Source organism: Falco cherrug, chromosome W (genome assembly GCF_023634085.1).
Source record: "Falco cherrug isolate bFalChe1 chromosome W, bFalChe1.pri, whole genome shotgun sequence".
NCBI classification, from domain to species: Eukaryota; Metazoa; Chordata; class Aves; order Falconiformes; family Falconidae; genus Falco; species Falco cherrug.
The window spans coordinates 9,258,664-9,392,903 of record NC_073719.1 but is presented as its reverse complement, the minus strand read 5'-3'; the positions used below and the strand labels follow the sequence as shown (position 1 = coordinate 9,392,903).

Here is a 134,240-nt window from a genome sequence, read left to right as displayed (position 1 = left end):
TCAGGATGTTTTCCTGGTGGCCAGCAGCTCCCAGCTCCCACAACTATAACAATTTTTATTTTTTTTTTTACTGAAGTTTAACAAATAAGTTGTTTTTGTATTCACTAAAATTCCACCTCATTTTTCCTAGTCCCTAGTTCACCAGAACCCTTTGATGGTTCTTTAGCTTAGGGCAATCTCACTTCCAGTGTCCACTTTCCCTACAGTATGCACAGTGATCCGATCCCATAGGAGAGGGATTCACTCTTTCACTTCTGCCTGACATTCCTCCTGTCTCTGCCAGTTTAGCACGACCCAGCTCTTCTTCTCTTACCTTCTGCACATGTTCCCTGTTCCTTCTATCAACTTTTCTATATCACGCTTACCTAGTAACTCGAACCTTTATCTAGTCCTATTAGATCATCCTGACAAATCTTTCATAACCAACTTTCAAACATCTAAATTTCCCATCAAAGATTCACCTTTATTCTCCTCATACCCATTCCCTGCCCTAGAGGGGCCGTTACTGGTCCTGTTGTACTGCAAATGCTGCAGCAATTGGGGTGACATGGTCAGGTCCTTCTGCTCAATTGTCAGCAATAGCAACCCCTCCTCCTCACCAGCAGAAGGGTTCAGGGCAGGAGATGCTCTTCCTGCTCTGCAGGTTACACAAGCCTGCCTCTGCTACAGCACTTCTGTTTTAACTCTTTCTTACCCTGAATGCAAAAATGCTACTTGTTGCTTTAAGTCTGTGTTCTTACATACCATGCCTTTGCAGGCAAACAGCAAACACCCTGCCGTGCATCCAGCAGGACTCAGCCACACCTTCGATGGGGTATGGGGTTTTGTACAAACTCACCCCAATACTTTAACACTTTCACAAGGTCTTTGATTCTCCACCCCCCACCCCCCTTTTCTAGAGCCATCAAAGATCAGGTGATGTTAATCCCGCACTCTTTCTAGTGCTAGTACCATAGGATCCCGAGGGGGTACTAATCTGCAGTCCTTTTGCCACTCGGGTTTGTCCCGGAGGACGAAGATCATGTCTGCATATGATACTTCATCCCATTTTCCCTCTCTTCTCAGAAACAACATTAATTGCAGGAGAGTGTTATAATCTAACGTTCCTCCTTCCTGAGGCCATTTCGCATCACTCCCCAGTTTATACAAAGGCCACCACTGATTACAATATTTAATCCATTTCCTTCTATCCTCGGTGCCACCCTGTCCTACGATATCCCTCCAGTGTTTTAATATACAGCCCAAGGGCGATTTTCACAGGGCTTACTCCTTCCATTTCCCATTTCGCAATTTTAATTACTTTGTTTTTCTCTGGCCGCCTTAGCCACCCAAGGTCGGAAACGCGGATAGAGCTCCTTACTCGTTTTGCACTCAAACACGTGTCTCAAGCACTCTTGCACTCACACTCAGTCAAAATAATTAAGCTATACATGGAAAATCAAAATGCGCATCTCAATCACACTATTCACACTCTCTGGGCAGCCCTCAGTCACACAAGCAGTATGTTATACGGTACCGTGCACTTATGTACAACTTTTAGGAACACTGACAGCTCACAAAGTATGCATTTCAATGAACAATTGCCAAAAAACAAACAACAAACAAAAACCCAAATTTTTCCTGGTCTTAAGCAGAGTGTTAAGTTTTCCGCTATTTGCCTAGAATTACCAGAATATTATTTTTCAACATACATTTCATAACTCCAAGTTTTGAACATGTAACATAGAACAAACAAGACACAGAGCGCTATTTCAGTTGTTACATTCTAGGAATTCCCCAATTCTTAAGACAACCTAAAGGAAGTTTTTAGCTTCGCCCTTTTTTTTTTTTCCTTTTTTTCCTACGCAAAAGTTTCCCTTTTACTTCTGCTGTGAGGTCCCTCTTGTTCCTGTGAGATTCCGCCTTATTCCGTCCCGCCCCCCGCTTTCCGTCACGAGGCCTCCGGGCTTTTAGGATCTGGCAGTAACCTCGGGTTTGCTCGATCTGCCCTCAAGATCGCTAGCGGCCACCCCTTGGTCAGCAAACCCCCTCCCAAGGTACCTTTCCTCCTGGGGACTACGCTGCGCGCCGGACGTCTCCGTGCGTCTCACCAGCCGCCCCGTTTCTAAACATACCGTTTTACCCGGGGATCCAGGGGTTTCTCTTCTGCTCCCGGGTGAACAGCTGAGAAGAGGAGGCTCCTCCGAGGAAATCTCCCGGGGCGCGCCTAGGAGCGTCCGCTCCGCAGCTGGTCCCTCGGCCGTGCAGAAATCCTCCTGCCTGGCTCGCCAAACTGACGTACGGAATTAGACTCTATAACTCGAAAGTTATAAAGTAGGTATGTTTATTGCGCGCAGATGCACGGGGGATCGCTCCTCCACAAGCGTGCATGCCCGAAGTGAGGAACCATCTCACATTTATACAATAAAACAAATGAATATTCAATTAACGCCTATACATATTCGTTACCTAAACCCCCTTACTCTCGCTTCGTATGTTAATTAGCTTATCAGTCCTTTGCCTGGAACGTGGTGGTCTTGCAGGTTTGTAGGTGATTCATGTCCTTGTGACCATCTGATCTTCTCCAGCAAGAAGCACTCCCTCCCTCTAGATAACATTGGAATGTCTCTTATCCTTTTCTCATCCTTTTTATAAATAGCCCCTTTGTCAGAGGAAGAAGGGCAGGCGTCTCCTCCAAGCTGTGTGGCTATGTGACCAGACACCACACCCATGACCAGTCACCATACCCACATTCCTTGAGCAGACATATACAATCACAATTAATGTCCATTGTCCCCATTTCACACTATTTCTTCATATCAGAACAATTGTTTACAATTACGCTTAGACACACTTAATTGTCATTGTCTCTTACAAGCCTCGTCTCCATTTAAAGGTACAGTATTATTTTTTTTCACCGTGCATGTTCTGTGGGGAGAGGGGGCTTTATTAATAAGGGGCTTTGTTTGCTTGAGGGTGGATCTCTTAGTATGCTAATTAGTGTTATAAACGATAACAATTAAAACAATTTTATTTTGTGTTCAATCAATTTTGGTTGAGAAACAATAAGCAAAAACAGCGCTGGGTGCGCGGAGAACTCAATTAGTTCCACCACACGCACACCTGAGTCCTAAAAGCAGCGTCTTTTATCCCCGGATCTTGACCAATCTCCTCTCGGCGGATGTTCGTCCTGCTCTTTCCCCACTGGGCCGTTAGGGTACACCTTCGCCTCCTATTGGCTCTCCTTTGGCACGCTTTTTCAAATCTCAAGGTCTTTGTCTCCTTCGACGGGCCTTCCCTGTGGTTTCGCTTTCCTTATCTCCTTTGGCGGGCTTTTCCAAGCAGCGATTGCCTCAGGGGAAGGGGAAGCCATCACATTGTCTTAAAGGAGAACCACACATAACCACTCACCACAACTGCGATACAGGTCCCAGATTTACACAGGCTACAACAATTACACTTATCACAGTACATTCTATTTTTAACATGAATCATGACTGCGTTTATCACATTAGGATAGTTCACACAAAGTTCAAGTAATTCTCTGTCTGGTCCATTTGGTTCTACTGGAGTTTATGTTGTTATGCCCCAGCTTGACATGTTTATGGTGTCTATTCCTTCTCCCAAGGCCATGATCCACCAACTGTAACAGTTTGTTTCTCTTGTTCTTCACTGTAGTGATTTGAAGAATCAGTCATCAATATGCAGGCGAGCGGAGGTTATCTTTATTTGGCAGCGCTGGGTGCATGGGGGATCGCTCCACCAAAGTCATGCACACCGAGGGGACTTTTCAGTCCCCCCTTTATACAAGCTACTCATACCTATTCATTAGTTTTCCAAGAAATTGTTTACATATTCCTTACAATTCTGAGAATTCATTTACATATCTAGTGCCTGCGCAATGTCCTTGAGGAGTTGTCTCTGCGCAGACTCTATTCCTTAGCGGTCATGTTTAAAGTCTCCATCTTTGCCACGTTGCATGTACAACAGGAATCTAAGACCAAATGTCCCTTCTAAAGATAACCAACCCAAGGACTTAGCAGTCTGTACATCCGTCATGTGGCAATAAGGGTCCTTGGACATTTCCCGACTTTTAACTAAACATTGGTGCGTCATCCTTTAGATAAGTGGTACAGCATTCACTATTCAGTAGACAGTTAGATATTTTGTCTAATTTTCAAGTTAAATAACAGACTGGCCTTCTATTAATCTGCAAGCCAGTCGACTACATAATGGGTAGACTGGAACTGTGTGCACTGGAGTCAAGCACTAAAATAGAAAGGCCCATTTCCTCAGTTTCTCTACTGTATGTGAAATTATTTGGCTTTAGAGGAATGAGACTTTGGTGTCAATGTCCTAAATGTATTTAAACTTCTTGTGCTGTTCCTACAAACTCTGGCTGAAGGCAGAGGAAGTACTTTTCAGTGAATTCCAGAATTGTCTATCTATGCATTGATTATGCAGTGTTCATCTGTTAGTGTCAATGCAGGTAGGACTTTAAGATTTCAAACTCAAGTTTCACCTGAAAGAAAAAACAAACAACCAGGCACAACACTACTGGAGAAATTTTATGCTAAACAAATATTTCCAGAATTTTCTTGGGTAGGGATATGTAATTGCTTTCATACTTTATGAAAAAAGGTGGTCTTAAATGCTTTTTATTTATATTTGAGATTACAGATGTGGTAGATTAGGGATTACTTCACAGAATTAGAAGTTTGTGTTCTGTAAAATTTTTCCTCTACTATACAACAGTCTCATTAGAAAACAAAATATAGTAAGGCATTGTGGTGGTCCCTGTCATCCCCTGTCAATCTTTCCCTGGTCCCTGTCAGTCCCTAGTCCCTATGTCCCTAGTCCCTATCTTGGTAACAAAGACCAACCAATGGCGGTGATAAGGAATGCCTCTGGTCCCTGAGGGCAGTAATCGACTCAAAGCGGCTTCGGGGTGTGTGTGTGTGTTTGACTTGAGATCTCACAAAACAGTAAACGGGTCTAACAATGAACCTGACTGAGTGACGCCCAGGGTGGGGCGGAGGCTTCATAGCCTGGTTTTGCTTCAACAAAAGCCAGGAAGATCCCCTTACATCTGTACCAAATACCCTGCCCTATGCCGAACCATCGGGCCCCACTGACCTCTAAGGGCCAATCGGCACACGATTGGCTTAGTCCCACCTCGCCGTGAGTATAAATCTGGCATTTAGAATCCTCTGTTTTGAGGGTGAGAACCCCAACCACTCTAGGGGTCGATGGGCCTGGACCTCTCCTCCCCAAGCAGGGACGCCTCTTTGGTAAGACTTGCGCCCCTGACTGCATTGGATGTTACTCGGTAAAGTATCGCTATCTAAAGCGCTGAACTCTTAACTCAAACTCGATTGTTGCAGTAAGTGCATTCATCAATGGCAATTCTGAATTTGTTATATCTGTTGCCTTAATAAATCATCTATTTTTATCAACTTTGCAAAACTGTTTCAGTGAAAGTCCTTGGACTGGGCTCTGACAGGCAAACGTTGACTATGATGAGTGGCTGTACATATATAATCCTTTAGATATAAACCCGTTGACCAAGTCTGAGACTAGGATTGGATCTAGCCACACCTAGACTCCTCTCTGGGAAGGAGTTTAGAAAGCAAGGGGATTCTTTCCGAACCTCGACCCTCTTGACTCAATGGAAGGGCTGTCTTCCCCCACCCCCAGCCACTCATCAGACTCTTACCCCTTAATGTGGCAGGCATATACTAAAAGAGCAGCTACCTGATAAATCTGAAAGGTATGATGGTTAAAAAGGTATGAAAGCAAATTCTAGCTCTTGTGGTTTAACTCCAACCAGCAACTAAGTACCATGCTCACTTGCTTCCCGTCCCCCCCCAGCAGCAATCAGCAGGCCCTGGCCAACTCCCTCGAGCTTATATACTCAGCATGACGTCATATGATATGGAATATCCCTTTGGCTAGTTCACATTGTTGCCGAAACGTAACCAGGAAAACTCTCCAAACCAAATGATAGTTTAGAAAGCCGATACTGGTTTATTGCAGCACTGGGTGCATGAGGGATCTTTCCTCCTAACATGCACAACAAGTTACTGGACGTTATATACAGTAGAGTACTTGCATATTCGCAGTACATTAGATATTAATTTTGATTAACGCACAGGATTGGTTACAAGTTTCTCGCTCCTAAGGCAAATTAGTGCACATCCTCAGATGGCACTACTGAAGTTTTTTACCAACTGCGGGTGCTCCCAAAGTGGGGGGTTGCCCTCTTTATTTTTTTTCTTGGGGGGGGGGGGGCAGCAGCTATTTGAGTTGGAGTTCAGGATCTCCCACTAGCACAATTACCTTTGTCCTACTTTCAACTAATTTTCTGTGGGTTGCAACGCCTTATCAGCTTGTCTCCTCTTGTCAGAACTTTCTCACTTGGAGGCTTCTTTCTGCATAATTTACATAACGGTGTTTTTATCATTATTTGTTCTTTGTTTCACAAGGTTGACTCCCTTGATTAGAAGTCCTTTAAGTCATCAATTCTGAGGACTCTAGAGAGTGGGTCAGCTTGACCTAAACTTTGTGCACATACTTGTTTAACTTATAGATAAACACTAAATCAGAGTTCAGTAATTTGGGAGTTTAGGCAACAAGGTCAGCTGTCCTGGCTGTGTCCCGTCTCCCAATTTCCTGTGCCTGTCCAGCCTTCTTGCTGGCAGGGCCTGAAAAACTGAAAAGTCCTTGACTTAGTATAAACATTATCTAGCAACAGCTAAAAACATCAGTGTATTATTGTCACCGAAATCGGGAATCATACCTCTTAACACCAACGCAGTATTAAGAAGCAGGCACTCCTTTATTGCAGTGCTGGGTGCTCGGTGGCATCTACACAAATCAAGTACACCTATGCAGATTTCACTGTTACATTTATGCACAAAAATTACAAGGTCATACACTCCCAGTTACAATGATTGGTTAGTAATTTGCATATAATTATATCTGCTGTGTCATCCTCTTCTGTTACTATGCTTGCGCAGGGGAAGGGTCTTCACCTGGGCAAGGGTCTTCTTGACCTGTGGGTGTGTTCTTTAGTATTATAATTAAGGTAGTTCACTTCAGGACACCTTAAAAGTAAGTTTTGTTGCCAAATTGGACAGCTAGATATCTGCCTTGCCAAGTTGTCCAATAACTCATCCTATACACAATAGAACCCAGGTGCTCTGGTTATGGTCTAGAGAGTAAGGACTAAGGTTATTATGGTCTATAGAATAGGGACTTCAAGTAACACAGTCTCGGATAACAAGCAGCATAGCTAACATGGAATTTAACTCTTTAAAATCAAGATGTTCCTATAGCTAACTGTTTCACAAACAAACACAAAATATAGAAAGATTCAGTAAAACTTTGAGACAATCTGCAACATTTTCAACATTATTCTCATACTAAAAGGGTGTAAAGTTATTGTGTATGGAAACAAACTTATGTAGCAAAAGCTATACACATACACTGGCTTTTCATGGCACTCTAGTTTGCTTGTGAAAGAACATTCAGAAGAAAAAGGCTTTATTTTTATTTATTTTATTTTATTTGGATCTCCTCACCAGATTGATACATGTCATTTAAATTAATCTGATATACTGAAAGATTAAGTTAAACATAATTTCACCATCTTAAATAAATAGTATACTTAATACAACTTGAATGCTTTAATGAGACCCAAATCTGCCAGCTATGATTAAATGATAGCAGCATTTTAAACATTTGTACCATTCACTCAAACTTTTATTGAAGTATCAATAAGATGTCAGAAGTTCCCTATATTCAAACTGGGTTATACAATGGTTATATTAATGTTTGGACATTTTTTCCCCTAAAGACTGCTAGCTTTTTTGAGTTCTGTGCATAATTGCAGAATTATGAAAGCCTGACTGAAAACAGAACAGTGTGTCATTTAGCATCCTGCAAATATATTGTGAGTTGGTACTTAAATAGCCTACACTGAAACATCTAGTCATTTGACAACCAAAATCAGCTAAGAAACATCCACTGAAAGGAGTATCAGTCATACAGCCATCCTACCACCACATGTGCAGTTCTTGCCTGAACAATGTACCTATTGGTCTTTTTTCTTTGTTTAATAGAGCATTACAGTGTCAGGTGAGTAACAGGTGCTACAACACCACACAAAGAATAACTGGTGATTGAGAAAAATATTATGACAAGTAGGAAAAGCAGTTTGACATACAGGCAAATACTTTGACAGATACAAATCTCTGAGATTAGCTGGTTTTGCTGACAGTGATGCAAATACATTGAGATTCTCATGTACCCACAGGTTTTTAAGGCAAAACTCTTTGTAGACTATATTACAGTTGTACTTAGGTTTACAATAATATGCTTGATATTCTATATGCTGCTTGGCCAATACAAAGTATCATTTTATATGGTTTACTGAGTGATTTCAAACATAGTTTGCTACAGCATTAACCAGGCAATTGATAGCTAGACTTTCATTGCAGAAATGCTGTTTGTTCTTAATCGCATCTTGGTGGAAGTCAACCATTATTCCTTTCTATTATAGGAGAACAGAAAAACAAAGAAATTGCTCATGCTTGTTCTCCTATTTGAATTAGTAACACTAGTCTCATTTGTTGATCACATTCCTTCAAACCCTGTTCAATGTAGCTATAACTGAGCAAAGCATTGCTGTTTTTGGCAATGACAGTAAAAATTAAAATCTGTTAGATTCTCTTTCCTTGAAGTATCATAGAATATCTCAAGTTGGAAGGGACCCATAAGGATCATCAAGTCCAACTCCCTGCTCCTTGCAGGACTACCTAACACTAAAACATATGACTAAGAGCTCCTTGAATTCTGACAGGCCTGGTGCTGTGACCGCTTCCCTGGGGAGCCTGTTCCAGTGATCAGCCATCCTCTTAGTGAAGAACCTCTTCCTAATGTCCAGTCTGAACTTCCCCTGATGCAGCTTCATATCATTTCCACATGACCTATCTCTGGTCACCAGAGAGAGGAGATCAGCACCTCCCCCTCCTCTGCACCCCTTAAGGAAGTTGTGGACTGCAATGAGGTCACCCCTCAGCCTTCTCCAAGCTGAACAAGCCAAGTGACCTCAGCTGCTCCTCATAAGTCTTGCCCTAGAGACCTTTCACCATCTTGGTTGCCCTCCTCTGGACTCTCTCTAATACTTGGATGTCCTTCTTATATTGAGGTGCTCAAAACTGCATGCAGTATTTGAGGTGGGACCGCACCAGTGCAGTGCAGAGTGGGACAATCACCTCCCTTGACCGGCTAGCTCTGCTGCGCTTGATGCACCCCAGGACCCGGTTGGCCCTTTTGACTGCCAGGGGACACTGTTGACTCATATTCAACTTGCCATCAACCCAACCCCCCAGATCTCTTTCCGTGGGGCTGCTCTCCAGCCTCTCATTCCCCAATTTGTATGTACAACCAGGATTACACCTTCCCAGGTGGAGAATCTTGCACTTGCTCTGGTTAAGTTTTATATGCTTGGTGATTGCCCAGTGAATAAGTGAACTCAGTTCAGGAAAGCACCTTTTATTCTCACAGAATCACAGAATTCCTGAGGATGGAAGGGACCTCTGGAGATCACCCAGTCCAACCCCATCCTGCTCAAAACAAGGTCAACTAGAGCAGGTTACTCTGGACCACAACCAGTCAGGTTTTGAATATCTAATATCTAATATTCCTGTATTTTAGTTTGTGCCCATTGCATCTTGCCCTGTCATTGGACACCACTGAGAAGAGTCTGGCTGTCTTGTTTATACTCTTCCATCTGGTACTTATTCACATTGATAAGAAGCCTCCTGAGCTGGGGAGCTCAGCACTGGACACAGCATTCAAGATGTGGCCTCACCAGTGCTGAGTAGAGGGCAAGGATCACCCATCCTCAATGTGCTGATGATGCTCTTGCTAATGGAGCCCAGGGGGCTGTTGGCCTTCTTTGCAACAAGGATTCCCAGGTCCTTTTCTGCCAGCTGGCTTTCTAGCCAGTTGGCCTCCAGCATGTACTGGTGTATGGAGTTATTCCTGCCCAGGTACAGGACTTTTCATTTTCCTTTGCTCAACAAGATGAGATGCCTGTCAGCCCATTTCTCCAGTCTTTTGAGGTCCCTCTGAATGACAGCACGTACACTCTGATGTATCAGCAACTTTTCTGAATTCTGTATCATCTGCAAACCTGCTGAGGTTGCACTCTGCCCCATTGTCCAGATCATTAATAAAGATATAATAGTATTGGACCCATATTGACCCTGGGGTACAGCACTATTGACCAATGGATTTTGTGCCACTGATCCCGACCCTTTGAGCAGGGCAGTTCAGCCAGCTTCCATTGCACCTTATTGACCACTTATCTAGTCCGCATCTCATCAGTTTCTCTAGGAGGATGTTATGGGACACAGTCATAAAAGCCTTGCTAAAGTCAAGATAAATATTATCAGCTGTTCTCCCCTCATTCATGGAGTCAGTCATTTTATTGTAGAAGGCTATCAGGTTGGTCAGGCATGATTTTCTCTTCATAAATCCATGCTCATAACTCCCATTCACCTTCTTGTCCTTAATATGTTTGAAAAAGGCTTCCAGGAGGATTTACTCTGTCACTTTCCCAGGGACTGAGGTGAGGATGACTGGCCTGTAGTTTTCCAGATGCTCCTTCTTGCCCATCTGGAATCTAGGGGTGACATTCACCTCCCTCAAACACCACAACCTTTCAAAGATAATTAATGGTGGTCTCACAGTGACATTGTTCCTCAACACTCGTAGGAACATCCCATCAGATCCCATGGACTTGTGTATGTCCAATTTGTTTCAATATTCCCTAACCTGATTCTCCTCTGTCAAAGGTACATCTTCCTTGCTCCAGACTTTCCCACTGGTCTCAGGGGCCTGCAATTTCCAGAAGCAAGTATTACCCGTAAAGACTGAGATGAAGAAGTACTCTAGCTGTTTCCATATACTTAATCACCAGGACCCCTGCCCTATTCAGCAGCATGCTTTCCCTTGTCTTCCTTCTGCTGCTGCTATGTAAGTAGAAGGCCGTCTTGTTGCTATTCAACTCTAGATGGGCTTTAGCTTTCCTAACCCTGTCTTTGTACACTCAGATAGTGTCTTTGTATTCCTTCTGGGTGATCTGACCCTGCTTCTATCTCATGTATGTTTCTTTATTATGTTTTACTTCTGTCAGGAGCTCCTTGTTTACTTCTACAAGCCTCCTACCATCTAGGCTTGACTTCCTGCACATCAGAAAGGACTGTTCCTGAGCTTGGAGGAGGTGATCTTTAAAGAACCCCCAGCTCTCTTGGGCCCTTCTTTTTATAACTATCTCCTATGGGATTCTTCCAAGCCAGTCCATGAGCAAGCAAAGGTCTGCTCCTCTGAACTCCAGGCTTGTGATCTTGCTATTTGCTTTGTTCCCTCCTCTCAGGACTCAAACTCCACCATCTAATGGTCATTGTATTTAGGCTGCATAGCTTTAAGTGCCCCAGGAGTAGTTGAATCTGAAGTTAAATTTTAACCTTTTGTAAATTGCTCAGTACTTGGAACTATTTGATTTTATATCAAATATATGTGGTCTGTGGATAAAATTATTTTGGAAGTCTTTAAGGCTCCATTTAAAGAAGGCTTTCTAATGTTTCTGTCTTTATCTTACCTCATTTGATTTCCATTCCCTAAGCATGGAAGTACAGTAAATGCTATACTGAAGTCCACCTCTAACAGACTACCCACTGTCTACTTTCTTGTAAAGAAAAAGACTTTTCTCCTGATTATTTAAAACACATTTTACTGTAACGTCCTTATGAATTGCAAATATTTTCTACTGCTACTTGCAATCAACATTTCCCAGTAAAGCCTTTTTAAACTTTGTGGAAAGACCAGGAAATACAATCTTAGACAAAAGGTTAATAGTTGCTTTGTTTAAAGACTTTACCTTTTTACACATAGGAAACACGGAATTTAAGTTTCATGATTTCTGTAAGGGTAATGTATTGCTGTTGTTTTTTCAGAAGCTAAAAGGAAGAGGGAATGATGCAGATTTAGGGGAAGATTATTTTTTATACACAGGAAAAACTCAGCTGATTAATGAAAAAAAAAGTATGTTGTTGTAAGGGCAAGCAAATGCTTCATATTCTGAGATTTGCCCTATACCTCTAAAAAAACTCCATTTTTTTGTTTTCAGAAAAGATTGCTTATTTGTCCTCATGAACAGTCATATTGTTGATGCATGGATGGTTTATCATTTATCATTTGCCTTCACAGTATCTGAAAACTGCTCACCAGGGGAACCCTATGAATTGCAAAGTCCCACTCAGTGTAATTTCTGGAGCAACTTTGAAGGAAAGGAAAAGAAGAAAGGGAATGTATGTGTTTTGACTATGGAATGGTTGTTGATAAATCAGTTCTCTTCGAAGCATAGTTTGCACCTGTTTTTACACATTAAGAATAGGAATTGCTAGGTAATAACTTTCCTCTTCCAGGAAAGGTGTTAATGCATATTTTTGAGAATTTAATGCAATGATTCTCGAGAACCCCATCAAATCTGGATAACTCTGCAATTGCAAAGGGCTTTCAGAAATCATGGTTAGAGTTCCAGTTTAGAGTTGTTTAATAACAATCCAGTTACTAAAACTATAAAAACAGGTGAGCAAAACTGAAAAGAAGCCCCTACATGTATTAATCCAGCACATAGATCACAGCTAAAGTTTTTTCTTGGCTTACAGCATCCTGGAAGAAGATGTTAAGGCATGTCTGTTGAAACAGAGCAAGGTCTTATAAAGATTAGTCAGGATTAATTTGGTACAGTGCTCTGGGTGATGCTCTGTTTGTGTTAGTAAAGGAATGTACTCTGAATAATAAGAAAAGGTTCCACTGACTATGTTAAGGAATGTACCGCTGAGGATGTTAAAGTAAAGGAATGTACTCTGAATAATTAGAAAAGATAAGGTGGGCACCTAAAGGAGATAAGGAGACCATGAGTCATGAAATCATTGAACAAAGAAAGTTGAAAGGTTTACTCCACCTAGATCCCACCCATTATGAACAGAATGTTGAATGTTGAAATCAAATTAATATGTATGTAAAGATGTAACCTCTCATGAAAACTGTATAAATTACCTGACTTTTCACTGAAAACTTCGGAGATAGTTTGTCCGGTGTGAATCGGCTAGCTCCCCAACGTTGCACGAAATAAATACCTTTGCTGCTTAAAGACAAAATTAATCTCTGAGCAGTTACTCTGTGCCGTTTTGGCACCACTTTTACCACTGATTAGAGAGAAGATGATGTTAGGGCACTGCTTGTACATTGATTATCCTCCTGCATGTCTACCCATTTTATTTAACTTTTTTTTCCTCAATATCTGTTTTTTATTACAGGAGAGGGAATGGCTCTTAAATACTTTTAAATTTTGAACAGTTTGTCTAAAACAGATTAATTGTTTGCTTCTGGCATTTTAATGGCAGCCTGTGTGAACCAAAGCTATTGGTATTGTTTCTTTCTTTTCTCTTGATGTTCTGAAATCCAAATTCTTTTTTTCATATTATTTTCCAAGCTAATTTTGTCCTGTGGTAGGGACTGACAAATATAAAGTTTAAACAGTGTTTTGCTTCTGTTTTGTCTTTGGGAAGGAGACCAGTAGCTCAGAATTTCATATTTACTATTAAAGGCTTTACCTGAGGTGGGGTATCCCAGTCAGTTCTGACAGCACAGAATTTTTCTATTTATGAATTTTAGAGCTCATTTTTCTGGTACCCTCCACTGAGAGATGCAAGGAGAAAGGACTTGAATGTTCAAAGCAGTAATAGCTTCTACACCTCTGCTAACCATCTTCAGATGAAATGTACTAGTCAAAACACAGAAAATCTTTATGTAATGTTTCTATAGATAATCATACCAGAGTTTAATTTTGCATAATATATAACAAAAGATCTTGAATTATTCAATTAAACTTCTCTAAGCTTAAGCTCATAAAGAAGCTATCAGGATGGCTGAAAGAAAGTATTTAACTTGGATATTAAATCTTGTATTTTTGGAATCTGTATTCCACTTAGAAAAAGCATACAAGAGTATGAGTGCACTGATTAGCATATTGAAATAAGTACTACCGGAAACATATGCGTAGGCATTTTTAAATAAAATAAATCTCTGATAATTGCTTTGAATTACTTAAATACCTGTAACATATTAAGCATCAATAAAGGAAGCACTACCCAGGCTTATCTAAGGAGATCCTACAACAGCTGACCTACCTGCTCATCCCAGATAGCTTAAAAAATACTTCAGTCCCTTCTCAGTTCAGGTTTGGGGTATGGAAGGTCTTAAAAGCTAAAATATTCATGTCTGAAAACTGAAGTCCTTCAGTGCCAAGATACACAGTTCTTTACCATCTAAGCAAGACTGCAGTTAGATCCTTAATACTCCCACATGCATAGTGCTCAGTCTCATTTTCTCCAAGCATTTTAAATTTTAAAGAACTGTATCTCCAGGTAAACTCAATTTAAATGGTATAGATTCCCAGTCAAGTGATAACAAAACCATTAACAACCTGTTCCATTATGCTCACACCACTGCATCCAACTGGGGAATAAGCCAGGCCAACCAGAGCAGTGATATATGTTCCTTAGCTGCCTCCCAAGATGGGTACCAGAAGACCAGCCACCTCAAGGGTGGCTGGAATAAGTGTTAGTCTATTACCATCCATCCAAAATTCCTTTAACCCACTCAGTTGTTCAAGTACTTCAGGCTGTAAAGGAAACAATTTTTAAAAACTTCATACAAAAATAGTGAAAGGCAAAAACAACTTCAATGATTCATCTATTGTAACTTTAAGTCATGTCTTATAGCTGTTATATATATTGCTTCATTGGGTCATCAAATAAAACCCAGACAATTCACTTTTAAAAATGTAAATACATACTAGATATACAAAAATCTTTTAAGAACTTGATTACAGCACTAAATAATCCTTACAGAAAGTGTTATTTGTACCCTACTGGTGGCACACAGAGGCTTGACTGTTATACAGCAGGTCAGTATGTTCCACTATACTTTATTTCAATTCCTTTATACAGGAAAGTACCTCTACAGCAGAGGGATGTTAAGTGATTATAAATGGAAGATGTATTTGTCTGACATCATGAATAGGAAACAAGCTGATCCGTGTTGAGGGAAAAATCTGAGCACCTCAACTGTAAATACTATTTTAAATAATATTCAAACCTATAATTAATATAGTTTCCTTTGGATCTAAATAGTTTGTACACACTAATAAAAGTAGGTTATGCACAGCTTATACAGAACTTGAAACATTAAATACATGATGACCAATAAGTGTTTAGAATTTATTATGTTAAATGATTATGTTTATAATAATTCAAACACATATTACCATTAACTTTTTACCAGTAATGCAGCCACACTATGCCACAGTGTTTTATTTTCAAATTGAGGAAGAACACATACTCATATCTATAAGAATATGCACGTCATTTTTATAACAGGCTCTATAAAGTAGTATAAGATATACATAATATTTGCTCAGTAGCAAAACTCTTAAAGCTGATTTTTACATTTTCATATTTATAAAAAATAGATTAAAGGATACAGAGATTTATAAAAGATACAAAGCCCTGTTACTTAGGCAAAACTCACCACTTCTGTGAATTCATTACTTCCTAAATCCAGTCTCTCCAGCTGAGTCAGTCTGGACATGGTTCTGCACAGGAAGGGGATTAACAAAGAATTAGATTTAAGAAAATGCCAATTACATCCAATCTTTCTGTATTCATACAAATATATTAATTTTATCAGTATGAAATACCGATGCCGTTCTGTTACTGATGTTGAAAGGACAGGGTTAAAGTTACAAAGTGAGCAATCATGCAAGACTCTGGAATGAACCTAACCTTGAAGAAGAACATCACAGAAAGCCCCAAGATAAGAAAGGCTGCAAAATCCTGCTTTGTAGTTACTGACTTAGATACATGTGCATGAATTTGGAACAGAGCTCAGATAAGAGTGAACCCTAACTAATCTTAGGTAATTATAATACTAAAATACACCCCCCTTTGTGAATAATGAGCATGCTAATTGGGGGACCTCCCTAAATGCTTTAATCACAAAGTTAAATGCATAAACATGAAAATGTATAATTATGGGTGGTAAAAGAAATTGTTATTCACCGGTCAGTTGTATCTTGCTACTATAAATATAAAGATTAATCAGAAAGAGGGTGTGCTGGCTGTGTTAGATGCCTGGCACCCAATTCTGCAGAACTGATATAAAAGCAAATATCTGTGTGTTGATTGGATTTTTTCACACTGGGTGAAGAACCCTCATTTTGGGACAACGTTACCGGACTGATATCTAAATAAGGTCAAATTTTCACACACTGTTCAACCAGGCACATGTTAATGAACACGGTGACTGCAAGCTATGCTGATGCGGCTTGGGCATTGCCAGGAATAACCGCGGCAGAGTTAACCGGCCCTAGGGAGCGCTAGCGATCAGCATGTGGTGTGGCAGTTTGCACCGGAGGGCCCTGCACCCTGCTTGTAGGCACAACCCAGGAAAGTGCTCTACGTTTATGCCATAATGGTGGCCACTTGCCTCAGAGTTAAAGCCAGTGTTTCTACAGAGAAAGCCCCTGAGATGTCTGATGCTTCTACCCAGATGGAACTGATAAGGAAGGAGACTTCAGTACAGGAGATAGGTTGCCATGAGTAACCAGACCCTTATCCTGGAGAAAAGGTAAGTACCTGCACCTAAGGTGTGCACAGGTTGATGATCTGTTATGTCAGGTGGCTGAGTTGCAAAAAACAGTTAAAAGGCTATGCAGTATTAGAGGGACTGAGACAGGAATAAATAGGTAGTTTTAGAACTATGCTTCTGTAGCGGACACCACAGAGCATGAGGCACCTTGGACCCTAGTGACCCACAAAAGCAGGACTCTGCTTCAGTCTTCATCCTCTTGCATCACAACCAGAAACAGATATGAAGCTTTAACAGCTATAGACACCCATGAGCAAGGTCTGCATGGAGAAACTACACACAACAAGGTTACTGCAAAAAGAAACGCCAAGTGCTTGTAGTGGGTGACTCTGTTAAGGGGCACTGAGGCACCCATCTGCCAGCCTGACAGGGAGTTGTGTGAGGTACAAAGCCTTGCAGGAGCTAAGATCCAAGATGTTGCCAAGAGGGAGCCACAACTTCTCAAGAGCATGGAGTACTATCCACTGCTACTCTTTCACGTGGGCACAAATGACACTGCAAGCCAGAACCTGGGCAGAACCAAGGAAGATTATAAAGCCCTGGCGGTGCAAGTGAAAAATTCTGGTGCACAGAGTATTTTTCTTCTATTTTACCAGTAAGAGGAAAGGGTGCAGCCAGAAATAGAGGTATAATGCACATCAGCTTCTGGCTTCATGATTGGTGCCATTTTGAGGGTTTTGGTTTCTATGACAAGAGGACATTCTTTGACTATAGCCCATTAGGGAGGGATGGAATCCATCTGTGTAGAAGACACAATGGAATCTTTAGCAACTGGTTGTCCAGCTTGGTGAGGTGGACTTTAAGCTGAAGGGGGGTGGGTGGGTGTGGGGGTGTGTGTCGGGGTGTGTGGGTGTGGGTGGGTGTGTGGGTGTGTGTGTGTGGGGGGGGTGGATGTGTGTGTGGGGGGGGGTGTGGGTGTGTGTGTGTGGGGGGTGTGTGTGTGGGGGGGGTGTGTGTGTCTGTGTCTGTGTCTGTGTGTGTGTGTACATACAAAGTGGCAATGCTCACACCACTGCATCCAACTGGGGAATAAGCCAGGGCAACCAGAGCAGTGATATATGTTCGATGGGTACCAGAAGACCAGCCACCTCAACGGTGTGTGTGGCTATGGTGGATCCACTTGCACCCCTCCTGGGAAACCTGCACGCTCAATTACCTCTCTGAAATGCCTGTACACCAATGAATGCAGCATGGGGAATAAACAGGGAGAATTAGAGATTTGTGCGTGGCCGCAAGGCCATGATCTCGCTGCAATTACAGAGGCATGGTGGGATAGCTCGCATGACTGGAATGCTGTCATAGATGGCTATGTACTTTTTTAGGAAAGACAGGCCAGCAAGGCAAGGTGGTGAAGTTGCTCTTTATGTGAGGGAGCAACTGGAATGTATCGAGCTCTGCCTAGGGGTGGATGCAGAACGAGTTGAGAGCTTATAGGTAAAGATTAAGGGGCAGGCCAACATGGGTGACACTGTTGTGGATGTTTGCTACAGGCCACCTGATCAGGAAGAGGAAGTCGATGAGGCCTTCTACAGACAATTGGAGGTAGCCTCACAATCACAGGCCCTGGCTCTCATGGGGGACTTCAACCACCCTGATAGCTGCCGGCAAGACAACACAGCTGGACACACACAGTCCATGAGGTTCCTGCAGAGCACTGATAACTTTTTGACGCAGGTGGTGGAGGAGGAACCAAGAAAGCAAGGTGTGCTCCTGGACCTTGTACTCACAAACAAAGGAGGACTGGTTGGGGATGTGAAGGTTAGGGGCGGCCTTGGCTCCAGTGACCATGAGATGGTAGAGTTCAGGATCCTGCGTGGAGGAAGCAGGGCAATAAGTAGGACTGCAACCCTGGACTTCAGGAGAGCTAACTTTGGCCTCTTCAAGGACCTACTTGAAGGAATCCCATGGGTTAGGGCTCTGGAAGGTGGGAGGGTCCAAGAGAGCTGGCTCATATTCAAGCATCACTTCCTCCAAGCTCAAGATAGCTGGATGTCTATGAGTAAGAAATCAAGCAAAGGGGGCAGGCGGCCTGCATGGCTGAGCAAGGAGCTTCTGGCAAAATTCAAACAGAAGGAAGTTTATGGGATGTGGAAAAAGGGACAGGCCACTTGGGAGGAACGTAGGGATGTTGTCAGAACATGCAGGGAGGCAATGAGGAAGGCTAGGTCCGTTTGGAATTAAATCTGGCAAGAGATACCAAGGACAACACGAAGGGCTTCTTCAAGTACATCAGCAGGAAAAGGATGACTAGGGAAAATGTGGGCCCACTGCTGAACGAGGTGGGTGCCCTGTTGACAAAGGACACAGAGAAGGCAGACTTACTGAATGCCTTCTTTGCTTCAGTCTTCACTGCCTAGGCTGGCCCTCAGTTTTCCAGGACCCTGGAGGCAAAACAGGAAGTCTGGAGAATGGAAGACTTTCCCCTGGTCGAGGAGGATCATGTTAGAGATCACTTAAGCAAACTTGACACCCACAAATCCATTTGCTTCAATGGGATGCACCCCTGAGTGCTGAGGGAACTGGCAGATGTTATTGCCAAGCCATTCTCCATCATCTTTGAAAGGTCATGGAGGACAGGGGAGGTGCCTGAGGACTGGAGGAAAGCCAGTGTCACTCCAGTCTTCAAAAAGGGCAAGAAGGAGGACCCAGTCAGCCTCACCTCCATTCCTGGAAAGATGATGGAACAGCTCATCCTGGAGGTCATCTTGAAGCACGTGGAGGAAAAGAAGGTTATCAGGAGCAGTCAACATGGATTCACCAAGGGGAAATCATGCCTGTCCAACCTGATAGCCTTCTATAATGGAATGACTGGCTGGGTAGACGAGGGGAGAGTGGTGGATGTTGTCTACCTTGACCTCAGCAAGGCTTCTGACACTGTCTCATAGGTAAGCTCAGGAAGTGTGGGTTAGATGAGTGGACAGTGAGGTGCATTGAGAACCGGCTGAATGGCAGAGCTCAGAGGGTTGTGATCAGTGGCGCAGAGTCCAGCTGGAGGCCTGTAGCTACTGGTGTTCCCCAGGGGTCAGTACTGGGTCCAGTCCTGTTCAACTTGTTCATCGATGACCTGGATGGAGGGACTGAGTGTACCCTCAGCAAGTTTGCTGATGATACTAAACTGGGAGGAGTGGCTGATACACCAGAAGGTTGTGCTGTCATTCAGCGAGACCTGGACAGGCTAGAGAGTTGGGTGGAGAGGAACCTCATGAAGTTCAACAAAGGCAAGCGTAAGGTCCTGCACCTAGGGAGGAACAACCCCATGCACCAGTACAGGCTAGGAATTGACCTGCTAGAAGGCAGCTCTGTGGAGAAGGCCCTGGGAGTTCTGGTGGACAGCAAGTTGCCCATGAGCCAGCAGTGTGCCCTTGTGGCCAAGAAGGCCAATGGGATCCTGGGGTGCATTAGGAGGAGCGTGGCCAGCAGGTTGAGGGAGTTTTATCTTCCCCCTCTACTCTGCCCTGGTGAGGTCGCATCTGGAGTACTGTGTTCTGGGTTCCCCAGTTCAAGAGAGACAGGGAACTACTGGAGGAGGGTCCAGCAAAGGGCTACAAAGACGATTAGGGGACTGGAACATCTCCCTTGTGAGGAAAGGCTGAGGGAGCTGGGCCTGTTTCGCCTGGAGAAAAGAAGACTGAGACGGGATCTTACCAATGTCTACAAATATCTTAAGGGCAAGTGTCAAGAGGATGGGGCCAGGCTCTTTTCAGTAGTGCCAAGCAACAGGGCAAGGGTCAATGGGCACAAACTGCAACATAGGAAGTTTCATCCGAATATGAGGAAAAGCTTCTTTACTTTGAGGGTGCCAGAGCACTGGAACAGGCTGCCCGGAGAGGCTGTGGTGTCTCCTTCTCTGGAGACATTCAAAACCTGCCTGGATGCAACTCTGTGCAACCTGCTCTAGGAGAACCTGCTTTAGCAGGAGGGTTAGACTAGATGATCTGCAGAGGTCCCTTCCAACCCTGACCATTCTGTGATTACAACCATTCCTGTTTAAACATAGTTAGGGGAAGTTTTCAAGGGTTTAGTCATTGGGGTAATTAAACTGCCTGTTATTGAACTTGGCTACCAAAAGAGCATTTAAATGGGAAATCTATTTTTCCTTCCATTTCTTGTGGGCAATTTTAATTTGCTGGGAGAGCATTCAGTGGATTTCTTGCCAAATCGATTAATAGAGCTAATCCTGACTTATTAAAGGTGAGATTTTGTACCTAGACTCTTTGGTATTCCGGTTTTTACATAAATAGCCTTTTGCTTTGCAAAAGGACATGGAAACCAGTTAACAAGGTAGTCAGGCTCCGTTTGTGCATGGAGTAGTCAGATGCGCTCACAGCTGCATTTTCCCCACGTGTGATGGAGCTATCTAACCGCCTCAGTCACCCCAGCCAGGGTGCTGCGTGGGGCATCTAGGCGGTCGTATTCTCTTCCTCCGCTATGCGGGCGCCGGGGCCGCTTCTTCCCGCGGACCCCGGGCTCGCAGGATTTGCGGTCTGGTCCCCTGACAGCCTGGGGCGGTAGCGTAAGCGTGAAGGGAGGCCAGGGCAGGGGGCGATCCGCGTTGGCCCCGCCCTTGTAACGACTCCTTGGGAAAGCGGAGGGAAGACAGTTTTTTTTCCCCCTCCCCTCTTGCAGGGGGACCCTGGCGCCCGAACTCGTAGTCCCGTCTGCACGGAGCGAGGGCGCCCGCTACCCTGTGAGCCCCAGCCGGCACGGGAAGAACTGCTGCCCGCCCAGAAACACCTCCAGGGAGCAGTCGATTTCGCTGCTAGAGAGTCCACATGCTAGGTCGCTCTGGCAGGCGCCGCGCGCTCCTCTGTCGTCAGGCCCGCCTCTCCGGCTGTGTGTGGCACTGCCGCGAGTGGAGCATTTGTGCCGGCTCCGCCATGATGAACAGTGGAGGGATCGGGGTGCCGCTTGGCTTCCCCTTGGGCCCCACGTCTGTCATCCAGGTCACGAACCTGTCCTCGGCAGTGACCAGTGAGCAGATGCGGACTCTCTTTGGCTTCCTGGGAGATATCGAGGAGCTGCGCCTCTATCCACCAGAGTAAGTAGGGTCTATGCCGGCCTCCGGAGCGATGGAGACTTGGGACGAGGAAAAGGCCTAGAGGGGTCGAGAAGATGGAGAGAAGGGAAGAGGCAGAATGCCTTATGTACCATCTTGAGTGTGGGCATCAGAGTCTCCCGCAGAGGGAGGGGGGGGGTCACGTGGTGCAATCTCTTTGTATGGAGCAGGAGGGTTTGGGGAAAGGGGCTTTGCCCGGACCTAAAGATGGCGGGCCCCAGTCCGGAGGAGGGGAGCAGCCACGGTATCTGCGGAGCGGTCTGTAGACATACGGCCGGTTTTGTGTTCTTGTGGTGGTAGCTGCCGGTACTGAGTCATAGCCTAAAGGTTTGGCGAGAAGCGTGCTTATAGGCTTCCCCAGTGCAGATCTCGTTTTCCCCTTTTTCCCCTCTTTTCTGTGGCCCATGTTTCTCTTCGCTCGGAGTCATCCCAAGTGGAGGGGGGTTGGGCGGGAGTGTCCTAGGCTCGACTCCCACCCGGCTGGCTGCTAGGCCGCGCCGCCTGGGCGATGCGTGCTGGCGGGACCAACCCTTTTTGTTCGAAGGGCTCTTTTCCCCTTTGAGAAAGGGCCGCTCGAGCCGAAGCTGGCATGGCCGTTAACAGAGGAACCTGCCCTGTGCTCAGAAATGTCCCCGATAAGACGTTTGCAGTAAATTAAAGTTATTAATGGATATTACACATTTCTTTAAATTGTAGCTGTCCTCATTATGTTATCTGTATGCGAGGGAACCGCTCAAATGGGAGATAATATAGTTATTTTTGTGAACCTTAGTGTTCCTTCCAAGCAGATGGTGGCCAACAGAACAGGGGAGGGAAAGAAATAATTTTTTCTTAATGCATCTGTTGTATTAGGAAGTGGATGACAGACGTGCCCTTTCAAACAATTTTTTCTTTTTTCCTTATGAAGATTATATAGGAATAGCAGAAAGGGGCAGGGGGAGTCATTCACATCAATACCTCAATTTTAATACAAAGATGACAGAGGAGTAATTTTTTTTTAAGCTAAATAGCAAAAAAGTTGTTGTTTGTCCATTTTTATCTGTTAGTGGATTATACTTGGCTAGGTTTGAATGAGGACCATTCAGAAAAATGTGATTTAATATGTATGTAAAGTATATGTAGTAGGCATCCGTTCATGTAAAGATAAAACAATCTTACCAAGTTTTAAACACTCTAATAGATTTATGGTGGGTTTTGTTTTCTACGTTTTTACTTTGGACTTGTTCCACCATACACTTAATACACTTGTTTACTGCTGACAATGTATTTTTTGTTATAGCTGTTGCTCTTATTTTTCACTAAGTTATATAGCAGATTTTGAGGCAAATAGGTATTTTCTTGACATTCATATGCAAATAATCTTTGTGCCTATGTATAAAATTTTGCCAGTCTGTATACAAATAACATTAAAATCCAGTACCATAGCAGGGTTTGGCTTGGAAACGTCAAGGTTATAATGCAGTAAACATTGATTCTAAATGATTAATTTAGTTTTCAGAAATAGGATGTGGGACTGTGATTATCTGTTTTACTCTTGGTTTTATTTATAATTTTAATGCATAACTTTTAGAAATATGCATTTCCTTGACAGATAGTTCTGGACACTTGACCTGACTTTGAAATTACTACCTTTGAAAAAAAATGAAGTATTTAAATCTAACGCCCTTCTTGTGTAGCAGTAAAAACATGTTTCCTATTGGCTCTCTGAAAATACATTTTAATAATATTATAAGTTCAGAAAATAGCATTTCATTGACAAGTGCACAGGTAACAAAGGTATCCTAAGCAAAAAGATGCTACAATAGATGTCTGCAATTTCTTAAAATTATTTTCTGCTCCTATTTTTTCCTTAGGTATCTAATGATTTAAGGCTTAGATTTTTTTAAAAAATAAATTCTTTCTTTTAATTAAAAAGGAAGTTTGCTTCTTACATTAGAGTCAACATCAGACAAAAATTCATGTAATCCCATTTCTGTAAGCAATCCAAATTTCCAATGTATTCTAGAGCATGAATTTTGTTACCTTCATGGAACAGCAGAAAACTTGCTTTTCAGTCAGATTTCTAGCTGAAAAACATAATTCAGTAAATTAAATTAGTGAATTACAGGTCTTGTGGATATTGACTACTAAACTACAAATATTAATGCACTCTTTTAAATTTATTTCATGCTGAGGCATAAGAGGAAGGTGTCATGGTAGCTTTCAGTTCCAGAATATTTGTGTTACCAAAGTTAAGTGAAAGTTTTCACTGAGATTGGGACCCCATTTGCTAGCCTTTGTACAGAAGCACATAGTTAAAAAAATAAAGACAACAGTTCTTGTTTCAAGAATAATATATAGTATTAATATTAAAAGAGTATTATCCTAACTTTTTTATAGATAACTTTATTTCATCACATCACTTTATGTTTTGTGTAGAATTGTAACCTATTTTCTCTCTAATTCTGTATTGCAAATATTCAGTGTACAGACAAAATATTTTTATGTAGTCAAGCATGAGTTTGCAGAGCAGAGTAAAGTTGTGTTCTCTTCTGTATGCATCATCTCATGTATAAAAAAAAAGGGGGGGGCATTCAAATTAAGAGATTTACTATAGTATTTAATCCCATTGCCTTTGCTGGGCATGTTTATTTCTAATGAATATGAACTTGTAGTTCTGTTGATGCTCAACAGTAAACAGACTAGATGTATGTATATGTACATGCATATACACATTTTATAAAGCATATAAATGTCCATTTTTCTAATCCAGAATTATGGTCTTTCCAAATAAAAAGTATAAATTATTCTTTACCTCTTTCAAGTCAGTCATGTTTGTTAGCCTTCTCCTTTTTCCTTTAATCTGCTGAAGTCTAATCCATAAAATCTGATTGTATTAAATACTAAATTTTTTTAATAATAAAAACACTTTTTTTTTTTAAATAGGAAATAAATCTCAGTCTGGTATGTGTGATTTAACTTGGTCAAGGACACGGACAAGGACATTTTGGAGGACTGCTCTTGATAATTTAATTTATTTTTGAAATATTTTTCCCATTCTTGGAAGATGCAGCATTACATGTTAGCATTGGTTGGTTTTTTTCTTCCTAATCCTCTGATATTTTGGTCTGTCAGAACATTCCAAGAGGTTTGTAGAAATGGTGGATTTGATCAGGTGATCATTTCAACCTTATAGGACACTCCTTTGATGAGTGTTATACTTTAATTCATTTTGCAGCACTACTCCAACTTGAATGAAAAAAATAAAAAGATAACGTTTATGACTTACTGGGGAGTGAGGATGATGTATCTGTCACCTATAGGCTCTTCAATGATTGTAGAACAAAATATAGGGCTATGCTATGGTTGTCTGAACTTGCATTATGAGAGAGAAGAGTTCTTTTTTATCCATTTTCTAAATTTCTCCAGTCTCCTGTCATTAACATGTCCCTTGGTTTTATAGGGTGAAACAGAGGATTTCTTTAAAAAACTAACAGGAAGTCTCAATTGTTGAATATAATGACTTACAGATTACATTAAATAGCATATTAATGTTAGATTAGTTCACTTAAAGTTCTTGTAAGCATGCAAAATGTGGAGGGGAAGAGAGAGAAACCACATCAGTTTCTTAATGTGTTAAATAAAATGCAGGTTCTTTAAGATGACTCTTTGGTATTCCGAGTGAGCTTCCTGAACCTAGTGACTTTTCCCAGCAATTAATATCTTAAGACTGTGATTTTAAAGTAGCAGTTTCTGTTAGGGTCCTTTATTTTGTATACTGAATTTTTTGGGAGGACTTTTATGAATGTTGAGTTAAATCACACTATGCTCTTTGGTAGTTTGTCACTTCATGCTTTATCTTCATTCATCAAAGCCCTTCAGTTTTTTCAGTCACTGCTAAACAGGTATCCCTTTAAGAAGGATGGATTTCATACCTGTCATGTTCCTGAAAGCCTAGTTCTCCGTGAAGAAGTGTCTATCTTGTGTATTAGAGGTTTTCACGCTTTATTCAGATGGCAGTAAATACTACTTTATTATTATTGTTATTTTCCAAAGAGGCCTGTGTGAACTGTGAGTAGTCCACTTTCAGGTTCAGTGTTGAGGGCATTGGAAACTCTTGGCACTGAAGAAATCGTTTCCATATGGTCATCATCCTGATTTTAGCTACTTGTCAGTGAGGCTTCATTTGCACTGAAAGCAATATTTCTTTTTATTGAAAAACCATTAACATGAATCATCTTTCAGTGAGTCAGAATGATTGTTACTGGTAGCTGTATGTATTTACCTATTTTCTTACGAGAATATTCTAAATTTGACTTGATTGTACAGCTATATACTGTTCTGCTCTCTGGAAGGCTTTCCACTGAAACTTTAATTAAAAATTGAAAGCATGTATTTGATGAATAACATCAGTAAACAAGTGTAACTTATGTGGAGGTGGGAAAAGAGGTAGTACGGTTTGTTTGTTTGGTTGTTTTAAGAGAATTTGGATTAAAAAAAAAAGTAATTTGTATTTGGTTATCAAATCTTAGAGACTGGCTGAGTTTGTTTTATCATGCTGCAACTGTGTGCTGTATTGTTTTAAAACTGGTGTCAAAACTTGCCCAAGAAACTTTGATTTAATGAGATTTTTAACCCTTTCGTTTTAAGACTTGTCTCAAAGGCTCCTGTAGGTGGCTTTCAGTGCTCAAAGACCCCTTTTTATTCCATTTCATTACAATTGCCAAGCATTTTGGTCACCTCTTCTTCCCCTGTCCCATAAACAGAGCTTTAGCCTTGAGAAGGATATTCAGAGAATCTGTGCTTCTTTTTTTTTTTTTTTTTTTTAACCAACTGCTCGGAAATGAAAGTAAGGGATGGTTGTAAAATCCTTTCAGAAAACAGGATTTCTGTGTTGTTGAGGTTTTTAATTTACTTGTACGTTTAGTATTTTCCCTTTTGCTTTCATCTTGATGAAAATAGGATGACTGAATTGCAGGTTTCTAATTTTACCAAATGAGATCTGTTTTCTTCCTGAAGCTAAAGACTTAAATATCATAAAGAAAAGTTAAAGGTGTATATGGATGTGACTGAAAATTATGGTCAGGGTGAAACAGTCAACAAGAACAGAAAATAATATTACAGTCACAGCCTGTGTAAGAGAATTAGTTTATTTAATAATTATTAGTTGTTACTATGTCAGGGCCTTGGTGTGGATTTGCAACTTCTGCGTAGAAGAGGGTGGCTTTAGTGGGGCTTTGCTGTCAACTATAGTGATATTTTGTAATCAAAGTCTGAGGAAAAACTCCTGAAGTTTTGAATATCTGTGTATGGTCCTGATTTGGCTAGAGATCTGAATCTCCATGTTGATAATGGAGAATTACTGTCACTGTTTAACAAATGCTTCTTGGTTTGCCATTTGCAAAACTTTAAGTGCTTATTGAGATTTCTCAAGTGGGAATACACAGAGGCCATTAAGGAGGTAGGAGGGAGGCATTCTGCAAGCCTGTACGTGCAAAAGATTTCTGAGAAACCACGCTTGTGTGGTGATGCCAGGAGCATGAGAGGGTATGTTGTGTTCCCTGCTTTGTAGAATATTTTCTGAAACTCTTTGCTGCATGTTTTTTTTCCTTCTTTTAATCAGCCTAAAGTTACTTACACTTAGACTTACAAAACATGTTGTCCAAGAAGGTATTAATTTGATACCTTTCTGTTGGCTGTTTAAATAGACTTTTGTGTGAAGATGTAGTATGGCTTTTTTTTCTCACAGTTCTGAACAAGTCTGAGACCAGTCTTTATAGATCGCTTTTAGTTTGCAGTACAGTTGAAATCTGAAGCTGGTTTTCAGGGTGTGACAGGTCTTTTGCCTTGGGTACGTACTTCGGTATGCCAACTACTCATACAGCTATAGAATTGTTTTTCTGCACACTAGGAGACCAGCAACGTCTGTAATCAGATTCTTAGTCCCAGTCATGCTTTTGCATTACACTTGTTACCCAGTTGAAGTCTGTGTTCCAGGGAAGCCTTCAAAATTACAGTTGTAGTGATGAGCCTTCAAATGTGGCCGTAAGAGGATTTTTGAACAGTTAAATATTGAAAAGCTTTATTGAGCAACAATTAAATTTTTGCAGAATGAATTGTTTGTAAGCAGGGAGGCATAAACTGTCTGCATTGGGTGTTGAAAGCCCTGCTATAATACTGATTGCTTCTAGATGTTCTGGAGTAGTCTTGGAGGCTAGTACATGAGGTTTTTTTTAGTCATCGTTATATCCTGCAGTGACTGCAGTATAGATAAGGCCTTTGAGATAAAACACACAGAGCCTTATTTAAATGTGATCTGCACAATTATTCCTGAACATCTTATTTTGATAGATTATTCATTTCTGTTGTTGTCTCCACCACTACCCTGAGAAAATTTAGACCCTTAAAGGGATGTTTTGTCACCTTTTATTTGATTTTTCACCATAGCTTTCCGAGTAGGTCATTCTTATGATTTTGGTTGGTGGTTGTTCTGTTGGGAGATGGGGGTTACTGTCTCCCTACAAAGGAAAACAAAAATGGCAGAAACATCTGAATACTATTCAGATCTTTATTTCCTTTTTGAGTTTTCTTGGTTTCCTAAAGAAACTGCATTATAGTAACTTTAAATCAGAGATGTAGGACTTTCTTTTTTGTAACCCTAGGAAGAAGACTATGACTCTACCTCATTTCAGCATCAGAAAAGATTGGCAGAAAAAAATGGAACAAACAGAATTAAAACAGAATAGGACTTTTCTGTTTTAAGAAAGGCTTATGAAGCCTACTGGGGAAGTTTGAGGCCTACATTGTAAAAGGAGAGGACTCAATCACTGTAAAACCTTTTAGAATTTTTTTTTGTTCTTGATCATCTCCCTTGATGTAGATGCAGCATTGATGTTTTTTTAGCAGAGGTGGTCTCCTTATAAGAGAATTTCTCCTCTTTATCACTTCTCCAGTGAACTGAATGATTAGCTTAACCTTCAGAAAACATTTTGTACCAAGACTTCTTTTTAGAGTCTTGTTGCAGCAGTGTTCTGATGTTAATATTTTTTAACATACTTTCCATATAGCTTTTGTGATTGAAGTCCGGGGGGGAAATATTATAAATACACTTGTCATAGCCGGCTCTATAGATGTTGAAATTTATAAGGATCATTTATTGAGCCTGGAACTGTCTGGAACAGAATGATGTTTTTGAGTTAGCAATGAAAACAAAAAAGGAAAAAGCCAAGAGATATTAGAAGTCTGGACCACAGAATCTTCACTGGAGATGCTTCAGCCATTTGGGTTGTAACACTGGCATGTGTATTTAAAAACAAACAAATCACAAACAAAAATAAAAAACCCAAAACATTTTCCTCCCCAAACCCAGGCACACAGACCCCACCCCCCAAACCTAAAGAAACAAAAAAACCTGTGGCCATTAAAAAAAAAAATAAATCTTTGCAGTGAGCAAAGTCTGGCTCTTCAGAATATGTAAGATTACAAGTTGTATGCAAACATTTCTGTTGAGTACTGAGAAAGTCATGGCTCTTTGTCAGCTCTGATAGAAAGTGTTCTGAACCAAGACCTTAGAGATGGCTCAAAAGCCATTTTATATGTTTATTTCCTTCCTGAACGTGAAAGCTTGGAACTGTGAAAACATTGTCCACTACAGACAAACTAAAAGGACAGAAGTAATGTAGTCATCTTGCTATTGCAAGAATTTAGAATATTTTCTAAATTCTACGAGGTTGACTTTCATATTTATGTTTCTCCCTCTCTCTGTTCTTTTTTGCTTCTTCAATGTCTCTGTTTTCACATAATTTTCCATCATAAATGTTTCTAACTGCTGTTCTGAGGTTGACTGGTGCTCTAGATATTTTACATAGATGTTACCTTTCTAGTAACCAGAAATGTACAGATCTGCCTGCCTCAGACCAAGTTGATGGTTAATTTATGCAATTAATATGATGAAATAATGTGTCTAAAACTTCTGAGTTTGTATTTAAATACTAAAGCCTAATTAATTCCATACAACAACTTTGGGAGTATTTGCTTGGAATTTGAGGGACTAAAAGATGGATTGGACTAAACCTGAACTGCTTCTGGTTCTTCCAGAACATTGACAAGTGTTTCAGTTGAGGGAGGGTCAGGATTAAACAGTTCATGCAGTATATTTTCCATTTTTTACTACTTTGCTAGAAGACAGGTGTTTTTTTCAAATGGAACTTGCAGATGTTTCAACGATGTCCTATTGGATGTGTCCTGTTCTCTCTTTGGAGGGTTCACCTGTACTTACTTCATATGAATAAATAAACTGCTTGTATAAAGAGTATAACCTTGACTAGGGTATAAATTTTTTTTTTAAAGCAAACTTTTTTATTTTTGATCAAGATTACAAACTCTATGTATTATGCTTTCTGATGTCTCTGGTGTACTTCCTAATGGAAAAGCAAATTACCCAACAATATGTATTTTGAATTTTCTTCCTTATTCTAGCCTAATAGTGAATTCTTCCTACCTCCTCCAGTGTTATCCTGTACTACACTATGCCAAACTAAGGCAGATGTTAAAAAGGATTTTTGTTACATTAGTGAACTAAGACCTGACATTTGAAAGAACTCAAGAACTGCTTTTATCTTAATATGAACTAACAAAACTTCTTTCATGAAGGCCTAAGAAAGAGTATCAGTTAATATGGGCTAATATCTGAAGGGCCCACTAAAAAAATGACTGGATTTATTGTTTGACTTTCTTAAACAAGGATTATTTGGAGGATGAAAGATAAACTATAAATTATTTACTTGACAAATGTGTTGAGTAAATGTGCTACTTACAATAGTAATTTGGAATGTACTGGTGAATGTTGTTTAGCAAGATTTGTAAAGAAAATCAGCCTTGTTAATTTGGGATTTTGGCTGCTGTAGGTTTCCATTAAAAAGGAGGAGGGGCTGTGCTATGCTTTTTTTAGTGACATAGTAGGCAAATGAATAAATTTCTATACTCTTGTCTTTTGGGTAATGTGGGAGAGGAGGATAGAGAATGTCTGATCATTACTGATGGCAGATAAGAGAACAACTGGATCTTATGAAGGAAAGTAAGAAAGAAAAACATGGTTATCTAGCCAAAAGAGTTTTTGCATGCTTGTAGGGATATATAGCTATGTAACTGCATGAATGGTTTCTGCCCTGAGACTGGTGAAACATAAATCTGGAATTTTTATCGGGGCTCAGAGATATAAATATGACCTTCTCTGTACAATAACGTCTCTGGTTGTACCACAACCAGAGTCCATGCGTTCATACACCACAGGGTAACTTTTCCAGGAAGTCTAATTTATTATTATTTTTTAAATTAAGAAATAATAGTTGAAAATACATGCATACACTTTTTTAATATGGCTAATTGATTTCCACCCCCCCTTTTATCTTGCAGCAACGCACCTCTTGCTTTTTCCTCCAAAGTATGTTATATTAAGTTTCGTGAAGCATCAAGTGTCGGTGTGGCCCAGCATCTAACAAACACGGTTTTTATTGACAGAGCTTTGATAGTTGTGCCCTGCGCAGAAGGTTAGTGTTTTAGACATTCTTCTGTAATGTTGGTCTTTGTCCTGTCTGCTAATTGTTTTAAGCTTCCTATGTAAGGAGGTGCTGCTCTGTTATTTTATTACTTTTAAAAAAAACACCCAAAATTGAAAATTGAATGAAGAAACCCAATTATATAGATTTAATTGAAATTCAGTATTAGAAAAAAATAGTGGATTGAAATAGGATAATTCCATTTTCCATACTTATTACATATTTTTTGGGGAAAAGAAGGTAAAATAATTCCCTTCAATATGGTTTATGTTGGCAAGCTTATTCCCACACAAAGTTCTCACTGAAGTCAATGGAACGCTGAAAAGATTAGGCAATTTCCTGGTACCGATAACACTGCAGTTTGGATCTTAATGTGTTGCTGTTGGTGTGTGATTTTTGGTGTTTTATTGGTTTTGTTAATTTTTTTTGTGTTGGGTGGGTTTTTTTTGTTTAAGATACTAATTTTCTGATTTTGAGTTTGGGGTTTTTTGACTAAATCCCATTGTCTTTTAGACATGTGATATGCATTTGACCATTTTAGATTCATCTAATTAAAATATTTTGCAGTTGTGGTGACAGTTACTGTTTGAATATAAATGTTTACCTGCTAGTTTAATAAAAAAATATATATCAGTTTTCTGTTCTTGTTCCTGTGGAAAATGTTATGTGCAATAATAAAAAGGCTTTCTTACGCATACTGGTACTCCTTTTTGATTTTAGATATCTCTTTTAAAAATGCAATCATCTGTACAGAATGCTTCTAGTGTAAAATATTTTTATAACTCTTAATAAAATAAAATGCTTGGTGAATACTAAATTGACAAGTGTTACTTTAGCTTTGAGGTCATGCTTTTACAGGTGTGTTGATTACAAGGTAGTTCTTATTGTTTGTATAGTATCCTAGGTATGAATACAGTTCGCTGGAGTTAGGCAAAGCCCCATTGACTTCATTGGGATCATTGTGGGAATTGAGCATCTGCCCATTTGGATCTAGACTTTTTGCCTCTTTGGAGTGGAAACATTCCAGCTGGTGGAGTGAAGCTAACTTCACTTTGAACATGGTAGCTATTTTGCCATGAACAACAATATTTAGAATGATTGTTCTATAAACTGCAGCAAGTCCAGAAATATCTCCTATTAACAGGACTTTTCTAACTGCAAGAGTTGGGTTTTGGTTCAAAAAAACCTGTTGACTTCTTGGAGTTTGTTAACAGTGGTCCCAGAGTACCCTTTTTTTTGGTATGTTTGCCACATCATGATCTGGATAGCAGGAGATTAGTACTGCTATAATAATGGTCTGGGGTGTTTCTGGCAAACTCTTGACAAGTCTTCAAAATTTCATTGACTGTAAAATTACTTAAAATATACTGTCTTTTCTTGTAGCCTTGTTAATATGAACATATTAACAGGTCTTTGTGAAGCCTAGATTTTTAGTCGCTTTTATGCTTTGTTTTGGGGGCTTTTTGGTTTTATTTTTTGAACTTGTTCTTAAACCACAAAGGATATCGCTGTATCCACTTAAAGCTGTGTAGAGGCTTTGAGTAGGTAAAATGTATCAGACCAGAGTCCTTAGTGAAAAAATGCCCTTAAATAATTGACTACAAATTCTTCAAGATCTTAGTTTTACATTTAATTGAAAAGACTTTTAACACTGGTTCAGTACTGCCAGAGAGGAAAGATTGCTGCCTAATGAATGAACAGCACTTCCTGATGTTTTTCTTGTGATGAGATCACTTCCTGACGTGATATGGTAACAGGCAGGTAAAGCTACATTTTCCTGTCTCTATTGATGGTAGACAATGAGTGGAAGGAGAATAAAATCAAAGTTCTGAGAAATCTTGTTCCAATCCTGTTTGTAGCTGACTCATCAGGAATTTCTGAGAAAATGTATTACAGAAAAATTGTCACTGTTCCAGATCATTGTGGACCCCACAGAGATTTATGCATAATTAGTTGAAAAAGTGATGGGGTTGTGAGGTAATTTTTTTTTAAAAGTCAGAATGCTGTTTCAGTATAACTTTCTAACAAAATCACTAATTTTAATTTGTAAAGATGTGAATTGATATAGGTTTAACTTTCTTCAGAATTTATTCTGTGGAATAAGCATGGCTTTGAAGACCACAGTGCAACATTTTTTTATTCACTATGTATCATTGTTAACAGTCAGTGGCGTGAATCATGGGCTTTAAAAGTAGCAATGGCTATATTCTACTGGAAGGTTAAATTATATCCATGGCCAACAGTGCCAGTAATAAAACTTTTCATGTGCCAAATAGAACATAGAGGAGGTGTAAAATGGAGCTCTAAAAACTTGGTTTTTAAAAATGAGAATAAAATCTGAAATTTGGAGTGTATTTAAAAAGTAGTAAATCAAGGGAGTATGAGGAGGGAATCACTAAACAATGAAAACATTGTTAATTTTGTGGTATTTAATAAACACTAACAAAAATGTAAATGAAGTAACATCGAGTTGTCAAAATATTACTTTCTTTTGTGCTTATCAGTAGGTTATTCTTTAAATGTTATACTTTGAGAATGCAAAGGTTGAAAAATAAACAGCGATGCCACCCTAATAATTCTAAATTTTATGTCCACATTGTCTGGTAGATGGATTTTGACTATTAATTTGGTTTTGTATGTTTTCTCTGTGTGATATTTGTGCATTATTAGATGACTAGACTGGCCAAGGCAGACCTGTTACACTTGCCTGAGTTAGGCATTGTTTGCCATGCCTCTAAACCTGCCACCAAGTGAAACCTTCACTGGGGAAATGAGATCGAAGTCTGGCCTGCTGAAGATGGACGCCCTGTCTCTATTTTTATTTTATTTTGCTTTCTTTCCTTTGTTTATTTTATTTTTCCCTTTTTTGTTTTGTTCTGTTGAATCTCTTTCCCTTGTACTTGTGAACTGGTTATTCAGTTCTGAAAAAATGATGATTTGTAAAGGGGTTCAGTGTTTCGTTTTGAAGTTGACCTGAAGCTGCTTGTGGATGGTATACACAGAATTTAGAATATGATTAAACTAGGTTTTATGCTGTGAATTATGGATAAATTTGGTTTGGAATACATTTAAGCATCTAAATTCAACAGATGAGAACATTGTGTCAGACTGGAATAGTGAAAAATATATCAGTTTTAAGATGCATTCTTTCATTTGTTCTGCTTTATGAGCTTATCTTGGAAGAGGACAGTTGAAACTTTCTGGAGAAATCAACTTTACAAAGTAAAATCATGATCTTTCTCTGCTGTTTTTCCTTTTCTCAGCAGAGTAGTTTTATTTTAGGTTGCATGATCTGTTTAAAAGAAGGCTTTCTATTTTTATCTAACATGAAGAGTTTAAAATAATTATTTCTGATATTGAACTTTCATGAATACTGAATGACATGAAATATTTGTTTTGCTTCTGATGAAACCTTGCTCCAGTGAGGTCAGTGGCAGTAAGATTTCATCTCTTTGTTTTTGTAATTTTTAGAAAAAAAATGTTTACCACTCATAAGTACAAATGCAGCCTGGGGTTTTGGTTGGAATATGTTATGTGAGGCACATTGTCTTTTAACACTGTTATTTGTGAGAAGATTGAAAAGTTCTGTGTGTATGTATGTGTGTGCGTTTATTGCACTTTTACATGCTCCAGTAGTGATTATTTCAAGAAGAGTTTTTTTTTAAAAAAAAAAGTGTCACCTCACAATCTCAGAAGCACTGGCAGTTCATGCTGGAGTGACTGAGAAGGTTCTCATCCCTAAATGATGTTTTTTCTTGTGAAATGGAAGCCCTGAAGCAGAAGTGCTGGACCAGGTGGTTTGTCTAGTCCTCGGGCATTGCTCTTCCCAGCCAGCTGCATTGGGACCAATTGGTTTCACTCTGGTAATGCACCAGGCTGTGAACTGCAGCTGGGAAGAGCTTTGCTTCATAATCTCTGTTGGATTTAGCTGTGCCATTTGAGGTAATTAGCAGTAGTTGTAATCTCTTAATCTCTGCTGCTAAATCCACAAAGAAATTATTTTATTTGTAAGTGTACATTTTCCATTGCTTTAAAATAGTAGGAAAATAACAATTCCTTTAATTATGTTTTGACTAGAGTAGGAAATTAATTTCTTCTGAGCACATGGAGGGAGATAAAAATACTGTGATTAGTACCCGCTTAACACAGATACTTCTGTTCAGCATTTAGCAAAATATTCTGGTATGGAATAGGTTGACTAGGGCTCTTAAGCATTTTGATACAAAAAAATAACAATCATAACTGATTTTTAGGGCAGCTGTACATTTCTGAAGAAGCATAAGGTATCTAGGCAATGCAGAGCTAATCTACATTTGCTTCCAGATTCCTTTGCAAAGTGTAGAATAAATAAATGATCATAGAATCTGTAATTTACTAAACACTCATAAGCTTCTAAGAAATATTTCTGAGGATGTGATATACATGTGGCATAATTTTGTCTGTTTCCTGTATTAGAAAATAAATATCTTTACCTCATTTCCATTCAGCTTTTAAATACCATGAGTTTACAAACCAAAACAGTTATTCTTAAACTGAAGTGTCCTAATTTGTTATGCTGTTACCCACATGTTTTGCTGTATCTTTGTGGGCTTGTAGTCCTTTTATAAATAAATTCATGAAAATAACACTCCAAAACTTTTAAAGGTCATAACTTATGAGGTTATTTGGCCTTGCATCTTAATTTGTTTTTCAAAACTATCTAAAGAACAGGGAAGTAAATTTGCAAGACATTACAGATTTTCTTATTTTTTAATCGACAACAGTTTATTTTCTATAGGATTGTTAAAAAGTTTGACCTGATCTTAAAAACTAAAGTGGGATCTTTTGAAAAGACAGTATCTCTGAAAATACAGGCAAATTTTCAGGGTTCTTTCTGTAGAGGTAGGCCCTTCCTCATTCTTGAATAAAATAAATGAGCAGATATTTGTGACATGGAACTGACCAAGTTTTATTGAAAACAAAACATTATGTTGAGGGACCAAAATATTCTGGAAATAATGCTGCTAACTTTATAATTTAGATAAGTATGTTATTAATTTTTTGAGCTGCTATAATACTTAACTGAAGTTGTTCATTTTATTCCTTAAGCAATGTTTGAGCAAGTGAATAATTCCATTTATTTCAGTAAGATGACCCATATGCTTAAAGTTTAGAATTATTTAAGTGCCTTTCTGAACTTTACTCCCTGTCTGTTTAGTTATGTGTATAATTCAGTTCCTATTTAAAAGGGCTAAATGCCTTAAACATCTCTTATCTGATTGTTTATTGAATTGGCTGTATGTAAGTGCATACTTATGTGCATAAGCATATGCCTAACTTTACTGACCAAGGATCTAAATTAGAATGCAGATGCACCACTTTAGGAGCCATTTCTGCCACTGGATTTACTTGAGCCATGTCTGTTGATCCTGTAGAAACCTGTATGCGTATCCAGATGCTGGCTGTTCAGGATAAGGTCTGGTTCATCAGTCATTTGAAAACACTTGAGTATTTTGATTTTCAGAAGAACTGGTATATAATTGTATACCTAATTTGCATGCATAGTTGCTGGAACTGTATATTTGGAAGCCTGTTAGTTAGCTACATAGTAGGCAGGATGTGAGGCAAGGTACCCGATTCTCATGAGCAGTCAGGCAAATCGGATGCACCTCTCATTGCATACCTGACTTCAAAATGAGACCTGTAAAGAGTGCTGAACACAGAGACAATGTTTCAAATTCATGCATGTTTTTTATAAAAGCCCTGGAAGACATAATTGCACAGTTAATTCTTAAGTGCTAATAACTTTCCTATTTTTCTCCTTTAGATCGTAAAATCAAGTGGTTTGTTACCTGTTAAGGAGCAAGCATCTCAAAACTGAACATAAATCTAAATAGGAGGCATGAGGGGGGGAAAAAAAAAAAGTACTGTTATTTTATCTTTTCTATTCCACTCATACTACATATAAATTAGATTTCATTTAGGTTTGTGTTATCCTTTGGTCATATCCAACTGTAACCTAGTCCTTGCTGCAGATCTGTAGAACAGGTTTACAATACTTTTGTCATCTTTTTATTTTTTTTAAAAGTAGTATGATTCCCATGGGGTTTGTTGGAATGCTTATAGCTAAAATTGCATAGTGTTTTGAAACATACCATATTTTTCTTTTTGATAATATTTATATATTATTTTTTAAATCCTGAAGTTATGGGGGTTTATATGTAAATCTGTCATGGTTTAACCCCAGCCAGTAACTAAGTACCACGCAGCCGCTCGCTCACTCCCCCCTCACCCAGAGGGATGGGGAGGTGAGTTGGAAAGGAATGTGAAACTGGAGGGTTGAGATAAGGACAATTTAATAATTGAAATAGAATGAAAATGAAAGAACAGTAATAACTATGATGGCAATAACAGTTATAATGAAAAGGGGAAGGGAGAGAATAACATCCAGAGGGAAAGGAAGAAAGGAACATGTGGTGCACAATGCAACTGCTCACCACCCACTGACCAATGCCCAGCCAGTCCCTGAGTAATGATCTGCCCGCCCCAGCCAACCCCCAGGTATATATACCAGGCATGACGTCCCATGGTATGGAATACCTCTTTGGCTAGTTCGGGTCAGCTGACCTGGCTGTGTCCCCTCCCCATTCCTTGTGCCCCTCCAGCCTTCTTGCTAACAAGGCCTGAGGAACTGAAAAGTCTCACATCAAAGCCAAAACAGAGCACCATACTAGCTCCTAAGAAGATAATTAACTCCATCCCAGCTGAAACCAGGATGAATCCCATACAGTTTGAACCAAAGCAGTATAAGCCACTGGCAGAGTATTTGTATATACCTTGACTTTTAATATAATGTTTAAATTAAAGCATTTTGTTAAGCTGCATGGGATAATACCAAAGGGCTCAGTTGGATAGCATATATACAGTTACACCAGTAATTTGGAATAGATCATAGATACCTAGTAAAATGATAACTTCCTTTCTGTAGTTTTTCAGTTCAGTATTTAATGTTTGTACCAGTTTAAATACCTTTGCATTTCAAATTTAATACATACATTTAATTGTATTTGTAATTAACTGACATATTTTGATTTTTTGAAGATTTTTTTTGGATTCATTTAGCAGTGTAATTGTAACTAACTTTGAATGAAACCTGTGGTTAATTCAGGTTAGGTAATAGTCTAAACTTTTAGCATGGTGGGAAATATAATATGGTTGAAATAGTAGGGAATGCATATTTTAGGAAAATATAGCTTGCTTAGGTGATCAGTTATGATTTTATTCAATCTCACTAAATTTAAAGCTAATTTATGAAAGTTTCAGATAAACTGAGGTGACCTAGAATGTAAGACAGTACAAATGTGAATTTTTCTGTCGCCCCCTCTTCCACTCCCAACTTCACTTGTAGTATGTCTTGTGTAGAGTCACAGTAATTGTTATTTTATTTTTTATTTATTTTTGCATCAAAAGTACGTAACACCAGAGGGAGAAAAAGCGCACTGATTTCAGTTAGCACATACTTTTTTTTTTTAACTGATCTGGTTATTATCCATTTCTGGGGATTAAACTTTAAAAAATGTTCTTCTTTTCTGTATCTGATGTTCTGTGTGCTATTAGTGATGCAGCCAACACAAACGGTTGTCATGTGTAAAACAACTTTCGATCACCATGAAAACACCGCCCTGGGAAAGCGTCCATGCTTGATATCGTTTGGTTCATGAACATTAAGTTTCCAGTACAGGTGACCCATAGCTCAAAGTGTTAAATAATTGTGTACATGATTCAGTTTTTAAAATAATAATCCATTAATGAGATTGCTAGTCTTTGAAGTTTTGCTCACTTTTGTTTTTCCTAGTAGAGGCAGGGTAAAAGGAAATACTTAAGTTTGTATTTGTTTCTTTGTAAGGATCTGGTAGATAGATTCATTCTTATTTATTACTTTTTTAAATGTAAGGGTAATTGTAAAGTCATAGAAAGAGTAACATCTGTGTAGTGTTCCAACTCTGTGTAATACTTTCATTTGCTGCTTCAGGTAAAATCCCAGATGAGGCCAAAGCCCTTTCTCTATTGGCACCTGCTCCTACTATGACAAGCCTGATGCCTGGTGCAGGGTTGCTTCCTATACCTACGCCAACCCCTTTGACTACAGTAAGTAAAATTCAGTCCTTGTTTGATTTCTGGTTTCCCTCTATACTCGGTAGCCTTTCTGTGTTCGGAGAACAAGAACTATCTGATCCATGGATCTTGTCCTCTCATATGCTAAAACAGCGAGGATTTAGCTGTGGTGCCTCTTTTGAGGGTAGATCACAAGATGTCCATGTGCTGCCTTTCCCGAGTGTTTCTTTCAGATTCTTGTTTTGCAAAATAGTGGGTAAATACTGGTTTTGGTCGTGTCCTTTTCAATTGTTGTCCCTTCCCTAGACCCATTAATTTGATCCGGCGGCAATGCTATCCACTTCCTAAAAATTTGTTAAAACATAATAGTTAAATTGACACAGTTCTTCAGAATAGTAAAATGCTACATTAGGATGCTTTTACTCGATATCTTTATGACAGGGTTTTTGACTGTTAGTCTAACAATTTTTTCACTGCAAAAAGTATAGAAGCTAGCTGCTATTGTTTCTGCTCAGTTCCCTTTTGCTTCTGTAAGTCCTTCTTGACATCAGCAGGCTGCTGTGCCATATTCAGGGAGAATTCTGGAACTAGTAAATCCTACTTCAAAAAAATTTGGCTTAATGTCACTAACCCCATGTTATTTGAAGATGAAAGTCCTGAGTCTTCCAAACATATTGCAGCAATGTGCATATTGATGTTGTTACTGGTACCATCCTGGATTTTTGACTTGTGTTAAGGGTATCCTGCAGATTCCCAAACCTATCTGTTCTTAAATGATTTCTCATCTGTCTCCATTACCAGAAACATTATTCCCACTCTCATATTCTTAGCCGATACTGATCAGCGTCCTAAAAGAAATGAATGTATTTAGTGTCTTCCTTCTTTCCTTCTTTCCTTCCATAAAACCACTGTTTTAACCAAGTTTAATTTCTTCTGCACTATTTCAAAAACCTGCACAAAGTTCAGCATCCTTTTTGAAGCTTGTGCTCCAACAGCTGTTTTAGAGTGTACAACTTATATAGCGGGACCAAAGTCATCAGAGGTTTAGGCTAATTCTGTTTATGGTTCATAACTGTGTATGAGACATTACATGACTTTGAAAATCATATTTATTTCACAAAAATGTTGGCTTTTTTTGTCTTAAAATTAATGATACTACCCTCAAGTAATAGTTTAGGCATTTAATAAAAAAAAAAAAAGTGCTTACTCATGGTTCTACTGCATAATTGCTGCTAATGAAGCATAAATACTCATAGAATCATTTAGGTTGTAAAAGACCTTAAGAACATTGAGTCCAACCATAAACCCAATACTGCCAAGTCTACCACTAAACCATGTCCCTTAAGTGCCATGTCTACACGTCTTTTAAATACCTCCAGGGGTGGTGACTCAACCACTTCCCTGGGCACCCTGTTTCAATGCTTGACAACCTTTTGGTGTAGAAAATTTTCCTAATATACAATCTAAACCTTCCCTGGTGCAACTTGAAACTGTTTCTTCTCGTCCTATCACTTGTTACTTGGGAAAAGAGACTGATGCCCATCTTGCTACAACCTTCTTTCAGATAGTTGTAGAGAGCAGTAAGGTCTCCCCTCAGCCTCCTTTTTCTCCAGGCTAAACAACCCCAGTTCCCTCAGCCGCTCCTAAGACTTGTGCTCTAGATCCTTCATCAGCTTCCTTGCTCTTCTTTGGATGCACTCCAGCACTTCAATGTCTGTCTTGTAGTGAGGGGCCCAAAACTGAACACAGTATTTGAGGTGCGGCCTCACCAGTGCAGAGTACAGGGGACAGTCATTTCCCTAGTCCTGCTGGCCACGCTATTTCTGATACAAGCCAAGATGCTATTGGCCTTCTTGGCCACCTGGGCACACTGCTGGCTCATGTTCAGCTGGCTGTCAACCAGCACCCCCAGGTCCTTTTCTGCCAGACAGCTTTCCAGCCACTCTTCCCCAAGCCTGTAGTGTTGCATGGGGTTGTTAGGACCCAAATGCAGGGTCATATTATGCAGCTCAGCCTTATTGAACCTCATACAATTGGCTTCAGCCCATCAATCCAGCCTGTCCAGATCCCTCTACAGAGCCTTCCTACCCTTAAGCAGATCAGTACTACCCCCCCCCCCCAGGTGTCATCTGCAAACTTCCTGAGGATTCACTCGATCCCCTCATCCAGATCATTGCTAAAGAAAAAAATATTAAACAGAATTGGTGTAAGAGCAGTGTTTAGAGACGTGTTTCTAAACTAACCTTCTAAGGTAAATTCACTTTGGTTTTATATATATCTTTAATAAATTATCTGTGAATTTTAGAATATCAAAGAGGAAGTCAAGCTGTATAACCCTCTGGTTCAATAATAAAAGGATGATTCCAAGTAAAGACAGAGTAGTTTTATCTTGTTACATAAAAAAAATTACTAGTGCCTTGTGGAGAATTTCTAACACTTGTTAGAAACTGTTTGCTGGAAAGGCAGTTGTTTTTCTGGGTAGAGAAAATAAAATTCAAACCAGGAATTCAGCAGACCAATTAAGTAGTGCTTTTAAGTGAAGTTTTTTTATAACATTACCTAGGAGAAATTTCAATTCTCAATTCTAAAAGTGAGAGTTGTATTGTTCTCATTCTCTAGGAAGTTACTGTGTGTGTAGGGAAAGATCTTAGACTTAATATCCTTTGTGTTTCAACTGTAGTTAATTTTGTCTTAGGTGATATGCTTGTCTAAAAGGTACCTTATCTGTCCCTTTGATGGATGTATGTCTGTTATGGAACAAATTGGCCCTGGGCACTGCAAATTCCCTTCTTCCCTCACTGGACAAGGCCTTATCAATTCCTTATCCACTAATAATACTTTTTGTGGCAAAAAAATAAGAATATTGGCAGTGTTTGAAGGCATCTTACTCAATTTGACTGCAAGCATTAGAAATTCAAGCCTGTATGTTTTCTGATTGATATACTGTATCCCTGGCCAGACCTCTTTGATAAGATGGTAACTGATAGCACACAGAAAATCTTAATTATAGAAGGTTATTTATGGTTAGATTTTTATGCTTTAAAAAAAGTACTTGTGGTGGGTTGACCTTGGCTGGCTGCCAGGTACCCAGCAAGTTGTTCTATCACTCCCCCTTATCAACTGGACAGGGAGAGCAAAATATGACAAAAGGCTCGTGGGTTGAGATAAGGACAAGGGAGGTCACTCACCAATTACCATCACAGGTAAAACAGACGACTTGGGGAAATTAAATTTTGCCAATTAAAAATGGAGTAGGATAATGAGAAATAAGAACAAATCTAAAAACACCTCCTCTCCACCCCTCCCTTCTTCCCAGGTTCAACTTCACTTCTGGATTCTCTACCTTCTTCCCCCCCTCCCCCGAGTGGCACAGGGGGACAGGGAATGGGGGTTGTGGTCAGTTCATTGCATGTTGTCTCTGCCACTCCTTCCTCCTCACACTCTTCCCCTGCTCCAGTGTGGGATCCCTCCCATGGGATACAGTCTTCCATCAACTGCTCCAGCATGGGTCCTTTCCATGGGGTGCAGTCCTTCAGGAACAGACTGCTCCAGCATGGGTGCCTCATGGGGGTCACAAGCCCTGCCAGCAAACCTGCTCCAGTATGGGCTCCTCTCTCCATGGGGTCATAGGTCCTGCCAGGAGCCTACTCCAGTGCAGGCTCTCCACAGGGTCACAGCATCCTTCAGGTACATTCACCTGCTCCAGTGTGGGGTCCTCCATGGGCTAAGGGGCACAGCTTGCCTCACCATGGTCTTCACCATGGGCTGCAGGGGAATCTCTGCTCTGGTGCCTAAAGCGCTTCCTTCACTGACCTTGTTGACTGCAGAGTTGTTGCTCTCACGTATCCTCACTCCTTTCTCTTCCGTCTGCTGTTACACAGCAGGTTTTTTTCCTCCTTAAATGTGTTATCACAGAGGCACTACCACTGTCACTGATTGGCTCAGCCTTGGCCAGCAGTGGGTCCTTCTAGAGTCTGGAACTGGCTCCATCTGACATGGGGCCAGCTTCTGACATCTTCTCACAGAAGCCACCCCTGTGGCTCCCTTCTCTGCTATGAAAACCTTGCCATATAAACTCAATACAGTACTCAGCTGGGACCTTACAGTTTAAAGTCTTGCCTATATTCATTGGATTTATACTTAGAAACACACAAGGCAGGAAAGTATTAACAAGTGAAGTATCTTCCACTAGTGCTTGGTTGCACAAAATATTCTGGTTTTGTGTTTTCCAGCTTGGTGTTTCACTTGGCACTTTGGGGACTATACCAGCAGCAGCATTGGACCCTAACATTACGGCACTGGGAGAAATACCACAGCCACCAATTATAGGGAATGTGGATCCATCTAAAATTGATGAAATCAGAAGAACAGTCTATGTTGGAAATTTGAATTCACAGGTAGCTTTTTTTATTATTACTGGCAGTACTAATGGAAGATTCAGAATCTTGCATTTTAAGAGTTTTCATTAGTTGATGCCAATAGGAATTTAAACAAAACAGAAAACTATTTTTTGTTTTTGGGTTGGTTTTTTTTTTTTTTTTTTTTTACTAGTGATATTTCAGATTCTAAATGCTCCTTTGCCAATTGGACCAGATCAGACTGTGGAATTCATTCTAGGAGGATACCAGAGAAATCACACTGTAGCTGAATTCAAGAAGCATACTTATGATTGTGTGTGTTGATCAAATGTCCGGCTGGGTTGTGATAGCTGAACAATGCCTCAGAAGTCATGAGATCATGGTAGCTATCCCCCACAACACTGTACAGTTGTTTAAGTGCAGTAAGAAGGAATTATTTGTCCTAGTAGAAGTTGCAAAATTAGCATAAATACCTTTGAGTTTCTCTGAAAGAAAAGTTAGATCTGTCAGAAATTTATTTTTTCATCAACTGATTGTATTGAAAAACAATTTGCTTTTGACTGATAGCAATGGAAGTATTTGATTTGGGGTTTTTTTTGACTGCCAAAGTAGCTACTAGAGTATAAAAGTACTATTGATCACAATAAAATAAAATGAGCTAGAAGCTAATAGAAAACCAGATAAAAGTGAAGTCTTGTAATATTGTTTGAATATTTTTTTAAATCAAAATTCACAATCACTAGTTTGGACATAGGTGTATAAGGAAAATTCCTCATCAGTTATTTCAAATGAGTTGCTTGAAAAGTGCAAAATCCTGTGCAAGTTCTTTTTTTAACCTACATGTAGGTCTTCAGGGCTTGTGGTTGCACTATTTTAAATTGTAGTATATTCTTTAGACTAATGGAAGAAAAAAATACCATTCTCTCTTAAAGTGTAACATTACCAAATTCACATTGCCTGTGTAATAATGGTGAGATGTCTTTCCAAAATCTGTAGTTCTTGGATTACCTGATATGTTGGATAAGTTGTTTTCAATTATATATTTTACTTTAGCTGAGCTCTTTTTTGACTCTTTCTAGACTACAACAGCAGATCAGCTGCTTGAATTCTTTAAGCAAGTTGGAGAAGTCAAATTTGTGCGAATGGCAGGTGATGAGACACAACCAACGCGATTTGCTTTTGTGGAATTTGCAGACCAAAATTCAGTACCTCGAGCTCTTGCCTTTAATGGAGTTATGTTTGGAGACAGACCACTGAAGTAAGAAATTAATTATTCATACAAATATTGAATGAGAGATTTCTTAGTTCCTTATGCGTCCTTAATTCCTTATACGTTTATGACTCTGGTGTGCAGGAAACTGCTGTGATGAATATATTTTTCCAAATAAGGACCTATTGTTAGTAAACTGGAATACTTTTATGAACTACAATTTCAAGGTTGGGCATAATTTTCTCCAAAAAGAATATGGATGGCATAGACTAAAATATTTCTGCATCTAATTTTGAGTTAGTGAAAGCCATAACAGCGAGAAAATCTGCAAAGTCTTTGGTACTAATTAAGCTTTATATATGTTGTGTATGTAATTAGTAGGCTTTAATGTAGAAATCTGATCTGAAATAGAGAAACAGATTTCTAGACTTCTACTAGGAAATATTTTAACTCAGAAATATTGTGCTGCATTTATTTAAAAGTGATAAGATTTGAAAGCAATAAAAGATATTTCAGATGCTTAGAACAGATGAGTGTTTGTGGGAAAGGAGGATAGAGAATGTCTGATCTGACAGGAGATAAGAGAACAACTGGGTATTGTGAAGGAAAGTAAGAAATATAAACATGGTTATCTAGTGTTTAATAGGTGCCTGCATGCTTGTAGTGATATATAGCTATGTAACTGCATGAATGGTTTCTGCCCTGAGCCTGGTGGTACATACAGCTGGAATTTGTATCGGGGCTCAGAGATATAAATATGAGCTTCTCTGTACAATAAAGAGTCTCTGGTTGAACCACAGAGTTCATGCCTTCATATGCCACAAGTGTTAGGAAAAATCTGTAGTTTTGCTGAACTTTGAAGTTTTTAGTCATATGTGGAAGTTGAGGTGTTTTCTTATTTGTTTTTCATTTTCCCTTTAAAAGTGTTTGGGAGTTAACTGTTTTATTTTCCCTTAATTTAGAATAAATCACTCCAATAATGCAATAGTGAAGCCTCCCGAAATGACACCACAAGCTGCTGCCAAGGAACTGGAAGAAGTGATGAAGAGAGTAAGGGAAGCCCAGTCTTTCATATCTGCTGCTATTGAGCCAGGTATGCTCATTACCTAACAGGTGTGTTCTGTGTGTATGTTGGCACATGCTTTTTAAGAGCACTTTCGAACACAGGAAAGGTACTCAAAGGTGAACATGTGTGTGGGAAAACAAAAGAAAATAACCAAAATTATCTTCATGTAACAAAGCAGTGGAATGAAGCTGACTTTATTTCATCATATCTTATTTTCAGATATATGCTCACTGAATGTTTTCAAAAATACAAAGTCAATACTAAATTAATACTTAATGTTGGTGCTTTTAAAGTTCAAAGTACTTACAAACTTAAAAAAAATGCCTTTTATTTTTTTTTTCCTCTTCTAGCACCCATTAATGTCATAGTTTCATGATGAGAGGGAACTAACATGCTGCTGAAAGCAGCAATATTATGTTTCCATTTAGCAGGTTAATTTTGTCACTGTGCTATGTGTTGCGACGGAGGGAAGACACAGTCACTCAATATGAGTGAGCAGCAGACTTCATTTATTGTCTCTTACAGTCACCTTTTATGCCTTCTTATAATTAGCTCATACATATTACAAAAGTTAAGCTCATTATTGGTTAGTTGCCTAAATACCAAGCCCGCCCCTAGTTTCTCTTCTGTAGTTATCTGTTCCCACCTGCAACATTCTTTTCCCACCGAAATCTTCCTGTTATTGTGTAACAAGGACAGCCAAAGACAGTGTATTTTTGCTTTACTTCAGATAAGCTGAGAGCGATGTGCATTTTTGTCCAGCCAGCTGGACTATGTCTATGAGACCTTTTTCAGCTAGCCAGTTATCCACAGCTATGCTCTTTTTCATGCTGGCTCAAGACTATGTGTATCTTCGTAGCAAATGGGATCAGAGAATGAATCAATAAAACCTAGCATATTGTAATGGACTTTTTTTCATCCAGATTGGTTCCCTGATCCTTGTTAACACTGAAATGCTAGGTCAAGGAGGAAGGTGTTGGTGGGTTGAGTGGTTAGACAGACATTTCAGTGCTGATATATGCTGCATTATACTGATTGCAAAACCACAGCATAAAAAATTCTCAACTTGTTAAACTTGCAGTTGAAATACTCCTCTATTTCTTTTCATCAGCAAGACTTTGTCATTCTTCATAGTAAGAAACCCTGATGTTGATTTACATAGGTTAGATAGTGGAGAGTCTTGAGGGTTGGTGTTTTTATTTTTTTGGGGGGTGGGGGATGTTTATCTCCCAACCCTAAAAATAGTTCTCACATTTCTTCAGTGTTAAGCAGCAGAACAATACATTTTTAGAGTTTCAACCAAAGTCTGCTGAGGTTACTGGTAAACTTTCTGTTGACTTCCTGGCCCTTGGATCAAACTTTTCACCACCTTCTCTCCATCCCTTCTTCCCCCCAAACAGTGTTTGAGGAATAGAACTTCAATATTTGTACAGTGGTTGGAATATCTAAAAGTGTAAAAAGTACTAATTATTATTTACATTTTATGCTTTTAAAAATAAAATTATGCTCTCTAAATTTAATCTATTCTTCCAAGTTTATTAAAAAAACCCACCAACAGTAGTTATATTAAATAATATACCAGAGGAGAACATGTTGTAATCTTGTGCATTGTGGCAGCAACATAAATCCCATTCTTAACAGAGCTAGCTGTTTATGTGTTTTATGTGTACTGCTGCAGGATGGTTGCACTCAATGAGTATATGCAATGACTTTCTTGGATGTTTCTGAAGGATATTTGCAAAGAAGGAAGATGTGCAAAGCACAGGCCCCTTGCACTATACGTGTGGTACATTCCACTTGCGCCAGACTAACTGGGATCTTTAAATGTTCTGAGCTTACACTGCAAAGTGTTTTTTTCCTCTCAGAGTCTGGAAAGAACAGTGAAAGAAAAGGTGGTCGATCTCGTTCCCATTCTCGTTCAGAATCCAGGTCTAGCTCAAAATCCTGGTCTAGAAGGAAAAGATCACACTCAAAACACAGGTAGGTATGTTTTTAATATTTTGGACTAATCGATCATACTGGGTTTTTTTGAGTGGTGGTGGTTACTGAGATTTATGGAGTTATGAGACTAGTATCCTTGACCAGATCAGAGTAACTAGGACCTTTGTCTCTGAACTCTTTCCTTCTAAATGCTAAATATTTTCAGGATTACTTTCAGGTAAAACACACTAGAAGGTACTTTTTGTGCCATGTAGCATAATCATTTCTATGCTTTCATGGTACATTTTGTGATATGTAGCATAATACAGTGGTCAAAAATGAAATTGTAAAAAGAAACTGTGTTTTGTGGAGGGAACGTTTAGTTTACTGTTAACACCCTGAACAGATAGGCTGGCTGGTTTTGCTAGTAGAAAGTTTCTGCTGTCCTGAACTTTTAAACATCTAGTTAACAAATGCAGTATTTTTATTTACTGTACTGTAAATGTAAAGCTATATTTTTTTAAAAGCCAGAAGAAAAAGGCTTTAGGGGCAGTTTTTTATTCTTCAGAGTTTGTTTGCTTTGCTAATTTGTTCAGCTCTGAAACAGGCTTTGAAATATAGGAGGAAATGAAATTACTAGATCACCATTAAAGTTTACCCATTAAGATTTTTTTTTTCCAAGAATGAGACAGTCTTGCAATGTGAGACTTACAAATGCTTCCTGAAATGGTTCAATGTCAAGAATGTTTTCTGATCATTTACATAATCAATCTAAAGATATTTGGCTCCATTAAGTATCAAAATAATAATAAAAAAAGAGACTCAATGTATGATGGCTTACACTTTAAAAAGGTGAGTGTTGTCAGTGTTGCAGTGACAGCACTGTTGCATTTTTTTCATCCATTGTCTTTTAACAGGGCAACTAGAATTCTTTTACATACAGAAAAGCTGGCCAGAGGGACACACCATATCAGTTACACTACCAAACAAATATGATCTAAGTGGAGACTTCAGTTTTGTAATAGCATTACACAGTACATGTTATCTAATGACATCAAAATATTGGGTACATTTTAATGCAAGAAGAAACATTTGTTCATTTCTTTATTGCTTGCTTCTCTTCTGTTTCTCTAACTCAGGACATAACTGAAAAACAGTCTGTTTTGTGTAACACTGCAGTAATCTCAGTGCTGTTTTGTACTGACACAAACAAAATTGATTTTTAGAACATGAATTTGCTTTTTTTTTTTTACTTGCAGAAAATCTGTACTTTAAACAATGGCTGGTTTTGTGGTGTTTTTTGTGTTTGGTTTTTTTTTTTTTTAATTATTTTACCACTGTTACTGTCGGTTTTGAGAAAATGCCAATCTGATCTGTCGAGGCAACTTCATTACTAAGAATAAACTGTCCTTACCACTTCCCAGTTCTACTGTTTTATAAACTCCTTAAATTGCTTTCATCTCTATGATATAAAACTTATTCAAAGTCTTATTTGGACTAAATTGTAATTAATTTTCCCTGTAATTAGTTTGTATTTCTACACTGATACATGGAGCAAAGCTGTAGGTAAGAAGTGATTGCCTCTCCTCTCCTCTTGATATATGTTACTCTGTGCGTCTTGAGCTGCAGAAGACGGGTAGAGCTGGTATTTTTTTGTATCTCCCTGTTCTTCAGGATTTATTGAGTAATATACATGAATTTCTGTCTTTGGTAAGTTTAACTTCATCGTACTTTAACCTCTCAGGCAAAGTATCCAATTATGTGTTCTTTTGAAACTTAATGTTCAAATTCAGCTTTTAATTTTTCTTTTCCTATGGAATACGATCTTCCAAATATAGGGAATATTTTGGAAAAAAAAGAGTATAGTAATTTTTAAAAGTCTTGTTTTCTTCATCAAATCTGAGACTATACAATATAAGTTTATCAGAAGTCTTTAATTGGATTTCTATTGGAGTATCTGCACGTTATTTGCATTCCTTGTTTATTGTGTAGTAAATGCTCATTCCTTTTCTTTAGAACTCTTATAGTTCAAATCCATTTTTCAGAATATTCATGGGAGTCATTATGAAACATGAATATTACTTAAATGGTACATTGTTTAAAAGGAGGGCACGTGCACCTGGTGAAGCTTAAAGTATCCATATTTACAAAAATGTTGGTAGGCAGTATATTACTGAGGTGTAACTCTATATAATTTTATGTAGTGAGGCAAGATTTATGTGGTTTTTTTCCCCTTCTTGGTTGACCCAATTTTAATTAAGTTTCAATATTAAGTATTTTTCTTCTGGCATTGTTTGTATAGAAGTAGATCTGGCAACAGATTGCTCTCAAGACACAAGGACAGACACAGATCCAGAAGTCCCCTGAAAAAACGGTCTAGATCTAGGGAAAGGCAGAAGTCAAGAAGTCGTTCTCATTCTTGGTGAGTTCCGTTCCTAAGAAACAATACTGTTCTTTGCACAGAGTACAGAGTTTTTGAAAAAAATCTAGCAAACCTTTTAGGTGATGGCAAAGGATGGAATCTGTAAATGCTTTAGCCTGTCCCTAGGCTTTGTGGGAGAAAAGTATAGAAAGTAAATTTTTATGCTGAGGTGTACTGGTTTTGGCTGGGATATAGTTAATTTTCTTCATAGTAACTCATATGGTGCCTACAGGGGTTAAACCACAACACTGAGGTACCAAAGCTTTGATACCAATGTCCAAGCTGATCGAAAATAGGTAACTTTAATTGTCAGACTTTAACCAATGGATTAAGTATGTTCCATGTAGCCTGTGCAACACACAAAAAAAGTGGATGATGCTTCTTCAACCTTCTCAACAAATACAGATCTGATTCAGGTTGAACTTGATCCCACATTCTGAGAACATGTAAAAGTTTTTGTGCACGAACTTTTATTTTTGCCTTTGACTATTTCATATTGGCTATACACTGCTGTAGCACAAATGCATGTGTCTGTTATGTGGTATTATCACATGAAAAGGGGGTGGGGGGGGTAATCCTCTCGGCCCCAGGTGTTTGATCTGTCTATCAGGGCCCCAGGAAAGCAGAGGCCCTTGTGCCCAATCAGTCTGTCAGCATCCCATTATAGGGACCCTTCACTGAACAGTCTCACTGGATCAGAGAGCAATTCAACTGCCTTGTTCAGGGAAACACACCAACAGCATCAGGGGGACCCCTCAGCGGGTCTGCCCACTTTATTTGAATGTGTTACCCACTGCTGGCAGCTGCTAGCGCCCAGAAAGGACTAACACTAACAATTTACAGAATAACATTCTTTATTAATATGAAATCGTGACAAAGTAAGATTCGTGATTGCTGGCGATAGGGACTGTCTGCAAAAACAAGCTTGAAATGATACACAACCAAACTATATACAACTAAATTATGTGGCATATGAAGGCATGGACCCCAAGTCAGTGAAGAAGTGAGATCCTTTATTGTACACATAAGTGCTGGTTATATACAATCGCTTATCTATCCAAGCTCTGCCCTGGAATGTACCTACGTGCAGCAGAGCACCTGGGAATTTGTCTATGTGTAGCAAAGCAGTTGCTCATTACGAGCTGTTGCACGCTTGTGGTTTCACTGCCAAATTTGGCCACTTATCTGTACACTAAACAGTTCTGACAATTCAGCCTTGTTTCTCTACAAGGTCAACTTATTTTCGTCCCTTACAATTCCCCCCCCCCTTTTTTTTTTTTGTTAAATTGGATAAGGTTAAGGCTGTGTGAATTTGAACCGTCATAGCTTGATGGACAGCCCTTTGTATCATGGCTTGCATCAGGTTCATCAAACATGGTAGATATATAACAATGACCAAAACCCCTAGCAATGTAACAAACCCATAGATCACTATATTTTGTATCCAAGGACCTAATCCTGTGGTCCAATCCCAACCTTCAAAAGGATTCCATCCAGAAGCTTCCTTCAACTTATTCATCAAATCATGTAGCTGTTTCAAACTTTGATGAATTGACACAAATTATCACTCAAATTCTTACAGCACATTCCATCAAACTCCTCACATCTATGGCCATGATCTAGTAACAAAAAATTAATTGCAGCTCTGCTTTGCAAAGTAGCATGTCACACTGATTGTACATCAATCAATAATTTTTGAAGCATCAGACTAGTCGCATTAGTCTGTTTGCATTATTCTGGCTTGTTCTCTGGCTCATCGTTGGTAGGAGGTCCATGATCAGCTGGTCGAACAAGCCGAGCAGGGATCCACTGAGGCCCTTGATCTGTAGAGACACAAGCATACCCTTTCCCCCAACTTATTAATTCTACTGTAATGCTCCATTGGGTAGTTTCTGGGTCTTTGTAGCAGACCCAAGGCAGTTCCTGCCAAGCAGGACAAGAGAAATGTTTATGGTTGGAAGAGCAGTTTAAAAATTGATCACACATAGAGCTTTCCACAGTTGCTCCTGTGGTGAGGTACCCGGGCTATTCCCCCTTTTTTGTTTTTGCAGCATGTCTTTAAGAGACCGATGAGTTTGTTCAACAATGGCCTGTCCACTGGGCGAGTGGGGAATGCCCATCACATGGGTAATGCCACAATTTTGCAAAAACAGGCACGTGGGTTGCGCTATATATGCTGGGCTATTGTCGGTTTTATTTTGAGCAGGAACTCCCATGGTAGCAAAACAAGCAAGCCAATGACGGCACATGTCACACCTTTTCTCCCCGGTGTGAGCAGTGGCAAAAACATAGTGTGAAAAAGTGTCAACCAATACATGAACATATTTAAGATTCCCAAACGAGGGAATATGTGTGATATCAGTTTGCCAAATTTCTCGGGCTTGGAGGCCATGAGGATTAAGACTGGGATAAAGGGGTAAAGGGGTAAAGTTTTGACAGTCGGGACAGCCCCTCACAATCTCCCGGGCCTGTTCTTGTGTGAGGTGATACGAATGTTGCAGCACCTTAGCATTTTGGTGAAAAAAAAGTGATGTGAAAGCTTAGCCTGTTGATAAGCACTGGGGGTAACAACAGCCGTGGTAAAAAAGTCCGCCACATTATTGCCTTCAACAATGGGACCAGGCAATGAGGTGTGTGACCGCACATGTAAAACAAAATAGTCATGACAGCAATGCTCCAATAGGAACAAAAGATGCTTCAACAAAACAAATAACTGTTGGTTAGGAACCGTTTTTAAAAATGAATGTTCCAACCTACACACTATCCCTGCAACATATAAAGAATCTGCAACTAGGTTTAAAGGTTGTTGTCTAAACAATGTAAAGGCACGAACAGCTGCAGCTAACTCCACTATTTGTGTGGAACCAGTAACAAAGGTAATGTCCGAGTCCCAATGCCCTTGCTCATTTTTCCATGATACAACGGCCTTTCCCGAAGGTCCCCAGACATCAATAAAAACAGTCAGGGCATTTGGGATAGGTACATGAGAAATATGCAGTTTCAATTGTAAGGGTAAATCAGTTAAAGAGTGAAGCAATTTATGTTGAGGAATAGAAAAAGCAATGGTTCCACTGAAGTCGGCCAGAGCAGACTGCAGTGAGAGGCTTTGCTTAACCCAAAAGTCAAAGTCCTGCTTGGCCAAAGGCATAAAAATGGTGGCTGGGTCACAGGCCATAAGTTCCTGCAGACGATGTCGTCCCTTTTGAATGAGGAGCACCAACATGTCAATAAGAGTTGTCAGTGTTTTGGAAAAAGAGTGAGGCAAAAAGATCCACTCCAAAATTCTCAATGGATCCTGGTGTTCAGTTGCCCATTGAAACAAGAGAGCAAAAGGCTGAAATTCATTATAAATCAAAACCAACAAACCAGGCAAAGTTAGTATAATGTGATGACTCTGATCCTCCTGTACGTTATTGGTTATGGTTTGCAAAGCCCTTTTGGCCTCAAAGGTGGAGTGTACATAGCGACAACAAATTAGCATCTCCTTTTAACAGGGTAAACAAAGGTGCCAGGTCTCGTGTAGTTATTCCCAGCTATGGTCACACCCAATTGATGGTACCCAGTAACTTTTGCAGGTCATTGAGGGTCCTGACATTTGTAGCAAGGCGTAGAGGTTGAGGAAGAATAGCTGTCTCAACAATTTTCCATCCGAGGTATTTCCATGGCACTTGAGTTTGGACCTTTTCCTCTGCTATACAGAGGCTGTCTTTGCTTAATGATGGTCTTAGGTCTATCACGGCTTGAGTGACCAATGAGGAGGATGATGCCGATGCCAAAGTGTCATCCATATAGTGGTAGATGAAAACCTGCAGGTACCTTTTGCGAACAGGACTGATAGCCTGCGCTACAACATTTGACACATGGTGGGGCTGTTTAACATGCCCTGTGGCAACACAGCCCAGTGAAAACGCATGGTGGGTTCCTGATGATTAATTGCTGGTACCCTAAATGCAAACCGAGGTGCATCGTCAGGATGCAACGGTATGGTAAAGAAACAGTCTTTAAGATCAATCACTATAAGTGACCAGGAGTCAAACAAGAACCTCGTTGTGCATTTGCCACTACCATTTGCTGTGACAAGGCAGCAGCAAGTAAATCTGCACCATGGACCTCGGTGCCAACGTTCTGGCAAGCCCTTATCATATCTGCTAATGAAGAGTTACGGTTCCAAAGAGGACACAAAACTCTTTGACATTCAGCATTTGCATTTTCAACTGCGAGTTGCATGAGAAGTAATTAATTGTTTGGCTTCTTCTGACTCTACTTGTTGAACTATCACATTTTGTAGGAGATCTAAAAAGTCTGTGTAAGGTTCTTGGGATCCTTGCCAGAGAGCCACAAACGAATGTTCAGGCTTTCCCCCAGGGACCTTTCTCAAGGAGGCAAGAGCTATCTGGGTGGCTTGTTCAAGTGCCTCTCTAGGTAATTGTACCTGTGCTACTGCAGCAGAATATCTGCCCTCCTCCATCAGTTCATCCATACCTATATTTTTCATGTTCCTTAAATTACCCATTGTCTGCATAGTAGCTCAGTCCTGGTACTCCGTTATCCAAACTGTATACTGTGGAGTACGAGGCACAGACTGCAAGGATTGTGAAGCAAAGACATTTATTGTTAGTTACAGCTTTTATAAGTTCATACTCTGTACGCGCGCTGGTAAAAGCTTTACTATTGGTCAAACTCTTGTCCATACGCCCAGCCGCTGTTCACTATCGGCTACTCTCTGCTGTTCATGCTGTTTCCTTTTCTTCTAGAGGTGAGATCACATTCCTCCTTTGTTTCTGTCTCATCTGGGTTTCTTCTCATACTCCCTCAATGTTATTTACCTCTTTGCTGCGGGATCACAGCTGCACATAGTCAAAGCAAGGCCACAGCTGCACATAATCAATGTCAAAACAACCCACTGTCTCTGTTCCCTACAGTATACTGCATAGAGGTGAGCATCATACACCACAGCACTTTCCAATCATATGGGGTCATAACATATCCTTCTGGAACAGCAGTGTACAAGTTCATGGTAAATGCCTGAGTCCAAAATCTTTAACTGAGCATCTGAGTTCTTTTACAGCTTCGTACAGGAGTTGCTCCCACACAGCTGGTCGCCCTGCCTGGTACTGGATGGGGAATGCACCGAGTAATTCCATATCTCCCTTTCGCATAGCCTCTTTTCTGCACTGATCTAAGGCACAGTAGTATACTTCAGACAACTCATCGGAATGTGACAACTCAGCCGGTTTTGCCTAAAGTGCAGGATCTGTGGGTGGGGGCGATTTCGGCTGTTTTGGTCCAGGCTCCTCGGTCATAGCATTAAATGGAGCCGTTGGCTCAGTTGGAGGCACAGGGATTACACCTGCATCGTTATCATCTAATGAGTAGAGATCTGGCTCCCTTTCTGGATCTGCTAAGCCTGGGTCGAAAGGATCATCAGGCTGGGGATCGTAATGCAAAGACAGCAGCTGCTGTTCTTTATCTCCGCTTGCTGTTGATGAGGCTGCCATGCTATATAATGTGGGAGGTTTGCCTCATTAACAGTCTGTAAGCGGCTAAGAGCCAAAAACACTTGCTGCTGCGTTATCAGCAAACTCTTTGATTTCTCATCATTTCGCTGTCCCAATTCATCCCTGACATGTTTCCATACAGTGATATTCAGCGTGCCCTCTTTTGGGAACCAAGAACAATTGTCTGGAGCCCATGCCAAGAGGGTTACAAGGGACAGCTGAGACAAATTGTCCCCATAAGTCTTTAAAATTTTCTGCAAAACATCCATATGATTTTTCTGTTCCCGTGTTAATGATTGCCCCATGGTTCCCAGCCACTCACCTGCCGTCCAGCAGTGGTGACAAGAGCACTCGTGTATCCACCTTCCCTGGTTCAGCTGGGCTATGCCACCAGAGTTGCAGTTTTTATCCCTCAAGTCCCTGTTCGGGCACCATTTGTGGCATATGAAGACACGGACCCCAAGGCAGTGAAGAAGTGAGATAGTTTAATGCATACATAAGTGCTGGTTATATACAATTGCTTATCTACCCAAGTTCTGCCCTGGAATGTGCCTACGTGCAGCAGAGCACCTATGTGTAGCAAAGTAGTTGCTCATTACGAGCTGTTCACACGCTTGTGGTTTCACTGCCAAATTTGGCCACTTATCTGTACACTAACAGCTCTGCCAATTCAGCCTTGTTTCTCTACAAGGTCAACTTATTTTAGTCCCTTACACTTAGGTGGGGATACCTGAATGCCCCAGTTTGCCGAGATAATTATTATTTACTTTGCAGGCTAGGTGGTGCAGATGACCTACCTAGACAGCAGCATTCAGTCAGCTGGAAAAGCCCATTAGTGACCAGGGCATCAGATGTTCTCCAAGCTGTTGCTGCAACTCTTATACTTCCCACAACTCTGAAAGTATCCACAGTTCATGATGTACTAAGAGGATCTTTCATCAGGTTTAACAGCTTCCATCCCAGATACTACAGGCAAAGGATGCCCAAATTACTAACCTAAGACAGTTACTAATAATGACACATTCGAACCCAAAGAAAGTATAGATTTGTTTTCTATTTTCTTAATAAAGTGAAAGACTTAACATCATGAAATTTGAAATTACTCTTGAAATCTTTTACGTTCTTTACAGGTATGCATAAGACATAGTGGGAGACTTCAGCTGCAAACTAAAATCTGACTTTCCACCAACAGAATTTACCTCTGCAGCTAGCTTCAGGTCCTGCACAGAGGAAAAGGGCATCAAATATATTTTATTAATTAATGTATATAACAAACATGTATAATATCTGTTGTATACAGTCTTTTTCCTATCCCTTTTTAACCATTAATCTCAGACTTTATACCTCTCTGTGCACTATCAAGCCTTGGACTACTTACTGCTCCGAAACTCTTTACTGCAGCCCACAAACTTTCACTGTTCCTTACAAATGAACCCATCCCTTCTCTGATGGGTGTTGGCTTGTGCACTATTTGCACCCTGCACAATGTATTCACTTCATCGGTGTGGTGCTATCTCACTTCCTCTCTCCCTCCTGTTCTACCACATAAATCTGAGAATGACAGATGGCAAGACTAACAATTAAAAAACCCTTTCTTTATGTAAGTACTCGGTGTTCTTTCTCTACAAGGTCAACTTATTTTCGTGCCTTACAAAATTATAATCACTAATAAAAGCTAGCATGAGTTAGTTATTTACCATGCATAAGATAAAGTTCTTATCCAATAGGCATCCATATGGGGGAGAAGATGGTTTCAGCCTGTCGACTGATCCTAGAAGTTATGATGGAATTTTCCCCCGACTTCTCCCCTCATCTGTCCATTTTTTATACTTCATAGTACATTGTATATTCATTCATCGTACACAGGATCGGTTACAAGTTTCTTGCTTCTAATGCAAATTAGTACGCATCCTCAGTACTACTGAAGTTCTCTGCTAACTATGCATGCTCCTCAAGTGGGATTTTGCCCTCTTTTTTTTTTGGGGGGGGGCGGGCTATATGGCTATATGAGTTGGAGGTCGCAATCTCCCACTACCATTATTATCTTTGTCCTATTTTCAACTACTTTTCTGTTGATGTCAGTGGATTGCAACACCTTTATCATCCTGTTGCCTCTCATAGCCAGAACTTTTCTCACTTGAAGGCTTCTTTCCATGTAATTTAGATAATGGTGTTCTTTTCACTACCTGGTCTTTGTTTCTCATCCTCCCCAAGGCTGACTCCCTTGATTAGAGGTCCCTTCATAACAACTTTAGAGAGTGAGTCAGATTGACCTAGCTTTGTGAACACTGAATCAGAGTTGGGTAATCCAGGAGTTTAGGCAACAATTCCCCCTGTTATTCAAGTCCAGGACTAATCCATTTCCATCACATTTAGGTGGAGCTTGAATGACTCTAGTCATACATATTGTTGTTACTAACTGGTATCATGTGCCCAGCGAGGTGTAGTAGTACCTTGGAGGCAGGTAACTTTGAGATGGAGGTGTGTGTTAGTATTACAATAAGATTATTTCATCTGAGGAAAGTCATTTCGCCACAGTGGTTGGCTCAGCCACGGACATCTCATGGATTCCTCATGTTACAACTGCTATGCAGCTTATCAGCTGTGTGGTGCCATCAAGTTCCCATTCCTGCAGGGAGCACTACAGAGCCTGGCCACAACATCTCCACTCCACTCCATCACTCCCATCAGCATGTGCTGAGCTGGCAGGATGTTTTGCTTAGGGAACTGTGGTGATGTAGATTCCATGCATGCCAACCATCCTGAAGGTGATAGCTGTATTTTACCCTACAAAGCTTTCTGTAATACTATGCTTCTATTAGCACCTAATTTTTCTCTAATTTCCCCCCTCAAGGTGATTTTCCCACAGGTATATTTACATTTCAGGATCTAATACATCTGTATTTTACCTAGTCTATTAATTTTTACGTTTGATTGTCTAATTATTGAACTGTGATATTCTAACAAGATTATTCTTGTATCTCCTTGGATGATAACTTAATTTTCCAAGGGATGAAATAGTGAATATTCACAAAACAAAAGTGCCTATGAAAGTATCTTCGTGAATAGAAGCCTCGGTACTTTTCTTTCTGTTTCATCTCTGTAATTCCCTGGAATCATTTAAAGGGAGTTTCATACTTAGGTTGGGCAGTTGTCTCTTGTTTTCTGTGGGGATAAGTTTTTTGGGAAAGAGAACTGTAGATCTGTGGACCGCGGTGGGAACAGTTGGGAGCAGGCTACATAGCTGGGCTTCATTGATGGATCCTTTTGACTCTGTTGCTGTCTGGAGCTTCTCGAGATATCTGTTCACTGGAAGGGGCAAGTCCAATGAAATCTCAGTGATAAATAACTGGAAGGTGCTTCTTGAGTCATTGTGAGACCCCTTGCTATTGCAGAGATTGTGTGCTGTTTCATCTTTATGAACTTACATTCCTTCTGTGAGACATCTAAAGAGGTACTTGCCCAAAACCTGATGGGAACCAAAGTCTTCAGGTCACAGACCATGAAACAAACCTACTATTTATTTGTAGCCAAGCACTTGTTCCAATGAAGAAAGGTGGGAGCTGTGTGTAGGGCCTTTCATGTCTGAAGGAGTCTCTTTGAGAATCTTTAAAAATCCTAGAATAGGTACCAATACCAATAGACAGCAACTTCTGTCAGTCTGGTTCTCTTGGACATGAAAAGGCCTGCTGATCAACTCTTGTGCTTTCTCCTGTTTCTCTGAACAATTGTTCATTTTTGTGTCCTAGAGGCAGGTCTAGGAGGCATGTCTCTCTTCCCTTTGCTAGAAAGGAAAGATGGTTCAGAGCCTCGCACTTCCAAATAATCCTTTACCAAAATGTAATCTTTTAGCCAAAGCTGTGATCTAATAAATTTTTATTTGGCTTGACTACTAGAACATCCATTTGAATTTTCCTCACTGTTTTTATGAATGTGTATCATTCTGCCTATCCCAAAGAAGCTGGCTTGTTCTGTTACTTTGCTTCTGTTTTTACTGTCTTACTAATTTTTCAGTAATTTTCAAATTCCTAATGACATTACAGATGATTGAATTGTCTTAGTTGAGTTTTGACCTTACATTTGCCTTTTGAGGGGAATTTGGTGAGATTTTATCCCTGTTTTTTCGTTTCTGTGTATTAAATGATGTTGGACTTCCAAGCAGTTCCAGGATATTTATGTGAGAGGACACTTTAAAATAAAAATAAAGACTTCTGTCTAGTCAGCTGTCGTTATTCACGTGGGGGTGGTTAATCTGAAGTCCATTTTATGTGGACATTCTTTTAGTAAAAAATGGATTTACAAATTGGAGACTTTGTCTCCTGACAAAATGCAGAAAATTTATGTATGTATAGTAACGTAGCTGTGAGGTAAAAAGACATATTATTTCAAAGTATAATAATATCACTTTGAAGATCACAGTTTGATTTGATTTTGGCCCCCCTTTCCCCAATTTGGTTTCCAAATTTTTCCTAGCTACATAGCCTCTCCCTCATGGTGAACAGGGGTGGAAAATTAAAATTTTGAGTAATTACTATTTTTCAACAGATATACATATTTTCTCTTGAACAATTAATGTATGCTAGAGTTAGTTGTAATTTTTATTGGAAAGTTCAAAGAGGAATTGATGGATTTGTGTTTGGCTTTTCACAGGGACAAAAAAAGAGACAAAGAAAAGGTCAAAGAAAAAGAAAAGGCCAAAGAGAGAGACCAAGACAAAGAGAAGGAGAGAAACCGGAACAGAGACCAAGAAAGGGAAAGAGAGCGAGATAAAGAGAGAAACAGGGATAAGGACAAGGAGAGGGACTGGGAGAGAGAGAAAGAGCGAAACAAGGATCGAGGGAGAGTCAGGGACAAGGATAAGGATAAATATAGGGACAGGGAAAAGGCCAAAGATAATGAGAAGGAAGAAGACAGGGAAGAGGTAGACCAGAACAAGGAAAAATATGATGTTGAGAAAGAGGGGGAGAAAGACAGAGAGAAGATTAAGGACAAAGAGGGAGATAAGGGCAGAGGGGACAAAGAGAAGGACAGAGACAAAGAAAAGGAAAAAGATGAGGATAAGGAGAAGAAGGAGCAAGAAAGTGAAAAAGAGAGAGATGATAAAAACAAGAAAGAGAAGAGATCCAGAACACCCCCAAGAAGCTATAGCTCTTCAAGAAGATCTCGTAGCTCCAGCAGGTTTGTTTAGAATTTTTTCATGTTTTTTTGGGCTTGTCAGTACAGTGACACACCATGAAAAATGTACATTTTAATTTTTATTTATCAACATCACTGTGTCACTAATTCAATTTGTATTCTTTCTGGTTTTGTAGATTTCCCTATAAGGTAATGTCTATTACAAAGAGCTCTGTATGATGCTTGATAGAAAATAGTTTCTTGTTGGGCAGCTGGTGCTTGCTTTTCACATAACTGTATAGTATAGTCCTTGAGGATAGTAAGTAGATGGTTCTTATGCCATTTCTCTGTGTTGAGGCCATCCAAAACATCTTTGTCCTGCTGAAAGTTTGAGTCACTGTTACATAGTTCCTTGGTTACTTACTGTACAGTGTTGGTCTGTAGAGCAATTTGTTGGGTTTATGAACAGTTGGGTGGTAGTATTTGCCACTTGGCTACCTTAAGGATGGCGAGTGATTAATTTTCTTGACTAGATGGCTGAACAGCAGGAAGCAAGCATGTCACTTGGCTGGCTAGCCGTTCAGAAAGTGAATGTATCTCAGTTGGAAGATAAGGATACCTTGTTTAGCTGGTTAGATGGCCAGATACAAGTAAAAATTAACATTCTTTAACCATGCTGATAGTAAACAGGAAAGCAGTCAAGGTTAATCTAGCTGTTGTTTTTGCCTCTGAGGGAAGGTAAACTGCGTAGAAGTCTGGATAAATTCAGTACAGCAAAAAGAGGCTGTGAGATAATTAGCTCTGTAAGTGGACTAACTTAGGCATATTCCAAAAGTGTTGCAGCTAACTGAAGCTTTGGTGGAAAAAGTACTTTCTGAATACCTCAACAGAGTTCAATAATATTGCGTGTCAAATTTAGATACCAAATTTTATCTGTTACCTTGAGAGAATGAAATGCTGGATGAATTGGGAAAAGTTCTATGTATTATAATCACTTCCCTGGACAAAAGCAAAATTTCCATAGCCCTCAAAATTCAGGAGTTCATGGTTCATATAATGCAGAAAAAGCTGTAATGGTTTCTGAACATTCTGTTTGGGTTATATGAAATGTCCATGTTGTTTTGCAGGTTTATGGGCAAAATACTGTGGTTTCTTTAAGCATATGCAGCAATGTTAGCATTATTTCATGGGTTGAATAGCTGCACAGAGTAGAAATAGTTCTGTTAGCTTTGAAAACATAACATTTTATGCTTGTATGCCTCAGGAGTATTGAATTAGATAAGTAATTGTGCTGGGTTGACCTTGGCTGTATGCCAGGTGCCCACCAAGTTGCTCTATCATTCCCCCTCCTCAAATAGACAGGGGGAGAAAAATATGAAAGACTCATGGGTCAAGATAAGGACAGGGAGAAATTGCTCACCACTTACCATCACAGGCAAAAAAAAATTGACTTGGGGAAATTAATTTAATTTATTGCCAATCAAATCAGAGTAGGGTAATGAGAAATAAGAACAAATGAACTCATAGTACAAAACCCTACTTTGATATGAAAATAATTTGTTGTATAGATGCCATTAAACAGGCACAGTGTTCTTTTTGAAGATGTAGGATGAGAGAAATACATAATTTTTTATACGTATCCGTCATACAAGGAGAGGCAGAAAGGGCTGGGATTATTTAGCCTGGAGAAGAGAAGGCTGAGGGAGTATATCAGTCCATGTTGAATACCTGATGGGAGAGTGTGAAGAAGATGAAGCCCAACCCTTTTCAGTGATGGCCAGTGACAGAGCAAGAGGCAATGGGCATATGTTGACATATGGGAAATAAAAGTTTTTTCTAATGTTTAAATTGTGTGTTTTCTGGGCAAACTGGAATCAGTTGCCCAGAGAGATTGTGGAGTTTCTATCCTTGGAGATATTAAAAACCTGACTGGACATGGCCCCAAGTAACCTGCTCTAGTTGATCCTGTTTTGGAAGGTTGGGGATCTGGACTAGGTGGTCTCCAGAGGGTTCTTCCAACCTCAGCAATTCTGTTATTCTGAAAAGTATTTGTCAATAGGTTGGGCTACCAGGTCCTGGTTAGTTTGTATTTCAGGGTGTCTGTTTCCTTTGGTGATTGACTTAGCCTAGTTGAAATGGTTACAAACCATTCATTCAGGAGAAGATTACCCAGCAACCTGGCATTTCAGCTGTCTGGATTTACACTGCAGTGTTGAGTTGAGACCATTTTTGAAGATGAAGATCCTTTTTCTGAAGAGTGTAAAATATTGTAATAATAGTCTTCTTTTTGGAGAAGAGGTAGAGGTGGAATAGAACATACAGGACCTTCTAAGAACTAGATGGCAGCTCACCATGTTTTACTGACAAACAGCATGCAGGTACTAGAAATCAGATGGCTATTTTTGATTCCTAGCTGAAGAAAGAGACACAGACCAGAGGAAGAGGAGAATCAGGATCCTTTTGCAAGAGACATCTATAGGCTAGCAAAAGATAGGTAGACTTTGTCCAAAGACTTCTTGATGGCTGAACTGATATCTTCCTTCATAACCCAGTAATGGCCCAACCTGAAAGTGGTAATATCAATTCCAGTCAGTCTTATCCATTAAATATTTTTTGTCTGGGATTTTTTCTTAATTTTTTTCTTTTACCTAAACAAGGCAGAGAGACTCCATATATTCAACTGGCAATTTCTGGTGGCATTAGCAAGGCTCAGATTCCATCAGGGTCAAAACCAAAATTTGTGCCTTAATTGGAGACAGAATATGAAGAGGCTGAAAGCTACCTGTCTTTAATCATAGAATGGTTTGGGTTGGAAGGGACCTTAAAGATGTAGTTCCAACCCCCTTGCTATGGGCAGGGACACTTTCCACTAGACCAGGTTGCTCCAAGCCCCATCCAGCCTGGCCTTGAACACTTCCAGGGATGGGGCATCCACAACTTCTCTGGGCAACCTGTTCCAGTGCCTCACCAGCCTCACAGTAAAGAATTTCTTCCTAATATCTAGTCTACATCTACCCTCTTTCATCTTAAAGACATTCCCCTCTGTCCTATCACTACATATCCTTGTAAAAAGTCTCTCTCCAGCTTTCTTGTAGGTTCCCTTTAGATACTGACTGGAAGGCTGCTACAAGGTCTTCTAGGAGTAATTTTGTGTATGAATTAGAGACACGGGATCACTATCAAAGTTTTCAGACTTCTTTTTCTTAAATTTTGCTGTATTAGTGTTGCTTAAGAGTGTTAATAAAAACAGGTGCACAAAAATCTTTGTATAGATAAATGTAACAGAGGTAGGAATGCTGTCAGGCAGCTTGAAATATGAAAAGCAGAAACTGAAAATTATTTTTAATGCATAAACAGTTTCTAGTTTGAACACAATTACTAGGGCACTTGGTTGCTCACAGATATGTATGCAGGAAAACAAAATAAAGTGGGGATGTACTCAATATAGACCAAGTGGGAGCATTGTCAGAATAATATATTCATTTCCAGTACCTCATTTGAAAAAAGGTGATGATAAATGTGAGGTGCGTGTTAAACAGTGAATGATCAATGATTGTGGGTTTTTTTTCCCTGTGATTTTGAGGCTACTTTTTGTTTTGTTTTGTTTACCAAAGGTTGTATCAAACTTAAGAGCTTGCTGATCAAAATAGTTATGAACTTTTGTCCTGTGTAGCTTCAGGAGGTCAGGCTAGATGATATTGTTAGAGTATGAATCCAGATAGTGATACTAGGTATATCTTAATATATCCTTTTGTAATTTATCTAATAACTGTTGTTTTCTTGGTCTTTCTAAATATTAAAGAAATTAGGTGTGAATTGGAAAAGCTGGTATGCATAAGTGTAGGGTTTTTGCTGTATCTTAAAGTGCCCTGTAAATTAGTTTTTAACTTCCCTGTTTTTCTTTGATGGTTCTTCTTGTCTGCTTTTCTTGGTCTATGAAGAGGTGATAGGAAAGAGTCATCTTACTTTGACAGAGATAGGTTCTATGTTTACACTGAATCACAGAATCACAGAATGGTCAGGGTTGGAAGGGACCTCTGCAGATCATCTAGTCCAACCCCCTGCTAAAGCAGGTTCACCTAGAGCAGGTTGCACAGGATCACATGAAGCTTTACTTGCTCAATTTTTACTTTATTTTAAGATGTGTCTCAGTATGTTTGCAACCAGTTGTTTAATGTTCTGTTGTTTGAGTTCAGGCTCCATAACAGCAACTTCAGCACATTCCATACATCTGTGTAAAACAACTGTTTTGTGAAATACTAGAGCTCTTTAGTGTGTTATAGAATGATACATAGGTTTGCTGAGCATGGACTGCTAGGAAAACAATTGATATTAACTTATTTATTTTGATTTTGACAACAGTTTGAGCTTCATTTTGCTCTGTTTGCTTCTAAACCAATAGGAATGCTAGCTCATGTATTCAGGAATTAAACTTCAGTCACACTGAACTGAAATTCCAAGGATCTTAAGCTTGTAATGTTGTTTTAAAGTTTGTATTGCTCAAGTTATGCCTTTTGTTTTAATGTGGATTTAATTGGATTCTTTTCCTGACTGAAGAAACTCTTACTTAATACAGGATTAGTGAATTCAGTGTGTTTTCATTATCAGGTATAAGCATATGAAGATAAACATAAAACTAAAATCTGAAAGGACACAATTTTTCCCCTACTTCCCACTTCCATTCTCCCCTTTCCCATCAAACTGAAACATGAAAGTTTTTTCTTTGTACAGTTCATATATTATTGGTGATATATAATGTTAAATTCAGTGATATTTAATTAGTTATGTCAGACCATTTTAAGAGCTTTCTGGTTTTATGCAGTTCCTGAGTTTATTTTTTTCTTCTTTGGTGATCTTCAATTTCTTGGTCCTCCAGAGAAAGGCGTAAAAGGAAGAGTAGAAGTCCTTCCAAGTCTCCTAAAAGAACAAAAAGAAAGTCTTCACAAACTCCTTCTCCAAGAAGGTCAGTTTGATGTAAAACATAAAAGTTAATGAGCAGTAAAGGAGCAAAGAGTTACAGTATTTCTGTTAAATTGAAATGTGATAGAGATCAGTGTTATGAAAGGAGCTAAGTCAGTTTGTGTTTCTTCTGGGTTGGTTTTTTTTTTTTTTTTTTTTGCTATGCAAGAAGCTCTTTAATAATAATTTTCTAAGGAAAAGGTCTGTTTTCCGATAAACAGAACACTCAAAGGTGGATGCAGATACATATATTGAAAACTATTTGGGAAGTATTTTCATTGGTTTACTGCCTTTTCACTAGTCATCTCAGATAATTTCAGTTGGTCAGTATGATTCAGTTATAATTTAAAACAGAACAAAAAAGACCCTTCATGTATTTGATTTTTGGTATGCTTTCAACTGGAGAGTTTTAAATCTTAGTGATACAAATTTGCTTCAAATCAATAAAAGCCCTTCATTGGATATAGATTAACTTGGTTTTCTCTTTGCAAATACCATGTGTACTGAACACATTCTTTAGCTCTCTTCCCTTGTCTTTCTGAAGAGGTTTTTGTTAGGTTTTAGTTTTTGGGTGTTTTTTGGGGGGGTTGGGTTTGGGGTTTTTTGGGTTGGTCTTTTTTTTTTTTTAAATCCCCCAAATGAGAGTTTAATTTGCAGTTAAATGGTTTGAGGGTGACTGAACCTTTCTGAAGGAAAGCAAACCAGGATACTAACATTCTTAGTTACTGTACTGTGCAATTTATTGTACAGTATACTCAATGTATGCATTGGGAGTACATTTGTTGCTGTTGGATCAAATTCTGATTTGAGTAAAAATTTTCTTAAACAGAAACAAGAAAGAAAAGAAAAGAGAAAAGGATACAAATAATGAAAGAAGAGAAGGGGAACACTCTACCTCCAAGAAAAAAAGTAGTAAAGAAAAAGAGGGAAAGGAGAAATCTGACAAAAGCACCACTACTTTCAAGGTAAGAAGCTGTGTGACCAAGTGATAAGTGGAGTGCTGCAAGTAAAATGATTATTGGAATTCCCTCCTTCTTTTTTCTTTCTCTTCCTCACCCTTCCCCCCCCCCTCCCATTTTCCTTATCCAAATTATTGCCACTGGAGTTTAGGTTTTGCTAGTTGGAGACATGAAAGTCATTCTCCAGTTGATGTTAGCAGGCCAGTTGGAGAAGTCTGTGTTTGAACTTTACTGGACCTATAGGAGCTTGTGTGAATAGGTTACAGATACACTTTGTTTTATTTTTGCTCTCTGTTCTGTGCCATATGTTAGGAGTTAGCTGTAAAATATCAGTAGAAGGCTTACAAAATGTCCATTGAGTTCATTTAGCCCATGACTTTGAACTCCCTCTGTTATGGTGGTCACTCAGAATAGGAGAGGTGGTGTGTTCTGTGGAGTTATCAGGCACCAAAGCCAGTGTTGCAGCACTCTCCAAGCTATCAAGCTGCAACAAGGCCTTTTACCATCTCATCCAACATACTCTTCATACAGTCCCTCTACGTCCTTGTCCTTGTCTTCCCTCATCCAGGGCCCACTCTCTCTTCTCTTGTGTCTTCCTCTCCTACTTCTTCCTCGGCTGCTCTCTCTTCATTGGCTGCCCAACCACTTAACAGAACCAGCCACAGCTGCACCTTATCTACATCGACCAACCCACCGCCCCTGAAGCCAACCCACAGTTGTATATTATCAATGCTAATTAGCCCAGCTTCATTCCACTACACTTAGGTTGGATCACTGCTGCATTTGCACTGCTTCTTGTAAGGCTTGTCTTCCATTGGTTCAGGTGGTTCCTGCTACAGTCATTTCTATAACATGCAACTCAAATCATGGGTTACAACAATTTAAAGGTATTTCCATTACAATCTCCACCCCTCGTCCCTTTGGGCCAGCCTGTAGGTTTTAACATTACAATGAACTCCTCCCCTTGCCCCTGCTCTGGCTTGGACTTATCCACAGACTGCTGTCCCTTAGGGGTATATCTGCTTCAAGTGGAGTCTTATGATGAACCATTGTCTCTCCAGGGGTATACCTGCTTCAGCATGGACTTATCCACAGCCACAGTTGCTTTGAGGTACACCTATTCCAGTGTGGCCTTCTCCATGGGCCACAATGCCTTCAGAGATATACGTGCTTCAGTGTGGCCTTACTCACAGCTACAGTCCCTTCAGAAGTAAATCAGCTCCAGCATGGCCTTATCCCTGGTCACAGTCCCTTCAGGCCTGTACCTGCTCTGTCATGGGCTTATCCATGCCCACACGCTTTGAGGTGCTCCAGCATGTCCTCACACACAGCCACTGATGCTTCAAGGTGTACCTGCTGCAACATGGACTTGCCCTTGAGCCAAAATTCCTCCAGAGGCATATCTGCTGCAGCACAGACATAACCATGGCCACAGATGCTTTGAGATAGATGTACCTGCTCTGGCATGGGCTTTTCCATGGCCACAGACACTTTGGGGTGTCCTGCTCCCACATGGGCTCATCCACAGGTCACAGTCCTATTGACTCAAGTTCACACTGGAGTTCCAGCCTGTTCAGTACAGCAGCACAGAAACAGCAGCGATGCCCTGACTGTCTGCCAGCCCTGATGCATCATCATTGCTGTTATCAGAATGTTCCCGGGCACAGCACAGTAAAATGATAACCAGTACAGCGGTACAGCAGGCAGCAAAAGCAAAAAGCAGCCAGTAACAAGCACTAGACTCTAAGGCAAGCACAGAAACCTGCCCCTTAATAATTAAACAGCAATAACAGCTATAGATTTGATCTAGCACATTCCAATCAAATCTGTCATTATCTTGAACCCTTCAAGCCCCACGTTGGGTGCCAAAAAGGACTGTTGTGGTTTAACCCTGGCCGGCAACTAAGCACCACACAGGCGCTTGCTCACTCCCCCCACAGTGGGATGGGGGAGAGGATCAGAAGAGAAAAAAGTGAGAAAACTCATGGATTGAGATAAAGACAATTTAATAGGTAAAGCAAAAGTCACACACGCAAGCAAAGCAAAACAAGGAATTCATTCACTACTTCCCATGGGCAGGCAGGTGTTCAGCCATCTCCAGGGAAGCAGGGCTCCATCATGCGTAATGGTTACTTGGGAAGACAAACACCATTGGTCAGAACATTCCCCCCCTTCCTCCCCCAGCTTTTATTTACTGAGCACGACATCATATGGTCTGGGATATTCCTTTGGTCAGTTGTCCTGGCTGTGTTCCCTTCCAGTTTCCCATGCACCCCCAGCCTACTCACTGGTGGGGTGGTGTGAGAAGCAGAAAAGTCCTTGATGCTGTGTAAGCGCTGCTCAGCAATAACTAAAACATCCCTGTATTATTAACATTGTTTTCAGCACAAATCCAAAACATAGCCCCATGCTAGCTACTAAGAAGAAAACTAATTCTATCCCAACCAAAACCAGCACAGGCTGTCAAGCTGAAAAGATTATTAATAAACTTTCACTCTGCAGTTCAGCCTCTCCCTGGTTGCTTTTGTCTTGGGCTGCATATTGGACTCTGCAGGAGTAAAGTTGAATATTTAAGGAATAGTATGGGATTTTTCCCTTGCAAAATAGAAGGTGGTGTGAATAAGAAAAGAAACATCTTCAAATTGTTTAATCTTAGAATTTTAAAAGCAGCATGCCTTTAAGGAGTAGTTTGTAGTACTCAATTATTCTATCTACTTTTATAAAACAGCTGATTTAGGTGACTGTCCATATACTTAGGTAATTGTCTTACCAAAGAACTATCTTAAAATTTATCAATTACCTGACAAAAAAATATGAAAGAAAAATTTTAATCCTGTTTTATTCAAAATATATGGTGAAATCTTAATTTTTTGAACCATTTCTCATAGATCCCATGATACTGTTTCTTCTGTTTTACCTGAATATTAATGATAAAGACAGATAACTTTATAGCAATGATTTCTTGGTTGACGTGTTGTTATGATTGCCTAACTTCAGCCAATTGAAAAGAAAACTTTTTTTGGGAAAAAAAAAAAAGAAAAGGTGACATCTCTATTCTGAAAATTGCTGAGACAAGATAAGTGTGTAAAAATTGAGGCAATCAAAATACCAGGAGTTGGTTGGAAGTAATATCCTGTGATGTAGAGTATGATTTTTTTGTTTGTTTATTGTTGGGTTTGGTTGGGGTTTTTTTGTAAAATAATTTTATCTTTGGTAGGACAAACATCACACTAAAGAAGATCTGAATTCAGAAACTGACAAGGAAGTAGGCAATAGAGATACGCAAGAGACAGATGAAGTCAAACTACAACAGAATGGGAACTGTCAGCCAAATGATGAAAACCTCTCAATTAAAATGGAAGAGGTTTAAAGCAAAGAATGGACCTATGACTCAATTAAGGAATGAAATCCAAAGCTTCTTATTTCTCAGAACAAGGAAGAAAATGTCAAAGCAATCAGCCTGAATATGGTGATAGTACTAGTAGATCTTCCAATTCTTGTGATAGCTTTCTTGATTTCTTGCTGTAAAGCAAGAGAGCACAGACCAGTAGTTATACCATGAAAAGTCAGATGCCATCAGAACTATTCATCTCTGAAAATCCATGCATTTCCATGATGGCTGTACTAATTTTTAAAATGATTTATGTTAAGTTTTGCCATAAGCTGTTACAAATACATAGAAACTAAAAGATGTAAACCTGTACTATCCAAAAAAAGCTGAAGATATGCATTTAAGGTTGTTTAAAATACTGCTTGTTGATGAATTTTGTATTGTTTTACTTTATGGGTTAAAAAACTCACAAAAACTTCAGTGTGTACTGTTTGATATGCTTGGAAAAGGTGCATAAATATACTCTTTATTTTGTTATAAATTAAAACTATAGAAAAATGTTTTTTAAACATAAATGCAGTTTTATGGTTCTTATTTTAAATGCCCGATGACTAGTTTGTTTTTCATTTGTTCACTGCTTGAGATTCTTGGGTTTTATTTAAGACAATTTCTCACTAATATCCCTAAAAATAATATTTCTTTTAAAGTATTTGAACAATGCATGTTACTTTTCTGTTCCAAAAAGGAACATTGCCGTGTTATAGATAATAGGTTAGCTTACTGGGTTATTTTGGAGTTGGTTTGTTGTTTATTTTTGTCTTTATAGAAGTGAGCACATCTGCATGATATTATTACAACCTACAGCTTTGTTTTGAGCCGTACTGTGTATGTTCAGCTGTAAATAGTACAGGTGCCATTATGAAAATAATTTTTTCTTATTTGTTTAAAAAAAATATGGGACCGCAAGCAGAAGCTTTAGTGCCTTCTTAAAATAATGTGGTATCTTCTAGAAATGTATATGTGCTATTACTCATTTTCAGTTAAATCTTATATGATCTCTATTGCCATTTTGCCACCACCATGCTGTAGACAAGAATGCAAGTGATTTGTCAGAATGATTGATTCACTTGTTAAAATACTAAAACTCCATTTTTACTTCTGTTTTTTATTTTTAGAAGAGATTTATAGGTGAAAGCAAAGGTGCATTTTGGGGACAACCACTGTACAAAAGTAGTAGCTGGATACAAAGCATTTTCTGATCACCTGCATCAAAGACAGCCCTTTAGAAATTTAATCTACATTTGGGTGGCCTTAATTGTAACCTCTCCATCATAATCTCTAATACTTGTTGAGTGATATAAAAGGAATCATATGCAAAGTTGAGGGGATAAATAATTTGGGCAAAAAAATCTAATTTACATAAGAGTTATATGGTAGAGATTCTTTTTTCATTCTTTAAAGAGAAAGCATGTAAGAAAAGAATGACAAAGCAAATACTTTTGTCAAGGTAAAACATGGCTTGTGCTCTCTGAACTAATTTAATCAGTTTCATCATTGTAAGATTTCTTAAGAGTCATACCTTTAAAATTTATACCTAAAATCAAGTAGATTATTTTTTAATACAACTTAATACAATCAACTGACTTCATTGCCTTACCTCATGGGAAGTGTTATTTCTTTCAGTTAAAAAAAATCTTAATAGCATATCAGCTATTTGCAACACAGTTTGGCTGTGAAGCTGCTTAATCACTCTTTTTTTTTTTTAATAGGATTTTATGTTCTTGCTACTGTGTACATTTAAGGCTATAGAAAATGCTTTACTATGTAAAGTATAGACAGTCATTTCTGTGATGTTTAAGCCACATGCTGTTGACTGGTAAACAACTTATTCTGATAAAAGAATGGCAAATCTGTATGCTTATAGAAAGACTGTGAAGGATTGTGTCTTACAACAACAGCTGTCTTATGATGTGTAAGTAGCATAGAGTAAAGAGATTCTTTGTATACTTGTTATTTTTGGTACCATTTCACTAATAAAATTTAAGTATTTTAGAGGGAAGTTTCTGCTATTACATACTTTTAGTTGATCTGGTCTTATTCAGGCAGCTTCTTTGATTTGAAATGTGGATACAAGTGAAAATATACATGTGTTATTTAGAATATCTTTGAAAAACTAAGTTTCTCCTTTGAGAGAAATTAGAGTTCTTGCAGTGTATCACGTTTCAGCTGAGATGAGTTTGTTTTCTGGAGTTATTTTATCCTGAAATTGAATAGCTCTATTATATAGTGGTTAAAGAATATGTAAAGGATTGCGTACAGTTAGCTAAGAAACATGCCTTACGAAAATTAATAGTTAAGGATGGTAGCCTTACTAGCTAACTTATCACGTGTAAGTCAATATGCAGCACATTGTTATATTGTATGTGAATTAATGGTTCCCTTACAAAAATTTTTTTAAAGGCAAACAAACAAAAAAAAGAAAATGCACCAAGCACATAAATTTCCTCCCTACCCCACCCCAACTCATATTTTCTTACAAATGCTGTATTTTCTCATTTTGCTTTGTAAATACTGTGCAAATCTCTAAAGTATTTAAGTTATATCTATTCATATTAGGTGTTTTATGGTTCCCCTCTTCCTAAAAAGCCACCACTGGAGAACTAATATTCTGCAAAATGCCTATCTCTGCAGAGGGTAGCTCATTTTGAAACCAGCAGCATAGCACAATAATAAAGTTCCTGCTTGCTCCGCCATGATAATGTGCATCATCTATTAAATGTGTACATCTTCCACTGGAAGCCCATTGCCTTCATTGTTAATAAGTTTGCATACTGTGCTGCCATGTCAGGTTGTTTGGTTTTGCACTGTATAAATGAGATGAAATTGAGTGGAGATTTTGAGAACAGTGTATGATAGCTGCATTGTTTTAAATGTAATTTCATTTTAATCAGCCTTTATTTGAAAATGTGACCCATAATTGCTCAGAAAAGTGATGATATGGTGCTATTTTGCTAAGACCGTGTAAAGCACTTACATGGAAGCTTCCATTAGCAACCACAGTTATTTCACGACAGTGTTTCTGGAAAGCAGATAGGATTTTTCTTTGGATTTTAAAATAAAAAGGTAGCAGAAGACAGCTGCTGGTGGATGAAGCAGGATTCCAAGCTCAAAATAGAAGTGGCTGTGACTTAGATAAATTCATTTAAGTAAATGGTAAACCCAGCTGTGAGGGATGAAATTTTTCTTGCAAACACTGTTAGTAGTATGGTGTGTGAAAAATAATAAAAAAAAATCAACATAAAAAAACCCCAAACACCCCCTCCCCCAAAAAATCCCCAAACAAACAAACCAAACCCAAAACAAAACTCAACCAAAACTAAGAGGGGGAAAAAGCATTTAAGCTGGAAACTAGAAACATCTGAACAATGCCTGAGAAATTGGTGAGATATGGGTTCTGCCTGCTAATTTCTTTAATTGAAATTTCAGATAGATACATCTGAACCACCTTTAAATTAGATGGCTAACAGTGGTAACCTACATACAGCTTGGATTCTGAAATGAGCTGACTGTGGCACCAGAATGTATTTACTCTGCTGTTAAGGTAAATTCTGTCGTCTGAAGCATGCTTGTCGTTGTTTGCTAGTGTTCTCCAGTCCAGTTACATCTAAGGCAATACCTGAAATTATTTTGAAACTCTGCAAATCAATTTGTTATGTGGTAGTTTATCTGTGTTGCCCTTAGCCTGAACTGGTATTTTGTAGTAGTTCTTAGATTTAGGAATTTCGGTTTTGTTTTTTTTTTTTTTCTTTTGGTCTAAGGAAGAGATAATAAGTAAAGGCTGCTTTGTATGATACAAATGTTTATATAATGCATACTTGTCCTTATTACTGTGACCAGTTTTGGGGTTTTTTTATTAGTGTGTGATTGTTGCAAGCAGTAATGACATAGTGATGTGTGTATCTTCTACTTTTAGGTCTGAAACATCTCTGCATCACTGTTTTTTTGTTAGTTTGTAATGATTTTTTTTTTTTGTTAGTTTGAAAATTGTGTTATAATGGTAAACCAAATAATATTAAAACCACAAATTCTGAACGACAAAGTATTGCAGATTGGGGCATATTATGGATCCCACCTGCCACTTGGTGATACCTTCAGTTTTATAGCAATGGATTATTGCCTCTGGTTTTGTAATTTTAAAAGTGAGAATTTGACTTAATGACACTAATGCTGAGATTTGTAAATGGCTAAAATAATGTAAATCAGTAGGTGATCAGTTCAGAGAGATGTAGTTTTCTCACCAGAGAATGGAGTGTGGACAGTTGAAATTTATAGATACTATTGGTGTTATTACCTAAAGAGAATCTAAAACTTAACTTTGTTTGCTATTATGTAACAGGAAAAAATTTTCAGCCTGTACCTTAGGTTTATTTTTATACGTTGAAAAGTTTAATTAAAATAATATTGAAAACAGTCAAGCATCATTCCTCTCCCTGCCTCACAAGTTTAGAAGAGCACAAAGGGATGCATAACTGTCCAAGCCTGCTGGTTCCACTATTGATTCATCTTCCGACTTAGTTACACACGGGAGATGTAAAATGCCTAATATTTTGTGATCAAACATCTCTGGCTATGTTAATATGATTATTTATACCATGTAAACTGTTGCTGCTGCTTGGTGCTTAGCTTAGGAAGTTGTGACAATGTTTGGAGGGGTGGGGGTGTATGTTTGGGGTTGTTTTGTTGTTTGGCTTTTTTTTTTTTTTTTGAGAACTGCATATGATTCGGTCTCCCCATTCCTTTTTGTATTATGAAGGTGTGAACTTGAAGGATTAATAGTTATAGAGGACTTCATGTGTAGAAGTGGGTTAGTTGCAATGTGAGACAGAAGAATGAGTAGTTTGCAATGAGGCCCTGCTGTTATAGGGATGCTTAGGCAGGATGCTGATTCGGGGCTTATACAGAAACTTGGCTTTACCACTGTAATTTGATAATCTTGAACATGATATTCCAGAAAGCTGGTGGTGGGTTGGTCCTCTACATCACCCATCACCAGGGCTGGAGTAGCTGCAGCTAGTTGCTAAACCCTAACCAAGATCAGAACCATATTCAGCATTCCTAGCAATAGAATCAGGACCAGCAATTGGCTGGTTTCAACATCCCAAGGATATTCAAAATTTTCAAAATGCTTAAACGCTTATGTAATTAGCCTGGAGGAGAAGGGAAAGATGTCTCTCCCATAGGTTTGCTCTCTGAGGAGAAAAGGCAAAAGGTGTAATTATTAATAGTTCCAGATAGATGGCTCCCGAAGTACGTAGGTGACTGCAGTGCTGAGTACATAGACCAGACCAGTTTCACAACCAATGATTCTAGCATATCACAAGCCAGTATTACAAAGTACAACAAAGCGAGAACCTTGGCCTAGGCCCCAATGGTGATAAATACCAAAACAGCGAATGTATGCTGTAAGGTGTTACATAATGCAACTCTGAGACCAAGCACAATAACTCTGAGAACAAATAAATCAACATGGTGACCAGTGACTATTAAATCAATACAAAGTGTATTGGCTCTGGCTGAGATGGAGCTAATTCTCCCCACAGCAGCCCTCACAGTGCTGTGCTTTGTATTGGTAGCCAGAAAGGTGGTGATAACACACCAGTGTTTTGGCTACTGCTGAGCAGTGCTCCCACAGCATCAAGGCTGTCCCTCCAACCTTTCCCCCTCACCAGTAGGCTGGGGGTGGCAAGATCTTGGGAGGGGACACAGCCAGGACAGCTGACCCAAACTGACCAAAGGGATATTCCATACCATATGACATCATGCTCAGATATAAAAGCTAAGAGAAAGGAGGAGGAAGGGGGGGAAGGGGGGGGCATTCATTATTTACGACATTTGTCTTATGGAGCAACCGCTAAGTGTACTGAAGCCCTGCTTCTTGGGAAGTTGCCAAACATCGCCTGCTGATGGGAAGTAGAGAATAACATCTTTTGTTTTCCTTTGCTTCTGGGTGCACGACCTTTGCTGTTCCTTCATTAAACTGCCTTTATCTTGACCCACAAGTTTTTTTCATCTTATTTTCTCCCCATCCCCCCTTCTGTTGAGGAGGGGAGTGATAGAGCAGCTTGGTGGGCACCTGGTGTCCAGCCAAGGTCTAACCACCAGAAATTAATGCTCAAATTAATCTCAATCCTTTGTACCCCACATTGGGTGCCAAAAAGGACTGTTGTGGTTTAACCCCACCAGGCAACGAAGTACCACACAGCTGCTCATTCACACACCCCATCCCCAGTGGGATGGGGAGGAGAACTGGAAAAAGGTAAAACCTGTGGGTTGAGATAAGAACAGTTTAATAATTGAAATAAAGTACAATATAATAAAAATAATTATAACAACAATTGCAATGAAAAGGAGAGAGAAAGAGGGAGGAATTAAACCTAAGGAAAAAAAAACCAAGTGATGCACAATACAATTGCTCACCACCCACTGACTGATGCCCAGCCAGTTTCTGAGCAGTGATTGGTGGCTCCTGGCCAAGTCCCCCCAGTTTATATACTCAGTATGATGTTCTATGGTATGGAATATCCCTTTGGCTAGGTTGGGTCAGCTTGTCCTGGCTCTGCTTCCTCCCAGCTTCTTGTGCACCTGCTCATTGGCAGAACATGAGAAGCTGAGAAGTCCTTGATTTAGAGTAAGCACTACTTGGCAACAACTAAAAACATCAGTGTGTTATCAACATTATTCTTATACTAAGTCCAAAACACAGCACTGTACCACTACTGAGAAGAAAATTAACTGTCCCAGCTGAAACCAGGACATATGTGTTAGAAGTTTGCATTTGATTACAATGCAACATCATAGCTGATTAAATGTATTTGTTTAAACTGTTTCTTTTTGGGGAAAGGGTAATTTAAAATATTTGGGAGCAGGAAGGTGCTTAATCTAAACCAAGAGATAATTAAGTAGATCTGAACTATGTAGTCCTTACTCTTTGACTGCAATGAGGTAGGAACTCCAAAAGATATGGGAACTACAGAAGAGACGGAAACTGTAAGGTTGGATTCTGCTGACATGGCAGTAGGCAGAGTACCATGGTGCCAGTATGCAACACTGGGCTTCCCAGGCAGTATGTTTCAAGTTCCTTGAAACTTTCCAATAACCAACCAGTATTTAAAAAAAAAAACCACCACAAACACCAAACAAAACCAGCCCACAGCCTTATAAAAGATGTTGTCTTTAGAAGATGAAAAAGTAGCATTCGCAGTTATACTTGCAACTGGTTCTCCAGTGTTGCTTCTCCACATGCTAGGATTAGCATACCTTTTTACGAGATCTGGACAGCAGAAACTGAGTCACAGTATTACAAACAAAATCACTATTTGCCAATAAAATATTTGATGGACACAAAAGGCTGGATTTAAAGTAGCGTTCACTGCAATTCTATAACTTCAAATACACAAATATGGAAACAGAGGAGAAACTGATGCTTTGTGAAATGTAAGATTAAAAAACATTTTTACAGCAAATGGCATCAAAGCAATTGTATATCTGGTTTATGAGTACACACACAACTCTTTGGAATTGCAGATGACTCAATCATTCCAATTGAGATATGGCCCATATATAGTGAATTTAAGTATACTGCTAGAGCTTGGCTTTTCTTATTTACTTTTTGCAAAATCCTGAGGGTCTTCTGACCAAGGTTGAATGGGCATTGAAATAGGGTGAATAGAATCTTGTTCCACTGGCTTGCATTTAAACTGTTTTTGGAGCCAGGACTTTTCTCAGTGTCTACAAAATCTCTATGTTGGTAGTGGAAATATTTTTTCCTAGTAGGATCTTTAATAGCTATGTTAATTTTCATTGAGTCAGTGTACATAAATTTTATCTTAATTTTTCCACAAATACTCTGTAGGATTGGAAGAATGTATGACCCAGCATAACTGGAGCTAGCACATATTCACATTGAAGTTCTAATTTGTTATTGCTTTTTTTAGCTATGAGGTACTAAGCCATGCAGTGTTGAAAAGCTACAGTGTGCTCTGTGCCTATATAGATAGTTTGTTTGTTTTATGGGCATTGGCAGTTACAACTGGTTTGACACAGCTATGATAATTAAAAATTGCAGAAACACAGGTAGCCTCCTTTCCAAAAGTTCATTTCAAGACAGAATGTAACCCACTCACCAAAGCCATCCAGATACCGAACGCAGCCACAGTGTCATACCAAAAGGGAATTACTGAGTCTTATGGATCCTAATTCTGGTGACTCCCAGTAACCATTCAGTTGAAATAAATACCAGAATGGTTATTTAATTGCTACTCACAAGAAAGATGAAGGTTGCTAAATAGCTGGGTACCTTGGCTTGAACTGCTACCAGCAAAGTTAAACAATAGCAGTTACTATTTGGAAAAGGTCAGAGACTACTTATGAGAGCCTTATGGTTCTGCTATACATTTCCATACTAGCCATCCATCAAAAACTGGCTGCAGCCTGCAGTTTTCCAGGTAAAGTAGCATGTCTACTATTCTCCAGTCTGCCTAGACTCCAGTGTCTCCAGTAAGGACCTGAACCTGTTTCATCACAAATTCCCTGACTGTTGCTGTGCCTGTTGTTCCTTAAGATTTTTTTCTTTGTCCTGCCTGTGTACCACTTCAACAAATACAAATTACTTCCTTGGTTGGTTTGTTTCTGTAAAGTTTCTGACCTGGCCCAGGGAAGGCTTTGTGCTGGGAAACACTGAAGGGGTCTCTGAGGATGGGTGATGTGATTGAAAGTTTCTAGCGCTGCAGATTGTTTTCAGTTTTATTAATTAAACTAGTGCTTTCACTGTAGAAATAAAATAGATATGGGAATAAGATTATTTCCCCCCATAGAACATGGAGTGATTTGTCTTAGTGGCAACCTTCTGTAAACAGTGCTCAGAGGTCATTGATGCAAGTTGTCCTGTTTTATTACCTACTTTCATACAGATCCCATCAACACAGTACTAGAACACAGTTAACATCATTCCAGCAGTAGACATGCAGTTCTTCAAGAAAACAGTGCCATCGAGAGAGACAGAGAAAAAGGCAAATCAAAAGCCTGTGACAGAGTCAAAAGCTCCAAGACAAGTGTCTTTTGTAAGTAGAGGGCTTTGATGAAATGCTTCATTATTTTACAATTTTTGTATCAGTAACTGGGGTTGACTCAGATTGACAGGATCCCCCTGTGCTCTCTGCTTTCAAGAGGACTCTGTTAAGTGCAGGTGCCATTGTACCATAAAGGTGGCTAAGGTTGCCAAAGTACCCCAAAGGCTTAAGTTTTTAGGGGATTTATAGGTAATCTGTGGTTATTATTATATTTGGCAGTTAATACAGAGTGAAAAAACTCTGGAATATTGTGGTCACTGCAGTCTCCTGTTCCAGGCTGAGTGGCTGTATATCTTACATCTGAAACACTGTAATAATTTTCAGTGCTGTCTAGCTACTGCACTGTAGTCTGACCTTAAGTATAAAAAGTGTAGAAAAATATATCTCCGTGTCCATACTACATTAAAGTATGCAAGAAAAAAACTGATCTACTCTGGGTACCAGAAAAATTCGGTATGTACTAACTTTGCTCTTTGATGTACTCACTACCATAACTATACTCTTTTTGGTGTCACAGCTGACTCAGTAATGTGCCATGACTTGGTGCTCACAAGTCTCTTTTTCTTGGTTACCTACCTAGCTTTTGAGTCTGTGTTATTAGATACACTTTAGAAATGTGTTTACTGAGAAGAATTTGTTTTCAGGAACATAGGTATGGAAGCACTCCTGTCATGAAACAGATTTGGCATGTTTGTCTAATTCTTTCTCTGGCATCATGCACTATGCTGCTGGCAACCAAGGTATTTAGCCATAGACCTTATCTAGGCTATATGAAAATGGTCATATCCTGACCATTTAAATGGTAACATACAGCCAGCTATTATCCTTTGTTATTTGAATATAGGGCAAATTCATTTACCTTTTGCGTTCACCAGTTTTACCTCATTGTTCATTATTGTCCTATATGGTGATGCTGGATATTTTTTTAAATCATCAACTACTGCTCAATAGACAGGCCATATTAGGGACTGAACACTACATTAATTTATCTGTAATTATAAAATGCTAAAACACTGTAACTCTGCAATATAATACCCCATGCTATAAATCACTATGCTGTCGTGGTTTAACCCCAGCCAGCAACTAAGTACCATGCAGCTGCTTGCTGGCTCCTTCCCCTCCCCGATGGGATGGGGAGGAGAATCAGAAAAAGGTGGGTTGAGATAAGAACAGTTTAATAATCAAAATAAAGTAAAATATTAATAGTAGTAATGAAAAGGAAAAAAAGAGAAAGGAAACCCCAAGAAAACCAAGTGATGCACAATACAATTACTCACCACCCACTGACTGATGTCCAGCCAGTCCCTGAGCAGCAATTGGTGTGTCCTGGCCAAGTCCCCCCAGTTTATATACTCAGCATGACATCCTAAGGTATAGAATATCCCTTTGGGTAGTTCGGGCCAGCTGTCCTGGCTCTACTCCCTCCCAGCGTCTTGTGAACCTGCTCACTGGCACAGCATGGGAAACTGAAAAGTGCCTACCCTAAGTCAAGAACTACTTAGCAACAACTAAAACATCAGTGTGTTATCAACATTATTCTCATCCTAAATCCAAAACACAGCACTGCACCAGCTACTAAGAAAATTAACTCTATCCCAGCTGAAACCAGGTCATATGCTTCTGTGCCTCCAGTCCTACAATGAAGTGTCTAATCTTTTACAATGTTTAAATTCTCACTAATGCTAACAGTGGTCATCTAGAGCTATGCTGACAAAAAATAATAAATAATTCAAAAATGCTATGGCATTTATGGTCTCGAGCCATTATATTTGCAATTTCACTCGATGTAGCACACATCAACAATACTGAAGCTAAGAACACTACTGAAACCACTTGAACAGTACTATATCACATGAAATAACTTGCATGTGTATTAGTAGAGGTAGCCTTCTGCAGTCATTATACATCTGTATATGCACACTTTTTAAAACTGGTTTTGGTAGGTGCAGAGTAAGAAAAAATGAATTCAATGTTTACAGGGATAAATAAGTTACTGAAGGTATCAACTCCACCAGGAAGATAAGTTGTTCTGAGCAGAAATGAAAGAAATATTATAGGCAGGGAGCATGGATATTTCTTAGGTTTTGGAAATGGACACATTAGGCTGTGTTCAGATGACTAATTGATAATGATTGTATATGATTTGAGGACTTTATTGTCTATAACAACTGTTCATTTCAGCTCCTCTACTAGATATTGCAAGTACCAACAGCTCTGCTAATTTCAGAATCATGTGTGTTCTCCTAAATTCAAATCAGGCAAAGTCACCTGACTGAAGTTAAACAAATAAAGGAATATATTTAAAAGATTGCTCAAACCTTTGAGGTGGTTTGGGGAGTGCTCCTGTTACTCCTTTCAAGGAGTAGAAGTAACAAGCATGGGTGGTAACGGGTACATTGCTTTGTGCAAAAAAATGCATTTTAACTGCTAAGAAAAAACAATGCAAAACCCACAGTGAAATATAGGTTGGTCTTTGCCAGTCCTAACGGACACAGAGATATATAAATAAAGAAAAACTGAATATAAATAAGGAAAGTGAACAAAATAGGTTTTGTTATGGGGCTTCACTGAATCAATCAAGTGGGGGAATTGCAATTTTTTTGAGCTTTTTGCAAGCATGGCTATTCTATAACTCATACTGCCTAATAAGCATTGAAATATTTGTGTGAATGTGACTCATCCTTAACTTTTAATGAGAGAATTTTAGATGTCCACCTAAGGAGCCTCCAGTGCTTAGGGTACAGTTGATCAATTTCTTTCTCCACAAAATAATGTTAATAAAATGCTCCATAAACTAGAGATGACAGTAATAAACTGGATCTTCTAAAATAACTGCAAACCATTAATGCCTACAGAGTTCATAGGTGAGAACCTCTTGTAAGCTGGAAAACCATTTCAGACTCCTTGCATCATGGAGATACATGATGGAATCACATAGAGCATACTAAGGAAGTCCCTTTTTGACCCTATATTCCAATGACACCTCCTCTATGCAAGCTTTGGGGGGATGACTAACTGAACTATTGTCCTGGTTTTAGCTGGGATAGAGTTAATTTTCTTCTTAGTAGCTGGTGCAGTGCTGTGTTTTGGATTTGGTGGGAGAACAATGTTGATAGGACACTGATGTTTTTAGTTGTTGCTGGGTAATGTTTATATTAAGTCAAGGACTTCTCAGTTCCTTGGGCCCTGCCAGCCAGAGGGCTGGAGGGGCACAGGAAATTGGGAGGGGACACAGCCAGGACAGGTGACCCAAGCTAGCCAAAGAGGTATTCCATACCATATGGTGTCATGCTGAGTATATAAACTGGGGGAAGAAGGAAGGGGGGGACATCTGGCATTATGGCATTTGTCTTCCTGAGTAAACATTACATGTGATGGAGCCCTGCTTTCCTGGGGATGGCTGAACACCTGCCTGCCCATGGGAAGTGGTGAATGAATTCCTTGCTTTGCTTTGCTTGCACATGTGGCTTTTGCTTTACCTATTAAATTGTTCTTATCTCAATCCACGAGTTTTACATTCCTTTCCGATTTTCCTCCCCATCCCTCTGGGTGAGGGGGAGTGAGCGAGTGGCTACGTGGTGCTTGGTTGCCGGCTGAGGTAAAGGTTTAACGTTGGGTGCCAAAAAGGACTCTCATTGTTTAACCCCGGCCGGCAACCAAACACCACATAGCCGCTTGCTCACTCCCCCTCATCCAGAGAGATGGGGAGGAGAATTGGAATGGAATGTAAAACTCAAGGGTTGAGATTAGAACAATTTAATAGGTAAAGAAAAAGCTGCACACACAAGCAAAGCAAAGAATTCATTCACTACTTCCCATGGGCAGGCAGGTGTTCAGCCATCTCCAGGAAAGCAGGGCTCCATCACATGTTACATGGTTACTCGGGAAGACAAATGCCATAATGCCAAATGTCCCCCCCTTCCTTCTTTTTCCCCCAGCTTATATACTCAGCATGATATCATATGATGTAGAATACCTCTTTGGCTAGCTTGGGTCACCTGTTCTGGCTGTGTCCCCTCCCAATTTCCAGTGCCCCCCTAGCCCTCTGGCTGGCAGGGCCCAAGGAACTGAGAAGTCCTTGACTTAATATAAACATTACCCAGAAACGACTAAAAACATCAGTATCCTATCAACATTGTTCTCCCACCAAATCTAAAACCAGCACTGCACCAGCTACTAAGAAGAAAATTAACTCTATCCCAGCTGAAACCAGGACAACTATCTGTTCAGCTCCTGAAGACTGTTCAACATATTGTCATTGCATACAGTGTGAAATTGTATCTTCAACTACATCTTGTAACAGAATGTAAATGAATTTCTATGTATAGATACATATAGAAATAGCCTTATTTTAATGCAAATAAAAACTCAAGTAATAATAATGATACATAGTATGATCTTCACTTACACAACACTATTAATCTAAGATTAAGTGCTTTACATAGATGGATAAGCATCATTCTCCATTCCTAAATTCCAAGGCCTCTCACACTTTTGTTTGGCCAACTTTGATCAACTGGAGAGCTTCTTTGGACTAGTAGACACTTTTGCTGGAATTTTTACTGAAGAGCTTATCAGACCTGAAAATCAGATCTTGAACTGATCACACTGATTAGAGAACTCTCCTGATGACTAGAACAACACTTTAGAGTAGAAGCCTTGAAATGGCTTCCTGAGTGCCCTGGATCTAAGCAACTAGCAAGATATACCTTACTGGAAGGTTTTTCATACAGTTCCCTGAAAGTTTTGCCTGTGTGAAGACAGTAGGAGTTTCCACAGAATGACTGTGGTGAAATAGCTAATCTATTTCACTAAGGAAGCTTATGGAAATAGAGAATAACTATTGTCACAAGCTCACTGACATATATGGTCCTAATGGCTCCATTCAAGAATCAGAGTTTTTGGGAACTTGATTTTATGGTATGGGAAACTATCAAGATGCTTCAGTTCAAATTTACTTGTCCCATCAAAGTTGGTCCAGATGGCAAAAATATCAACTGGCTTTGCTTGAGGTAGTCTTGGGGAGAAAAAAATCCCTGATGCTTAGTTTGTGCTGGCTTACTGCTTAGTTCCATTTCCAGATGAGGTTGAGCAGCTCTTGCAGGCAGCGTCACTGTCAGACTCATAAAGACTTTCTGGCTGAACTCCATGTTGGTGTTAGTCATTCAAGAGTGGCACTGTAATGGAAATGATTCCCTCCTTTTCGGTTGTAACTGCTTTTTCAGGGATTTCTTTGTGCCTTAGGCTTATGTCTATGTTATTCCTAGGTTCTTCTGACTGACAAGTGTCATACTTGCTGTCTTCTCCATCATCTGTAAAGAGGTCTCGCTTCAAAGGAGCCTTTGACTCATGCTCTATGACATAAAGGCTGGTGGTATCATTGTCTGGCAGGGCCTGAAGCAGTGATCTTGAAATGGCTTTCTAATTAGTCTGCAAGACAAATCAAGAAGAAAGACTCTAATTTCAGTATCGTACTTTTGCAAAGTGCAATTGGCAATTTAATGAAATAAATGCCAGAAGAATAAAGCTGAGACAGGCAGCCTGGTCTGGCCTATATAATATGGCTAACATCCATTTTGTCTCATATTCAGTGGTTTTAGAAACATGAAAGAAAATATTTATTTCCCTAATTCAGAAGATCATCTTCTCTTCTCTTTTAGTATTTAATCAAAGTTTTTCTTGCTTTTACACGTGCTCAAGACAAAATGTAGTGGCAATAAAATGTAAGCTTCACGATGTTTTGTTCCAAGTCCCACAGTTTTCAAAAAGTTTAACCAATAAAAATGCAGTCAATAAAAAGGCAGCAGCTTGAATTGAACAGCAGCCAAAATAGCTTTTGATATCAGCCTCTGCAAGCAGTTTGTTATTCACCTTAATGCCATGTTGTGATCCAAGTATACCTTGTGTTACAAGTTTTTGCAAATTCTGGATGATTAAATGGAGAACAGTTTGCGACACAAAGTATCCTTCTTTTCCACTTAGATTGTTCTGCTGGCTTTTCTGACTTTTCCTGTCATATTTTTTTAAATTACAACCAGGTTGGTATGTTCTCTGATATAAGTATTAGCTCCCCCCCCCAGTTGTTCTAAGTTTGTTTAAACTGTTATGGTTCTTTTGCAAGAAATAAATAAGGATGTATTAAGTTTTATTTTCTTTTTTACTACAATTTCTGTTCTGACTTCAAAAATGAATATGCTGTTATTTGAAATCTCAGCAATACCACATAAAATACCTTTATTTTTCTAACTGACACTTGTAATGGGATGAGTAGACACATCTCCATGGTCAGCATTTGCCTTATTTTGAATAAAGACCTATCTGATCTGTACCTCCATTATCTTGTTTATTATGAGTGGCAGCCTAATATCTACACCTAACAAATCTAAAATAAGCCCTGTGTGAGCTTCTGTCCGAAAGAGGCACTAATGGGTGAAGAAGCAACATCTTTGAAGAATCTTGTCTAAACATGAAGAACAGGACATTGATTGGGTGACCATGTTAGTCACCATAGTTCATTTTCCTGATCTCTGTGTGCTGACTGAATTGAGAGTGTTCCCAGTTCCTCCTGCTGCTCTGTACAATGGGATGTATTATTGCCTTAGATTGCAGTAATGAATCTTCTATCTGGATTTAAAGTACAAATTCTCTTGCCACCTATCTGGGCTATATATATGTTTCTGTCAAGAGTTTCTACATTGCTCAACTAAACTGACAGGGTTCAGTCTTGAAACAACCTACAAACAGAATAAATATAAAGAATATTGTAAAATTTACTAGTTGCCTCAGTTTTACAGTGCTCATTTGGGGAATACCTTTTTCCACATTTCACGAACTGTTCATAACATCAGATTACTTCTAGGCAATATATCTGATAACTGCTTTATTGTACTGTCTACTCACATAGAGCTTTTTCTCCTTCCCCCAAAACCCTTATCTGATATCTGTTATTTCTATTTCTGCCACATTATCAATGTTATATTTCTTTGCCAGACTTAGCTAATACAAGTTTCATTTCCTTTTATAGCTGCTTTGCCTCTGCAGGAACAGTTAAATGCATTTTAAATAGCTATATTTTGCTTTTAAAGTATTTATGTCAGTGGCACTTTGGTTCATAAAATCTATTTGTCCTTTCTATAACATGCAGCCTCAATGTATTTCACCTGTACTTCTTCACAATGGCAAATTATTATTTGAACCTATTAGATTATTTTGGCTGGTAGTTCTTACTCCTTTCTTGCTGAACTTCTGTCCTGCAATTCCAGTCCCTCCTCCACCTAACCTTATTAGTACATTGAAACAGCTTCAAATCTTGCACTTTCTTTATTCAGCATTTAGGGAATTTCTCCCTTATAATAGATTCCTCATTTCCCTTTTGAGAAGTCTCACTTTGAACAAGTTTTGAATCTGCAGATCTCCTACTTTCTAAATGCATGGTGGAAAAGAACCAAGAACATCAAGTGTAGTAATTTTTACTGGAGCGGTCAGTGAGGGACATCTGAATCCCAGAATTGAGAACTGGAAGTTGCCTGGTGCTCATAAGCAGATCAAGTTCTTTAACTGAACGAAACAGTGAAATTGCAATCTTCTAATAGCATTGTTTTTGAAACTGTCTTTGTACAGCTGTACATTTGTACATCTGATCCTCCTTTGTTCAGCATTGTCTGGCTTTGGCAAAATGATTATCTGAGACTACCTCTGAGCTCATCACTTCATCTACATTTAGGTGGAAGAAAGGAAGAAAGCAGGCAAGGAAGTCCTGATCTGGAATATGAAAGTCCAGAATTGCTCTGTCAAAGGAAGCAATGCTAATGTTCAGCTAAACTTTTGATTACCAGCAGCCTGTCAGAGTCTTTTGAAATTTTCTTGCTGATGATTTCATTCTGGTGTCGTATATTTAGATAGTGTCTGGCTGTAGATACCTTTGAGTTTCTGCCTGATCTTTGATTGTGCTCTTGCCTATTCCTATGTGAATACATAACTTTGAAGTCTCCAGTTCCTTGCCTTCAGCTTAGGTTGACACTGGCATATACTTCCTGTCATCATCCTAATGCTTAAGAAAAAGGGGAATGAGAAAGTGGCACACTTGTATCTCTACCTATCAGGATCCACAGAGAAATGTTTATTTCACTTGGTCGCTTATTTAGGATAATTTTTCTCTGTCATGCTTTTGCCTTAGATAGAAGTCTGCTTTGTTAAAGGCTTGAGAAACTAGATCTACAAGTGCCAAATTAAGTTCAGGTCTGCCAGTAAAATCAAAGTGATTTAAAAAGGAAAGCAGTACAAATACCTGCTCCAAAAACATAATGGTTGGTGGTCTGAGACTTGGGAGATAAACTGAGGTGTCCTAGAGGAAGGACTTTTAGTCTAATTGGAGCAGAAGCATGTAAGGAGAGGAAGATGCAAGAAAGTCCACTATAAGGCAAAAGCAAATAACATGGTCTCCATCAGCCTCCTAACAGCTAATTTCCAGGCACTTCTTCAGTCCTGAAGTTCAGGTATCCTTACCAAAGCATATGGGAAAGCTGTGGGCAAGGTTTGAACATGCTACTGAACCTTGGTGCCTTTTGACTAGTAGATGCTTCCTCAGACAGTTACCAGCTGACAAGCCAGAACCCCTGGATTGCTCTAAAAGCAGGTAGAGACTGAGGGGTGAGGAGTGGATTTCAGAAAACACCATATACATTACTTCCTTTGTGATGCTTTTGTGGAAGTAACACATGTTGTGGCCTAATTTGTATTTTGAATAACTTGTACTTAATAATCCAGTTGTTGAAAACTGACTGGATATAAAAACTGAACTTCTCCCTTTAGACTCCATCTCCCCCCAATTCAGCTTTGCTTTGTTCTTTTAACAACCATACCTTTAAATATGCTTTATAATGTTCTCAAAAAGTCTGAGAACCTTTATTAAATTTAAAAGTGTGTACAGCCTCTGCCTAAACAACCACAGTCCCCCTCCTATATTTGTAATATTACCCTAGCTTTCCAACTGTTGATATTAGACATTTACTAGGATGGAGTGTGAGAAGTCTAATAACTAGCATTACTAATTAATCAGTAGAAAAGATCTCCATTGTATATTTTTTCCCAACATCAGAACAGTACTTGCCATATCCTGGATAGCACTGCTGTTTCTTGGATTTGGTACACTTGGCCAGTGTGATATTTTCAACCTATAAAGAAATAGTCTGAGTTTATTGTCAGCTTAAATGACTGACATTTCTTCTGCATTTAAATTAACTGCCAATTATGCATATATTTTATTGGCATTTTCATGACCATCAAAACAAGGGGTTCTACAATGACTATTAAGCATAATACCAATTAAAAACTGAAGACCAAGCTTGGCAGTCTACATTAAAATCCTGAGTTAGTGAAGTTTAGCATCTTTGTTTAAGAACAAAGGAACTGCAACGGGAGCTGATAATGTTTCCTCTGTGTTTATATCATTGCATATTACTAATTTGCTATGATTTCCACAAAACTTCTGTCTTCCTTGAGGACTCAGACACATACAAAGAAGTTTGTTTTTAGTAAGTATTTGCTTCTGGGTTTCTACTTAGAAGTTTACTTTCCCTCAAAGAGCAATTTTTTTCTGTTTTTAGCTTCTGTGCAATGAAGCCAGTAGCCTGGAAAAAGTTTTCCCTACAACTGACAGGACAAGACATGCAGCTCCTGCTCTTTCCTGATAGTTTTGAGTTTGGCTCTTTCTGGGAGCTATTACAGTATCTCATTGTTTCACCTGACATGAACCTAAGCCCACCTTTACTAAAAACTTATACCAGTTGCTTCTGTTGTGGAGGAAGTGGGTTGTAAGGCATAGTTGAGTTTGCCAGTTGAGCCATACAAATTGGCCATACAAATGAGCTGGCTGCTCATTGACAGACCTCTCATCAGAGCCCTTTCTTTCAAGCCCCTTCCTTCTACCTAGGGACTTCAGAAACAACAAATCCAGCAACAAGCTGCTATGCTCTCCAGCCTCCTTGAGCCACCCTCACCGTGGGCATCACCTTAGGCATTGTCCTCCCTGGCCCTTCTCAAGAGGGCAGGCCACGATGCCAGTATGTCCATTGCTTCCTGGGTTGCTGGTGCTGGCTGCTCTCCCCCCAAGCTAGCAGGAGCAGGCTGTGATTTCCCTGCAGAAGGGAAGCAGTGGAGTGGGATAATTTCAAAAGGAGTTTCTGCTGGGCTGACTATGATCCTATTGGCATCAGTCACCCCTGACTGCTTATTACCAGCTTCTGCAGGAGCAAGGAGAGACTCTTGGTATTTTTGAGCTGATCACCACCCTGTCAGCAGCTGCTGTCAGAGCAGCACCCTGTGACCTTTGGGCAATGACTCACCTCCATAACAAAAAAACCCTCAACACAGCTTTGAGAGTCTGTGGGAGGTTATGTAGTCCATCATCCAGCCTCAGTATCTACTTCAGCGTTATTTGGTCTTTGAGTCAAATCTAGGCTTTATTAGCTGTAAAGTACTTTGCCTCTGTTTAGGCTGTGGTTTGAGGTGAAGCCTGAGGCTGTAGAGTTACTAGATCTTTTTGCTGATCCTATGAAGATGGCTGTTTGGCTAGTGAGTCCTTTTTTTTTTTTACAAATTAAGCAGGCAATAAGATGAGGAGATCCTTGGGACCCTTCATCTCAGTTCCAGGTATTCAATGCTACTATGTATTTCATTGCTACTTTATAGTGCTATGCTGGGCTTGTGTGTGCTGGTTTTTTTTCTAGTTTTCCAAGAATTCTTTTCTAATGGGCCCAGACAATGAAGTGTGATCTTATCTTTAACAAAATAAAGTTATTTCTGGGGCAAAAATTCTGTGTAGGTCTCAAGTTCTTGTCAGAAAGGCTAGATCAGATACTAAAATAAAACCTGAAAAGGAAAGTGCACAGCAGACTTCATGTAGAGTAAGTACGGTCTGTTTCCCAACAGCAAAGGCAGGAGTTTAGCCTGATGTACAAGCTGAAGCAAGTTACATCGTGTGGTATGCCTTTCAAGTCACAGGTTGTACCATCTGTCTGTTCTGTCCTTTAACAGCTGCACTTTCAGTTTCTGGGGCTGGTGCTTTGTAAAAGGAGGGTAGTGTTCTAGGACATCAAAATAATAATATGAATGGTTGTATGAAGCTAGGTTTATGAGAAAATTAATATTAGAACTGATCACTATGCAAGCAATTTTTCTTTTAGTGGTAGTGTATGCCACTAATATTGTACCCCAGATTAATTTGAGGGGGGATATACTTTATTACTGCAGAGAATAATTTCTCCTAAAATAAGAGGACCTCATTCATATCTTGTAGGCATCCTTGTTATTCTCTCTTCTCCCTACTCATCCATCCATTACTCCTTCTCGTTATGTGCTTATGTGTGTAATTTATACAGTTAATATCCAAATGTGCTTGAAGGAAACTGTTTAGATGGCAACATAAACTTGTGTATGCTGCTAGAATTTATTTTTGTATTTCAGTAGAAAAGACATGATTATCAGTTGGGAATGAAAGAGCATAATAATCAAATGCACACTTTTTCCATATAACTATTTTCCACTGTGATAAATGGTTGTTGAGATGGGAAGTAGTTGGATAACTGCATCAAAAGCAAAAGATTATAGATTTTTGACAAAGTATTTTAATCAGCTTATAGTGGTTTGTAATTGCTCTCACTATGTAAATGAGTGGGGTGGTTTTGTGCTGTGTGCTTTTTGAGTTGAGTTGCTTTTAATGACAGAAAAGGTCCAGTGCTATGAAACTTGAGGTTAAGTAAAAAGGAAGTGCTGATAACAGCTTCAGTCAATATTCCTTTCTTACCTTTTAGGCACCAGAGAACAAGTGATGGGTGCAAAAAACAGAATGAACATCATGCTGAAGCAAAGGCCAGTCACAAAACCTTCAAACTCTTTTTCTGATGGGAAACAGAGAGATTGAATCAGACTCATGGTATCAAGTATAGAGAGCCTATATTGCCTCCATGAGAGAAATATTTCAAACCGAACTCAAATCAAACTTTATACATGGTTTGGGATTCCTGTAAGTGAAATCTAGTTCAAACAAGACTTGGGATTTTGGGGGTAGGGTCTGAGGCTTTCAGGTTTGTATTTTTAAGATATCTAGATATATGGTGCTGAGTTTTTAAATCCACCATCCAAAGACAAACGGTTTATAATAAAAGAAATATTCCTACTCCCCATGTTATTGTGTGAGTTCTTGCTTGTTTAATGATACTGTCCTAGCCCATTTATTTTTCTTTAAGCTTCAATTGAGTGAAGCTGTGGTCAAACCAAAAAAGGGTCTACTGCAGTGTTAGATTTAGTCTAATGTATTAAAAAAAAAGAGAGTCCATGTTTAGCCAACTGTATATGATACAATATATGAGACTTCATAAACATAACTGTATTGATCTTAGCCTATCTAGTCACCTTTGAAACAAGCAAACTCTTGCCAGTGAACTATAGGACCTGTTACATAAAATGTACTTAAATTATTAGAAAACAAAAGATAACTTTGATTAGTTGTCTTGCACAATAAGAGCAACTGAAAGAGAGACTTTTTAGAATAGTTAATGGCTCAGGGGCTAACTGGAAAACGGTTCTACAAGATTGCTTGAGATTTTGCCAAGAACAGACTACTGAGCTTAACTAATCACAGACAGAATTTTTAAACTGCTGAAATCTATGATAGGAATCTGCAATAAAGATATGTGAATATATAGCTAGCAGAAAAAAGTCAGAAAACAGTTCAGAGATGAGGAACCCTAGCTAAGCCTTCCCTGCATGTTGGGTAATGAAATATAGGCAGAGTTGTTCTGCGATATACAGTTTATCTGTAACAAAGGAATGATTTTGTGTGTTTGATATCATTAACTAAGGACTGAATAATAAATCTTGTGTATGAGCACTTTGTTACTCCTTAAAAAGCAGGAAAGGGTAGAGAATAATGCCATATATTGTGCATAAAGCAAAGATTCATGCTGGGTAACACAGATGCATAGAGCTTCCATGGTACCATATTTTGGAGTGTTGAAAGATTGTAAAAGAGTCACAGGTCCTTTGCCAGAATTAGTGAACCCTGAAATATGCACACAGTATATGGTCTTTTCCTTCAGTAAGATGGTGATTTGTGGTAGAAGAATTGAGGAGAAGAACAGCTGAAACAAGAGAGGTTGGGTGTAGGACAAGGCCTCAAGGACAAGAGTCCAAGTACTGATAGCCTGATGAATAGAGACTCGTTAGAACTTGTAGGGCACAAGCCCTGGGAGCAAAGGAACAAGCTAACTGCAGACCCCTGAGCCGTCACAGCTGAGGAGGCAACCAGACGGACAGAGAAACAAGTAGCCAGATAAGGGAACGGATGGCGCCAATATGTAATCAAGAAAGCCGCGTAGAAAGAAACTCCCTAACCTTGGAATAAAAATTATTGCTAGGTCAAGATAAACTAGTAAGTACCTATTGTTCTAACGGTGTGCCTTAAATATCAACCAATCAGTGTTTTTTACGCTTAAGATTTAACCAATCAGTGTGTAATATGTAGAAGGTAGAAACATATATAATTGTAGAGAAAATCACTAATAAATGGACAACTTGCTTGCATCAAGTGGCGTCCCGTCTCTTCATTCGCCGCAAATTGGTGACCCCGACGTGATCCGTTTAAGGATCTAACGTGAAGGGCTCTCGAATCGCCTATCTGAGCGACATGCAGCGAATCCCACAGAACTTTGAATGATCTGCTGAAAGGAAGCAGGAGCCGGCTGGCCATAGATCCCTCCGGAGTTGAGAGGTGAGCTGTGGGAAATCTGTAACGGGGAATCAGGCTTCGTCCCCAGAAAGAGACGTATATGGACTCATAAAGGGTCTTCTAGTCAGATCAGGGAGTCCGTGCCTCAGTCTCCTCAAATGGTGACCCCTATGGTGGTGTTCCGAAGCCTTGGAAGAATAAGGACGGAAAAAAGACAGCTCGTGGAAGAGGGCTGCGTTCCGGAGGAGACGGCTTGGCTGAACGATCGTCTTGCTGTCTGGACCAGGCGGACAACCTAAACCCCGAGGATAACACCTGTATTCATTGAGACAGGTGAGCAGCCAAGAAACCTTAGAGATTTTAAATATTTGAAGAAATTTTAAGAAGCTTTAGAAACCTGTACTCATTGAGACAGGCGAGCAGTCAAGAAACTTTAGAGACTTTGAAAGAAATTAAAGCGGTCAGCAGACAATTGTATGATGCTGCCGCAGAGGGGAACTCCGTGTCGGGAATGCATTTAGCACCTTGGTGGCAAATTCTGACTACTCTTTGCCAAGTGTGGACTAATTCTACTAACGGTGCTAAACCAGAGGAAGCTGTAAATTCCACCGACAGCGCGACTCTTCTCAACACACTGTCAGCGATGGCGATTCCGTCCACACCTCCTCTGCCCCCAAAGCTTCTGTCACTGACTGCAGCGACCCTCACAACACAGGACCAAGCACGGGAACAGGACAACTCGGACAATGATTTTATTGACACTGATAAACCTTTTGATCCAGGTCCTATAGATCTGGAAAAGGAGCTAGACCTTTCCCCCACCCCCTTGTCTCTCCTGATGCATTGATTGTATTTTGGGGGAGAGTGAAAGGGGGTCTGAGGGATTGGTGGCAGGAATGCAAGTGGGAAACACTTAAGTCATGGGTTTTGGGAGTCGCTAGGGCATGTTCAGTATTTTGTCAGACAGATCAACCTGCAGAGTGCCAGCCTGTGCAATACGAGGCTGTTACAGAGTTAAGCAAAGCAGTGCAGGAAGGGAGGATTCATAATATATTTGCTATGTCCCTTCTTGAAGTGATGGCAGAGCCTTATACACTCACACTGTGCGGCGAATGAAGAGACGGGACGCAGCTTGATGCAAGCAAGTGTCCATTTATTAGTGATTTTCTTACAATTATATATGTTTCTACCTTCTACATATTACACACTGATTGGTTAAATCTTAAGCGTAAAAAACACTGATTGGTTGATATTTAAGGCACACCGTTAGAACAATAGGTACTTACTAGTTTATCTTGACCTAGCAATAATTTCTATTCCAAGGTTAGGGAGTTTCTTTCTACGCGGCTTTCTTAATTACATATTGGCGCCATCCGTTCCCTTATCTGGCTACTTGTTTCTCTGTCCGTCTGGTTGCCTCCTCAACTGTGACGGCTCAGGGGTCTGCAGTTAGCTTGTTCCTTTGCTCCCAGGGCTTGTGCCCTACAAGTTCTAACAAGTCTCTATTCATCAGGCTATCAGTACTTGGACTCTTGTCCTTGAGGCCTTGTCCTACAACACTGCATGATTGGAAGTTATTGCTTTGTATGGTACTAACTGATACAGTATATGATGTGGTTATTTGATTTTTGTGAGCTATGTGTAGTGGCCTTGACTGAAAACCTTAATTGGGGAATTGCTGTTAAATATGAGCAGTCAGCTGGGGAAAATAATTGTGCTGATTCTGTGACTCAGGCAAGGTATCCCAGGGACAACTGTTTGCAAATGAATGAGATGGCTATTAAGGCAGTCCGGATGCGGGAGTCTTGCCACAGTCTTGCCGGGTCCTAGAGAGTCACTAACTTTAATACTAACTTTATTGATTGGCTTCAGAATATTTTGCAACAAGTCGAACATCAGGAAGCTCAAGGGTTGCTTTTAAAACAACTAGCTGTGATAATGTCAATGAAAATTGTAAACGGGCGACTTTCACAATCGCAACCCCAACATGTGTCAAGTGATTGTAACGCAGAACTCACAGCAGACTGTAATTCTCAGGCTGAGTTCTGGAATGCAGCATAATGGATTTTTGCTTCTCTAATCTCTTCTGTAAGAATAGTACACGCTCTTAACTTGCTTAGTAAATTAGGCTGCTAGCTTGCTAAACAAAGTAATACTACAAATACTATTTTTTTTTCTGGCTTATTAACAGATGTTGATTCTGTCCATCATATGTTGCTACAGAATCGAGTTGCTATTGATTTTTATTATTAGCACAGGGACACAAGTGTGAAGACTTTGATAGGATGTGTTACGTGAATCTGAGTGACCACTGTGAATTAATTTACAAAAGTATACAAGACTCAAAAGCCTTAAAACAAAGATCTGCAACAGAGCCAGGGGCGGGATGCCTTTGGTCTCTTCTCACGGCTGGGAAACTTCGGGCCATGACTCAAAAGTATTACAGGATTTATTATAATTATCTTTAACCACCTTATTGATGTTTGCCTTATGTCTCGCATGCTTTTTTCTTCTGTATTCAGTGTTTAGTTGATTGTAACTTAAAGCAGATCATGGTCACCCAGCTACACACACCCTTTGCCTCCTCGCAATTAACAAGCAAAAAAGGGGAGGATAGAGAATGTCTGAAGAGAGAGATAGGAGAGGAAGCTGGAGAATTATTTGACCTAACAAGAGATGAGAGAACAGCTGGGTATTGTGAAGGAGACTAGGAAAGATGAACATGGTTGTCTAGTGTTTAATAGGTGTCTGCATGCTTGTAGTGATATATAGCTATGTAACTACATGAATGATTTCTGCCCTGAGCCTGGTGGAGCATACAGCTGCGGTTTGTGTCTGGGCTCAGAGATGTAAATAGGGGCTTCTCTGTTATGGTAAAAGTGTTTCTCTTTGCATAAAAAAGAGAGGGAATGAAGGGAATGACCCCGAGGTATGTTCAGAGAAGGCATGCTATGTTTTGAACTTTTTGACTGAACCAGTTCTTGTTTGGTGTGCCCTTCCACCTATGTATAATGTTAATCCAAAAGAAGCTGATATTGTTTACACTTTGAATGTCGATAATTGTCTTTCTGTAGATGTTAATGTAGTAGGAGGCTATGATGGGAACGTGTCGCAGCGGTTCTTCTCTTATCCAGAGTAACAGCAGGGAAATCATTAAAGAGTTAAATCACCTTGTTTGGTAGGCAGTTAAGAATGTGAGTCAAAATTGCCACTGCTTTTTGTTGTTGGTTCAAGGACATGGCTGTGAGGATTTTGATGGTATGTGCTGCGTGGATTTTAGGCGCCCCATTGCAGCAACATGTTATCAAAATCTGAGAAAATTTCAGCCTTTTTTGGCATCAATTCACTCAATTGGCAGTATTGTTTGTTTGCTATTGCCTTGGTTGCTGTCATGTTTGCAAGGGCCCTGCAGAACATGGCAAACCTGGTACTAGCTGTTCAAAAACAAAAAGGGGAAATTGTAAAATTGTACGGAACAAAGACAGTGGGTTATTTTGACATTGATAATATGTCTTAGTTGGTTTTTTATTTGTTCTATTACTTGTGCCTTGTTTTTGCTCGATTTCAGGGGTTCTTTTTGTGCAACAGGAAGGGGGAGATGTAGGACAAGGCCTCAAGGACAAGAGTCCAAGTACTGATAGCCTGATGAATAGAGACTTGTTAGAACTTGTAGGGCACAAGCCCTGGGAGCAAAGGAACAAGCTAACTGCAGACCCCTGAGCCGTCACAGTTGAGGAGGCAACCAGACGGACAGAGAAACAAGTAGCCAGATAAGGGAACGGATGGCGCCAATATGTAATCAAGAAAGCCGCGTAGAAAGAAACTCCCTAACCTTGGAATAGAAATTATTGCTAGGTCAAGATAAACTAGTAAGTACCTATTGTTCTAACGGTGTGCCTTAAATATCAACCAATCAGTGTTTTTTACGCTTAAGATTTAACCAATCAGTGTGTAATATGTAGAAGGTAGAAACATATATAATTGTAAGAAAATCACTAATAAATGGACACTTGCTTGCATCAAGCTGCGTCCCGTCTCTTCATTCGCCGCAGTTGGGGAACGAGATTATTAGATGAACTCTGATGGTTGAGTCTGTATCACTGTAGCTAAATGGGCAAAAGGCAAAATTTCTGTACGCTAATTCACACCTGGAAGAAGCTGCACTGTGCATATCTTTTTGATGTGTACAAGATTTCTCCAAAATATTTATGTACATTTTGAATCCAAAGTTAAAAGCATGAGCTTCTAACATATCAAGGATGTTTAGGCGGCAAGTGCAGTAGGCTATGTATAACGCATGACAGGGAAACATACCTAACATCCTGAACAGTGAATACCCTTGTCTGTACACAGTTAAAATAAGGACTGGTTTTCACAGCAGTAATAGAATGAATGTCCATGTAAAGTCCTGTGTTTGTCATTACAGTAATGGGTAGTTATTTGCTTTGATTAATATCAGTGTTATTAGTGTTCAGTACAGAAAAAATGATTTGTATTCTGCTTCATCTACTTTTACGGATTTGGGTTCATCTTTCTTTTTTGATGGTGCAGTGAGTTTTCCCCTGGCCAGAATAATATAACCATCAATGCTGTAGAATGCCTTTAACGTGGCAGAAATTACTTTTCAAGTTTGCCTCTGAGAATTTAAGATTTTCATGGAAGTGGAAATGGCGCTGTACCCTATAGGCTTCTCTATCCCAAATTCTCCAGTAAAATTCTTCTTCCTGCCTGGAAAATATGGCAGTTGAGTGTTGTGTCACTGTTTTATTTACTGATGGATGGGGAGTTCAGTCCTGGACACTCCCCTTCTGGTCTCCTCTTGTACTCTCTGATAGGTATGTGGGGTGGATTATAGCCCCCTGAAGACAGTGCCAAACCTCCTGCTAATGTTGCATACGTGAAGCTTTTGTTACTCTTTATGATCCTGTAAAGGCATATGCCAACATGAATTATAGAACTCGTTATTCTCCTTTGCTGGGTCTTAGGTGCTATTTGTCTTCCATAACATATCTTTAATTTTATTTGAAAGTCAGCATGTGTGAAGTTATTGCATTGTTATTTATGGCAAGAAGACTTTCCACTGCAGACCAGAAGGAAAATATTTATCAAAAGAGATATGGGGATTTTTTTTGTAAACTTAAGTGGTTTGAGCTTGTAACTATTAATTTATTTTGATGTGTAGAAGTTTAGTCCCTTGCAGTTAAAGATAAAAAGCTATCAATTTAAGAAAGTGTTTCTAAAAATGAAATTAATAAGTGTCTCTGAAAATGGGTAAGAAATACAAACTGCATTCCCTGCTAATTTAGTTCAAAAAAGAAATATATAATGTCTTAAGTCCTACAGTAATTCTCACTCAGTCAAGCTTGACTGAATTGCAATGAAATATAAAAATATTGTGACTGAAATCTTAATACCTCAGAAGTACTGAGAGTACATCTTCCTTTCAGTGTTACTAGAGAATTCTGTAGTAGTCTTAGAAATTTAAGCTTTAAGGAAAATTTTTCTTATAATCTCAAATTAAATATTGATATAGAGGAGGAGAATCGGAATGTAAAACTTGAGGACTGAGATAAGAAAAAATTAATAATTGAAATAAAATAAAAACAATAATTATAACAATTATAATGAAAATGGGGGAGAAAGGGAGAGAAATGAAATCCAAATGGAAGGGAGAAAAGAAAACAAGTGATGCACAATACAATTGCTCGTCACCTGCTGACTAATGCCCAGCCAGTCCCCAAGCAGCAATCTGCAGGCCCCAGCCAACTCTCCCCAGTTTATATACTGAGCGTGACGTTCTATGGCAGGGGTCCTCAAACTTTTTAACCAGGGGGCCGGCGCACGGATGAAGTGGCAGGCAGTCATCTGCGGCTGCTTGGTTCCCCCCCCCCAACCCCCGGCAAGGGGGGGGGGGGGGGGGGGGGGGGGCGCAGGGGGAGGTCTGTAAATACCAGGGGCCAGATTGAGGACCCTGTGGGGGCCATATCCAGCCCGCGGGCTGTAGTTTGAGGACCCCTGTCATACAGCAACAGCAGCTTAGCTACATCTGTTGCCCAACTGTGACCAGAAGAATCCTACTGAAAACTCTAATTTCTTTTGGTGATTCTAAAAATTAGATGTTGTCTCAGGGCTAGACAAAGATACAAGTTGCACTTATCTGAATCTTAAGTTTGCTTTGAAAAACAGGATGAAAATCCTTCCCTCCCCAACAAAAAATAACCAGTAAATGGTGCCTCCATCAGTAGATGTGGTTGTTGCTGTTACTTGGTGTAAAATTTCCAGTAGCCATAGTTACTATTTTCATGTGCATATCCTCTTTACCAGTGACCCAGTTAACCACAAAACATTTTTGACTGTATTCTGGAGTCCAGGTAACAACCACATTAGTTCCCTGATGTTTTATGTGAATTTGACTAGGCAAGTCTATGAACAAATATACCATTAGAGATCAATAAGCAGGAAAGCAGTCTTTTCATCTCTTTCTCACTTTCTCTCTTTTGCTCTTTTTCTAAGATTATTCATTAAGTAGTTATCATTGCAGGTGACCAGTATATAGTAAGGTTTACACTAGTATGTCAATAAAGGGAATTTAGCATCTAGTATTTTTCAATGGTCTCTGGGAGCTCCAGTGTTAATTGCTGTTCATGACCTTACATTTCTTACAATTGGAAAAGGGGAAATGGCTGTTCCAAGCTTCAGGAAGAGGAGGAAGCCTGACACTGCTAAATAACCTCTTGTGAACTGCTATTAACATGGAGCAACTGTGAAATGGTGCTTACCTGGCAGAGGAGGAGCTAATTATGGATTATAGTTATATAATTTAGTATTTTTATATACTTTTAATTTTCTGCAAGAATTCTAAACATTTCGACAATTTTTTAAAGACAGATTATCAAACTAGGAAGGAAAGACATTCTAACTGAAACTGAGGGGGAAGAACAACCTGTCATTTTGGGATAAGAAATGGATCTTGTGGCAGACAGACAAAATTCTTCATTTTATCTCCTATCTGAAAACCAATATAATTAAGTGGAATTAAAGAAAATGGCTGTTCTAGCCAAGAAAGAATTGTGCATGCTGAGAAGGAATTTATTTTGGGAACGCACTTAATGCAAGTATCTTCCCAGTAATTCATCATAGATATGGAGAACTTGCATAGAAGTAAAACCAAAACTAAAACAGGTGTCTGGAGAGAGCCATGAAGCATGGTCTGAGAGGTTCGGTAAACAAGCAACTGTCAGTCAAAAGATGGCTTGAGGTGATAGTACATATTTCATCAGGAGAGTGCTGAAGCAGTTAAAGAAGCTTTCTTATATAGCTAACTTATTAAAAATTGTTAGGTAGTTTTATTGTTTAAATGAAAAACCTGTGTATTTAGGCATCATAAAAGCTTACATCTTCATTGGAATATGTGTACATCCTATCTATTCCTCTTCCCATGTGCCAGTAGGGGTAATACTAAAATAAAGGACAGTAGCGGGTCTCTTAATAGTTACTAAGCTCAAAAACCTTAGATTTGCACATAACTCTGAGAACTTTGTTTAAACTTCTGGCATCTACTTAGCTTTGAGTACATTCCATAAGCCTTTTTGATAGGTAAATCTAGTGCACAGTTATTTCTCTAGCTTGAGAAAACAAGTGCTACAAGGAATGTTAAATTGCTCAGTCTGTTAATTCTGTTAATTTCTATCAAAATCCTTAAGAAACAATACTGACACTCACTATGCAAAAATATAAGCCTAATGAATATTCAAGACAATGCTTATCCCTATCCCAAAGACTGTCAAAAGGTAGCATAGAAATTGCTCATAAAACTCGAATGAATGATAAGGTAAGTACCTGTTGCAGAGAAATCTGGGACAATATGGTTTGCGGAGATTGTCCTGCTTTATTATAGACAGAAATATTAACTCTATAATAAGCCATGGAGAGATTTAGAAGAACTCTTCTGTCCTTCAGAATGATGTGATTTGGTGAATCCCTGCAACTGTTGGGTATTCTTTCAACACTAACATAATATCCAGGGATGTTCTTGTGTTGCGACGGAGGGAAGACGCAGTCGCTCAATATGAGTGATCAGCAGACTTCCTTTATTGTCTCTTACAGTCACCTTTTATGCCTTCTTATAATTAGCTCATACATATTACAAAAGTTAAGCTCATTATTGGTTAGTTGCCTAAATACCAAGCCCATCCCTAGTTTCTCTTCGGTAGTTTTCTGTTCCCACCTGCAACATTCTTTTCCCACCAAAATCTTCCTGTTATTGTGTAACAAAAACAGCCAAAGACAGTGTATTTTGCTTTACTTCAGATAAGCTGAGAGCGATGTGCATTTTTGTCCAGCCAGCTGGACTATGTCTATGTGACCTTTTTCAGCTAGCCAGTTATCCACATTCTTGCTTTGTGTTACCTAGTAAGAGGAAAAAGATTATTATTCTACAAATGTTATAACATCCTGTGCAGAAAATAAAGAGAAATTATATAAACAGTATGTCGCCTTTAATGATGAAGATAAGATACTTTTAACTAGATTATTAGGAATCAATGAACCAAAGCATGTCCTTAAAATTAAGAGCATGTTTAGATTGAGAGGATTTAAGCACAGGATTGTTTTGCTTAATTGGGATCTTAGTTATGTGTAGCCAATTAGTAATAATGGCAGTGAAGCAGCTGTAATGTTCTCTGCATTTCACTGGAACATACCCCTCATAATTAACGAACTGGAAAGTTAATGAGAGGTGTTTAATTGCAATATATGCCTCTGGGAATCTTCACCTACTAGGCTCTGTTAGGCATCTGATCTCTGTGGATAAATGCTAGTAATTATACTACAACTTTGGAAGATGTTATATATCAATCCAAATTTTTAAGTGGTTCTGGTTCACTCATTATTTTACTGTACTAATCTTCATGAGAGATTAGGAAATGAGTGCACAGAAATGGAAATTGCTGCAGTCTAGATAGAAACTGAACTCAATATATGAAGGTCTGGGAATTATGCAAAGGTTACTTCTGATATCAAGCTTGTCTGTTATTTCTTGGCATAAAATTAATAGTGTGAAAACTCCACAGAGCTAGGAGACTGGGTTAGCTTAATGAATAATTGGATACTTTTGGAGTAATGTAGGATGACATTCAGTAATTTAAAAGGCCAAGACATACATGTTGAGAGGAATTTCTGCTAAAGCTGGAAGCACTTAAAATGGAAACAGAAATCTTTCACAGGATAGGGAGGGAAGAATTGGTGCCATTATCTGAAGCTCTGGTAAAGCTGCTGGGGGAATAGTGTTATGGTTCTCTCACCAGGCTTTGAAACTGGAAAAGGTTTCTGTGTAGGAGAAATGATTCCTAGGATATATGAAATATGAGGTCTATCACACAAGAAGAAACTAGTAGAATTTAGCTTTCTTAGCTTAGCAAAATGAGACTGGAAAAGGCTAGCACTGCCCTATCTTGAATAATCCTGTAGAAGGCTCCATGTTATTTGCAGCCATGAAAGCAATACACACTGCCTGGTTGTATGTTTAGAGCTGAAGACAGCTATCTTGTGCCTGTTCAGTAACCTCTACACAGTTTGGATCACTTAATGTTGAAAAAAGCAGAGGAGCTATGGCTAGCCTCTAACATCTTAGAACTATTTTTTTGTTTCAGATTGGCTTAAACAAATATGGCAGCAGAACTCAAGATTATTTTTTTCCCCTCCCTCCCCCTTTAACATATTAATTATTGAGTGCAGTCCTTCCCTCTGCCCCTTTGATATTTGATGAAGCCATATGGACTTGAACATTTTTCAGTATAAGACTAGTACAAGTGTTAACCTGAATGAAGGTCCTAGCCTGATCTTATATTTAATATTATGTAATTTTTAACTAAAGCATTTTGATGGAGAATAATTTCTTCTCTTAGCTTAACATTTAAATTGGCATATACAATCAATTGCTTTATTACAAAATGAATCATTTACTGTGCAGCTTTTCTTTCTTCTTGGGAGATAAGGGAAAAGGGGGATATTTCATCCTTATCAGGATATGAGGTATTTATTTCCTCTGCTGTCTTTTCTTTCCCTTAACAAAAACTCAAGGGGCAACTACAAAACTTTCTACATCATCTGATATTTCAAAACTCTGCCAGACTCTGTGTTTACTGCTGGGGATGTTCCCTATAGTGAACTTCTTGGACTTTGTAGACGTTCTTTCTCTCAGAATCTAGATAGAATTATTTTTCACACAAACAACTCTAGTAACACCTTGCTCATTGAAATTGCTTGTGGGCTCCTTCAATATAAATTCAAGATTGTCAATTGTCCATTTCATACCACGAGAACTGCAGCTGGTAAAACTGCCTGATGTACTGTAGTCAGTCGGCTGATAATGACACTTGCTGCAGAAGAGGGGATGCAGAAGAGGGGAACCAAGCAACTACAGTTCCTGGTTTGAATGTTCTGTATAAAAATATGGCTTCAGGCGTATGGGAAGGGCCTAATCCGGTGTTATTTATCGGTAGAGGTTATTTTTGTATCTCCACAGATAAAGGACCTATATGGGTCCCTAGCAAGTTTGTGCGACCTGTATGTCAAGATCAGAAGTCGGAAGAGAAGACTCAGAGCGAGCAGACGGAATAAACTGTCTATGTTGTAAGGGATGTAACCCGTGGGTATTGTGCCGATGTATGCTATGTGGGGTAAAACGGTTCTGTAAGCCAAAGCTTAAATGTAAATGGTGTGAAGGGTGTATGTGTTTGATTAGTAACTGGGCATATGAAACAAGAGAAAGCATACGACTAGTGTAATACCATGCTGATTGGAGACAGTATACATCATCAGAATCTGTGAAAGCACCACAGATTGTGTGGGGTGGAATGAAAAAGAAAAAAAAAAAAAAAGGTGGAAATTGTAGGAGTAAACATGTTTAAGTGGTGGTCTTGGTTTACGGTCTTGATGAATATGTTACCCATTGGCCAAAGTATTTTTGACATCTTGCCTAGAACAAACATATGGGTGACATGGGCAAATATCACAGGGGTAACAGACTTTTGTTTAAGTTTGCAGCAAGCAGACAACCCCTTTAGAACTTGTTTAATTGGTATTCCCCTGCAAGAGAATGAAACAAATTTTGATGTTTTTTTGAAATGTTAAAACAGTGGATCTGACTTCCAATCAGAATGGTACATGTATGAGTCCGAATGGGCAATTTGTTTGGCCTTCTATGTGTAATGCAGCGTGGCAGAAAACGGTTATTGAGAATTTGAATCGACCATATCATTTGCCATTGCAGGAGTTAGACCTATTAGGTAGCATTACGCCCGTTAAAAACGTTAACGTGACTGCAACGGGAATGCCAGAATGCGAGGACACGGTACCACCACTTCAACCTGTAAATGGCACTGGAGTAATTTGGTTTGGTGAACCGTGGCGATTTTGGCTAGCACGACAAGGTGAATGGGAGTTTGATACTAAGTTTCAAAATTTAATTGGTTTACCTAATTGGGGTGAACTGAAAGCTGGAGGCTTACATGTAAATGTATCAGGGGGCTATCAGGTGCCACCGGGAGTCTTTTTGATATGTGGAGATAGAGCATGGCCAGGGATTCCTTTGAATCCTGTCGGTGGACCATGTTATTTAGGGTGTTTAACTTTGTTTGCTCCTCGTATGAAAGACTTACTGAAAATGACTCCACAATTTCATAGATCACGGAGGGCACTGCGCACCTTTGCTGAAACATGTAATGACCGAGTCGATCTACAGTCTGTAACAACAAATGTCTTAGCCTCCATATTTATGCCGGGGGCAATGGCTGCATTAAACGCTAAGAATATACGAAGGTTAGCGTGTTGGGGAGAGAAGCAATTTAATCTTACGTCACAGATTTTAAGTTCGTTATCGCTTGACGTAGATAGTGTTAGGCATGCTACGTTACAAAATAGAGCTGCAGTAGATTTTTTGTTATTAGCACATGGACACGGTTGTGAGGATTTTGAAGGGATGTGTTGTGTGAACCTTTCCGATCATTCCATATCTATCCACAAGAAGTTGTCACAACTGCAGGGAAACATGAAGGGAAATAATCTTCTTGATGATAATCCTTTTGATGAATGGTTGAGAGGACTGGGGATAACAGGTTGGTTAAAGACGTTATTGATGGAAGGAATACGCTTTGTTATAATCATTATTGTAATGCTTTTAGTTTTTTAGCTGGTTTTTTTCTTGTTTAAAGAGAGTAGTTTTTAACATAACCAATCAGGCCTGGCTTGTGCAAAAGAAAAAGGGGGAATTGTAGAAGAATGGCTGCAAAAGCGTGGCCTTAGAATCTCTGAAGATCTGCACAATCCAGGCCTGGTATTAGAATAGGCCTGTAATCAGAATTGTGCTGAAGTTGCTGTGCTGAAGTTAACAAGAAAGGTAGCCTTGAGCTATTCTTGAATCCTGAGACCAAGTAATTATGTTGTGCCAACAGGCCGTGGCTGTAACAAGCTACAGCTGCTGGGAAAGCAGGTGCAGGGCCAAGAAAGATAGGGAGCGGTATGGGAATATAGGGAGTAACAAACTACAAGGCTGAAGCACAGCAACACAATTAGCTACATGGATAGAATGCTTATTTTAGTCATGATAATTAGGGGTGTGAGAACCGCGTGCGTTTAGAGACTACTAACCAATTATATTTCTGCTTTACGAATATGCATGTGTATCGGTTCTATATAAGTAGTGTTAGAAACTAATAAAGTTGAGCAAGATGCATAACTCATATTGAGCGTCTTCTTGACTTTGGCGAACCCTTCTTCCAACAGAAAAGGAACAAAAATCCTCAGCCTCTGGAAGTGACTCGTGTCAAGCTTCAAAAAAAGGTATCCCTACAAGAAGGATATTACATGCCACCCAGGCAAGTAGACTGCAATAGAGAAAGGTATCCTGGTACCTGAGGGAATTAGCCGTAGAAGAGATGATTTATTATGACCAGGATGATCCATTGTCACCCACAGATACCGATGAAGTTCTATGCACATGACCCATGTGGCAGAAATTTGTACAGAGTATGCACCATCATCATATGCCAACTCATTGGCAATAACAGGTTGGAAAGACAACGCACCACAAATGGTGGATGAAGTTGTTCCTCATCTCCGGGATTATGAAGATAGCTTCTCTACCACAATTACTGCAGCTGTGGAGAAACTGGTCCAGCGACTCAACAAGGATATATCCTGCTCCCCACCTATACGGACCCGTATCTCAGCTATCAACTGTAGGCGCCCTTCTGTTTGGGAGGGAGAATATAGGAGATACACACCACAGGATAGACTATGGTTTTACCTGCAGGACCATGGAGAGGACACGAGGTGGGATGGAAAACCTACTTCAGTTCTGGAGGCAGAGGTGCATGAATTACAAGGAAAACCAATCACAAATAAGGAGTCTTCCAGGAAGGTTGCTGCTCCAGTCTCCAGAGGACAGTTTCTCAGACAGAGCGATAGGGCTGACTTTACTCTTGATCCTGTGAAAAGGAATTCTAACCCATTCTGGCAAGACACAAGCAAGCAGAACCACTCCACGCTACATCCACTTCACACCACTTGCTGTCCTAGTGGAGAATCCTACAACCAGGATTAGGGGAGCTCTGCCTCCATCCAGGTGGAGGCCAGGGATAACTGGGTTTACTGGATTGTGTGGATTTGATGGCCTGGCACATCAGACTCGCAGGAATATAAAGCTTTAGTAGATACTGGTGCACATTTTACCTAATGTGATCAAGCTATGAAGAGGCAGAACCTATTAGTATTTCTGGAGTGAGGGGGATCACAACAGCTAACTGGCCCAGAGGATCAGTGTATCCTTGGAATAGACTATCTTAGGAGAGGGTATTTCAAGGATCCAAAAGGATATCGGTGGGCTTTTGGTATAGCTGCCTTGGAAACAGAGGAAATTAAGCAGCTGTCAACTTTGCCTGGTCTCTCAGAGGACCTGTCTGTGGTGGAGTTACTGAACGTCGAAGAACAGCAGGTGCCTCTTGCTACTACCACAGTGCGCTGGCGGCAATACTACACCAACTGAGACTTCCTGATTCCCATCCATACGCTGATTCACCAACTAGAGATCCAAGCAGTGATCAGCAGAACCCGTTCACACTTTAATAGCCACATATGGCCAGTGCAAAAGTCTAATGGAGAATGGAGACTAGAAGTGGACTATCGTGGCCTGAATGAAGTCACGCCGCCATTGAGTGCTGCTGTACCAGACATGCTAGAACTTCAATATGAACTGGAATCAAAGGCGGACAAGTGGTACGCCACTACTGATATTGCAAATGCGTTTTTCTTGATCCCTTTGGCTGTGGAGTGCAGGCCACAGTTTGCCTTTGCTTGGAGGGGCATCCAATACACCTGGAATCGACTGCCCCAGGGGTGGAAACACAGCCCTACCATCTACCATGGACTGATCCAGGCTGCAGTGGAACAGGGTAAAGCTCCAGAACACCTGCAATATGACATCATTGTATGGGGCAATACAGCAGGAGCAGTTTCCGAGAAAGGGGAGAAAATAATCCAAATCCTTCTGAAAAATTGTTTTGCCATAAAACAAAGTAAAGTCAAGGGACCTGCACGGGAGATGCAGTTCTTGGAAATAAAATGGCAAGATAGACATCATGAGATACCAAAGGATGTGATCAACAAAATGACAGCTATGTTTCCGCCAACTAATAGGAAAGAAACTCAGGCTTTCTTAGGTGTTGTGGGTTTTTGGAGATTGCACATTCCAAACTACTGTATGTTTGTAAGCCCTCTTTATCACGTGACCCAAAAGAAGGATGATTTTAAGTGGGGTCCTGAGCAACGACAAGCCTTTGAACAAATTAAATGGGAGATAGTTCTAGCAGTAGCCCTTGGGCCCATTCGGACTGGGCAAGATGTAAAGAATGTGCTCTACACTGCAGCTGGGGAGAATGTCCCTACCTGGAGCCTCTTCCTGAAAGCACCAGGGGGAAACTCGAGGACGACCTTTGGGCTTTTGGAGTCAGGGATGTAGAGGTTCTGAGGACCACTATACTCCAACTGAAAAAGAGATATTGGCAGCTTACGAAGGTGTTTGAGCTACTTCAGAAGTGATTGGCACTGAAGCACAGCTCCTCTTGGCGCCCTGGTTACCAATGCTGGACTGGATATTTAAAGGGAGGGTTTCTTCTACACATCATGCAACTGATGCTACATGGAGCAACTGGGTCATGCTTATTACACAAAGAGCTCAAACAGGAAATCCCAATCATCCAGGAATCTTGGAAGTGATCATGGACTGGCCAGACGGCAAAGATTTTGGCATGTCACCAGAGGAACAGGTGACACATGCTGAAGAAGCCCCATTGTATAATAAATTGCTTCTCATGTTCTGGCAATGTACCTTGTTTACTGATGGCTCCTGCCATATTGTAGGAAAGCATCGGAGGTGGCTGTATGGAGTCCCCTACAACAAGTTGCAGAAACTGCTGAAGGAGAAGGTGAATTGAATCAGTTTGCAGAGGTGAAACTATGCAGCTGGCTTTAGACATTACTGAATGAGAAAGGTGGCCAATACTTTACCTCTATATTGACTCATGGATGGTGGCAAATGCCCTGTGGGGGTGGTTGTGGCAATGGAAGCAGAGCAACTGGCAGCACAGAGGTAAAACCATCTGGGCTGCTGCATTACAGCAGGATATCGCTGCTTGGGTGGAGAACCTGGTTGTAAAAGTACATCATGTAGATGCTCACGTACCCAAGAGTCAAGCCACTGAAGAACATCTACAAGAACCAGCATGTAGATCAAGCAGCCAAGATTGAAGTGGCACAGGTGGATTTGGACTGGCAACATAAGGGTGAATTATTTATAGCTTGGTGGGCTCATGACACTTTAAGCCATCAAGGAAGAGATGCAACATATAGATGGGCCTGAGATAGAGGGGTAGACTTGACCATGGATGCTATTGCACAGGTAATCCACGAATGTGAAACATGCGCTGCAATTAAGCAAGCAAAGCGGTTAAAGCCTCATTGGTATGGAGGACAATGGGTAAAATATAAATATGGGGAGGCTTGGCAGACTGACTATATCACACTCCCACAGACCCACCAAGGCAAGCGCCATGTGCTTATAATGGTGGAAGCAACCACCAGATGGCTGGAGACGTATCCTGTGCCCCATGCCACTGCCCAGAACACTATCCTGGGCCTTGAAAGACAAATCTTGTCTTGACATGGCACCCCAGAAAGAACCAAGTCAGATAATCATACTAATTTCTGAAACAATCCCATAGACACTTGGGCCAAAGAGCATGGCATTGACTGAGTATATCACATTTCCTATCATGCACCAGCCTCTGGGACTATTTAACTGTTAAAGACTACGTTGAAAGCAATGGGTGGTGGAACTTTGAAACATTGGCATACTCATTTAGCAAAGGCCACCTGGTTAGTCAACACGGGAGGATCTGCCAGACAATCTGGTCCTGCCCAATCAAAGCTTTTAGGTACTGTAGAGGGGGATAAAGTTCCTCTAGTGCACCTTAAAAATATGCTTGGGAAAACAGTCTGCGTCATTCCTGCCTCAGGCAAAGCCAAACCTATTTATGGGATTGCTTTTGCTCAAGGACCCGAGAGCACTTCGTCGGTAATGCAGGAGGATGGGGAAGTTTGATGTGTGCCCCAAAGGGATTTGATTTTGGGTGAGAATAACCAATGAATTTAATTGTATGATGTTAATTGTTACATAATATTGTATATTGTCACTTCTATATGCCTATTAGTACACTGGGTGTTTTGTGGCACCCATCTCTACCACTTTGGATTTGAAGATCTGACCCTGACTCCATTTCAACTGCTACACCAGCGGAGACTGACTTTGGTGAAACCAGATCAGCGCAGCCATAATACAATCAGAGCTGGCTTCAAGATACAATTACAAGGGGTGGATACTGTCATGGTTTCAGCTGGAATAGTTACTTTTCTTCTTAGTAGCTGGTGCAGTGCTGTGTTTTGGCTTTACTGTGAGAACAATACTGATAACAAACTGATGGTTTTACTTGTTGCTAGGTAATGTTTATTCTAAGTCAAGGACTTTTCAGTTTCTCAGGCCCTGCCAATGAGAGGGCTGGAGGGGCACAGGAAGTTGAGAGCGAACAAAGCCAGGTCAGCTGAACCAAATTAGCCAAAGGGATATTTCATACCATATGACATCATGCTGAGTATATATAAGCTGGGGGAAGAAGGAGGAAGGGGCAATATTCAGAGTGATGGTGCTTGTCTTCCCGAGTAACTGTTATGCATGATGGAGCCCTGCTTTTCTGGAGATGGCTGAACACCTGCCTGCTGATGGAAAGTAGTGAATGAATTCCCTGGTTTGCTTTGCTTGTGTACATGGCTTTTGCTTTACCTATTAAACTGTCTTTATCTCAGCCCGTGAGTTTTTTCACTTTTACTCTTCCGATTCTCTCCCCTATCCCACCTTGGGGAGGAGTGAGCAAGTAGTTGTGTCTCCGGCTGAGGTTAAACCATGACAATGGCTTCTGTGACAGATGCACTCAACTCCTTGACCAAACTAGTGGTAGTTTGGTTCAGGCTCCAAAGGAGGTGAAGACCTAAGCTGTAACTGGGCCAAGAACTTCTCTAGTTCCAATCTGTTCTCTGGAAACCCCCAAAGGAATGGAGTGATGTGGTGAGCATCAATGCATATGAAATTGGAACACCAATCATGTGATTAATACAAAGCAGGTGGCTTTTCCAAGACTCTTATATCAAGGAACAAAGTTGTGGGTACCAGGTGTATTATTGTATTGGATTTACATGGTAAGGTTTTGGTAGTGGGGCTACAGGGGTGGCTTCTGTGAGAAGCTGCTAGGATCTTCCTCTATCCGACAGCCAATGCCAGCTGGCTCCAAGATGGACCCACTGCTGGACAAAGCTGAGCCTATCAGCGATGGTGGTAGTGCCTCTCTGATAAAATATTTAAGAAGGGGGAAAAACTGCAGCAGAAACAGCAGTTGGGAGAGAGGAGTGAGAATATGTGAGAGCAACAACTCTGCAGACACCAAGGTCGGTGGAGGAGGAGGTGCTCCAGGCACCAGAGCAGAGATTCCCCTGCAGCCTATGGTGAAGACTATGGTGAGGCAGGCTGTCCCCCTGAAGGCCTATGGAGGACCCCATGGAGAGCCTGCTCTGGAGCAGGCTCTTGGCAGAACCTGTGATCCTGTGGAGAGAGGAGCCCACACTGGAGCAGATTTGCCGACAGGAACCACAGCCCTTAGGTGGTTGCTTTGCTCCTCTGCAATGTGCAAAGGATATACCTAGCAAAATTCACAGGGTAGTGATATTTCCTTAGCTTTAGGAGATGCTCCTAACCACAGCTTTTTTTTTTTTAATGCTGAGTGGTTTGTTATGTGGCAAAATGATCAGCAATGAGTATCAGAATTTAGCAACAGCATATGGTATGATACCCTGTGTACCCCATGACATGGCCTCATGGCAATGATCATGTCTTCTGATCTCTGTTCTCTCTTTCTAAGCATACCCTTAATCTCGTGGGAGATCCCAAATATGTAGATATAAAATGAGGAAAATCCCTTTTGTAATGCAGGTACTGAGACAGCAACCAGCTTTTTTTTTAAAAAAAAAAACCAAAACACCAATGGGCAAATGATGCTTTAATCTGCCTATCTACATTTTACCTGGCTGCTTTGTTTTAGCTTTCTCAAAAAAAGGAGCAACTGCAGATACCCATATTTTAAGGTATCTATTTAAGACTAACCCTACAAGTTCACTCCATCTATTAAACCATTACTTGATAATTCAGAGTTGCAACAAAATACTTAATCTTTTTTTTCTTATGTGTGTCCTGGTTTCAGCTGGGATAGAGTTAATTTTCTTCTTAGTAGTTGGTTCAGTGATGTGTTTTGGCTATGATGTGAGAGCAACGTTGATAACACACTGATGTTTTTAGTTGTTACTGGGTAATGTTTATACTCAAGGACTTTTCAGTTCCTTGGTCCCTGCCAGCCAGAGGGCTGGAGGGGCACAGCAAATTGGGAGGGGACACAGCCAGGACAGGTGACCCAAGCTACCCAAAGAGGTATTCCATACCATATGAAGTCATGCTGAGTATATAAACTGGAGGAAGAAGGAAGGGGGGGACATTTGGAGTTATGGCATTTGTCTTCCCAAGTAACCGTTACACGTGATGGAGCCCTGCTTTCCTGGACATGGCTGAACACCTGCCTGCCCATGGGAAGTAGTGAATGAATTCCTTGCTTTGCTTGGTAAAGCAAAAGCTGTGCACACCTTTTCCCCTGCCTTTCCATTTTGCTATTATTATTATTGTTAGTATTACTGTTATTATCGTTCTTACCTCTTTATTCTGTTTAAATTATTAAATTGTTCTTATCTCAACCCTTGAGTTGTACATTCCAATTCTTCTCCCCATCCCTCTGGGTGAGGGGGAGTGAGTAAATGGCTGTGTGGTACTCGGTTGCTGGCTGGGGTTAAACCACAACACCTCCCTTCTTCCTGGGCTCAACATTACTCCTGATTTTCACCACCTCCTCCCCCATAAGTGGCTCAGGGGGATGGGATATGGGGGTTGCAGTCAGTTCATCACACAATGTCTCTGCTGCTCCTTCCTCCTCACACTCTTCCCCTGCTCCAGTGTAGGTCCTTTCCATGGGGTGCAATGCTTCAGGAACAGACTGCTCCAGCATGGATCCCCCACAGGGTCACAGGTCCTGCCAGAAAACCTGCTCCAGCATGGGCTCCTCTCTCCACATGGTCACAGGTCCTCTCAGGAGCCTGCTCCAGCATGGGCTTTCCATGGCTTCACAGCCTCCTTCAGGGCACATCCACCTGCTCCAGCAAGGCATCCTCCATGGGCTGAAGGTAGATATTTGCTCCACCGTGGACCTCCATGGGCTGCAGGTGGACAGCCTGCTTCACTATGGTCTTCATCATAGGATGCATGGGAGTCTCTGCTCTGGTGCCTGGAGCACCTCCTCTCCCTCCTTCTTCACTGACCTTGGTGTCTGTATAGGTGTTGCTCTGACATATTCTAACTCCTCTCTCCCAGCTGCTGTTGTGCAGCAGCTTTTTTCCCTTATTAAATGTGTTATCCCAGAGGCGCTACCACAGTCCCATCGCTGATTGGCTCAGCTTTGACCAGTGGTGGGCCTGTCTTGGAGCCAGCTGGCACTGGCTCTATTGTACATGGGGGAAACTTCTGGTGTCTTCTCACAGAAGCCACCACTGTAGCTCCCCTGCTACCAAAACCTTGCTGTGCAAATCCAATACAAACATCTGCCCTGGAAGTTTAAAAAGTGCAGATGAAGCATAAATGTCACAAAGCTAGACAGTGCAGAATGCAGACGAAACAGCAATTTATATATTTTGATTTAGATTTCTTTAAAGAAAATATATGGCAAAACCTAAATTGATTTTGTTAAGACCAAATGTGGACTTATTCTGGTTATACTAGAGTAAACCTGGGGTCTTGCCACTGACAGTGATGTGATGCCAGATGTCCCTAAGTGTGGGTACAGAGTTTTGCCTATTGTGTCAGAATATTTATTAGTTGAGGCAATATGATAGATGGGACAGGCAACTTGTCTCTTCTTCAGCATCACAGTTATTTCTACAAGACTACTTGTGGGGTAATGGGAGGAAATTCTCCCTGGGGTATCTCAGACCAGTGGTTTCTAAACAGCATTCCACTGACACACATTGGATGAGCAGCTGCGTGCAGTAGCAGTCATAAGTATTGTGTTTTGAATTGGAAACAAGATCTTTACCTCTTCTACATCAACTTTAAGCATGTCTTATCAGTTTTACTGAGTTGTAGTCTCTACTATGAAAATGTAATGAACACAAATCTAAACGGTGTCTTACATTGTGTTCCTGTGCAGCCAAAATAAGAATCAAGGATTATCCTTAACATTCTCTACCACATTTATTGCTTTATTAAAAGAAACTTACAGCCTTTAATAAACAAGTAGATAAGCAAGGAAAGAAGCCTTCTTCCGTAACATCTTGTTTAGTTTATCCAATGGGTGTGCATCTGATACAGGGAGTTATTATGGAATATGTGGTGGGAAAACAAAAAGAAAATTACAAAAGCTTCTCTATAACTTCCACATGCACACCCGTGGAATAAAGCTGTAACTTTTTAAGTACAAAGGAAAGGATGAGTTTTTTAATTGTTTTGTGGTTTGAGTAGGTTTTTTTTTTTTGTTTAATGCCTGTCTTTTTTATTCACTGAGGAAAGTGAGAAAAGATATATAAATATGAGCTGCCCTCTCCTCTCCCTCTCCTTCTCTCTCTTCTCACCCAAAATCAAATCCCTTTGGGGCACACATCAAACTTCCCCATCCTCCTGCATTACCGACGAAGTGCTCTCGGGTCCTTGAGCAAAAGCAATCCCATAAATAGGTTTGGCTTTGCCTGAGGCAGGAATGACGCAGACTGTTTTCCCAAGCATATTTTTAAGGTGCACTAGAGGAACTTTATCCCCCTCTACAGTACCTAAAAGCTTTGATTGGGCAGGACCAGATTGTCTGGCAGATCCTCCCGTGTTGACTAACCAGGTGGCCTTTGCTAAAAAAAATAAAAAAAAATAAAAAGAAAACAAAATTGTGGAAATTGTAGGAGTAAACATGTTTGAGTGGTGGACTTGGTTTGCGGTCTTGATGAATTTTTTACCCATTGGCCAAATTATTTTTGACATCTTGCCTAGGACAAACCATATGGGTGACATGGGCAAATATCACGGGGGTAACAGACTTTTGTTTGAGTCTGCAACAGGCAGACAACCCCTTTAGAACTTGTTTAATTGGTATTCCCCTGCAAGAGAATGAAACAAGTTTTGATGGGTTTTGGAATGTTAAAGCAGTGGATCTGACTTCCAATCAGAATGGTACATGTATGAGTACAAATGGGCAATATGTTTGACCTTCTGTGTGTAATGCAGCGTGGCAGAAGACGGTTATTGAGAATTTAAATCAGCCACATCATTTACCTTTGCAGGAGTTAGACCTATTGGCTAGCGTTGTACCTGTTGAATATGTTAATGTTACTGCAACTGGTATGGCAGACTGTACCCACATGTCATCACCACTTCAACCCATGAATGGCACTGGAGTAATTTGGGTTGGTGACGCGTGGCAGATATGACTAACACGTCAAGGTGAACATGGGTTTTATACAGGGTTTCAAAATCTAACCGGTTCACCTATTTGGGGTGAATTGAAAACTGGGGGTTTCCATGTAGATGTAGCAGGGGGTTATCAGTTGCCGCTGGGAGTCTTTTTGATATGTGGGGACAGAGCGTGGCTAGGAATACCTATGCATCCTGTTGGTGGACCATGTTATTTAGGGCGTTTGACTTTGCTCCACATATGAAAGACATTGAAAATGACTCAACTATCTCATACATCACGGAGGGCACTGCGCACCTTTGATGAAACATGTAATGACCAAGTTGATCTACATTCAGTAACAGCAAATGTCCTAGCCTCCATATTTATGCCGGGGGCAATGGCAGCATTAAATGCTAAGAATATGCAAAGGTTAGCGTGCTGGGGAGAGAAACAATTTAATCTTACATCGCAGATTTTAAGTTTGTTATTGCTTGATGTAGATAGTGTTAGGGATGCTACGTTACAAAATAGGGCTGCAATAGATTTTTTGTTATTAGCACATGGACACAGTTGTGAGGATTTTGAGGGATGTGTTGTATAAACCTTTCCGATCATTCCATATCGATGCACAAGAAGTGGTCAAAACTGCAGGGAAACATGAAGCATATTCTTGCTGATGATAATCCTTTTGATGAATGGTTGAGAGGACTGGGGATAACACGTTGGTTAAAGATGTTATTGATGGAAGTAATACGCTTTGTTATAACCATTGTTGTAATGTCTTTAGTTTTTAGCTGTTTATTTTCTTGTTTGAAGAAAGGTTTAACATCTATTGTGAAACAGACATGGGTTGTCCAAAAAGAAAAAGGGGGATATGTAGAGGGATTTTTAAAGGACCGAGACATATGTTACCATTGTCTGGGTTGGACAACCCAGGCCTGTTAGTTGAAGCTGCAGAGCAGCTTTAAATTGTCCCGGGGACAAGCAGTGGGAGAAAGAAAACAAGCTATGCACAAACAAGAAGCCAGGTGCAGAGCAAGTCCTTGGAACTGCGAAATCAACACACTCTCATCGGCACACTCTGATCAGGCGTCTGCAGCATGCTCACCAATCAGCGACACGGATGCCCACGTGGCCAGAGACTTTTATCCAATCACCTGTGTGTAAAGTCGTGTGAGCGGTCGGTTTAAGTTATAAATATGACCTGTTTGTTTAATAAAGTGAGCACGGTATGTAGCCATATTGGTGTGATTGTCATGACTTGGCCGACTCTCCACGGGGGACCCTCTTCGGTCATCTAATGGGAACTATTAATAATTACAACTTTTGCCTTTTCTCCTTGGAGAGTCAATCTATGAAGGAGATGTCCTTCCACATCTTGCCCTTCCCCACCAGTTTAATAACAGTAGCGTTTGAGAACTTTGAAAATTTTGAATACCCTTGGTTTGTTGAAACCAGCATGAACCTATTGCTAGAAATACCAAATATGTTCCAGGTCTTTTTAAAGTTTAAGCAACTGTTTAAGATCTGGCCCAAAGTTGGATGGGGTTGAGTGGAAGGGTGTGTCGGATAGTATGGGCAAGTGCCTAGGACAGTGGGCATGTCCAGTGTTTTGGAGCTTCACCCCTGAACAAGTGCAGAATCTGGAAAAACTACTGAAATATTTGGAAAAAGTATACTGTCACCCTGGCAATTCCAGAGGAGCACAAATTACTGCAATGTGTTGGAGCCATGCCCATGCCTACGAAGTCCTGTTTAACACTTCAGTATTCTTAAGGGGAAGAGAAGGTCTCTGGATCTGATGGCAAAGCTGATGTCCTGTAGGTGGGTCTATTACATGGGGCTCAGTGCAATTCACACACCAAGTAGAGGTATTTCTATCCTTTTATTCTACTTTTCACAGACTAGGGAGCTAGGTGGTTATCCACAAAAACTAACTCTCCTCTTAACACATAGTAAAACACTTTATACACTTTGAACAATTGTTTATAATTATGCTTAGTCACACTTAATTCTCACTGGTTCTTACAAGCCTCGTCTTAATTTAAAGGTACAGTATTCTGTTTTTTTCACCCCACATGTTCTGTGGGGAGGTGGTTTTGTTAGTAGGGGGCTTTCTTTGTTCGGGGAGTGGATCGTTTAGTATGCTAATTAGGCTAGTTCACACTTAGTTCCAGTAAATTTCTGTTTGGTCTCATTAACCATTTGGTTCTCCTTGAGCTTATCTTGTGCCCAAACTTGACATATTTATGATGTCTATCCTTTCTCCCAAGGGCATGTTTTGTTAACTGTTTGTAACAACCTCTGCTTTTCAAACTCTTTCTTGTTTTTCCTTATAGATATTTACATATTTTGTTTAAATTTCAAGTTAAATAACAGACTGGCCTTCTATATAATCACGTATCTGTGAGCCAATTGACTATAATTCCCCCCTTTGAGACCATCTACGAATACTTTTCTTTAGATAAGTCTCACCTTATCTCCTGATCGCATTATCAAAATTGAACGGCATTTACAGGCACATTGAATCAATGCATAAATAATACAAATACTAACAATCCAATTATTAATATGCTTAAAAACCTTTTTATCCATGTGGTTAAATTAGGGAACCAAAATATTAACCATTTCCATGTTTCTTCTGATATTGTATGAACTCAGTCTAGGATAGAATGAATTTTGTAGTTAAAATGTAATGAATATAAGATACATGACATCCCCTGTGTATTGTGTCTGCCAACATCTTGTGAGGCTGTGGACATCCTGTTATCTGTCGGCATCCTAAGCTAAAACACACCCAAGGAGGAAAGACGGGTAGCAAGAGCTGGTTGAAACTGGTAACTCACCCAACTCAGCATTTTCTGGCAAAAGGTGAAAAGTACACCTTGAGGAAGACCTACGGCCTTCCTCCCAAAGACCACCACCCACATCCCGAGGACCCCTGCCCACAGTTCTTGGAAGGATTTGCACAAGCACAAAAGACTGATAAGCTAATTAACATACGAAGCAAGAGTAGGCGGGTTTAGGTAATGACTATGTATAGGCATTAATTGAGTAGTCATTGTTTTATGGTATAAATATAAGATAGTTAGTTACTTTAGACATGCACGTTAGGCGGAAGGATCCCCCGTGCATCCAGCGCTGCCAATAAAGGATACTTAGTCACCAAGAAATTTTGACTTCGTTCTTTAAATCACTTCAAATCCTAAAGGTATCATCCTTTTGTATTTCCTGTAAAATTTTAGTTTCCAAATTTCATTCAAATCAGTAGAAATGTGTCCACTTTGATACATGTATACACAGTAACTAGTATTTAGTACAGTATACACTCCTTCGTATGAAACTAAAAGCATAGCTAAAACCATTCTATCTTGAATTGTAATGTCAGCTAATTGTCTAACTTCCTGTTGTAAATCTGCAAGGGCATCAGCAGTTTCATTTCCAATTTTTTTCTATAATTGCAGAGATATTTACAATAGCATATTCCTGCCCAATTATTTGGTAAAATTTTTCTAGACTTTTTCCTGCAAAGCTAATACCAGCCTTTTCCTTCTGGAGCAGGCCAGGACTTTTGAAAATTCCCTCCCCAATTAATAATTTAACTGCACTTAGAATAGTTTCCTACCATGTTATTATTACAGTCAAATCTACCAATGCCTTTCAGAGGAGTACACAACTGGACACATTTAAAATAACCACTCTGGTGATTTGGAATGTCTATATCCCATTCTTCTTGTTGGCTATCTAAACTTGTATTGAAAGAAGTATTTCTCTATAAGTTTTGCCAAGATGTTTCTGCTGGAATGAGGATTCCTGTAAGTGAGGTTCCTTTTTTTGAATTTCAGGGAAGTGTGTACAGACCCAAAAATTTGTCTTATTTGCAATTTTAATTGCTACCTCAATTATTTTGAGGTGGACATTATGGTCCCATGGACTTGGAAGACTATTCTTGCTCCCTTTGAGTATTGGTAATATCAAGTAAAAGAAGACTACTAACCTGTTTAGTTTGTTCTTTTCTAATTTTAAAAGTTGGTATACTTGTAAAGATACAATAACAATGTTACTATTCCTAATAATACAAAGTATAATAAAATTTCTCTAAATGAACTACTGATTCCCAATTTGTCCAGGTGCAGTTCATTGATTCCATGTTAATTTCAAACGTCTGGTCTCTCTTGACTTCCACTCTTCCAGAGGGGCACTCTTCACTCAAGTATAGTGAATCCAAGAGTCTATTCCCTTTACATTGATTGCTGTGGGTGTGATTAATAATACTAAATATGGTCCTTTCCAACGTTCTTTCAGAGGTCCATCTTTCCAGGTTCTGATATAAACTAGATATCCTGGTTGGAAGGTATGTACTGGGGTGTCCAGAAGTACAGGTGCTCTTTTGTTCAGGCACCTATGAAGTGAAGATAAAGTACATCCCAATGATAACATGTGTTCAGTAAGTATCTGATTTCCGCTTATATGCATCTGATCACCTTTCCCTGTTAAGCTACTTACTGGGTATGGTTTGCCATATAAATTTTCAAAAGGACGAATTCCTTCTCAAATCTCGGGGGTAATTTGGATTCATAATAAAGTTATGGGTAAGACATCTATCCATTTAATTTGTGTTTCCTGGCATAATTTTTAGATTTGTCTTTTCAGAGTCTGATTTGCTCTTTCTACTTTCCCACTAGGTTGTGGTCTCCAAGGTGTAAGACCCAATCAAACTGTAAAAACTTAGCAATTTCCTGCACTACCTTAGTAATAAAATGAGGCCCATTATCTGATGCTGTCCCCTTGGGTATTCCAAACCTAGGAATAATTTCTTTAAATAACATTGATTACTTCTCTTGCCTTGTTGGTTCGACATGGGAAAGCTTCTACCCATCCAGAAAATGTATCTACAAATAGCAGCAGCTATTTATACATACCAATTACATCTTGGTAACTTGGAGAAATCTATTTGCCAATATTATTTTTGGATTATTTCTGCAACAAATCAGGCATTGTTTCATGATAATATTAGCAAGCTGTTGCATTCTCGGCCGTACAGCATAATGTCTTATGCTTGCCACTATTGCCTTGGCTCCCATGTGGGTTTCCTCTTGGATTTTCTTTATAATTCCCTCATTAATGGAGCAGTAACCATAATCTGTCAAGTGTCCATTGTCTACCATCCATTTTCAGTTTTGGTACAATTCAGAAGTTTTGCCAATTGATCAAACTTTTCAGAGTAATTTGGAGGCTCTTTAATGCTAACTTCTCAACAGGAATCAAAGCTCCCATTACAGAATTTGATAGATCTATTAGTTTTTCAGCTTCATCTGATCTTCATTTACCTTTAATTACATCTGGTTTTCCTTTCTGGTGAGCCTTGCAGTGAATCATAGGTACTTCTTTTAGTTTTTGAGCTGCATCTAAGAGTCTTAACATTTCTTTACTGTGTTTGATTGGTGTTCCTTGTGAGGATAAAAGACCTCATTCTTTCCAAATGGTCCCATGAGCATGTACTACCCCAAATGCATATTTTGAATCCGTATAAATATTTACTTGTTTATCTTCAGACAGTTATAGGGCTTCAATCAGTGCAATAATTTCGTCTTTCTGAGCTGATGTATTGAAAGGTAACAGCTTAATTTCTATTTAATCTTTCAAAGTTACCACAGCATATCCTGTTTTTTTCTGCCCATTGTCCATAAAGCTGCTTCCATCAGTGAATAACTCCCAGTCCAGATTCTCTAAGGGTATATCTTTCAGATCTGGTCAGCTGGAGTATACCTGTTCTATGACATGTAGACAGTCATGTTCCAATTCATTATCTTCATTAACAGGAGGTAGGTTTGCATGATTCAGGACAGAAGTCACCTTCAAAGTGACATCATTTTGTTTGATCAAGGATGCCTGATATTGAATCGATCTGTTTAGGGACAACCAGTGATGACCCTTCTGCTCCAATACTGCCAAAACAGCATGAGGCACAAAAAGTGATAATGGGTCATCCCAAAGTCACTTTTCGAGCTTCTGTAATTAATAATACCATTGCTGCCACAGCTTTGAGTCACCCTGGTCATCCCTTGCTCACTTCATCTAATTGCTTAGAGAAGTATGCCACCGGCCTTTTCCAGTCTCCAAGGGTTTGAGTCAGAACTCCTAAGGCCACATGTTGTTTTTCATATACATATAAAATGAAAGGCTTACTCAAGTCTGGCAATCCCAGAGCAGAGGCCCTCATAAGTTCCAATTTTATAGTATCTAAGCTTTTACAACATTCAGGAGTGCATTCAAGAATTTCTTCAGGCCCTTTGATAGCAGCATATAACAGTTTAGCAATTAAACTGAAATATGGTATCCACAGGTGACACCATCTGGTCATTCCTAAAAATCTTCTTAATTCTTTCTTTGATTTTGGAGGGGCTATGCAGCATATCGCCTCTTTTTGTTCTGTTCCAAATCTTCTCTCGCTCTGCAAAATCTCTAAAACAGGATATTCTACAGTTAGATGAGCAATTTGTGCTTTTTTTTCTGTGATATTGGGTACCCAGCAAGTCCCAAGAAATTCAATAAACTAATGGTGGCTGCCTAACATTCCTGTTTCATTGTGGCTCCCAGTAGGATATCATCTACATATTGAAGCAAGGTAATCGAAGAATTCTTACCTTACCAATCTTCCAGTTCTTTGGACAATGCATTACCAAACAAAGTAGGGTTATTCTTGAATCCCTGGGGTAACACAGTCCAGCAGAGTTGAACTTTTTGTCCTGTCATTGGGTTTTCCCATTCAAATGCAAAAAGGTTTTGACTTTCCTCCTCCAGGGGTATGCAAAAGAAGGCATCTTTCAAATCCAGTACTGTAAAATAGACATCGTTATTAGATAAAGATAACAAAGTATAAGGGTTTGGAACCACAGGATGTGCATTGACTGTGATTCAATTAATTTCCCTCAAATCTTGCACCAATCAGTATTCTTGAGTCTGGGATTTCTTAACTGGTAAGATCGGGTATTATATTCAGATTGACGCTCCTTCAATAGCCCTTATTGAATAAAATCATTTATTAGTGGTTTTAAACCCAAATGAGCTTCTAACTTAATAGGATATTGCTTTTTTTCTTACCAGTTGTGCTCCAGGTTTTAATTCAACCTTTACCAGTGCTGCATTCTTTGCTCTTCCAGGTCTGTTGGTTGCCCATGTAGTGGGTATTACAGCATGCAAAATTTCCTCTGGGATGTTTGCATCTCTCCATTGTTTCTCTATTAATAAACAGATTTGAGCCTTCCAAGCTGTTTCCTTTGGCAGGTGTAGCTGTATTGTCTTATCAGAGAAAGCTATCTGTGCTCTTAATTTACACAACAGATCTCGCCCTAAGAGGGGTAAGAGACACTCTGGCATATAGAGGAATTAATGAGTTACAGTTTTACTTCCAATTTTGCATTCCAGTGGTTTTAAAAATGGTTTCAAAGCTTGCTTTCTCATGACTCCCACAATCAGCATATAGCTATTACTTAAAGGACCCTTATAACTAGTTACAACTGAATATGTCACTCCTGTATCCACCAGGAAATCAATAGTTTCACTCCCCAGCTGAACTGGAACCAGAGGATTGGCTGGGCAAATTTTAATATTGTCCCCCAGTCCCCTTCAGTCTGAATTTGAAGCTTCCAGCATAATCAGATCAGCTTCAGGGGTCATCCACACCCCACACCCCTTGGGGAGTTGTTCTTTTTGGGCACTCGTTTTTCCAATGTCCCTCTCCTTTACAATAGGCACATTGATTCGGCCCCATGGAACTTTCTAAAATGGAGTCCAGCCCCAGCCTCTACCTCTATCCCACATATTTTCTCAATAACATCCTTGATCTCTTCCCTTGCCTCTCACTGAATTCTCAGCAGTCACAACAAATTAGCCTGCATTTTCTGATCTTTTAGTCTTTCTTTTTCTTTCTTTTTTTTCTCTGCTTCATCTCGATTATTATATATTTTATAAGCTATTTCTATCAATCGAGAGATAGTCATTCCTCCTACCCCTTCTATTTTCTGTAACTTTTTTCTTATATCTGAAGCCAATTGTCCAATAAACAGCTTATTAAACATTCTCTTATTAGTCTCATCTTCAGGATCTAAATCAGTCCACTTTCTAGCAGCCTCACACAATGTCTCATAAAATACTGAGAGATTCTCATAAATTCTTTGTCTAATTTCATATAACTTTGACACATTCTTTGATTTCTGGACCCCATATTGTATACCATATAAAATCAATTGCTGATATTGTTTAATCATTTCCTTCCCAGCACCAGAATTTGCGTCCCATTCTGGATCAGTTTTAGACATAAATCTGGCAGGATCATCATTAGCATTTTGCCTCTGATTCTCTTGTTTGGCTTTTTCCAAAACCAATCGCTTTTCTTGTGGAGTAAAAAGTGTTTAACAGTGTTTGCATGTCATTCCAGATAGGATTATGATTCAGCACAATTGATTCCTCTAACTGATACATTTTATCTGGATTATCTCTATACGATTCCACTGATAGTTTTCAATTTAGTAAGTCTGAGCTGGTAAACAGGACATGCAAAAACACTGGTAAACCTTCAACTCCCACTGCCTGCCGGAGTGGTGCCTGTATCACTGGGTGTTGAGCCTGAGTTCTTCTGAAATGGGAGAGAAATTTCTCTCTTCCATTTGAGGAGATTGTTCATCAAAATTGTTACTAGCCTCTTCTTGTCTGATCAGTGGTACCAACAACTGTACATCCTCCAGCTCCTCGTTTCTCTTAATATACCCCTTCCCAATATCACAAGCCAAACAGCACCTCTGAGTCTTCTGTAATCCACTTTCAGCCATAGATACAATTCAGATCATTGTCTAGCAATTTACATTTCTTTCTCATTTCACGATTATCACGCAAGGCAAAGAACAAATCAACATATGGTACATCATCCTATTCACCCACTCTTCTACAGAAAAGCATTAACTGCAATATAGTATTATAGTTCAAAGTCCTATTTTCTGGCCATTTCTCGCTGTTGTCCAGCTTATACTTTGGCCATCACTGATTACAGTATCTGTGTAATTTTCTTTTAGTTAAGGGATCCCCATCAAAATACTTCCAATTTTTCAGGACACATTCTAAAGGAATGCAAAGGGGTTTTTCTATGGAAGTGGAGGAACTCATTTCAGTACCAAAAAAATAATTATACAATGTTTCATACACTATAATTACAAATGCATACACCTCAAACCCAAGTTTTCACACACATTCAAAATCCAAGTTTGAAAACATGTATGTAATACATCAAAACCCAAGACGTGCGTCACCAAAGCGTAGAAAAAAATATGCTCCTGCTGCGTATTGTCTTGATGCATCTTATGCAGAGCCCAAACCAAAACCCCAAATCCTGCTGCTTCTTTTTTCAATTACCAGTCACGCCCCTTTCACCCAAGAAACACGTCTATAAAAAGCAAGTAACAAGCACTGCGGCTACTCCAACCCTGACAACATGCACTGTGGCTACTCCAACTCCCACAATGGGTGATGCAGCTGAACCTGAGAACCAACCTGTGTTGGTATCAGTTGCCCCTATACACAAGAAGAAATGGACATGAAAATCATCTCATTTAGTAAAGGAGGATGAAGCAGGGCCATCACAAGAACCAGAGGAAGAGGCATAACAAGAGGTAGTCACTAAATCCCTATCCCTGAGTGATCTGCGGGATATGCAGAAAGATTTCAGCCATCACCCAGGTGAGCACATTGTCACCTGGCTGATTTGATGCTGGGATAATGGTGCTAATAGTTTGGAATTAGAGGGTAGGAAATTAAGTAGCTGGGATCACTTTCTAGAGAAGGGGTCATTGACAAGGCAATTGGAAGAGGGACACAAATCTTCAGTCTCTGGAGGCAACTCCTGTCAAGCATTAAGGAAAGGTATCCCTTCATGTCTCCCAGGCAAGTGGACTGCAATAGAGAGAGGTATCCAGTACCTGAAGGAACTAGCTGTGAAAGAGATGATTTATTATGACCAGAACAACATGCAGGTACCCTCAGATCCAGATCTGTAGCTTGTTGTTGTAGTCACAGTCAGATTAAATATTAGTCAGTACAGGAGTGCTTCCCTGAACTGCAGGCTCTGTGTGCTCCCAGCAGGGAGCTGGATTCTTTCCCAGCCCCAGTGGGACTGGTGACTCCAGAGCAGGCTATATCTGGCATCTTTGGCCACCTCTGTAGCCAGCAGGCAGCTGCAGCCTTTTTTGTGGTGCAGGCCAAATGTCTTTAAACTGTCTTGCACTGTTAGAGATTTAGCTCTCTGCTGTGTCAGAATGGCTGAACCTTCCCCATTTTGAGAAAGCCGTTGTAAAGGCAGCTAGCACATTGTCTGAAGGGAAACTGTGGGCGAGCTCCCTGGACATGCCTTCCTGATGAGATCTTCCTGGTATGAGAAGAGAGTGTTGGGTAGCTGGGCATGCTTGGGCCTGTGAAGGAGGGTCAATAAGGGAGCTGGAGAAAACACTTTGACACTGGCCTTGGGATTTCCGTCAAAGGCAGTGTAGACATACCCCATTTTCCTAGAGAACTGTATTGAATTCTTGAGGACAAATGTCTTCAAACTCCATTTATTTGTTGCTGTTTTAAAGTGTTACAGAAAAGCATGTACCTTATCCTTACAATTTAGCAAAATCATAAAAGTGTAATCTCAGGGGATCTCCAAAAAGGAAAGGAATGAGAACATGCTTATTAGATTTGCTAATGATACTAATCTGCAAGCGACTGTGAGTATGTTGGAGGACAGAATTTGAATTTAAAGTGATCTTGACAAATTGAAGGTATGGTCTGAAATAAATAGAATGCTATTCACTGGGGATAGATGTAAGGAACTGCATTTAGGCAGGAATAATCAGCTGCACAAATAAAAGAGGGGAACAACTATTTAAGTAGCAGATACTTATTTGTAGGTTTTATGGCTCACAAGCTGAGTGCAAGTCAACAACATCATGCCCTACCTTTCCTCCTCTGACAAACAAACCCAAGAACAGAAACCCTGCAGCGAATAATGTAAACTTCAGCTTGTGGGGATGTGCAAAGATATACTCCTCCTTTCATTGGGGCCAACAATGTCTCAGCTAGACTGCTGTGTCCCACTGGAGTATTGCCTTAGTCCAATAAAACATTTGGAGTGGGAGTAGAGGGGATTCAAATGTTAGAAGGTCTAGAAAATGTTACTTATGAGGAAACAGGTTAAATTAATTTGTTTTATTCTTCACTTATGTCAAAAGTTGCTAAGTGAATTGCCTTAATATGATTTGTGAAAAGTAATTAAGAAAAGCAAGCTGTGGTGTGGGGTTTCATTTGACTACATCCTGCACCTGCAATTAGAAATGTAAAGGTATAGCAGTCTTTCAAGGAAAATATTTAAGACCACCAAGTTAGAGACTAGAAACTGTTTATAATGGTTTGGATTAGGCTGCCTGGGGATGATATGTGGTCTCTGGGGACATATTTAAGGACAGGTTAGATGAACATCTGCCAGGAATGAAACAGATACAGATGTAGCTGATCTTTGTTCAGATGGAGGGGTGAACTGGAGGTTTTCCTGAGGTCTCTTCCAGCCCCAGCATGAGCCATACATTCAGGAGACGGACGCAGAAAGATAACTGAGATAGTGAAGAGCAAATTGAGCTGATGGTTCTTGACATTGCTTCAGAATATATTGCTTTTTTAGGGATTTCTTTCCCACTTTCACAGTTTCTTCTGCATCTTCCCTCTTTCCATGAGTTGTCTTTCCCTGCCCTTTTTATCATTTCCACCTATGCCTACTTTCTTCCCTTTTTCTCTCCTCCCTCAATATACAGGAGCAAATGGGGTTGTCCCTCAGCTGAGAATAAATTCAAAATGATGACTTCACTGCTGTTCTAGCAGGTATTGTATTGACCCTCACCTTGACCCTTCTCTAACTACTGGCTCTTCAGGGATGCTTCACCTGGCTGCTCGTTGTATTCTCATCTCAGTGTCTGAGGAGACATGCAAATAATTCAGCTGTATAGGTGTACTGGGTCTGGCTGAGATGGAGTTATTCCCCACAGCAGCCCTCACAGTGCTGTGCTTTGTATTGGTAGCCAGAAAGGTGGTGATAACACACCAGTGTTTTGGCTACTGCTGAGCAGTGCTCCCACAGCATCAAGGCTGTCTCTGCAACATCCCTCCTCACCCCCAAAGGCTGGGTGTGGGCAAGATCTCGGGAGGGTACATAGCCAGGACAGCTGACCCAAAGTGACAAAAGGGATATTCCATACCATATAACCTCATGCTCAGCAATAAAAGCCAAAAGAAAGGAGGAGGAAGGGGAAGCATTCGTTATTTATGATGTTTGTTTTCCGGAGCAACTTCTACCCATGCTGAAGCCCTGCTTCTTGGGAAGTGGCCAAACACTGCCTGCTAATGGAAAGTAGAGAATAACATCTTTTGTTTTCCTTTACTTCTGTGTGTGTAACCCTTGCTATTGCTTTACTAAACTGCCTTTATCTTGACCCATGAGGGTTTTTTTCCATCTTATTTTCTCCCCCCATCCTGCTGAGGAGAGGAGTGATTAGAGCGGCTTGGTGGGCACCTGCCATCCAGCCAAGGTCAAACCACCACAGTCCTTTATGGCACCCAACATGGGGCACAAGGAATTCAAGATAAGGATAGTAATTGGGAGAGATAATGGGCAAAACATGGACTGAACATTGCTAGACAGCAGAATAATTGTGGGGAATTTCTGATGTTCTGACTGTGGTGAAAGGACGAGGTGTGGGTTGTGTGTAAATTGTCCACTTTCATTTGGTGTTGTGATGATGTTATTTTGATTTTGATTTGGGGAATTCTTTTTGTTGATGTGAATGAAGTCTGTGAAGTTCATGTAATGAATGTGGATTTTAAGGATAATTCTTAAATATGTGGTTCACAGAGGTGAGGGGTGGAATGTGTTGGGTTTGCGTGACAAGGTTTTGGTAGTGGGGGGGATACAAGGGTGGCTTCTGTGAGAAGATGCTAGAAGCTTCCCCTGTGTCCAATGGATCCAGTGCCAGCCGGCTCCAAGATGGCCCCGCCTCTGGCCAAGGCTGAGCTAATCAGTGACAGTGGTAGCGCCTCTGTCATAACATATTTAAGAAGGAGGAAAAAAATATGCGCAACAAAACTGCAGCAGAAGAGAGGAGTGAGAATATGTCAGAGCAACAACTCTGCAGACACCAAGGTCAGTGAAGAAGGAGGGAGAGGAGGTGCTCCAGGCACTGGAGCAGAGATTCCCTTGCAGCCCATGGTGAAGACCATAGTGAGGCAGGCTGTCCCCCTGCAGCCCATGAAGGTCCATGGTGGAGCAGATATCCACCTGCAGCCCATGGAGGACCCCACACCAGAGCAGGTAGATGCCCGAAGGAGGCTGTGACCCTGTGGGAAACCCATGCTGGAGCATACTCCTGGCAGGACTTATGACCCCATGGGGGATCCATGCTGGAGCAGTTCATGAAGAAATGTAACATGTGGGAAGGACTCACATTGGAGAAGGTTGTGGAGAACTGTGTCCTGTGGGAGGGACCCCGTGCTGGAGCAGGGGAAGAGTGTGAGAAGTCCTCCCTCTGAGGAGGAAGTTGCTGCAGAAACAACATGTGATGAACTGGCCACAACTTGCATTCCCTGTCCTTCGTGCCGCTTGGGAGGAGGAGGTAGAGAATTCATGAGTAAAGGTAAGCCTGGGAAGAAGAGAGGGGTGGGGGGAAGGTGTTTTAAGATTTGGTTTTATTTCTCATTACCCTACTGTGATTTGAATGATAATAAATTAAAGTAATTTCCCCAAGTCAAGTCTGTTTTGACTGTGATGGTAATTGCTAAGTGATCTCCTTGCCCTTATCTTGACCCTCGATCTTTTCATTATATTTTCTCTCCCTTGTCCAGCTGAGGAGGGTAGTGTTAGAGTGGCTTGGTGGGCACCTGGCATCAAACCAAATCAATCCACCACAGTGGTCTAATGCATAGTGACAGCAGGTGTAAATCTCCATCTGCATAAAAATCTTCCTGAAATTCAGCAGCATGCTGTTTTTCTGTAATTTTCATATATAGGTGACTTTTCATGGTACCTCCAGAAGATTCCTCCCAACTCCCTGCTGTTACCTCTGTTTTCCTACCTGCTGCTATCAGAAGCTACAGGTTGATTTGTAGCCCTATGTGAGGTACTATTTTTAAGTATTTCTGTTTGTTTTGTTTGATGGACCCTCCTTTGGATTCAGTTCAGGTATGTGCTTAGGTTCCATGGTTTGCACCATGACTTTGTTCTGGTAGACAAGTGACTTCCTTTGAAATGCTCTTGATGTTCACTGGGAGAAGGGGATGCCATGACTAAAGCTTTAAAGCAGGGGTGGTGATCCTGCATCTTGGGGACCAGACCCTCTGACTGTTTTGTATGGCCTCTGGCAGACATGGTGATAGTTTTTGGGGAGAATATTTTTTATTTTTTCGTTACCATTGGGTAGCAGTATATTAATGAGATGTGGTTAGGTAACATCTCTACGCTACTGTCAAAAGCTTTTGTTCTAAAACTTTGATCAGTGGTTTGAAGATTGGGGACAAGCAAATATTATAACAGCTTGTTTCTAAAAACTGAGATGTTTGTATAGTTTCTTTTTTTACTCTTTTTTTGAGTGTCATGGTTTAACCCCAGCCAGCAACTAAGCACCACACAGCCGCTAACTCATTCCCCTCACAGTGGGATGGGGAAGAGGATTGGAAGAGTAAAATTGAGAAAACTCGTGGGTTGAGATAAAGACAATTTAATAGGTAAAGCAAAAGCTGCATGTGCAAGCAAAGCAAAACAAGGAATTCATTCACTACTTCCCATGGGCAGGCAGGTGTTCAGCCATCCCCAGGAAAGCAAGGCTCCATCACGCATAATGGTTATTTGGGAAGACAAATGCCATAACTCCAAATGTGTCCCCCCCTTCCTTCCTTTCTTCCCCCCCCCAGTTTATATACTCAGCATGATGTCATATGGTATGGAATATCCCTTTGGCTAGTTTGGGTCAGCTGTCCTGGATATGCTCCCCTCCCAGCTTCTTGTGCACCTGCTCACTGGCAGAGCACGGGAAACTTGAAAAGTCCTTGACTTAGAGTAAGCATGACTTAACGCACTTATGTTTTAGTTATTGCTATCAACATGATTCTCATACCAAATCCAAAACACAGCATTGTACCAGCTACTGAGAAGAAATTTAACTCCATCCCAGACGAAACCAGGACAGTATCCACCCCTTATTCCATACCATTTACGTCATGCTCAGGTCCCCACACTATCCAATACAACCTCATTAACCACCACCATCCTTCCTATACTTTGATATAATACACAGACATCACTCCCCTAGTCTATGCACCACCCCTGTAAAAATATATATAAAATGTCCACAAAATGTCCATTGAGTTAATTTAGTCCATGACTTTGGGTTCCATCTGTTATGGTGATCACTCAGGGCAGGAGAAGTGGTGTGTTGCGTGAAGTTATCAGGCACCAGAGCCAGCTCAGGTTGGGTCACTGCTGCACTTGCAAGCTTCTTGTAAGGCTTGTCCTCCAGTGGTTCAGGTGGTTGCTGCTATAGTCATTCCGATAACATGAAACTCAAATCATGGGTTACAACAATTTAAAGGCATATCCATTACAATCTCCACCCCTGGTCCCATTGGGCCAGCCTGTAGGGTTTAACATTGCAATGAACTCCTCTCCTTGCCCCTGCTCCGGCTTGGACTTATCCACAGACTGCAGTCCCTTAGGGGTGTACCTGCTCCAAGTGGAGCCTCAGCTATGAGCCACATTCTCTCCAGGGCTATACCTGCTGCGGCATGCTTTGAGGTGCACCTATTCCAATGTGGCCTTATCCATGGACCACAATGTCTTCAGAGAGACACCTGCTCCAGTGTGACCTTTCCCCTGGATGCAATCCCTCCAGGGCTGTACCTTCTCTGTTGTGGGCTTATCCACAGCCACATGCTTTGAGGTGCTCCAGCATGACCTCATGCACAATCACTGATGCTTCAGGCTGTACCTGCTGCAGCATGGACTTATCCACAGCCACAGATGCTTTGAGGTGTACCTTCTCCAACATGGACTTGTCCTTGTACCACAATTCCTTCAGAGGAATACCTGCTGTGGCACAGACATAAACACAGCCACAGATGCTCTGAGATGTACCTGTTCTAGCAGGGATTTGTCCATGGCCACAGACGCTTTGGGGTGTCCTGCTCCCACGTGGACTCATCCACAGGTCACAGACCCTTTCACTTGAGTTCACACTGGAGTTCCATCCTGTCCAGTACAGCAGCACAGAAACAGCAGCTGCAGGAGTGGGCTGGAAATTAGGACCATGCGTGGCAATCAGTTAGCTGAGGGGAATGTGCTCGAGCTTGTAGGTCACAAACCCTAGGAGGACAAGTAGTGTGAATAGACACACAACAATTAACATGATGAGTCATGCTGAGAGAGCATAGGGGAGTGGGGGACAGACGGCGCCAAGGATGGCGCCAAGGAAAGGTAACACCTTGCTGTTAATTGATGGTAGTTAACCACCAATCGAGGATTGCCTAGTATGCAATGCTTAGCTTCAAGAACCAATCTGTTTAAAACGCGCAGCTTCTGAAAGTGTATAGAAACTCGTGCTTCTGTACAATAAATCAACATTTGCTTGCATCAAGCTGTGTCCCGTCTCTCTATCGCAGCAAGCAGCCATGCCCTGGCCATCTGCCAGCCCAGGCACATCACCACTGCTGTTATCAGAACGTTCCTGGGCCCAGCACAGTGAGATGATGAGCAGCAGCACAGTGGTGCAGCAAGCACCGAAAGCAAGAAGCAGCCACTAATGAGCACCAAATTCTAATTTACAGTAAGGCAAGCAAGCCACAGGAGCCTGTCATTTAATAACTAAACAGCAATAACAGCTATAAATTCAAACTAGTACATTCCAGTCAAATCTGTCATTATCTTGAACCCTTCAAGCCCCACGTTGGGTGCCAAAAAGGACTGTTGTGGTTTAACCCCAGCCAGCAACTAAGCACCACACAGCTGTTTGCTCACTCCCCCCAAGATGGGATGGGGGAGAGAATCAGAAGAAACTGAGAAAACTCGTGGGTTGAGACAAAGACAGTTTAATAGGTAAAGCAAAAGCTGTGCATGCAAGCAAAGCAAAACAAGGAATTCATTCACCACTTCCCATGGGCAGGCAGGTGTTCAGCCATCTCCAGGAAAGCTACGCTACATCACACGTAACAGTTACTTGGGAAGACAAATGCCATCACTCCAAACATCTCCCCTTTCCTGCTTCTTCCTCCAGCTTTATATGCTGAGCATGATGTCATATGGTATGGAATATCCATTTGGTCAGTTGGGGTCAGTTGTCCCAGCTGTGTCCCCTCCCAACCTCTTGTGCACCCCCAGCCTACTTGCTGGTGGGGTGGTGTGAGAAGCAGAAAAGGCCTTGACTCTGTAAGCACTGCTCAGCAGTAAGTAAAACATCCTTGTATTATCAACACTGTTTTCAGCACAAATCCAAAACGTAGCCCCATACTAGCTACTATGAAGAAAATTAACTCTATCCCAGCCCAAACCAGCACAGTGTCCTACCATATATCAAAGCTGAGTTATATATTTCTATGGGGATACTGAGCAGGGAGGAAATTCATTATTGTAACCATCATTCTCACTATGATATAAACACTTCTGTGAGGGGAAGGTTTTCTAAAGATGACTGAATTCTCCATTTACCTTATCTCCACTGGAAGCTTGGTCTCCAGATCTTGTGTATGTTTGCCCAGGCTTTATGCATGACTTAAGATATGGATAAATACTAACTCAGTGGATTATAGATCAAAATTTAGTACTATTCTGTGACCATTGGTATACTTTGCTGACAAAATTACCTAAAGCATACATTTTTCAATTTTTATTCTATGTTCTATTTGCTCACTTAGCAGTTTCATACTAAGACAGGTTTAAAAATAAGTATTTTAAAGTAGTGGTTTGGGAGCTGAAGTTGACAAATCCATATTCTTAGATTCACTTACTGCCAAAATTTCAGTACTATTTATACTAGTAACTGCCAGTTTAAAAGGAAAAAATCCACTTAATACGGATGTAGGAAACTCTCAATTTATCCAAATACTGCATGCTTAAAATACAAACATTTCATATTTATGTTTCAAATTGGAAGTAGTGATCAACACTTTAAAAATTAAATACTTATAGTCAGATTCCTAAACACCTACAAAGAATCTTTAAAGGCGACTTACAAGTCTGAAACCAGGTTAATTTTATGTAGGGAGCTAATCTGAGGCAACTAGCTGTGAAAATATTAGACATTGTTGCTCATTTGTCCAATATGAATTGTGGAAAAGATTAAGGGCAAGTGCCAGATGGCTTCCTAGCCAAGGAGATCGTTCTAGATTCTGAAAACCCACCCAGACTGTCAAATGTATTAATGAAACAAGTTTTTCTCTCAGGCAAAAATGAGTAAGAGCTTCAAAATGAGATAAATAATAATAATTTTTAAAGTATTCTGAAGTAATACAAGATTTTAATGTATAAATGCAATTTTCTATAGTTAATTCCATAATTCAGCAGAGCAAATTTGCACCTTCTCAATGTCTTCTCTCTTTTCAAAGAAACTCTGAATATTTTTTGTGCTCCAAATTTTTTTCATATATATTTCATCTTTCTAGCCTGTTTATGGCAACAATGTAATAAAGTTGAAGTGCTTAAGCAAACTTGTCTTCATTTTTTAATTTTAGAGAGATTATGCTTCTCCAATGATAGCTTTTCTCTGTTATAACTAATGAGGATGATAGGGGATGCACTGATTTCTCAGACCTCAGAGATATGGTAAAAATATTCAGACTGAAAAATATAGTCATACACATTAATAGAAAAGCTGCCTGTATGAATTACTGTCTCAGCCTAAGCT

The 134,240-nt window shown here is 40.0% G+C and overlaps 2 protein-coding genes across 11 annotated transcripts; one reads left to right on the top strand and one right to left on the bottom strand.

The window, feature by feature from the left end:
- Positions 1 to 21,538: 21,538 nt before the first annotated feature.
- On the top strand, positions 21,539 to 118,470 carry LOC129734125 (splicing regulatory glutamine/lysine-rich protein 1-like). Of its 10 annotated transcripts, none has more exons than XR_008730114.1 (15): positions 21,539 to 21,805; positions 31,217 to 31,350; positions 39,371 to 39,486; positions 43,686 to 43,850; positions 44,891 to 45,069; positions 45,984 to 46,114; positions 47,953 to 48,067; positions 50,310 to 50,429; positions 60,578 to 61,105; positions 65,919 to 66,005; positions 66,831 to 66,966; positions 73,778 to 73,892; positions 79,261 to 79,410; positions 103,671 to 105,326; positions 116,066 to 118,470. XR_008730114.1 is itself a non-coding variant. In XM_055698198.1 (12 exons), the coding sequence occupies exons 1-12, from the start codon at positions 21,540 to 21,542 to the stop codon at positions 73,805 to 73,807; spliced, it is 2,007 nt and encodes a 668-aa protein (XP_055554173.1). In that variant the 5' UTR covers position 21,539; the 3' UTR covers positions 73,808 to 74,761. The 10 variants fall into 10 exon arrangements, 6 of the variants coding, with proteins under 6 accessions (XP_055554173.1, XP_055554170.1, XP_055554171.1 ...); XR_008730113.1 differs by lacking the exon at positions 116,066 to 118,470 and adding an exon at positions 91,230 to 91,441 and having other exon boundaries at positions 103,671 to 105,881; XR_008730116.1 differs by lacking the exon at positions 79,261 to 79,410 and having other exon boundaries at positions 116,066 to 118,469.
- LOC129734637 (uncharacterized) lies at positions 84,357 to 106,108 on the bottom strand. Its single transcript, XM_055698271.1, is given in 7 exon segments — positions 84,357 to 84,578; positions 84,580 to 84,840; positions 88,520 to 88,592; positions 91,223 to 91,316; positions 92,417 to 92,514; positions 92,516 to 92,558; positions 106,057 to 106,108. Coding segments are annotated over 7 exon segments (837 nt in total). The 3' UTR covers positions 84,357 to 84,362.
- Positions 118,471 to 134,240: the final 15,770 nt, after the last annotated feature.

Excerpts from the sequence above, each read along its gene's own strand:
- LOC129734125 (XM_055698195.1), top strand. The coding sequence starts at position 21,540 with ATGCTAGGTCGCTCTGGCAGGCGCCGCGCGCTCCTCTGTCGTCAGGCC. Across the intron at positions 39,487-43,685 it reads CGCCAACCCCTTTGACTACA|CTTGGTGTTTCACTTGGCAC; the intron begins GTAAGTAAAATT and ends TGTGTTTTCCAG. Across the intron at positions 45,070-45,983 it reads TTTGGAGACAGACCACTGAA|AATAAATCACTCCAATAATG; the intron begins GTAAGAAATTAA and ends CCCTTAATTTAG.